Source organism: Silene latifolia, chromosome 8, assembly GCF_048544455.1.
Source record: "Silene latifolia isolate original U9 population chromosome 8, ASM4854445v1, whole genome shotgun sequence".
In the NCBI taxonomy this organism is placed as follows: Eukaryota; Viridiplantae; Streptophyta; class Magnoliopsida; order Caryophyllales; family Caryophyllaceae; genus Silene; species Silene latifolia.
Window position 1 is genome coordinate 108,011,565 of NC_133533.1, and position 121,882 is coordinate 108,133,446.

At 36.5% G+C, this 121,882-nt stretch overlaps 9 protein-coding genes across 12 annotated transcripts; 5 read left to right on the forward strand and 4 right to left on the reverse strand.

The window, feature by feature from the left end:
• Positions 1–6,495: 6,495 nt before the first annotated feature.
• LOC141597233 (arginine--tRNA ligase, chloroplastic/mitochondrial-like) lies at positions 6,496–15,984 on the forward strand. Its single transcript, XM_074417609.1, has 18 exons — positions 6,496–6,646; positions 7,103–7,140; positions 7,235–7,368; positions 7,449–7,524; positions 7,615–7,716; positions 7,799–8,014; positions 8,923–9,003; positions 10,074–10,157; positions 10,288–10,392; positions 10,565–10,743; positions 10,947–11,031; positions 11,342–11,528; positions 11,680–11,749; positions 14,122–14,191; positions 15,071–15,160; positions 15,357–15,425; positions 15,524–15,622; positions 15,722–15,984. The coding sequence occupies exons 2-18, from the start codon at positions 7,132–7,134 to the stop codon at positions 15,830–15,832; spliced, it is 1,767 nt and encodes a 588-aa protein (XP_074273710.1). The 5' UTR covers positions 6,496–6,646; positions 7,103–7,131; the 3' UTR covers positions 15,833–15,984.
• Positions 15,985–33,653: 17,669 nt separating this feature from the next.
• Positions 33,654–37,353, forward strand: LOC141597238 (cystinosin homolog). Its single transcript, XM_074417614.1, has 8 exons — positions 33,654–33,958; positions 34,320–34,452; positions 35,011–35,100; positions 35,189–35,313; positions 36,136–36,178; positions 36,614–36,731; positions 36,847–36,896; positions 36,991–37,353. The coding sequence occupies exons 1-8, from the start codon at positions 33,837–33,839 to the stop codon at positions 37,141–37,143; spliced, it is 834 nt and encodes a 277-aa protein (XP_074273715.1). The 5' UTR covers positions 33,654–33,836; the 3' UTR covers positions 37,144–37,353.
• An 844-nt stretch (positions 37,354–38,197) lies between these two features.
• Positions 38,198–46,191, forward strand: LOC141597239 (AP-5 complex subunit mu). The gene is made up of 8 exons (XM_074417615.1): positions 38,198–38,365; positions 38,502–38,663; positions 40,065–40,373; positions 41,438–41,718; positions 42,172–43,061; positions 43,892–43,948; positions 44,494–44,541; positions 45,816–46,191. The coding sequence occupies exons 1-8, from the start codon at positions 38,289–38,291 to the stop codon at positions 45,891–45,893; spliced, it is 1,902 nt and encodes a 633-aa protein (XP_074273716.1). The 5' UTR covers positions 38,198–38,288; the 3' UTR covers positions 45,894–46,191.
• Positions 46,192–47,647: 1,456 nt separating this feature from the next.
• On the reverse strand, positions 47,648–51,864 carry LOC141597240 (adagio protein 1-like). Of its 2 annotated transcripts, XR_012522726.1 has the most exons (3): positions 51,229–51,668; positions 48,148–49,901; positions 47,648–47,935 (listed from the first exon to the last, which is right to left on the reverse strand). XR_012522726.1 is itself a non-coding variant. In XM_074417617.1 (2 exons), exons 1-2 carry the CDS (start codon positions 51,465–51,467, stop codon positions 48,251–48,253), a joined length of 1,890 nt encoding a protein of 629 aa, XP_074273718.1. In that variant the 5' UTR covers positions 51,468–51,864; the 3' UTR covers positions 47,648–48,250. The 2 variants fall into 2 exon arrangements, 1 of the variants encoding a protein (XP_074273718.1); XM_074417617.1 differs by having other exon boundaries at positions 47,648–49,901; positions 51,229–51,864.
• Positions 51,865–53,381: 1,517 nt separating this feature from the next.
• LOC141597234 (uncharacterized) lies at positions 53,382–56,315 on the forward strand. The gene has a single exon (XM_074417610.1). The coding sequence runs from the start codon at positions 53,636–53,638 to the stop codon at positions 56,174–56,176; it is 2,541 nt and encodes an 846-aa protein (XP_074273711.1). The 5' UTR covers positions 53,382–53,635; the 3' UTR covers positions 56,177–56,315.
• A 478-nt stretch (positions 56,316–56,793) lies between these two features.
• Positions 56,794–58,394, forward strand: LOC141597241 (nifU-like protein 3, chloroplastic). The gene is made up of 4 exons (XM_074417618.1): positions 56,794–57,068; positions 57,238–57,361; positions 57,611–57,897; positions 58,003–58,394. The coding sequence occupies exons 1-4, from the start codon at positions 56,946–56,948 to the stop codon at positions 58,195–58,197; spliced, it is 729 nt and encodes a 242-aa protein (XP_074273719.1). The 5' UTR covers positions 56,794–56,945; the 3' UTR covers positions 58,198–58,394.
• Positions 58,395–58,790: 396 nt separating this feature from the next.
• Positions 58,791–67,178, reverse strand: LOC141597242 (plasma membrane ATPase-like). Of its 2 annotated transcripts, none has more exons than XM_074417619.1 (14): positions 66,891–67,178; positions 63,034–63,153; positions 62,685–62,921; positions 61,705–62,589; positions 61,357–61,606; positions 61,093–61,257; positions 60,765–61,003; positions 60,634–60,666; positions 60,459–60,540; positions 60,199–60,359; positions 59,946–60,119; positions 59,665–59,847; positions 59,398–59,582; positions 58,791–59,250 (listed from the first exon to the last, which is right to left on the reverse strand). In XM_074417619.1, exons 1-14 carry the CDS (start codon positions 66,936–66,938, stop codon positions 59,154–59,156), a joined length of 2,859 nt encoding a protein of 952 aa, XP_074273720.1. In that variant the 5' UTR covers positions 66,939–67,178; the 3' UTR covers positions 58,791–59,153. The 2 variants fall into 2 exon arrangements, with proteins under 2 accessions (XP_074273720.1, XP_074273721.1); XM_074417620.1 differs by lacking the exon at positions 66,891–67,178 and adding an exon at positions 63,388–63,414.
• A 19,940-nt stretch (positions 67,179–87,118) lies between these two features.
• On the reverse strand, positions 87,119–95,498 carry LOC141597235 (putative glucose-6-phosphate 1-epimerase). 2 transcript variants are annotated; one of them, XM_074417612.1, is made up of 9 exons: positions 95,250–95,498; positions 92,198–92,272; positions 90,845–90,901; positions 90,600–90,751; positions 90,286–90,420; positions 89,716–89,818; positions 89,538–89,637; positions 88,408–88,624; positions 87,119–87,483 (listed from the first exon to the last, which is right to left on the reverse strand). In XM_074417612.1, the coding sequence occupies exons 1-8, from the start codon at positions 95,364–95,366 to the stop codon at positions 88,410–88,412; spliced, it is 954 nt and encodes a 317-aa protein (XP_074273713.1). In that variant the 5' UTR covers positions 95,367–95,498; the 3' UTR covers positions 87,119–87,483; positions 88,408–88,409. The 2 variants fall into 2 exon arrangements, with proteins under 2 accessions (XP_074273713.1, XP_074273712.1); XM_074417611.1 differs by having other exon boundaries at positions 88,377–88,624.
• A 2,841-nt stretch (positions 95,499–98,339) lies between these two features.
• Positions 98,340–113,516, reverse strand: LOC141597237 (villin-4-like). The gene is made up of 24 exons (XM_074417613.1): positions 113,278–113,516; positions 111,125–111,248; positions 110,558–110,657; positions 109,440–109,508; positions 108,737–108,973; positions 108,459–108,636; positions 108,159–108,291; positions 107,637–107,799; positions 107,403–107,550; positions 106,920–107,020; positions 106,622–106,777; positions 106,305–106,373; positions 106,124–106,192; positions 105,892–106,029; positions 104,785–104,913; positions 103,843–103,990; positions 103,702–103,712; positions 102,706–102,846; positions 101,844–101,969; positions 101,699–101,764; positions 100,488–100,815; positions 100,112–100,296; positions 98,909–99,025; positions 98,340–98,698 (listed from the first exon to the last, which is right to left on the reverse strand). Exons 2-23 carry the CDS (start codon positions 111,178–111,180, stop codon positions 98,912–98,914), a joined length of 2,865 nt encoding a protein of 954 aa, XP_074273714.1. The 5' UTR covers positions 111,181–111,248; positions 113,278–113,516; the 3' UTR covers positions 98,340–98,698; positions 98,909–98,911.
• Positions 113,517–121,882: the final 8,366 nt, after the last annotated feature.

The following is a 121,882-nucleotide window of genomic DNA, read 5'->3' on the forward strand; positions in this document are numbered from 1 at the left end:
CCGAAATCCGGATTAGTCGGCCCAATGTGGTTCAGATTACCGGATGGTTTAGACCAAAAACTATTTCTATTTTTTTTTAAATGGAAAAGTAATGTTATTTGATTAGAAAGAGGCAGACATGATATCGGTAGTAGAATTGTAGAAATTACGTCTACAATTAACTCTGGACACATATTAATCCAAGCCCTATTAGTCTACAACAATAATCCATCAACTCATAATGCGCCATGCGATGGGCAGCGACATTACCTGGCTGCTTCACAAAAGAGAGTTAATATAACTGTTAAGTATCGTAATCTCGTCGTATATATTATTGTATTCCTAATGTTTTATCTATGTCCATCAATATGGGTTGGCTCTTAATGGGAAAGAGTCCACCTTATAAGTTATAACCATGAAGTCAGGGTTCGGTTTCTATTGAGCTAAAATATAGCCCTGTTGGTAGGCAGTCTGTGATGCGCGCTTTATATATATATTTATTCTACCTTTTTCGCACGCATTTCTACGTCATTTTTAGAAGCGTAAGCTACTATATTCTCCCTTGTTTCCGCTACTTTGGGTTGTATTATGTTTCATGTAGGTTAATGGCCCACGTGAGTGAAAATAAGCCAAATCCCGTCCCGGAGTTGCATTTTGGTTACTAATTGAGTAGCCTCAGCTAGATCGAGTACCACATAAACCAAAGCTCACCACGTCACAAGTCATCACTCGTAAAGTTTTCCAAGGTCAAGATCGATGTCTAAGGTCAATCAACGTCGTTCAACGGGTCCCTAAAAGGACGGGTATTACATTCTGTGCGTCCACGTCATCAGAACAAGTTTTTTTTTTAAAAATAAAAAAATCCTGAAATGCGGGACCCGCCATAAAACAACATTTTTTTCCTGAAATGGTACACATTCTCTGTTGAATTTAATTTCCTCGACATAAGACAATTTGCTAACTTCTCCATAAAATCCAAGAATTCCGTCTGAAAAATAATTACAACGAGAAAAAATGAGATGTTTTTTTGCTTACTTCATTTTGAATATAATAATGACAAAAACATAAGAAAATTAACATCAAAAGAAAAATGAGAAAAAATTAAGAAAATGTAACACCCCTCATACCAAGGTACCTTACCAAGGACTACCCTAGCATGAAAGGCTGTTACCATCTCGGTTTCCCGAGGTTAGTATATCAAAGTTACAAATTCCAAACAACATTTTATTAAAGTATAAAGAGTTTAACGATTACATAAACTCATACCAACTCAAAATAAAAGTGTAAGGAACTCAATACAACTGAAATCAAAGACAGCTAAACTCGTAACAGCGGAAGCTAGACTCGAAGTGATGACTCCCCATGACTGTCCCATAGCTATACATCTGCATTACCTGTCATAATCTGCTCACCATCCCCGAATGGATCACCGCAGGGTTTTACAAAACAACAACACGGGGTCAGTACCGTTCAATCAAGATAAGACAAACAAAAAAAATGTAACCGGCTGATCATCCTCCATAGTAACTGACTACACACCGAAGTGTGTAACCCTGCCGGATTACCCATCGCAACAGGTAATCCACTCCGCCGGTGGGGGACCGCAGCCCATCCCCACCAAGTCCAGCTCATCAACGAGCGACTATCCCTGTCCCTTAATGTGCACATCCCCTTCCGTGACGGGTTCCACGGAGGGCGAACTAGGGTGTGAAGCCACTCCCGCAAGTGACTCCACCACAATCACTAGGGCTGAGCAAAACCGGTTAACCGCTTCGGTTTTGCAAACCGGTTCGGTAACCGGTTTTAAAATTTGCCTTTTTTCCTAAACCGAATCCGCTCCGGATTAATCCGGTTAACCGGTTTTTTCTGAATTTAAAAACCGGATCCAAAAACCGGTTTATCCGCTCCGGTTTTCATAACCGGTTTCAAGAAAGACGCACAATAAAATTCATGGAAACACATAGAAAAATTAGGTTACCGGTTTAAAAACCGGTCTCCGGTTTTGAATTTACGTTAATTTTGACTTTTTAGTTTCTAAAAAAGAAACCGGTTTAAAAACCGGTCCCTGGTTTTGAATTTTCTACAACCGAATCCGCTCCGTTTTTATAGTAAAAAATCCGGTTCGGTTACCGCACCGGAAAAAAAAAACCGAATATTCGGACTCCATAATTCGGTTTTCGGTTCGGTTTCGGTTTAAAAAAAACCGTTCGGACTTTTTTGCTCAGCCCTAACAATCACACACACCACAGCATCACAGCCGTCACAACACAACCGTCACAACTAGAGCTGGACAACATAGCGGGCCAGCCCAGCACAGCCCGGCCCAGCCCGGCCTCACGGGCCAATATTCAACAGCCCGGCCAGCCCATGGCCCAGCCCGGCCCAGCCCGGTCAGCCCTACGGGCTGTGCTAGTGTTGGGTTTTTTTCAGCCCGTTTTTTTTTTTTAAAAAAAAAAAAAAAAAAAATTGCACCAAGCCCGGCCCGCCCCGCCCCTATAGTGCCGTGCCCGGGCCTGACCAAAACTAGCCCAGCCCGGCCCGGCACAGCCCGGTTCTATCTTAGTTCCGTGCCAGTGCCGCTCTACCCCAGCCCGCCCTTGGCCCGCACCAGCCCGGCCCAGCCCAGCCCAATGTCCACCTCTAGTCACAACACAACCACATCACCACCGTCACCGCAACACCCATACTCCGATGATCAGCAGATAACAACAATTACAATATAGACACAATCTTAAATCAATTAACAGTAACTGAGTAGGAAAACCCTACCTTTTTCGCAATCCGTTTACGCTGCAATCAACCATACATATGCATAACAATTACCACATCGTCACCTACAACAACAATCATATAATTCCAATCACTAACTGCAAAACCCCATTTTCCCCAATTCATGAATAAAGACAATCCCTAGAATTAATCATCAACAACATAGGGATAAAGACTTACCGGCGAAAGAATGAAAGATTGAATGCGATAGCTACGATGTCCACACACACAGAGGAGAGATTCGGGAGTGATTAGAGTGTCGTAGGTTTGATTAGGTTTGCAAATGACGTTTTAGAAACTGATTATCGAATATATAATCCCTAATTACTCCCGAATCAAACCGCTTAAATATTACTCGCCAGACCGGATACTCGACCGAGTATAGAGTATACTCGGCCGAGTATCCTCTACTCGGTCGAGTATTCATCATACTCTGCCGAGTATTCCTCGGCAGTAGCCAAACAGACTACACAATCTACACTACTCGGTTGAGTACTAGCCTAAGAAATCCGTAGTATTACAGAAAATTACTATTAATTACGGTTGAGTCCCAATTAAATGCCAGATAACCTCAATTTTTTTTATAAATCCTATTAATGTCGAAAAAGAAGTAGAAAAAGAACTTAAACAAACAATAAGCGAAAAATATCTTAAAAATGAATTTGGACCACACAAAACACTCTACCCCACTTGGAATTGAATTTGGACCACACAAAACTTACCAAAAAAGGAAAGAGGAACCAACACCCGACTAGCATGAAAATGGATAGAGGAACCAACACTCAGACTAAGAGGGAGTATTGTTTTTCAATTGCAGATTAACTATTAATTTTCACAACAATAAAAATATTAAAAAGGAGGGAAAAATAGACAAATATTTGCTTGAAAATTTTTTGGGAATCATTTTGTACCAGAACAATTAATCAAGAGTGAAAATTAATTATAATCGAAAAAAAGGTGTTTAAAAATGACTAATTTCTTTAAAAAATGGTGTTCAAAAAACAATTTCAAAGGCATGATAACACATACTTATATAATCTTCACTTCATGCATGAGGATAAAAAAATAAGGCTGTAAAGGATGAGATTTAGGGATGAGTTTGGGTGCGGGAGGATGAGAGAGAAGTGATTGAGGGACAGTGGTGAGAAGATCTATGGAGCGGCGTTATTAGTGATATAATCAAACAATTAGGTAGAAACAAGAAGTCAGACTTATCTCTTAGCCTAAAAGTTTGTATTTCAATGGCACGAGATTTATAAGGGATTGTGGGCGGCGGTAGGGTTTCTAAGTTTCTTGGTGATAACAATAGGGCCAATTAAACCTTTGAAATACGAATTATGAGCCCATGATACTATTAATCTATTAGGCCTTATGGGTCAAGAGATATGGGCCAAATGCAGACATGATAAACGGGTCGGTCGGGTCGGGTCATACGGGTCAGGCCAAATACGGGTCGGTTTATACGGGTCGGTTTAAGTTAAGGTTAGAACACGGGTCAGAAAAAAGTTTATGCTGCCTTTTATTTTATCATTTTTTAGCTGATTTTTTATTTAAAATTTAGATCATACTTAATATTAATAAATAATATTATATTCATTATTTTAAAAATTATTTTCTTATTTAATGATATAAATAAAAGATATAAAAATAATTTTTTAATTAAAAATTTTAAAATAATTTTTTTTATTATTGCAAATATACAATAAAATATTAATATTTTAATAATATTCTTAATTTATTTTTCACTCATCGAGTCAAACGGGTCGGGTTGAGTTTCAACTTTAAAATAACGGGTCAATTGGGTAGGTCAAGATTTACGATCTTTGACCCTAAAAAAATCAGGCCGAGTCATGTTTTCACAAGTCTAGCCAAATGCGATTATAAGGTAAAGTTTAAATTTAAGAAACTATAACATGGGCAAGCAACTCTCTTATTATAAGACCCGTCGACAGGTTGAAAAGGATAATAACCTTAGCTTAAAACTTTAATTTTATCGTCTTAAAAGAGTAAGAGCGGTCAAAGTATCGTCTTAGAGGCCGCACAAAAGCAAAAGGGAAGATAAAAAAATGGGAGGGAGTATTACTGTTTTAACAAAAATATTGAGTAAAAAGAGTCAATTTGCAGGATGCATGTAAATTACCCGGATTTTAGTTGTATTTAAATTATTATAACATACGTCGTAACAGTTTATTATTTATTTTTGAATTAATCTTATCTATATAAAAGCAAAAACATTTCAAGCATTCTCCTTAAACCACATCATCACAAACATAATTTTTTTAAGTAAATGTGGGACCCACAGAAAAATATCTGGAATTAATTGCTGAAAAACTACTATGTTTAAGTTTTAGACGTAAATGTTTACGTTTATATTTTTTACACGTAAATATTAGTGAATAATAAAGTAAAATTAAGTCCAAATTTTTACTACGATGATAAATTACAAGAAAAAATACATCAACTGATAACAATTAATATTTTTATAAAAATACTAACTACTAAATTTAAGTTTAAATTAACCGTAAATGGAGTAAGAAATTAAGGAAACAACATACTAGAAATTTCATTTTTTTTTAAAAAAAGGAACTATTATCTCATAAAAATATTCAGTCAGATATAATTTTTCTGTATGACATGCATATTGTTATATATACATTGCATTTAATATACTTTATACCATGTTTTAACATTGCATTTTTTCAGTGTTTTAATCTATTATCATTATTATAAGAAAAATAGATTATAAAATATTCATATATTTTGGTTAATATTTTTTAAATGTTAAATATTTACGACAATGTTATTAAAAATATACCCGTGCAATTTTGCACGGGTTGAAAACTAGTATTTAGAATAATTAAATTTGATTTTAGGGAAAAAGTGCACACAAGAATTATTTGTTTAGGTTTAGGAAAATGGTACTTCCTCCATTCAACTCCACTCTACCTATTTCACTTTTGTACACTATTCACAATTGTGTATTCAATTTCGATTTTCTCTCGATACGTATGTAGAAATATATTCATGTGCGATCTTGTTTTATTCGTCTTTACGAGTACATTAAAAATATATAACTTTTATAATTTTTGCAAATACGTAGCTAATGATATTTAGCGCGTAAAATACGCGTTGGCAAACGTGAAAAAAGAAAGTGGTAGAGTAGAGTTGAATGGAGGAAGTATGATATGAAAAATTAGTGAAAAGGTGTATGTGAGAGAGTAAATTTTGTATGTGAAAAAGTAATGCCGTAAAAGGAGAAGATTTATTCTAAATTATACACAAAAGATAACATTTGTTAACAAGATATGACAAAATTAGGAAAGAAATAACGGATTTTCTAACATGTGCCCTTACAGCACATGATAAGAAGTTAAGTAGGGAAACTTTGTTGAGAATATATCAGGACAAATTAGAATTAAAACTCAAGTTAGTAGGGAAAGTTTGTTGAGGATATATCATGACAAATTAGAATTAAAACTCATAGTGATATAATGTTGAAAATCTTTTCCTACTTAACTTTTATCAAGGGGCAACCCCATGCTACCACTGCGCCAACCAACGATTGGTATGTAATCTCAACATATAGATTCGTTATATACAACCATATACTTCGTAAGTCATATCGGATCTCGGTGAGGTCGTACAAAAACGAATCTGAATATACGGTTTTTAGCTCGGTTTTACTATAAAAGAAAATAAAAAAATCGTACTCCCGCTAACCCGTACACTACGAATTAGATGTCATTCATTCATTCATTCCTAAATCAAACAAAACCCCTTTCCCTTCTTTACCTAACCAACCCCTAGAATTTCCACCGCACTCCTCTCTCGCCGGCTGCAACACTTGTCTCTCGCCGGCCGCCGTCACTTACTCTTCCCGCACTCCGACATCAACAAGGTATTTATTGCTGTAAATTACTCAGGCAGATTGGTGTCAATGAAGTGCTATACTGATATTGCATTGTGTGTTTGTATGTTCCTTCAATTTTCAAAAACAACATGGCTTATATTAATAATCTATAAATTCGATCCGGGTACTCGGAATGCGTATACCTAATTTAACCTGGTCGTATTGGATATACGGTTTTGCTCACCCCTCGTTAATAGTACTCCTTGTTCCTAGTCACTATCATTTTCTCGCTTTTCTAATCTGTTTATTTTATAGCGCCGTTTTCCTCATCAGCCCGGCACGTATTTTTTTGTTATTTTAGAGTTTTTGAATTATTAATTCAGCAATTAGGGTTTTTTTTTATTAACTTACGATCCCAAGAGTACTTATTTTTTTAATTAGAGTTTCGAAGACTATTAGTTTAACTATTGCTGATACATGGTTTTGTTTATTCCGCTTTATTAGATCTATATTTTCGCCACTTTGTCCACACCATGTCAGCGGTAAGTTCAAATTTCTCGTCATTGTTTCACGTCTATTGCGATAGTTTATATATAGTGGCGGCGGTATTATGGTACAGTGTGATATGTTTTCCAGGAACAAAGTGTTGGTAATGTCAAGCAACTGTTAGAACAAGTGTTTGACAAGTCGCTTCGAGTGACTGTCCCGAATGAGCCTGATGTGCGCCCCTCAATTGCTTGTTGCACTACAAACTTTGGTGACTATCAGTGGTATCTATACTCTGCCCTTGTCGAGCATAATTTGATATTTTGTGCATCTTTGATAAGTCAAGTGTCTATGATTGATGCAGTAACAATGCTATGGGCTTGTTCGGCAAGATTAAGGCAACAATGCCCGAGTTTAGAAATCCACGATCGGTTGGCGAGGTTGAGTTTTTTAGTTTTGAAAATCTAATGCTTGTACTTGGATGTGTTTAAGAAATCTTTCTTGATATTTTTTTTGCTTCAATTACTCAGGCTATCATGAGAAATTTGCCGGAATCAGAGATGATTGAGAGCTGTTCTATCGCAGGGCCCGGATTTGTGAATGTTGTCTTGTCAAAGACGTGGTTAGCTAAGGTGATTATAATTTCATGACCCATCACTTTTTACTGTATTTCTTTGTGGGTGTTCTATTAACCGGTAAATAATTTTTGTTCAGAGGATACAAAAGATGCTTACAGAAGGCGTAGAGACATGGGCTCCAAAATTGTCCATCAAAAGGGCAGTAGTAGACTTTTCATCTCCTAATATTGCAAAGGAGATGCATGTCGGACACTTAAGATCAACTATTATCGGGGACACCCTTGCAAAGATACTCGAGTTTTCTGGTGTAGAAGTGCTCCGAAGAAACCATGTTGGGGACTGGGGCACACAGGTATAGTTGATATTTGCTTAGTATGTGTTTGGCCTAGTTTTTGTCTTGCCAGTTAAAAACTATTTTGAGAACACCCTGAATCACTTTTTAGCACTCAAAATAGAAGCATCACTTTGGTGCTTCTAGCTTTTCAAATTTTTAAGATATCACAAATTTGTATGTTGTAAACGACATTGCTTCTAGCCTAATAGGAAGTTTTACATCTTTAAAAAGGAAATATTTGGTGGAAAAAATGACATCGCTCTATTTCCCCCTCTTTCGTCCTTTCGTTTCCCCTTCCCCTCTAAAAGTATATCCAATCACTTTGTGACGTTTTCGTCTTACTGGACGACCACTTGTAAATAGGGTTGCTTTGTGTCGATGCTTCTTATTACTTTACTTGTATGTGCTTCCTCCATGCAACTCCTCCACACTACCACTTTGCTTTTTCACGTTTGCCAACGCGTATTTTATGCGCTAAATGTCGTTAGCTACATATTTGCAAAAATTATAAAAGCTAGATATTTTTAACGTACTCGTAAAGACGAATCAAACAAGATTCCATATGAATATATTTTCACTTATGTTTTGAGAGAAAATTGAAATTGAATGTTTAATTGTGAATAGTGTACAATATTGAAAGTGGTAGAGTGGAGTTGAATGGAGGAAGTAGTAGTAATTCCTTAAAGTGTCCTGCTTTCTCCAAGAGCTAACATTCTGTTTTTATTCTATTCTTGTAGACTGATAGATTATTCTAATTGCGTAATTGTTACTATTGATAAGATAGAAGCTTCTAACTTATCGTGTGAAGTTTTGATATTTAGTTGTTTGGAATTTCGTTTCTTCTTACTATGGTATTAGCCATTATCCTGGTCAGGTCTTCATAGTTTCTGTTTTCTTTGATTTTAAAGACCTGATTATTTATGCAGTTTGGTATGCTGATTGAGTTCTTGTTTGAGCATTTTCCACGGTGGGAGGACGAGAATGACATCCCTATTAAGGATCTTCAGGTAAGTAGGATATTGTATGTCGGATCTTGTGTGTTAACTCGTATTTTCCCATGTTTGCTCCTGCACCTTTATGATCTACAGCCTCGATTGGATTACGAGGGTCAGTGCATAACAAAAGCAGGAGTTTTCTGTGAACATTTGATCACATTGTAAACTATGTAAAGTGAATACTAATATTCGACATTAAGTGTATTATAAGATGAACATGCTTTCTTTCGAACATTTCATTTCATTCATTTTAATTGCTATCTTAATAGGAAATCCTTGTAAAAGCTACAAAAGTCCTGTCGAAGCTTTTGATCTGACGAATACTATTAGGTTTCTAAAATAACGCCTACTGAATTTTGTGTCCGTATGAATCTAATCTAAGATTTATGATTTCTCGAAACTATTGATTTACTGAAATCGTATAAAAAACTAGCCTCTCACTGGTTTTAGATTTTGTCAGTGTCAGGGTGGTGTGGTGCATGTTCATGAAAGTAGCTTCTTCCATTGATTTTGATGGTGTTTGGATTAAATTGATATTTTGCTTTCAAATTGTTCTAATCGCCTCAATAAGATTCTTATGGAGATCTCCTCTTTTGTGCCTTAACTCAAACTTACGTTGGTGACGTGAAATAAAGTTTTCATTTTAGTTACCTGTGTTTGAGAAATTTCTACCTTTAGTGACATGAGGTATAATGTAATCCATTTTTCTACATCAATGAAGTTTCGAAGCTTATTAAATCATGCAACAACCAACATTAAATGAAATATTCAGGTGAAGTTTCAGAAAATTTTACAAAGCACTGCGTTATAATGCGAATAAATGGTTGTGATTTATTTGAAATGTTGCTTATACACAGTTTAGGTTAAAGATATACCATTCTTGTTACGCTATAAAATTTTCAAAATGTTTTGTTTCAGAATTCCATCTTTTGAAGTTTAGGTTAAAGATGTTTCTTTTTCTTTTATCAATTGCTTTTTCTCCTTCTATTGTCATTTGAAGATTTATGATCAGTTAACCTACATGGCTTATTATGAAAATAGTGATAATGTTTTTGATATGAATTTATCTGATGTGTTTCCAGGCCTTCTACAAACAGTCCAAAAAAAGATTTGACGATGATGCTATCTTCAAGGAAAGGGCACAAAAGGCAGTTGTACAACTTCAGGTAAATGATTAGCTCTTGCACATGCGAGTTTTTATGTTATTTGGGAGAGTTTTGTTGTTTTCTTTGTTTCATTCATGGATGATTATTGTTTGTATCTTGGTGCCCTTATGCATATTTTGCTTGTCCATAGGGTGGAGAACCCAAGTATCTGAAGGCATGGTCTCAGATTTGTGAAATTAGTCGTAGGGAATTTCAGAATGTTTATGAACGTCTCGGTGTTCACATAGAGGAGAAGGTATATGCATACATTTGCTCTTTTTTTTTGTTTTTTTTTTCTTGAGAAGAGAATGTATGTTATTATATTTATGCATACTTTTGCTCATTATTTATTTGTTTCTTTGTGATTTTCCAAAATGGTTCAAGCTCTGCTCACTGTTAGCGTTTTTTTTTTTAAATTCACATCTTAGGGAGAAAGTTTCTACAATCCATATATTCCAAGCGTTTTGGAGGGTTTGAACAATGAAGGTCTGATTACAGAAAGCGAAGGAGCCCAGGTTATAAAAATTGAAGGAAAAAGGATACCTCTCATTGTTGTGAAGAGAGATGGAGGTTTCAACTATGCTTCCACTGATTTAGCAGCTCTTTGGTAAGTGCTTTTTGTGCTATTTGTGGTGTTTAGTGGTCAATTTACAGCCTCGAGTGTTTCTAGTTTGTCATTGCTTCACCATTACTCGCAGCCGTCTTCCCAAATTTCACTAGCCTATTTTCATCCGTTGTAGGCTTTGGCTATTGTGTGACTGTCACGTCTAAAATTGCACTTATGGTTATCCTACTGCTTGCATTAATTAGGTACCGCCTCAATGAAGAAAAGGCTGATTGGATTATTTATGTAACTGACGCTGGTCAGCGTGAGCACTTTGAAATGGTCTTCCATGTAAGTATGCTCTGTTCATAAGCTGTGAAGGTCTATTATATACCGGTATTTCAAGGCTGCAACCTTAGAATTTTTTTTGTCAAAATTGGAGTACTTTATTGTTGTAGGTTTAGTCGCTTCACCTAATCAACCAAATTAAAACAACTACCTTAGCAAATAGCTAGGGTAAGTCGGGTATCGATCCGCAAGGATGTGAGTTAGGCTATGAGTCTCGTTTTAGTTTTAGTTTAGGCTATGTGATGTTTTGTTTTTGTACATCTTTGCTTTTGTCCTTCAACATCTGTTATTTATTTATAAATATATTTAACAGGCAGCGAAGAAAGCTGGTTGGCTTCCTCGTGAGGACAATGAATACCCTAAAGTTACTCATGTGGGTTTTGGTCTTGTATTGGGAGAAGATGGCAAACGTTTCCGTACTCGAAGCTCCGAAGTAGTTCGTCTAGTTGATTTACTTGATGAAGCGAGAAATCGGAGCAAATATGCTCTCAATCAGCGAGGTATTACAAATTTAATATTACTTTTGCATGTGTTCGTTTACTTCACCATGCTGCTTTATATACGTTTTTCCTAGAAGTGTTAATCTATAAATTGGCATCTCTATAGCTTATTATTTTAGTTCTTGCTTACAAAATAAATGAGCTGTTATAGGTAAGACTTCGGAGTGGACTGAGGAGGAACTTGAGCAGACGGCTGAAGCAGTTGGTTATGGGGCTGTGAAGTATGTTTTTTTTTTTATTTTTTTTTTTTGCTTTTCATATGCCTTTCCATGATTTATTGGTCTATGCAAATTTGCACGACTGTCAAGATGTATTTCTTGATGGACCAACAAGTATTGAGTAAGATAGTTCTATAAGACGACGTGACGACATTTAGGGTTTTTGGTGAGTTGTAACTTAGAACCGTAAATGCTCCACCCCATATCCTTGACACTCACCATGGTCTTCCCTTTGTTTTGGCCAATTATGTCAGATGAACAAAGCATACAAAATCATGAAATGTCTTGTGGGATTTTGTTTGACTAGACTCCTTCACTTGCACCTAACCACTGATACAACCAAATCCAAACATCAACAGATCAACTTGCCATGCAACGTATGTTGTTTTCTACTCTGCAGTATAGTTTTTGTGTTCTTTCATTCCTTATGATGCACTGTATGACAATGGAAGATTCTTAGGATCATGGCTTTTCTTGTAATTCGTCTGGTTTCATAAACTAGTTAATATTGTTGCGACTCTTAGTTTGGGAAGGCGCACTGAGGCGATGGGGTCCTAAGGGGCTGAGGCGCAAGATGCGAGGCGAAGGCGCGTGCCTTTTGCACACGAGGCACACTGATTTTTCAGAAGAACATCCATATTTCACAATCAAATTTTGTTTGAAAATAATCCCTTTTTTGTTTTTGAAGAGGGCTAACATGTACTTTAAAAGTGAAAATTAAGGATAAGGGGGAGAAAACAAGGGTAAAATAAAGTAATTTGGAAAGAAATATGGAATTGCACACTAATGCGCCTCGTCTGCGCCTTGGTTCGCCTCAGTAGTTCGCCTCACTAGTTGCGCCTTGGGTGTGCCTCATGCGCCTTTTGTATGCCATGCGCCTCACATCTGGCGCCTCACTGCCCCTTGCGCCTAGGCATGCCTCAAGTGCATTTTTTTAAACTAAGTTCCGACTCCCTTGTATTTTTCTGTTGAAGGAAAGCTATTTTCAGCAAATTTATATCTATAAGGCGCTCTTTAAAAAGAGCAACTATTATGTTCCTCACAAATTCTCATTTGTGACGGACAAAATCCGTCCCTTTGAAGAGATGTGAGACAAAGGGGCAAGTGGGGAGGAGCTGTGAGAGGTTTCTTTGAAGAGACCGTCACAAGCACGACTCTTTGTATGTTCCTCTGTTCGTGTTCTATGTTTGAGGATACTGACACATCTTATCATTGTATCACTCGGGTTGGGTCTTATTGGCTTCACGGTGCGTCGGAACAGACACATTTTATGTGTAGGGGTTTTATTGAGATCATTTAGTCAACAAGATTTTTCGTGTATACTTTTTTTTAAAAAAACTTCTCGTGGTAAGCGGTAATATCATGTTTATAGTTATACCAGCATTAGGTCCATTTATTATCTTTTTTAGTTAAAAAATATTTAGTTATTTGAAGTCGACCTCATTTAGCATTAGGTCCGTTTATTGTCTTTTAAGTCGATTTTTTTTTGAATGTCAAGTTGAAATTTTTGTTGGGGTTAAGCAGCGTATCATGCTATAACTCATTATTCACCCATTGATTTCCGGCTAGACTAGAGTGTGGGGGTCATAAGTGCCCAAATGAGATTCTAGATGTTTCTTCCGATTTCATATCGGAATTTACCTAATTAGAAGTAATAAACTTTTCTCTCAAACAAAATTGACCTCATCTGGATTGCTTTTAAGCTAAGTCGTTGTCGGGTCCTCTATCGGGTCGAGTCAATATTGAGGTCACGGGTCGTTTACTGTCGAGATTGGGCCGACACAAGTCGAGTGGGTGTTGGTTTTAGCCTCGAGTCAGGTCGGTTTAGTTCACCAGTTTTTCTAGTTTCACCAGGTCTGGGATGGGTCCATTAGCTTTGGGATGGGTCCATTAGCTTTTGCCAGCTTCAAGTTTGAGCTGTCTTCTTACTATCTCCCTCAAAAGCCTAGCTTTTGTGCTGGTATCTCACAATTTGATCTTGAAATGTTTTTTCTTTTTCATTGTCCTTAACTGTATGATGTGATTGAAGGTAGAGGTTGAATATATCGACTAACCTTGATTTAAGGCTCTCTCTCTAATTAGTGTAATTACACATCCTGGTATGCGAGACACTATGAACTATCAGGCTGGACAGAGTCACAGCTACTTGAATATACCATCTTTTTGCACGAATTTGTGATTCATCATTATTTGTAGTCAACTTCTGAATGTATTGTTCAGAAGAAATTCAAAATTTTTTGTATTACTACGCATTACGCAATACCCACCTAGTACATACTTGCTGCAATAATGTTCATATATTTCTATTTTCTTCACGTACTGATTGTTTTTCATTGATTGCATATCTTTTCTAAAATTGTTTTTCTCCCCCTCAGGTTTTTTGATTTGAGGGACAATCGAAACACCAACTACACCTTTAACTTTGATCAGATGCTTAAGGACAAGGTATTCTTTTTTTCCACCTTTTAAATTTCATTATTAGTGACGATGTCCACTTTCCCTAAATCTGTCAGTCAAGAATATTTAGAATATAATGATAGGTCAAATCCATCGATAAAAAGTAAAAACGAGGAAAGTCCTCTAGTTTATTCCTTAGTCCTTCACTCACTCCGATTCACTGGGATCATAGCATTTGCTTTTGAGGCTAAAATTAAGAATAGTGTATAAACTATAAAGTGTGCATCTTTAGAAAACACCCTCTTCACCAGAGTGACGCGCCACCCAGACTCTCATCTATTCTCTCTACACCTCGTCACCTCCCCACTCAAACATCTCGCCACAACACCGCCCTACAACTCTTTCCCCAACTGTCGTCGCTAAAGCCTCGGGATCACTCTTTCTCTCACCCTTAACCACCGCGCGATCTCCATTTCTACGCCGTCATGGTGCGCCGCCCATAGATCTAAGTTTTTTGGTACTACACACCACATTTAACAGCCACTACATCCTCCGACTCCACCCCAAAGCTAAAAACCTCATCCTCGACCAATTACTTCCACCTTCTCATCCTCTCTCCACCACCTCCTCGACCGTCTCTATACCGCTGCCAAATCTAGCTTAACGAGTATGTATGTTGAATGGCGGTGGTTCCAAGGTGTGTGGATCTAGTGGCTGCGGCGGCGACGAGTAGGTGTTCCAATTATTTCTCGTATAACCTTACTAACTTAAAAGGCGGTATTATTTTTGGAAAAGTAAATAAAAATGAAGCTAGGAAGGGGGACAATATAATCCTTTTCATATTCTGGTTCATTCCAACATTTAGATCTACTTACGCCTATTTTCTCCCAATTTAATCTATCACATGCATTCCATATTTGGTGACAGGGAAAGACTGCTGTATATTTACTCTATACACATGCTCGGATTTGTTCGATTATTAGAAAATCTGGTAAAAACATTGAAGAATTGAAGAAGGTGAGCTGTCTTTCACTGTGTGATTTCCATTTTCATTTTGCAACTGAACGTTTTGGTAATGTTTATATCCGGCATTTTGACATTCATTTGCATTGTGTCATGATAATGGAGGCTTTTAACACATTTTAGAAAGATCATTATTAGACAGGGTGGGTGCCGTTATACTTGTCAGTTGTCTGATGACTTTTTGATTTAGGGTGGAGAGTTAGCTTTAGATCACGCGGATGAGCGTACATTGGGGCTTCATTTGCTGCAGTTCTCTGAGGTGAAATTTTTATTTTCAGAACATCTAGATCTTACCGAGTCACAGTAATCTTTGATATTCTATGACATATTGGCTGATGTAAGTAAGCTTTATTTCAGATTGTCGAGGAGGCTTGTACTAATCTATTGCCTAATGTAATATGTGAATACTTGTACGGTTTGTCAGAAGATTTTACACAGTTCTACACCAACTGTAAGGTAAGTAAATTTTACCACTAGGCAAAATTTTACTTTGTACTTAGTTTACTTGTTGGGAAGAAAGCTTATGAGTTTACTTTGACTTTATCTATATTTCAGGTGAACGGTTCGGCGGAGGAAACAAGCCGACTCTTATTATGTGAAGCTACTGTGACGGTGATGCGCAAGTGTTTTGAACTACTTGGTATTACGGCTGTGTACAAATTATGACATTTCTACTGCAATTTATGAGAAACTTTATTAGAACTCCCTTAATGTAGAACGCTCTTATGTATTTTAGCATTATTTGACCGTAGCCAAATGTATTCATTGACCATTGGTCATATTTTATCTATTTATGATTGCTAAAAAACTGTTTTTTATATGGAATTTCCTACTTTTAATGACAGTTTGACAACTCATTATTGTTTTTCTATATTTAAAGATAAAGATTAGATATTAGATGATGAACTGTATTTACAAAAGAGCATGTAAGAACTTAATCTAATATATCGATTTTTCTAATATGTGCCCTAATGTGTGTCCTTAGGTCACACGTTAGAAAAACGGTTAATATAATACCCAATTATTGTGGAAATTTGTGCTCCTTTGTGGATTGAAATTATCCCTATAACGAATTTGTGCTATTTTTTTACCAACCACTTTCTTATATATTTTACTTGGTTTACTTTTAAGGTATTCCGGATTCTTAATGCTATTTCGGTTTTCAAAAGTGTTTTAATCTTTTCTCTCGATTTAAATTTTAAGTTTTTATAAAAGAAATTCCGAATTCGATTTTAAAACTCGTAAATTTACCTTGACTTTGCCTTACATTTCCGCTCTTTTGTTTTTTATTTTCCCTATTCTATTCGCATTTTGAGGTGTGCGTTCAACCGTGGACAATTCTAAAGGATAATTTATTTAGCCGACCCCAAATCATTTTGGGATTAAGGCTTTGTTGTTATTGTTGTTGTTGTAGTAGTATTTTAGGTCTAGTGGAACATAATTTAATACTATACTATAATACCCCACTCCTCCATTCAAAAGAGAGAGAGTTTGGAAAGGTCATTCAACTTGTTTTGGCTAATTGAGATGGTTGAAAAAGTCCGATGCACTCCCTGACTATAAACGTGTTTATTGACAACAAAAAGCTCGTATAAACAAAGCTAATTTTGGAGATAATAATACCAAGTTTTTTCAAACTCATGCTACGATTAGACGTAGTAGAAATGTTATTAAACAATTTACAAATAAGAATGGTGTTTGTATTACTGATCAAAACCTCATAAAGCAAGAAATATCCGAGGAGTTTAAATTTAGGTTTGCGAAAAATCATCTTTGTAATTTCGACAAGAATAAAGATTTTAAGTCTATTTCTGGATTAATTACAGACGAAGATAACAGATTTCTTACAGGTAATATTAGTAGGGAAGAGGTTAAACAAACTGTTTTTAGTTTAGCCGCAGATAAATGCCCAGGTCCCGATGGATTTCCTGCAGAGTTTTTTCAAAAATACTGGGATATTGTAGGAAATTCTCACTAATGCAGTTTTAGCATTTTTCCATTCTAAGAAATTACTAAAAGAAATAAATCATATTTTCATATCATTGATCCTAAAATTGAAAATCCTCAAACAACAAACCATTTTCGCCCGATTAGCCAAATTTTTTGCAATAATTTTATAAATAGTTGAACAAAGACTAATCGGGCGAAAATGGTTTGCTGTTTGAGGATTTTCAATTTTCATAGCATTCATTCATTCATTCAAGAAACACCTTGAAATGGGTGCATAAATCATACTTTCATAGCATTCATTCAAGATAATATTCTTGTAGCACACGAGATTTTCAACTCTTTTAAACGTAAAAAAGGCAAAGGAGGTTGGATTGCAATCAAACTTGATATGGAGAAAGTATACGACAGACTAGAAGGGAATTTTATCGAGGAAACTTTTAAGCAAATGGGTTTTAATGCTAAGTGGATTTCATGAATTATGGCATGTATAAACACTGTTTCTTACTCAGTATTAGTAAATGGAACACCGGGAGACGTTTTTAGACCCACTCGAGGTATTCGACAAGGAGACCCACTTTCGCCATATATATTTATTATGTGCGCCGAGCTTTTAGCAAGATCTCTACAAAAGAATTGGATCCGGGGTGGAGAAAATTCTGTTTCTCACTTTTGCGGATGACACTATCATTTTCGCTAAAGCCTCTAACCAGAGTTGTAGATTTTAATTATAAAATATGAAACTTAGATGTGATTTGTATATGATGGGGCATATTCTGCACCGCTGACCAAGTCAACACATTGAGCAAGGTCAAGGGTATTCACAGCAAAGTCAACGACTTAGACAGTCTAGCCGGTGAAGCCCATCGGCTGTCACTGGTCTCGGCCGGACAACCGGCCAGCGGGACACAAATCCGCGTACTCATATCCAAGACCCTCGGCGAGCCTGCCACAGGTCCATCGGCCGAGGGTATAACAGTCTTTTCACCTGATAGCCACTTGGCCACTACGTGACAAAAGGTAAAAGCCTATAAATACTCCTCAACCTTCATTGAGGAAAGGATCCAAAAAATTGACCTAATAACCACTGTTCATCTGGTAATATCTTGCTTATCTCTCTACAATACACTCTTAGCCAAGTTACAACAACTTCTCTCTAAGTTTACTGACTTGAGCGTCGGAGTGAGTACGCTCGGCCAAAGCCGAGCCCTCAGTTTGTTCATCGTTTCAGGAGACCGCAAGGAGGATTCAAGCAAGGACATCATTCTACTAGCTACGAGTGGTAACAAACACCTGCTCTGGAATCACACCCGGAACAATTGGCGCCGTCTGTGGGGAAGGCAAACTAGAAGCTAGTCACATTCATTCCCAAACAACAAAAACAAAAACACAAAAAACCCACCCAAAAAGCTAAGATGTCGAAACAACAAGTAGTCGTGACCGACGAAACCGAGCTACACCAAGATGATACATTTCACCATTCTGGAGTAGTGCAACCCTCCACCGGCGGAGTAGTCCAACCGGAATTCGGAATGCCGATAATACCGGACACACCGCCGTCCGCCAACCAGGTCACCATCATGGGACAGGTGGTTGACGTAGCGAAACTGAAGACACTCCTGGACCTAATTGGGAGTACACCAGCTCACATGGGCACGCCGACACGAGCGGCGGAAGCCGTCCAGGAGGCCAGGGCCCAGAACGTGACTCCAAGAAACTTGAACGGAGCACTGGGAGAAGCAGACCCTACCAAGACGCCGGAGGAGCCCAAAGTGGTCGTGGTAAACGTAAGTCCTTCTCATACTCGGGAGAGGACATCGCCGCCGCAACACCGACGAGGCACACCCCGGGGAACCAGCGGCCCGACTCGGAGAGCCGGAGAAGAAGCCCGAGCCGGAGAAGAAGTCCTTCCCGCTACGAGGAGAGAAGCCGGACTAGGAACGCGAGAAGTCGGTCGCCGCGTGTCATCCGACACGTGGTCAAACAGCCCCTCAGTGATTATGTCCTAGACACCGCCGTACCAACCAAGCTGAAGTTGCCGGCGTTCACATACAAAGGAGACAGCGACCCGACCGACCACGCCGAGGCTTTCGAGTCTTACATGTCGGTATGGGAGCAGCCTGATGAGGTCTGGTGCCGAGTCTTCCCAACGACTCTGCATGGGATGGCTCAAAACTGGTACAAGGGGCTTCCCGACGGTTCGGTATACTGTTTCGCCGACCTAAAGGACGCCTTCTTAGCCCAGTACTCTTGCAACAAAAGGACGGTCGTGGAGACGTTGGACCTCCTGACTATCAAGCAGGAGGAGGGCGAGTCTCTACGAAGCTATATGAAGAGGTTCGACGGCAAGGTCCAGCAGATTCGAGAAATCAACCCCGAACTTGCGGCTTTCGCACTGATGAAGGGCCTCCCAAAGGGAAACTTAAAAGACGAGCTCATCAAGCACGGGGTTTGGGCCTGGACGCCGCCAGGAAGATGACCGATCAGGCCATCAAGGTAGAAGATTACCACAAGACCTGGGTAGGCCCCAGCGACGCCGAGCCCTCAGAGAGGAAAAGCCGCCGGGATGATAGCCCGGATGAGAGACGCCGCGTCGACGATAGGTCACGGTCCGACAAGTCCGCCAGGAAACAGAACTCGGCGGGCGCCGGGGGGAGTTCAGCACCTCACTACCGAAAGCAGTACGATAATCACACCCCCCTGGTTGTATCCGCCGCAGAAGTCTTCGCTCTGAGCAAAAGCGAAGGTCAGAAGTGGGAAAGGCCCCCTAAGCCAAGGGGCGACGGAGACACAAGCCAATATTGCGAGTACCACGGCTACACCGGCCACTTAACAAACGATTGCCGACATCTGAAAAATGCCATTGAGGAACTGATCCGGAAGGGAAGCCTAGGCAAATATATTGCCGGAGGCCGAAGAGCAGATGCCGGCGGATCAAATAAAAAACCCGTCTTAGAACAGAAAGGAGTAATTAATGTCGTCATCAGGGGCAACGAGGGCGGCGAGTCCACTCGTGGATACAAACGGCACCTGAATGAGCTATATCAAGCCATCAACTTTGTGCCCAACTTAGTAACCCCCGCTTCCAACGTCCCCGATATGACGATCGGGAAGAAGGACTACGAAGGAGTCGTCGCACCTCACAGCGATCCACTGACAGTCCACCTGGACATAGCCAACCACTTGGTGAAGAGGTGCCTAATTGACACAGGCGCTTACACAAATATTATGTACGGGGAATGCTTTCTTAGCCTCGGTCTGAAGGTTGAGGACTTGACCCCCTGCACCAGCCCGCCCGTTGTACGGCTTCTCTGGGGCCGGCATGGTACCCCAGGGTCAATCAGCCGCCAAGATAACGTTCGGAGAGCGAGGTGCAGCCAAGAGCGTTATGTCGGAATTCGTGGTCATTGACGGATCATCCGCCTACAACGTCCTCATAGGCCGAGACACCCCGAGTGAGGTAGACGCGTGATGTCCATCCGGCTCGACATTGATGTATGTCTCGGACCGGGGGGAAGCGCATAAGCTCGTCTCGAAGAACGAGACCGATGAGGTGGTCAATATCCAAGTATCCGCCAGAGGGTGCAACCTGCAATCCTTTAAAGCGGCGAAGAAATCAGAAAAGGGGAAGAGCCCATCCTTACGACAGGGTGGCAAACACACGGATACCACCGTCGGCATGGTAGAGGGAGCGGAGACCGAGGAGGTAGAGATTGACCCAGGCCGCACCGTGACTATCGGTGTCGACTTGGAGCCAAAGTTCAGAGCCGCTCTCCTAGATCTGCTGAAGGAAAACAAAGACGTCTTCGCCTACTCAGCGGCCGAGATGCCAGGCGTGAGCCGGGAGGTAATCATTCACAAGTTAAACGTACTCCCCACCGCTCGCCCTGTCAAGCAAAGGATGAGAAACTCCTCGGCCGAGAAAGATGACGCCATCAAAGCCGAGGTAGATAAATTACTAGCAGCAGGCTTTATTATGCCTTGTACTTATCCTGAGTGGTTAGCCAACGTCGTAATGGTGAAGAAATCATCGGGGGCATGGAGAATGTGCGTAGATTTTACCAACCTTAATAAAGCATGCCCCAAGGATTGTTACCCTTTGCCTCGGATAGATAGCTTAATCGACGCCACGGCAGGCTACACCATGCTTGAGCCTGCTGACGCCTTCTCTCGGATATCACCAGTATTCATGGATGAGGAGGACATGCCTAAATGCGCATTCATCACCGCGAACGGCACATACATGTACAAAATGATGCCGTTTGGTTTGAAAAACGCCGGTGCAACGTACACCAGACTGGTGGACAAAGTATTCCAAAGTCAAAAAGGGCGAAACATTGAGGCTTACGTCGACGACGCTATCGTGAAAAGCAAGTCCGACAAATGAGCACCGGCCGATTCACGGGAAACGTTTTGTTCGCTAAGGAAATACAAGATGAAGCTCAACCCAATGAAGTGCAACTTCGGTGTCGGCAGTAAATTCCTCGGTGTACTCGTCGGTGCGAGGCATTGATGCTAATCCGATTAAAGTCCAAGCAATCCTAAATCTGCGGAACCAAGGAATCGAAAAGAGGTTATGATGCTTGGCCAGGAGAATGGCGGCTCTCGCCGTTTCATCTCTCGGTCGGCCGACAAAAGTACTCCATTCTTCAAAGTCTTTGAAAGGGAATAAAGACTTCACTGGGGGGGAGGAACAAAGCACGGCTTTCAAGCGGCTAAAAGCTCATCTTCGAGACTCTCCCAACTCTGTCCCGGCCGATCTTTGGGAGACGCTATACCTTTACATAGCGATTACCTCGGCCACGGTCGGTCCGTGATCATCGAGGAAGAAGACAAACAAAGAACACCCAATCTACTTTGTCACCATACACGCTGCCCGCCGAGAGAAATTACCCACTAATTGAAAAAGCGGCTTTCGCCGTCGTCGTCGCCGCAAGGAAGTTAAAACCCTACTTCGACGCTCATCCCGTGACGGTCCTAACCGACCAGCCTTTGGAAAAAGCTTTGGAGAAATTCGAACAATCCGGTAGGCTTATCAAATGGGCGGTAGAACTCTCTGGCTTCGGCATTCAGTACAAACCAAGGCCTTCGATAAAGGGGCAAGCACTTGCAGATTTCCTGGCCGAATGCACATATCAAGAAGAGCCAAACCCAGGTGTATGGGAGGTTTACACCGACGGCTCCTCCACGACGAACAGCTCGGGAGCCGGCATCCTTATCATCAGCCCAAACGGAGACGAGTTTGAGTACGCTTTGAAATTTACCTTCTCGGCGTCCAACAACGAGTCCGAATACGAAGCGGTGATAACCGGAGTCGAGATGGCCGAGCCACGGAGCGAACACATTGTGTTGAAGACGGACTCACTTTTGGTTACTAACCAAATCAGAGGAGAGTTTGAGGCTCGGGATGACGGGATGGTGAGATACTTGGAAAGGGTAAAAACCGACATAGCAAAATTGAAATCTTTCCAAATCCAATGTGTCCCCAGGTCCGAGAACAACCGAGCCGACGCTCTCTCAAAGCTTGCCAGCTCAACCGTCAAAAACGTCAGCCGAACCGTGCTTGTAGACATCAGGAATGCGAAGAGCATCACTGAGACCATCGGCATGGTAGGGGACGTGGAAACCGAGACGACGTGGATGACTCCGATAATGAAATACAAACTCACAAGTGAGTTACCGGATAACCGCAATCTCTCGGCTAAGCTCAAAAGGATCTCCGCCAGGTACTTGGTATTCGAAGGGGAACTGTACAGAAGGTCCGTAATAAGACCACTCTTGAAATGTGTCGGTCCGACCGACGCAGAGCTAATACTGACAGAGATTCACGAGGGCATATGCGGACACCACATGGGGGCAAGAACACTAGCCCACAAAGCTCTCCGAGCCGGCTACTTCTGCCCACCATGCTTCAAGACTCCGAACAAAGACCAAGAAGTGCACGAACGTCGATGCATGCCCCGGTGATACATGCTCCTTCCCGGGACCTACAACCGGTGCTTAGCCCCCTCCCTTTCGCACAGTGGGGGATGGATATGCTAGGGCCGTTTCCAACGGCCTCCGGAGGAAGGAAGTTCCTGATCGTCGCCGTTGATTACTTCACCAAATGGGTTGAAGGCCGTAGCGATCACTGCAAAGACCACAATGCCGTCGAAAGGTAATCTGGGAAAATGTTATAACCCGTTTTGGATTGCCCCAAGTCATGGTATTTGACCACGGCCGAGAATTTTGGAGTGACCTGATAATGAACTGGTTAGAAGAGCTTGGCATCAAGTATGCGTATTCCTCCGTCTGCCACCCACAGAGCAACGGACAGGCGGAGGCAGCCAATAAGACAATCCTCAACGGTTTGAAGAAGACAGTGGAAGACCTTAAAGGAAGATGGGCCGATGAGTTACCCGGCGTCCTGTGGTCCCTACGGACCACCGAGAAAGAAGCAACGGGGTATACTCCCTTCCATTTAGTCTACGGATCCGAAGCAGTCCTACCAATTGAAGCGACGGTGCCGACATTCGAACGGCTACCTTTAATCCGATCGAAAATGAGGAAGGCCTTAAAGCCTCCCTGGATCTGGTCGAAGAAAGCCGAGATACAGCACGCCTCAACTTGGCAGTATACCAAAACCGGATGAGAAGAGCCTACAACCGAAGAGTCCACAAGAGGGACTTAAAAGTAGGAGATCTAGTCCTAAGAAAGTCGGCCGCCACCAACAAAGGAAATATTCACGGTAAACTAACGGCCAACTGGGAGGGTCCCTATAAGGTGATTGAAGAAATGAGACCGGGTACATACCGGCTGACGGACATGGAGGGTGTGCCTTTGATGAGCCATTGGAACACCGACAACTTAAGAAAGTACTTTGTATAGCGGCGGAGGTGTCCAAACCCAATGTGGACACCCCAACGCGTGATCTTAAATGAAGAAACAACCAAGTTTTCCATCCAAGTGCCTGTCCTCCATAATCGCCACCCAAAAAGAAGAATTGTTACCGAGCCGGAAACCCCGTTACCTTGGCAATTGGCCGAGAGCGACGGGGACACAATGACCGGTACGCTAGAAGAATTGCTACCGAGCCATAACCCCGTTACCTTGGCAATTGGCCGAGAGCGACGGGGACACAATGACCGGTACGCTAGAAGAATTGCTACCGAGCCATAACCCCGTTACCTTGGCAATTGGCCGAGAGCGACGGGGACACAATGACCGGTACGCTAGAAGAATTGCTACCGAGCCATAACCCCGTTACCTTGGCAATTGGCCGAGAGCGACGGGGACACAATGACCGGTACGCTAGAAGAATTGCTACCGAGCCATAACCCCGTTACCTTGGCAATTGGCCGAGAGCGACGGGGACACAATGACCGGTACGCTAGAAGAATTGCTACCGAGCCATAACCCCGTTACCTTGGCAATTGGCGAGAGCGACGGGGACACAATGACCGTGCGCTAGAAGAATTGCTACCGAGCCATAACCCCGTTACCTTGGCAATTGGCCGAGAGCGACGGGGACACAATGACCGTGCGCTAGAAGAATTGCTACCGAGCCATAACCCCGTTACCTTGGCAATTGGCGAGAGCGACGGGGACACAATGACCGTGCGCTAGAAGAATTGCTACCGAGCCATAACCCCGTTACCTTGGCAATTGGCCGAGAGCGACGGGGACACAATGACCGATGCGCTAGAAGAATTGCTATCGAGCCATAACCCCGTTACCTTGGCAATTGGCCGAGAGCGACGGGGACACAATGACCGTGCGCTAGAAGAATTGCTATCGAGCCGAACCCCGTTACCTCCGCAACTTGCCGAGAGCGACGGGGACGCACCGGTCAATACACCAAAGACGTTACGCAGTTGAGATATACATTCGAACCGCCTCGGCCATACCAAAGGTAAAAACGAAGGCACTCAATTAATAACGCAAAAAGGACAAACAAAGATGGTTGATCAATGCCTCGGCCAAGCCAAAGGCCAAAAGGATAAACTTTGTTAAAAGAGTTGTAAGAAGAATACAGACGACGGCCGTCCCCATAGGGGTAAGCCTAAACACAACCTACCAAGAAAGTTTTTACAAACAAGGGAAAAGAAAAGCAAAAGGTTACAAGCATGTCAATTGAAGCGCCAAAAGATGGCAGGGAGGAAAGGCTCAATAGTTGGCCCCCGAACAGCTAAGGCTATCCGAGATGCCGGGTGAGTCTGGTGACGACCGCCCGTCTCCCTATGCCTGTTGCTCCCCTCCATCAGAGGCAGCAGCATCTCTGCGGTGGCGGCTCAAGAGAAGGCTCGACATTTTCGAGCACCTTTTGCCTCTCAGCCTCCTTCTCGGCCTCCTTTGCATCATAGGCCGCCTTGGCCAACGCTATCTGAGCTGCTTTCGCCGCCTCCGCCTTCTCAGCAGCCGCTGCTTCCGCAGCTTCAGCTATCTCATCCAGGAGCTGGTCATATTTATCCCACGGGAAAGTGCCGTCGGGGTCGAGCCTTCTGATTGCCTCCTTAGCCGCCTCCTCGGCCTGGTCCCGGAATTGAACGCACATTTTAGGGAGGAGATCATCTTGAAGCATGTCAACATCCTTCTCTTTTTGAGCAAGGATAGCACTGTGTGTTCCCGAGCACCTCCGCCTCGCTCTCGGGCAACCGATCCTCCCACTCGTCCCTCTTGGCAACCACGGCGTCGTAGGCACCCTTATACCTCTCCGGTTCCTCCATCATCTTGGCCGTGGCGCCATCACCTCCTCAACCTTGGCCCTCTCGGCCTTGGCGAGCTTCTCGGCCTCCTCCGCACGCTTCTCGGCAACACGAAGATCCGACTTAGCCTTACCGGCTTCCCCTCTCGCGGCAGAGAGATCAAGCTTGAGCTTTGCAATCCGTGGCCCAGATTGGGCCACGGCCTTTTCCTGCTCCATGATGAGGGAGGCGGCTAGACGGCTCCATTTCCCCAACCTCTTATATATTCTCTCACCCTCCGCCACGAGCTCGGTAGGAGTAGCCTTCTGGGGTGAGGAGTCAACGGTGACATTCTTGTCACCCGCCTTCTCAATCGTCTTTTCAGGCTGCTTCCCTGCTTGCCGTTCAGTGAGAACGCCGGCTGCCGATGATGTATCTACAAAAAATTTACACAGGGCATCCATGTCACCGTGCATTGGCACATCGAAAAGTCTGTCATCGGAACGCCAACGAACCGGCTAAATCCGAACCACAAGTTAGATCCGTACCGTTTGGACCCTCTTTTTGGAGGGCTCGGTAGAGAGGCGAGCTTCTCTCCGGCATCGGTAGAAGCAGACGGTGGGTCTTTCCTCTTTTTCGGAGAAGGGACCTTAGCAGCGGTCACCTCCTCCTCAGTAATGTTGATCACCTCCACATGATCCTTTTGGACCACCGGGGGCGAAGAGGGAGTTGGCGTTGAAACCGCCGCCGACTTGGACGCCGCCTTCTTCGATCTTTTCGGCACGCCCACAAGAACCCGTGCATGGGCCGTCTCCTGATCCAATCCCCTAGTCTGCTTTTCCATGATTTCGTTGGGGGATAGCCTGCGATCTTTCGAATCAGCCGTAGGACGCAGATTGACAACCTTCCCGTCCTTGTCAAGCCCTAGCCTCTTCAAGTCCTTCTCAGACAGATCCCGCCCAAACCGATCTGCAAGAAATCAAACAAGAGTTACATAAAGGAAGTAAAACAACGCTCTGAAAAAGAAACATAACAAGCAAAGGTGGGCCTCACACCGACCCCACTCACCCCACCCGAGGGGGCGGTATGAGGCCGACGCGGCATAGCGACTCATCCTGGATAATAATCCGAGTCGGGGCAGCCATCCCTCCTTAGCATCAAACAGCTGCATCGCCCGCTTCTCATCCGCAGTAAGGGGGACAAACGAAGCGTCCATCTTAACCTTGCTACCCCGGGTGATGTGTTTCTCATACTCGTCCCGGGTCTCACACCGTAAGTGAACGGGGCTCTGGAAAGACCGAGGCAATGGGTAGTCATCCGGCACCTGGACGTACACCCATCGCCCTTGCCAGTCTTTGCAAGAAGTGAGTTTGTTCACGAGAGACGTGGCCCGCTCCGCTTTGTCGCCGTACCACCCCACTTTGCCGGATTTTGACGGCCGAAGACTATGGAGGCGGCGAAACAAGTTAACTGATGGGACCTCCCCCCTAAAAAGACAGATCCACACAAAGCTGACTATCGTCCTCATGGCCAGCGGATGCAGTTGGGCCACGGCGACGTTCATAGCCTTGATAATGGCCATGACGTGCTCATTCAAAGGAAACCGGAGCCCATACTCCAGATGCCTAATATACACGCCAATATGACCCGGGGAGGACAAAGCGGACCGCCTGACCCTCCTCAGGGATAACAATCTTATACCCCTCACCGAAGGAGAAATGATCTCCGAAAAGAGTCTCTCCGGAACTGCTTGCGAATTTATTTGTAAATGCACGGTCGAGGCCAGTCGTGCAGGCCTCACCATGATCCGGATTAATCGTCCTTCCACCATCAACGGGAGCCCCCTCATCATCGTCATCATCCTCATCCTCCAACTCCTCCAGGAGGGGCGGACCAACAATGCGGGAGAGGGAGACCTAGGGCCCCCAAACCTTAACGGGACGGCTTCTAATATCTCCTCCTCGTCAAAGCGACGACGGGAACCCCGGCGCAAGTACTAGCCCCGGCATCAACAGAGGACATGTTCGCAAATTACTAACGAAATAAAAGAAAATTTGTTTGATTACCTTGAAGAAATACACTCGCCGGATCGAAGACCGAAGATTGAAAGAATAGCAAGCCCTTGAAAGTTTAAAGAGAGGAAGATTTTGGGAGAATTTTTGAAAATTTGAGGAAATGAAAGTAATGGCCAAAATCACGGAGTACTTACCCTATTTATAGGGAAAAGCCCATGAAGAAGGACCAATCAGGGCACAGCCCATGAAGCGTCAACCAATCGGCAAGCGGACACGTGTCGGACATGCAACGATTGAATGTCAATCGACGCAACAGATTGAATGTCAATCAATGCTACGATTACCAAGCGTATTCAACACGCCCATTCACATCTCTTCGCCTGTTCATCTCCCTCAACAAATTCCTAGACACCGCTCTCCGCCGCCACATGATTGACCATGCCGGAAGCACCGGCCGGGGCAATCAAAAGTGACCGGACTCTCGGCCCCCACCGGTCTCGGCCGGCGTCATATTATTTCCCACATCGGATACCCTTTACGCATCCATGTGGAGGGGGGATATATGGTACGGCCTAACAAGAACCACGCCGATGCTTCAGAAGAAGCCGATACCAAAAATTTTGCAAAAATACTTACGCAGAATATACGTTCACATACATCGAAGCCCATACCACGGCATAGACTACGGCTGGGGCAAATTGATGGGGCATATTCTGCACCGCCGACCAAGTCAACACATTGAGCAAGGTCAAGGGTATTCACAAAGAAAGTCAACGACTTAGACGATCTAGCCGGTGAAGCCCATCGGCTGTCACACTGGTCTCGGCCAGGACAACTAACCGCCGGGACACAAATCCGCGTACTCATATCCAAGACCCTCGGCGAGCCTCGCCCACAGTCCATCGGCCGAGGGTATAACAGTCTTTTCACCTGATAGCCACTTGGCCACTACGTGACAAAAGGTAAAAGCCTATAAATACTCCTCAACCTTCATTGAGGAAAGGATCCAAAAAATTGACCTAATAACCACTGTTCATCTGGTAATATCTTGCTTATCTCTCTACAATACACTCTTAGCCAAGTTACAACAACTTCTCTCTAAGTTTACTGACTTGAGCGTCGGAGTGAGTACGCTCGGCCAAAGCCGAGCCCTCAGTTTGTTCATCGTTTCAGGAGACCGCAAGGAGGATTCAAGCAAGGACATCATTCTACTAGCTACGAGTGGTAACAAACACCTGCTCTGGAATCACACCCGGAACAGTATAGTTTACATTATTCTTCGAATTTTTTTTAACTCGTGAAATATTTATTGTGCACAAGTAACTTTGGTATAGATATAATGGCATATTTCTAAGGAATTTTATTAGTTAATTTATAAAAGCATACGCTGCCATTGTAAAAACTATTTTTTTCTAAATTTGCCATTGTAAACTTTTTGTTTCTATTAATGCCATTATATACTTGAAATTGTTTCATCTATTGCCAACTCTTAAATTATTGACCTGCTATACCAAGTAAACTTAGTTTTCTATTTATTTATTTTTTATCTAAATAATAATATTTCATTCATTGTATTACATGTACGATTCAATCTAATTCGTGTCTTTTTTTCTTTTTTTGAAAAATATAATTGTTTAGTATGCTTCTCAATTTTTGATTGAGTTTCATAGTAATATTAGATCGAGCCTCAAGTTGACAGTAGTTTTATAGTTTAATATTTTCTATCGAATGATTTTTTTTTTGAGAATCCTGTAGTGCTTACAATTTAGTTTTTGCGTACCTTTCAAATTATTTATCGTATCAAACACATATCTACTGATTAGTAAAAATAAAACACAAGGGTACCACGTAAAAAAAAACCCTTAAATAAAAGACAGAATAATGGAAAAAACATGTTTTTTTTTTCATTTTTTTGAATGTTAACTCGATTATGATTTCAAACAAAAGAAAAACAAAGTAGATAGACTGTTGAAATGAATATTAAGTTGAAGAAATTAAATCATACTTGGTTAATATCTTTTAAAACATCGAATATTGTTTTGAATCAAGGTTTTTTCTTATGATGTAATATGTCGTGATTCACTTATTATCTTTTTAATACTTTTGATAGTCAAATAATATTTTCAAAATAATCAGAAGACATGCGTTTGGTACAATAAATAATTTGAAAGGTATGCAAATATTAGATTGGCGAATATTAGACGTAATTAGATTAGACATGTAAATGTAAAAAAAAATATTATTTACAATAAAAAGAAAAAAGATAGAAAATGTATGTTTACCTGGTATAGCAGGTCAATAATGTAAGCGATGGCAATAGATGAAACAATTTCAATTATATAGTGGCAGTAATAAAAATAAAAAGTTTACAATGGCAAATTTAGAAAAAAATAACTTTTACAATGGCAGTATATGCATTTATCTCTGTGGAATGGTTTCTTTAGTAATTTTACGTGGTGATGAGGTAGCGTCATAATATGCTAGGAAAAAACCGGTTTTTTTTAACTATAGATTCCTATAATTGACAGTACAATATATTTTTGATTCGTTTATTAGAAATTATGATCAAATAACTGTTTATTTTTCCTTTCTTTTAATATTTATTTGTTTATTAAGAGTTGCTTTCTTTTGTCGTGGTTGTGGAAAACTCAGCATAAAAGATAATGTCGCTAGGAAGCACATAACGGGTTGGTGGTAGGGTGTAATTTTCTTATTTTAGTTTTTTTTTAAAATCTTTATATAATGCTCGATGTATTTTATTTTTTATATTTTTTTCCATGTTTTCACCGCAATAAATGTTTTCTGTTTGTTGTTTTCTTTTTATTACTTCTGTTTATTTTTTTTTATATTATTGTATAACGTGACTTTAGAAAAGTTTACATGGAAGACTCTGGCCCTGTTTGGTAATCAGTAGATTGATATTAGCAGAAGCAGATTAGTCAAGCAGATTATAAATGACAGATTTGATTAACAGCTTTGACTAGTATATTTCAATTAGCAGATTTAGTAGAGTAAGTGTTTGGTAATTAACAGATTTTGGTTAATAGATTGTTGTATCTATGTGTAGATTGTTGACGGATTCATATTTCACAATCTACTAATGTGAATATGCTGGGTAGAGTAGCATATTGGAAAACAGTAGATCGAGTTCCAATCTACTTTTTCAATATGCCATTTACCAAACACTTAAAATAGTAGATTGGTGGGTCAAACATGCTAAAAGTCTTGAATATGCTGAAAATTTTTCAATCCGCCGTTTACCAAACACCCCCTCTATATATTATCCATGTAGTACGATATACAATATTGATTTTGCTACGCTGTTAAAATATTTAAAGATATATCAAAAAATATGTTAAAGACCTTGTTTTTCAATCTTTTTTTTTTTTTTTTATGTATCCAACTAATTTAAATTGAGTGTATATAGCAAAATAAGGGATAACATTTATAAATAACGCAAAATTAGGGTGGTGTAATGTGATTTTTATTTGTCGTATTACTTATTCTAACAATAGAACCACAAAATTTAAAGGGTCATGCTCAATCATGGACATGATTTACTTAATCATGGACATCATTGACCATTTTACCCCTCACATTTCTACACCCATGTTTATCAATCTCCTCTCAACCTGTCAACCACAAACCCTGCCGCCACCACCCCTCCCCCATCCAACCACTGCCTCCCTCTTGAGCAGCCGCCGGCCATAGCCACCCCAGCCCCATCCTTCCAGACCCACCGATCTCAGACCACTCCACCACCATTAAACCCACTACTGAGACCCACCCAAACTCACACCCTCCTTCCCAACCCGACCAGACCCCATACCTAAACCTCCTCACGACAACCCTTAGACCCCCACCGTCACCCAGCCGCCGCCATTAGCCGCTTCCCCTGCCAGTCTACCACCTTTTCTCCATAAAAACTACTTTTCATAACCCCAATTTTACTAACCCTAATTTAATTTATTTTAAATAATTGATACAAAAAATTTGATGCATAACTAATGAAATGGAATTCGTACTTGAGTAATTTGAGAATTAAAATCCATGATTAAGTAGTTTGTTGAAGATCTAATCAAATTTGAGAGGAGAAGAAAAAGAGAGAGCATTTTTTGTGTTTTTTGGGGGAAGGGTAATGTACGGAAAAATTATGGCAAAATGTCCACAAAAGAGTAAAAGCCGTACATGAAAGAGCAACTACGAATTTAAAATTTAGTATTTGATTTGGTACTTGGTTATTATTTTGTTTAGTTTAGTTTACCTTTTTTGGTGCAATTAGTTTAGTTTACTCCAAAAGGCCAAATTTTAATGTTTGTTGTATCCAAATGTGTGTTTAATGCAATAGATTTATTTAATTTTTCCCCTTTTTCTTTTATTAAATAATAAATGGTGATGTGGCTTGATAAAATGAACATAAATATGAGGATGGTGAAATATGATGCTTTTGATTGTCTTTTTATAATATTTATAGATGTCTTATGTACAGAGTCTAATGTCTGACTTTGAGGTTAGAGTTCAATTCTCATTGTGTTAAAATATAGCTCTGTTAATATATAATCTATAAACATCACTGTAAACCCTCGAAGAAGCTAGTGATACCCTGACCTAAGATTAAAACGGATTAAATAAAACCTTATTTTTATAAATGGAACTAGCTTTTTGCCTAGTCTCAAGGCATTCTATCTTTGTTTTATCTATTATATTTAACTCGTTTTAAGTTTAAAATGAATATATCCATATTAAACAAGAATCCGTGAACTATTGATAACATGGTTGAGGCCTGAGGCTCTGAGGGTGTCAACCCTAGGATGTCAGAAAAGCCCAAGACTATAATGTGGAGACTCTAATTAAATTTAACGTGACACAAAAAACCCAATACCTTGGAGTTAAGAGTTGTGTATTCAATAATTCATGTTGCATACTTGCATGACTACATGATTCAGGATTAACGCTTTAATGTCCTTATTATAAAAAAAATGGTGATTGATAAAAGTTATTTTAGTGGAGGTTTTTTTTGGTAAATTATCACTTGGTTTTACAATAATACTTATGTAAAACAGTTTTATATAAGAATTGTTTTGCCGGACTGGCCAACTGCTAATCTATGCTATCTCCTAACCATATGATGAGAATTATTTTTAAAGTAACATATGTAGGGAATTAATTTCTCTTCCCAACATTATTCAAGGAAATCACCCTTGCCACCCAGTTTGGCAAATGCTCGTGATGTCTTCCATGTATCTCACTTAAGGACTACCAATGTACAGTATCGATCAATTTCTCTGAATCCAAACAAATGTTACGGATGTTGGGAACGAATGAATGACCAGTTCATACTTTGTTGGACATAATAAACAAGACCTTAAAGAGAATTTGAGTCAACAAACTTGCACTTAAGTCATATGCGTCATCGCATGGATCATCTTATCTAGGTAAGACAGATTACATGCTAACCAACATACTATTTGAGTCTGTTACATTCAACTCTAATGTTCACCAACAAGGTCAATGAGGGCCCGTTCGGTGGTGATGTGATCGACTCTTCATAGGTACTTAGGCGATGTATAATGTAAAAAAAAGTGAATAAATGAATGTTCTTACTATTTAAATCATAGTAGTATCATGCATATACTTACGAAAAGAAAATAACACCTACAAATTCACTGGTCGAAGAAAATAAATGATTGTATATTTATATTTACACAAATCGAGGTGAGATCTAGGAAAAATGCAATTTGTATTTGTACTCTCAAACTAGGAAGAAATCCAATTAAAATGAACAAATTACGGGTACCCGTCCAAGTTCTTCATGCCATAAAGCTACACTCTAAAAGCGTCTTCAAAAGTTGTCTCTCGCTTCAACGTTACGTAACCACGTCCCATACGCTCATCTCAGACAAATATTCAAATAATGACGTCCAACTATTGAATCTGAATCTCAATTAAACTTCGTAAATCACAAAAAAAAAAAAAAAAAAAAAAAAAAACACAGAAATTCAGTAGTTTCATTTGTAGGAATTAAAATTGAAGAGAATTAAGAAAATGGGAAAAGAATGGAATTCAATTCCAATGGAGATCACATATGAAGTATTTGGATGGATTGCTTTCTTTTCTTGGTCTATCAGTTTTTATCCTCAAATTTTCTTGAATTTCCAACGCAAAAGGTTTCAATTCCCTTCTTCCATGTTTATTTTTAGTAATTTTACAGTTGCCGAACTAGGGGACTTACTAGCAGCCTAGCAGGTCATTAAACAAAAATGAAATTATTTTTCCGTCACGCTTATTTGTTTACCTATTTCATTTTAAATATCTTATTTATTTCTTTAGTCTTTGTGTCAAAAGCAAATATAAATAAATGACCGACTACACCTTAATTCATAGGAATCGTCTCATTTTTTACTTTTAGACTATTAATGAAATTGCTTTATTCTATTTTGAATATGATGGGTTTGGTTGCGATTTTTGATTTTGATTTTTGATTTTTGATTTTGAGATTGATCGTGTGTTTGATTTTGTGGTGTGCAGTGTGGTGGGATTGAATTTTGATTTTGTGGTGATGAATTTGACAAAACATAGCACATATTTGATATACAATGCAACTTTGTATTTTAGTTCTGCTGTTCAGAAGCAGTACCGTGATAAGTACGGCCTTAATGAGGTGCTGCTCTCCCCCATCTCTTATTTTTTTTTGTTTCGCTAGAGGTAGCGTTTGGAAACTCTGAATTCATGCATGCAGCGGAATTAACGCTCTGGTTCTTTGACCCACTAGTCACTAGTTTAACATTTCCATCTAGAAAACGGATGCTGCTAGACTGCTCATCAAACCGTCTCAGTTTGCGCTTCTTTTTAAACATTAGCAATGAAATTAAGCTGTTTTGGGGCTTCAAAGCATAAACCAAGAATTACTGTGCTCCTGAAACCATCAATATTGCCGAGTTCTTCAGGCCTGCTTTCACAACTACTGAATTTTATCGTCAGGGATAACAGTGCACTTGAAATGTGGTGAATCCAATTGAATTGCGGAAGTAAACAACGACCAAGCTAAATTTGATCATGCACTGTGTTTCTGCTGAAATAGTTTCCTTTCTTCTCTTTAATATTTCTGGTGGTAGATGATTGATCTGATACCTACGAGGAGTCTTAAAACGCGTCTTTAGCCGCTGGTCTATCCTTTGACTCGTGGGATTGAGTTGTTTTCTGGTGATGACAATTTCAGATGATACCTGTTGCTGCTAATGATGTTGCCTTTTCAGTTCATGCTGTATTAATGACTCTGGTCACATTGTTCCAAATCTATATTTATGAAGTAAGTAGCTAGCTTCGTTTTTCATATTCGTCCCCACTCCCAGTTTTCTATATTTATGAAGTTATTTACTTGATGTATCTCTCTGAAGCGTGGAAGCCAGAAGATCTCAAGGGTTTCTTTCGGAATTGTTTTTGTTGCATGGTGTGCTGCAGCAGTTTGTATTTTTATTGCTTTACCAAGCCAATCTTGGCTTTGGCTGATCTCTGTTTTCAAGTAAGATTTTCTCTTCTTGCAGATATTTTTAGAATTTTGTTTCGCTTCAACTCTTGATGGGTTGATAAGTGAAACTAAAAACTACTCGAGCAAGAGTCACTTTATCATGTAGAAAGCATAGAAAAACTGTTTACGACTACAACAACAACAACAACATCAGAGTCTTAATCCCAAAAAAAAAACTGTTTACGACTATCAATAGATTTTCTGCTTGGATAATTCATAATTAAATTGTTTGCACCTTAATTTCATTATATTTTGGCTCTAGGTTATGATGAAGTAAAGTAGAACGACTCACTAAATTAGAAATGTGCTTCTTTTTCTCGTGAAACAACAAAAATTCGAAGCATTTGGAAACAGTCTCCTTGCGGTGTTGACACCCAGTTTAGGCTGTGTACGTTCAAAACAGAAACTGCCTGAAAAAAAAAGTTCGCCGAAAGTAGACGGTCCCTATAGGAATTCGCTAGTGTATGCGTATTTGTGGCTGGACACCTAAGTGAAACAAAAACCTCCTATAGATGAAATCAGTTTTTTTTTTTTTTTTTTTTTTTTTTTTTTTTTTTTTTTTTTTTTTTTGCAGCGGTGAAATCAGTTAAAAGCTAAGTCAGCTGTTTGATTTAGAAATATCAATTTGCTAAGCCAACTGAAATCTTCTATGTAACAAGTTCACTGCAGTATCTACTGCTTCCCTGCTTTTGAGCAATTGTGCTTGCTTCATTGGACTTTATACAGATAGTGCCTCAGTTTCTGTGTTGTCTTTGTGAGGAATTCTTTTCTAACATTTAAACATGTTTATTTTTATTTTTTTGGTTAATCTTGCAGCACTATTCAAGTCTCGATGACTGTCGTCAAATATATTCCCCAGGTAAGAATTGGCTTCATTTTATGAACCCTTTGTGTACTGATTGCTTTAGACAAACACGAGACTTCTACAACTGAACAAGATTATGCTATTTATATAAGATGTCATCTTACAGTCGCTGACTTCAGTGGCGGATCATCTATGGGATACTTTTAGATACATATGTACCCATAGTTAATTAAAAATCAGACTAAAAGCGACTTGTCAAAGCAAAATTTACTGTCACTCCCCACTCCCGTTCTTTATTCTGGTGAGAACGATAGATTTGGTATGAAGGTATTATTAATATAACGGAAGGATGCCTTCATGGAATAGTTAGGTGAAGCGGATGCTGTGTTCTTTGCTGATTTGTCACCAGGAAATCATATTCATTCAGTTCTACGGTGTTTTGCTTTCCATCCCCTCCATAATGAATTAAGGTTTATTTTCACGATATAGGCATTCATGAACTTCTACCGCAAAAGCACTGAAGGGTTTAGCATAGGAAACATTTTACTGGATTTTCTTGGAGGAGTGACAAATTACGGACAAATGGCTGTGCAGTCTATTGATCAAGGTGAGTTACCCTTCTCGCCTTGGAAAAATGTTCTTGTTTTTTGAGCTGTATTTCCTTCTTGGATGCTCACTCCTGGATTTGCAACAATGTGCTCATGTATCGATATTTTTTGTAGGTTCTTGGGTTAACTTCTATGGAAACATCGGAAAAACCTTATTATCTCTTGTATGAAATTTTCCAATTTCTTTCCCTCAATTTCAATTTAACATTCGCCTGTTGAATTTGCTTGACGGGTTTATGATTTTAAATTTCGATGCAGGTTTCCATATTTTTTGATCTTCTATTTATGATACAACATTATGTCTTATACCGTGGCAAGAAGCCTTCTTTTCTTCCTTCAAAGCTCGACGAGACAAACAAAGAGTCGTTATTACAAACCTCTAATCAAACACCAGGAGACCACCTTGCCTAATAGTCGTAAGCAAGTAGATGAATTGAATTGCGAGGCTGATAGTTTGATAGTAGAACCATAGCTAAGACTGCAACTATCCGATCTTCTTGATCTTGTATATAGCATACTCATTCCTTTCAAGTCATTTCGATACTTTTGTTCGAACTTTCTCTCACATAATTTGAAGAAACGTATAGAATGACGAGATAAAAGGGAGTACAAATTTGTGAATATCATATAGTTCGCTCTTTGGTCTACATTTTTTTTTTTTTTTGATGACGAGGGGTTTAATTTCCCCGGGCACATGCAATACCCTGCAAACCACGTGTGTCAGGTAAGACATCCCTTAGGATGACAGGTAACCGCAGCACTCCCGTGTAGTGAGTCGAACCCGTGACCTCTCAATTTGTTGCCAATTTGCAACACTTTGAAGCCCTCCCGCGCTCCACTACATTCAAGCCACTTTGGTTCTTTGGTCTACTATTACGTAGCTTAAAGTTGGAATTTACAAGTTATTTTCCATTCGTAATTCTCCCATCTTAATGCCTCTTAATTCCCCGTCTAAATGCACAATTTGGAATCCTAAGCTTGCAAGTCCACTTGATCATTTGGACTTTATTTGGGCTTCATTTTCATTTCTTTACCTCTGCATCAACCTAAGTTAGTTTCGTGCTCGGGATTTTCCAATTCTTCCCAAAATGCCCTTCTATGATCAAATCTCGTTTCTTTTAGCCTCGTGAACTCAAGTGCTTGCTAATTTGACGGGAAAAGGCTACCAAGTGCTTCATTTCCTACAAAATGCAATGAATACAAGTAAAAACACCTCGAACACGGAATTAGTTCACAAATATACTTACAGAAGTGCAATAATCAAATAAAACCGAGCTAAAATAGGGACCATTTTAAAGTATATATAAAATGGACCCATCAGTAATGTATCATAAATAAAATATTTAGCATAGTGACTACCTGACCGTTTTAAATTCTAAACTATTTGCCCCTGTATCCAATGGTAGCGTCTGCTATTACGATAATATGACCCGTGCATTTTTTGCACGAGTTTGCTAGTAGCTTACCAAATGAAAAGGTGGACTCTTTGAGGTTCAACATGTAATTCGAAAATTCTCACCATCTTTCGAGACCTTCAACTTTATTAGACAGCTCCCATGCCGGCAACGAAAAATAGGTGCACCATTAGAGCTATATGGATCCTCAACAATGTCGATTCCGTTATCTTCTCCAGGTATTCCTTTCTTATCCTTTAGTTTCACTTCTCATTAACTTCCTTTTCGATCAATGTTCAGTCTTCAATATAGAGCTTTATTTATCAATCAAAATTTAATTCAATTGATGAACAATTATATGCAATTGTTGAACAGGACGTTTCCGACAGCGGAGCGCCGTTGGCGTGCCGCTTTCAAAGCCGAAAATTCGATTGCTTTGAATGCTGATGACGGCGACGATTCTCGTCGTAATGGCGTTCCGCCACCGCTTCCTACTGATTCCGAGTTAACGGAATCGTTTTCGAAGCGAAGGAAAAGGTTGTGTACTTCTCTTTTGTTGTAGTTCAAATTTAATCATAGTTTATTTTCACATGAAATTCACTTTTGTTTAGACTGGTAACCTAGAACTAGGATAACCCTTACTTATGGCCATGGAAGAAAATCTAAGGAGTCGTTTGGTTGATCAAGGAACTTAATTTTCCTAGAGGAACTTCAATTTCATGGGAATTAAGTTCTGCATCCAATTCAGGTGAATTTGACAAAAGTGTTTGGTTGCTCATGTAGGAATTAAATTCCATGGGAACTTCCAATGACCAAGGGGGGGAGTAGGTAAGCCAATTCCTACATCATGTAGGCATTGGAAGTTCTTGGGAACTTCTAATTCTCTCATTCTTCAAAAAATATGGCAACCAAACAACCCATGTTTTTGCAATTCATGGGATTTTCCAATTCCTGTGTTTTTCAAGTGTCAACCAAACAACCCCTAAGTATACTTAGATTGATTCGGACATATTAGGGAAGCAATTCAATGGTATAGAGAATGGAGTAGCTTGTAACTCTCGATCCATGCTAATTAGCTAATGGCTTGGGGTGAGAAATTTGATTAAGCCACTGGTTTGGTTAAAATAATAAGATCCAAGGACGTGCAACAAGAAAAAATAATGACAAAAATAGAACGCGCTGAAGATTGGCTTAACGTTGTAGGACATTGTAATTTTGCATAAGTTACCTTGTAAATCCGATTAACCAACTTCAAGCTGGTAAATGTTTAGTGCGAAGCTCAATTTTACCATCTTGGATTTGGTGCATCAAATTTACAAGCTAATCATTCCATGTGACAATTTCTTCCAAAGCTTAATCAATATTTATCCGTTTGTTTAGGTCGTATTGTGATTTTTATCCCTCACGTTAAAAAATTGTGGATCCGATGGTTTTAGAGGCAACCAATGACTTTTAAAAACCAATAGTGGTAAGTGATTAGTTTGGATTTTTAAGCTATTAAAATTTTGTTTGTTTAGGATGGATCAAGTGTTGTTTAGGGAAGTGGTCATCTTAGATAGATGTCTTCGACACTGAGTAATAAATTCTACTATCATCGAAGGATACATGACAAATCAAAAAATGTGTGTCTTATACCATGGTGTAATGGCACATGATTCTAGCTTCTTATTGTAGCTAATAGAGTAAATTGAGGGCAAATCATTTTGCTTTTTGAGGGAGAGATAATTTTAACCGTAAGGATCGAATTTGGTCTAATAGTAACAATAATAATATTAATAATAATAATAATAATAATAATAATAATAATAATAATTTTCTACCTCTCTATATCTTCTAAGCATGTGTATACATGAATTTTGAGCCTCTGAATTCTTTGTCTACCATAATTCTTTTTACGGGTTCTGATGGCCAAAACTTAATTTTATTGTACTGCAATAGTGAGGGATCTGCTCGGGGCCATGGGTTACGTATGGCTGACTCATTAAAGGGATCAGATTCTTGGGTTGATGATCCAATCATGCGCCATATCATAAGTCTGAATCTTAGTCGCGAAGAAGGAAAAGACGACTTGCTGTGGCCATTAATTCTTCATGTTAAAGGACCCTATTGTGTCTTGTTATTGCCTTCAGTGGAGCCTCGGCATTTGAAAGCATACGAGAGACTATATAAGAGATCTGACTGTGGGACAGCCATTGGTGTGGATCCTAATTTATCCTCCTTACTGCTTGATCTTCCATCCATCACAGGGTATGTCAACCTGCTAATATGGTGATGTTTGCATTTTGTGCTTTTCTTGGTTATACACAAGCTGTTGTGACTGGAGTTCTGATCCGTCTATTTACATTGTGTCTGCTTATATATATATGGACAACTTTGAGCCATCGTCTTATTATTCCTCTGAATTACTTGGACATGTATTCTTTTGCGTACTTCCTTTCCACGATTCAAGGAAATTTACCCAAAAGACATCTATGTGTGTGTGTGCCTTGTTGGCATTCACCAGTTTTAGAAATGTTTTTGAGTCTATTATGCAGTTTCGTACTTTCCCTGTATCCCTTAATATTTTGTTCTTTGTTCTCTATCTGAAAGTTATTCACTACATTCAACCACTTTACTCTGCCAAGGGTGGGAAGCACTGAGAGCCACTGAGGCATTGCGGCAATTTGTGGGCGACATGTCTTCTTGCGCATCCCCGTGCCAAAACAATGTCTTTTGCTCTGGACATCCCTGAAGAGCGGGGGATTTCGTTTTTTTTTTTCTTTGCTGATTCCTCTCATTTTATAGGAACTTTTGTACCAGAAACTTTGATAAAAGAAAACCTTTATTGAACGGCCATTTCTAATGGGCATCTTTTTTAGGCGGGTCACCACCCCCGGCCCCAAGTCAAACTAGTGCCCGCCTAATCTCCGATTTTTTAATCTCCTAAGATCAGAATATCATGTGTTTTAAAGTAGTAAATTAAAAAAAGAGGGTTAGTAGTTTAGTACCCAAGCTAAGCATGCGTGGAATACATATGCTAAACGCTCTTGGTTACTCCACCTTCACACTTTCTTATGGATGAAGATCCGAGGCTATTGAGCATGATTCTATATCACTAACTATTATTGGGTATTGTGAGTACTCGAGATAAAAAATAACCATCCCTACACCCTATCTGTTTATCTTATAAGTTTCCTGAAAAGTGTCTTGGGTACTGAGATTAATATATATGGTACCCTCTGAATGCGTTTAGGTGAAACTTTTTATTGTATCAGGTACAATTATTTCTAGTAGATTGCTGAAGCTAGATTTTTGGTTATTAAACTTGGCAGGGCATGTATGGTGGCACATCTCATTGGCGATATTATCATGGGTGATATTGTGGAACCTGAAATAGCTGTTAATCAGGCTCCTTCAGTAGGAGGGCTGCTAGATTCATTAACTGGCAGCATTGGGATAACTGGTATCTCGGCAAGGGCCAAACCAGCAGCTGCTTCAGTCACAGCTTCCCCTGCCTCCTCTGCTTCTACCATGTCAGATGCTCCAAAAGCTGGCTCAAGGCCTCTAGATAAAGATGTTTTACATTCTTTTATCAGCAGTTCTATGCCATTTGGTTGGTCTCCTTTTTATCTTCAGGAATCATGCTAGATTTGCGGATGATTATGAAGGTTTACAATAACAACAACATTACCACAACATTACCGCAGTGTGTCAAGTACTCCAATTGTATTAAATCTCAGTTTGGTCATGGTCGCGGTATCGATTGTTGCGGCCTAATCTTGCTAGTTGCGACCAATATCGCCTCAAAATACGGCAATATGTGATCGCAATAACCTTCAAAACCTTGAAAACTTGGTCGCTACTCATGTCGAAGTCGATATTTTATACCAAGACACTCCTGCAAATGGTAGGGTAGGGGGAGTTTGATGTAAGCAGCCTAATACCCTTGTTAACAACATAGTGAGCCTGTTTCCGGATTACCCAAAATGAAAATTGCATCGAGAATTGCATTGAATGAATATGCGTGTGTTATTATTGTATTAATGCTCATTTGTTTTATGTCCAGGTACTTTGTTGGATCTCAACTACTTCAATTTTTCTGCTATTAAGCTGAATGGCTTTTCTTCTTTAGACGTGCCACCTGCTGATGCAAAGCAGCCAGCATGGAAGCCATATCTTTACAGAGGCAAACAGAGAATGCTACTCACAATTTGTGAAACAATCAATGCTGCCATGTATGATCGTGATGAGATCCCTGATAGTATTTCAGTTGCAGGCTTAGTTAACTGTAGAGCAGAGCTGGAGGGTTTGCCTGATGTTTCTTTCCCCTTATCAGGCCTCAACAATTCACATATTGAGGTATTATCATTCCATCCATGTGTTCAAGTTCCTGAGCACGGTTTAGATAAGCAGGCTCTCATGTTTTCACCACCTTTTGGCAATTTCACTTTAATGCGTTACATGGCTTCCTGTAACCTCGGACCTCCAATTAAAGGATTTTATCAGCTCTCAATGGTTTCAGAAAATGAAGGCGCGTTTCTCTTTAAACTACGACTTATGGATGGTTATAAGGCTCCTCTAACGATGGAATTCTGTACCATCACAATGCCATTTCCTCGAAGAAGGGTGGTCTCTTTCGAAGGGACACCTTCTATCGGAACTATATCCTTTACAGACCACTCAATTGAATGGAAAATTATAGTCAGCGGTAGAGGAATTACGGGAAAGAGTGTTGAGGCTATGTTTACTGGAACAGTTAAATTTGCACGATTACAGACTCAAAAATCGTTCTCATCAGTGAGAGGTGCTATGATTGATGAAGATAGTGATGATGAAACAGAAAATTCGAGTAATATGGTAAATATTGAGGAGCTATTAGAGGAGAAGATGAGAAAGGATCTTCCACCTGTAGAGTTAGAGGAGCCATTTTGTTGGCAAGCGTATGATTATGCTAAAGTAAGTAGACCCAACTCCAGAATTCTAGAAGAATCTACTGCCTTTGTCAGGGATAATGCCCCTGCTCTATTTTGTTTATGCGTGAATGCTAGTTTTTTGCCATAACTCTAAAAACGTGTGTTCTTGCGTCTTATTGATTTAGACTTTCCTATGAAAGTCTGAAGTTCACTAAATAGTCGCTCCACTTGAAATCATGGTTGCGTCAATTCAATATGAATATGTTATATCTGATTCCCATTTCGCTCTTGACAATATCTGATATATGTGTTTTTTAAGCAAGCTCCACCATAGAATATGCTTGAAGGCTCGAACTAACTTGTGATTTATTGGGGGCTGAACAAATCCAGTACCCAACCTGAAATAACATTAATTTGGATGCTTTAACCAGTATGCTAATAGTATGTGAGATTGCAACACTTATTTGCCATGTTCGTCTTCACTCAAATACCATATTTCAAAATTTTGTGTTGCATGGACTAAATTTTCATGTTGCCAAGAAAGGTTTAAGCAAAATTGCTTATTCTTTCATTTATCGTATTTTCTTATTAACTAGTACTCCTCTAATCTAATATGGTGTATCAAATTCATCATGTTTCAAGCATCACAAGTGTTTCTTGGTGCTATCTAACACCCTCCTTTTCAAATAACTCTTAGTTGCTTCTTCCAATTCTCTCTTTGTAAAAGAGACGTAAGTGTTGTAATTTGGGAAAAAATTTGGCACACGTTACTGCTTGTGAATAGAGATATTTAGTGATTTGTCTCTCATTCCTATGATATATAGTAGGATTTCCTTGGCATGTCATGTTACTTTAACCCTTGAGACATCACAGGCATCCTTCAAGATCATGGGGACATCACTTTCTGGAATGTCCGTTGACACAAAATCTGTAAGTTACCCGTTTTATATCTTTCTTCTTTCTGTTTGGCACTACAATAGTGAGAATCAACGAAAATTCACCTTTTGCTTACCAAGCTATACCTCCGTGGCCTATGCATTACCCCAATCAACCTGCATGCTACTGCTTCTGTATGTCTATATTACACTCTCACAGCGGGTTCTCTTGTTTCTCTGTGTAAGTGAACACCTGTATCACCAAGATAGACCATATGTACCAGTTATTTGCATCACTGTTTCACATTCTCTATGTATTCTGAGTTTGAAAGTGGGGGCATCCATGTCTGCTCGAAAAGGTTTTCCAGTCCCTACTTTCTTTGAAGTATCTTAATTCGTAACTTTATACCATACCAAAATACCCACTATTTGGGAAGACAGTATCATCGGTGCGCTATACTGCCATGCACATCTCACTTAGACAGACCCTTGATGTGGAAAATGCAGTTCCTAATATCGCTTCTTTCATTAACATTGGTTTGGTATTGTTATTTTGTTGGATTGTATTCTCTCTCATTGTTTTGCTTGCTTTTGGATCAGATCATTATCTATCCTGCTGTTAAAGCGCCTATTGAGTTTTCTACTCAGGTAACCCTTTCTGTATTTTCGACTTTATTAATGGCATAAAGTTATCTTATGAAAGCTTTCAGGTTTTAGCTTGTCAATGCATTGCATGCAATAAAAGACTAGTATGATTGGGAATGTGTTTCTGAGATTTGGAATCTATATTGACTCATATTAACAACCTTCCCTTTTTCAGTAACATGAAACCGCTGGAAACAGAACTATATCAATCATATTCTTTCTTGTGTAGTTGGAAAGGCTTGGCTAACTTCTAAAGTGTTAACCGTTAAGATAGTTTACAACTACTTGAAATCCCGGGTTAGGACTTTAGGGGTTACATGGATCTCCATTGTTTTTTTAAAGAGGCACTACTCTGTAGTCTGTATTGGCCATTGTTGTATTAGGATCTAAGTGCCTCTTCGGTTTGGATCTTTGGGATATGTTTTACAACATGAGATGAATTAAATCTTCCAGACTCTTATAACCATTCAGTACAGAACTCCTTGCGTCGCAGTCTGGCAGTCAAGAGACTCAAGACTTGACATTTTTCTTTCGGAACAATTTTTATGGGTGGACATGTAGTCGGGCTAGGGAGTACACTCATTCTCCGTCACACAACACGTCTGAAAGGATACATATCCATAGCAATTGGGTGGACCAAATAGAATAAGTAAACTGTTGGTTGTGATGAGCCAACTAGAAATATGTACACTATTGGTCGTAATTGACGAAAATGGAATTTTTATATTATTGGCAGTGAGACACAAAAACGAAATACTCCCTCCTATTCACTATATTCTTCCCCTTTTCTTTTTGCACAAGGAATAAGAAACCGATTTTGGACCACACAAAACACACTACCCCATATGTAATTTAATTTGGACCACACAAATCAACCCAAAAAAGGAAATAGGGAAGAAAACCCGAATAATCTGAATAAGGAAATAGGGAGGAAAATGGTGAATAGGAGGGAGTACGTTCATAAACTAGTGGATGAATGTGGCAACTATTAGATTGGACAAAGAGCTTGTCGTGTTTAAAGTGAAATACTGTCCTGGGGTGGTGAGGAAATGCGAACAAGTCGGCACTTAACAGGCATATGAGGATGAATTAGAACCCATTGCAGCTGGGTGAAATATGAATGTGGCTTCCATTGAGGCAATCTTCTTCCTAGAAGGCCATCCATTACTACATGTCTACATTCACGTATTCCGAGTTATAGTTAATGATGCAATTTTTATTCGTTTTGTTTGGATATATATTTATAAGGTGATTTACATCTCACTCCAATGATGTAGGTATCATCTGGGGAGTACATTTTATGGAATACTCTAGGGAAATGCCCATCTGCTGCAATGCCGAAGCCGAAGGACTGACATCAGCAAATTACGGTGTTTTCCTCTCCCAGAATATAGCATCAAAGAGCCGCGATGCTAACCACTTGCAGGCGAATGCATTGACTATTAGCGGCTGGACAGACCAGTTTCGGGGGACAATTGGAAGAACAGTGCTTGCAGCATCCGAGTATATTGTGTACTTGTAGTTGCAAATGGTTGTAAATTTCATGTATTTGCACGGAAAGGCATTTTTGTAGCGCATGTGAAACGGAAAATAGGGGACCGATAAGTCCTACACAATGACTTTCCGATATAATAAAAGAAAATATTCACTAAATTGTTTTCATTTTTTTTTTTTACCGTGGAACGCTATGTCTAGAGTGCAGATTAGTAGTCCTGCATTTTCAGGCACTTCATATGGCAAAGCTCGGAACATCTTTTTCGGGACTGTGGTCTCGCTAACAGGCTCTGGGCAGGTTCGGTGCTAGGAATCAGGGTGGAAAATGCTGGTGGTATTCCCATTTCGGAATGGATCTATGATTGGATTAGGTATTTGTCCAATAGTGAAGGGGGCGAAGGCAAAACTATCATGTTTGTGGCACTTTTGTGGGGATTATGGACTCTACGAAACAATGTCATATTTCAAGAGTTGGTCTTGAACCCACATACGATTAGGGGGTGCTTCTATAATACTGTCAAGGAGAAAGTACAGTTACTATGTAACTCTTCACATGCTAAGCAACCCCTTCTGCAGCGGGGTAACTCTGAGGAGGGCTCGAACCAAGAGGATAGAGAGGCCATTCGTAATGGCCACCCCGTCAACCTTATAGGACACTACAATAGTTGTAATGTGATACATGTCAAAGTGGATGCTAGCTGGTTACGAAACTTTAGAGCGGCGGTCGGCTGGGTGGTTTTTGATCATACGGGGAAGGATATAGAGAGAAGACGGGTGCGCCTCAACGCTGAATCGGCCTTGCAAGCAGAAGCGCTCGGGGTGAGAGAGGTATTGGTATGGGCACAGGCACAGAGGATCCTACACGTAAGCGTATCGTCTGATTGTTTGCAGCTTATCAACCAGATTGCAGGAGTTGACAAGGAAGATCACAATATTGCTGGAATCCTGAAGGATATTCGTGACCGAATTAGCTTCTTCCATTGTTTCAGTCTTAATTTTATTCCGCGACGTCTCAATAGTTTAGCGCGTAGGTACATTGGCCCTGCGAATGTAAAAACCTTTCTTTCACAATTTGTCAAAAAAAAAAAAAAAAAAAAAAAAAAAAAAAAAAAAAACATATGGCAAAGCTCAAATTCTGTACATCAAATCGCATTCATCTTATTTGATAAGTCTAGGGATCTTCGAGTTCTTTTTTGTATTGATAATAGTTGGCACTTTTGCACACTATAATTGTAGACTAAATTAGTTTTGTTATTATATAATCCATTTTTTTTTTTTTTGAGTCTAAGCCATAAAGGCGAATTTGTTGCTAACGGGATTTGAACCCAGGTTTTGAGTACCACCCTCGTAACTTTACTAGATATACTAGCTGACATTTGTATAGCATCTTTGTATGGTAGGGTAAACCGAAATTAATGTACCTTTTACAACTTGTTTCGTATTGTAGGGTAAAAAACATCAATAAAGTAAGCTACTTCCGGAGATTTTGACAAGAAAAAGGCGAGGTATAATGCCACCGCAGATTGATAACGCCACAAAGTTTAGTGCTCCAGAAAACAAACTAAACACATGATAACAAATACTGTATATCAGTAGACAAGTAACAACATTTTATCATCAAAGATGCACACTAGATGTAGAACATTACTTATACAGTATACTTGTATATACAGGCAAAGCCTTCCTTCGTAATCTAAATTTTCGGAAAAATAAATCGTTTTCCTGCTCGTCAACTGATCTCAACCAGAACGAAACATTAATCTTGAACAAGAATGGTATGAGCGTACACAGTAAGCGACTATCCTTCCTAAACACTAAACAGGGTTGCAGTTCAAAGCGAAGTGATGAAGTCACACTTCGCTCAAAACACAAACCTTCAAATAAAACTTGGCATGAACTCAATCTGACAAAACAGGCAAAACCCAGATTAGAAGCCAAATGATCTTTTGTAAGGCGGTTTTTCACTAAGATAGTGTAAGTATGTTGTTTACCCGAATACCTCTGAATTTTTTTTAACTAACTCCGTCTTAGAGGTATTTGGGTATTTAACAAGAGGTTTTACGTAATGCTCAGTGTAAAATCGCCTTACATATAGATTTATGGATCAGAAAGAACCTCGTTCTTGTCCAGAGTATATTCGTCACAGACAGCCATGGCATTTCTATGTGCAAAACGGTGTTTGGCTGAAATTATATGTAACCGCGATGGTCCTTGAATCTTAGATCAGCCAGGACTGATGCATTTCTTGTAGTTGGTCCTCGGGGTTGACTGTGCTCGCTAATGACAACTCATGGATATCAGTTAGCATCCAATCTTCGCCTGTTTGACCACCGAGAACGATAGCCCTCGTGCCTCCAACTACACAAGTACTATGGCCCCATGCAAACCTAGGAGGCCGACCTGGTACATTTAGTATCCTCCATGTTGGTTTCTCTTCGGTAGGATCTAGAAGATAGAGCTGTGAAGCCGAATGAAGTCCTGCCACCGAACCACCAAATACTAAGATTCTTCCCCCTGGGAGGCTTACTGCAACATGGTCCAACCTGGGAGGAGGAGCAACGCCACCCGGGTTCCCGCTACCTGGCATCCCACTTCCAGTCACACACTGCCAGCTGGGCTCATCCTCACTCAAGTCCATTGTGTAAACATCGCTCGAACGGAACCGAAGGGGTCCACTCTTGGCCAATCCCCCAAACATCAAGATTTTCCTTCCACCATAAACAGACAAAGTGTGGCCAAGGCGAGAAGGTGGTGCCCACGCGACAGGAATTTCTCGCCAAGTAGGTTTATCCATCGATAGATCGAGCTGAAAAGTGTCACTTAGGAGAACACCGGGATCCGCACATCCCCCGGAAACAATCAACTTGCTCCCATCTAGGGTGCACGAGCTGTGCCATGACCTAGGAAGAGGCGGGCCCAATCCCGAGATTTCACGCCAGGTTGGTTGCTTGGCATCCAAATCGAGAACAAAAACGTCATTAAGAAGTCCTTGAGTTCCACAGCCTCCGAATACAACCAGGTTTGAATCATTCACACAGGACAGTGTATGGCCCCACCGCCCAGGAGGAGGAGATCCCACTTTGATATGACGCCATTCTGGGTTACTAGCATTCAAATCCAGCACAAAGGTGTCGTTCATTGGCTCCATGTTGACTCCCTCTCCACCAAATAAGACGACCCGATTTCCGACTGCACAAGCACTGAAGTTACACCGAGAGGGCTCCACCGCACCACCAACAGTCACCTTCCTCCATGCTGCTGCTTCAAGAGTTGTCAGTTCTCGAGCCAACCGTCCCCACCCAAGTCTCTTTGTCCCAGGAACAGCCTCTAGAACACTTGTTGTTTCCTGGCCCCATGCATTTTGACAAACCATTCTCCAAAGATCTTCGTTTTTGGACAGAGCATAAAGACGCCTACAGACCGAACCCACAGCAGCAAAATCTCTCGGTGTCAGCCGCGAAAATATCTTCAGTGCAAGGACTTCATCATTAAGTTGTAAAAGCCCACAAAGCCCAAGACCAACAACCCGGTCACGTGATTTGAGAGGTGGATATGTTGGAAGGCTGGACTGTAATAGATCAGATGACCTCTTTGATTCCTTTGCAGAAAAGCTAGGAAACGGGCCTAGATCAACATTAGTTTCCAATAACAACTGAATACCAATATAATGGGTTATAATTTCATCGTCACCATATATAGGCACCAATCGCAATCTGTTCATCATAGGACAACCATCTTTCCTAAAATTTAACAATTCACCTTGAAACTCGATCCCATCTTCCAGGCACCTCCTTATTTCTGCAACGACAATAGAGTCTACCAACGGATGTCTTCTTTTAGCAAAAGGGCCTCTACATTGCAGAAACCGGCTGCAGTACACAATAACCAGTGTAAATATCAATTACAGGCGGCCATTGTATGTCACGAAATAGAAATCATAACAATCATGCATTATAGTGGAAAGATTTCTTTAACACGTCCGGCAGAAAATTCCAAGGACATTATTATGTAATACTTGTATATTTTAAGTTTTCGCGATTATCTCACTTGTACCCCTATAATACTTAGTTTTCTCACTTGTACCCCTCTTTTTGTGCAAAAAAACTTTGATCGTCACAACTCTTAACTACAACAGAAAATGCTCATAACCCAGATCTTTTTCATAATGATACTGCTTTTCTCACATGTATGAGACCAGTATAATTTATAAAGTTTGTAGAAACTGACTGCCGGCCAGAAAAATTCACACCAATGTACTCATGAAGAGAATGTCTCAGGTCTCAACATATCAAACAATCTTCCCCTTCTTTCTCGCAATCAAGAGAAAAGAACAAAACTTTCCTCAAAAATTGCAATAACCCACAATCACAAAATATGCTCAGAAGAGTCAGAACCCAACACCCAAACATCACCAAATTTAAGCACTTAGGTCCCGTTCTTTTTGACAGAAACTTTCTTAACTGAACTTATAGCACCTGACCTCACCTGAAGTGAACTGAAATTAAGTCCAAGAAAACATGGTATTACTTCCTTTATCTCAATAAAGGCACTCAGATCCAAGCTTTCCATCAATGATTGCAGAAACCCGGAAAACAAACATAATAGTATGCTCATTTCAGTGTATTCATCAACGAAACACCTCCTTCTTTTCCCAAATATACAGTTTATTTCGTAAAGTTCAGAGCTTTCCTTCACAAAATTCAAAAAACCGCGCATAAATTGAGCTCAAGTCTTAATAGAAAACTAACAATACCCCTTCCATATTTCTCGCAATTATTAGTTCTTAAGAAAACCATCCCTTCACAAATTGCACAGACCCTAGAAAACCCCACATCAAAATTAAGCTCAATACTCAAATACCCAACAACAATCACTGAATTCAAAACCAAATTAAACCTTCAGCAATATCCGTCTTAAGATAAAAACGGGTCAAATACAATCCCACTGCATATAGAGGACAAACTTTTTTATTAATCCCTAGGTATCTCCTTTTATAGCATCTATCATACTTAGACCCGTTTTATATTTAAGACGGAAATTGTTGTCTTAAACAAGAATTTGTGCACAAGATAAATCTTTCCACTAAAAAAACCCACATCACAAAATGCTCAAAACACACAATAAACAACACTAAAAAGCAACAATCAATGAATCAAAGCAGAAAATAACATAAAGAAATGATTAAAAAAAAAGTACCAATTTCGACCAAGAATTTCTTCAGCTTTATAACCAGAAACCATTTCAAAGACGGAATTAACATAAATGATAGGATGATCAGGCTCTAACGCATCCGTAACGACGAAACCACACGGCGTCGTTTGAATCAGATTACCCACAGGAAACGGCACACCTCCTTGTCCATCATTCAATAAAAATCCCCCAAATACTTCATCTTCTTCTAAACTTTCTTCAGAACTACTATCCCATTCCATCATATCTTAGCTTAATTCAACAAATTAGGTATATGGGTATCTATTATTTCACCCCATATGAAAAGGGTAGCTTCCAAAAATAAGATTAGAATTGATAATAATTGGATTTGAGTGGAATTAAATTGAATTGGGGATTAGGGTTCTTGAGGAAAAGAAGTATGGAGTATGAAGTAATGTGTTGTGTTGTTGGGTGTAATAACAAACAAGAGTTTTAATTGAGAGGATCAAATTTATTAGGTTGGTGAAAGTAACGAATGTGGTGATTTATGCGAGTGTGCGACACGTATGTACTTCTCTTATCTCATAGTACAATCTTCTTGTTACTTCTGTCTTTTTGATCACGGGTAACTAACTAGTACGGAGTAACTACTACCGATTAGAAGCAACTAGTAGATCCGGTAAACGGGACAATCGGTTCGGCTAATTTGGATCGAGTCAGCTCGGATCTAGCATATTATCTGATTAGTTCAGGTCTGGTCAAGTTGATTCGGGTTTCGGCTGTTTTTCGGATATATTGGTCGGGTCAGTTTCGGGTCAAGCGAGTTGGGTTATTCGGGTTCAGGTCATTTTCGGGTCATTGATTAAGAGAAAAAAAGATACATTTAGGGTGTGTTTGGATTGAGTGATTTGGAGGGAAAAAAAGGGAGGGAGAATAGAGAATTCAAAATCTCTTGTTTGAATAACAAATGAGGGTGGAGGGAAATGAAGGGGGGGATATAAAAAGATTCATTTCTTCTCCTTCAAGTCTAATCAAAATCTTTCCATAATAGGCAAGATTTGAAAAGATCCAAACACACCCTTAGTGATATTACCTATTTTTAGTTTAGTTTTGATAATTGATTCTTTATTTTTAACGTAAATAATATCAAGTGTGCTTTTAAATTAGTCATTTCAAGCCTTTTTTGGTCAATTAGAGTTATATTTTCTCGGGTCATTTTTGGGTCGGGTCATGTTCCGATCGGGTCAGGTCAATTTAAGTTTCAAGTCACATGGGAAGGTTGTAATTTGTGTCAATTTTGAATCTCGGGTTAGCATTCTCGAGTCGGACTAGTTTTGTCATGTCTAATGTCAAATTAGTGTTTTTTTTTTAAGATATTTGCCTTTAGATAAGGTATTGATAGAAAACTAAAATTCAATTAATTTGTTTATCAAATGTGATAACATTTTGTGCTACTCATCATCTGATCTCGTGAATGAAGGAAAACCTTGAAATTGAAAATTCTCTTCTTTTATACGGCTTACATAATAGCAGAGTATTTTGTAGTTGATGTTAGAATTGTATTTTTCTTTAGAGTATGCTATACACATTGTTTTTTCTCGGTGGATAATTATTGAACTAACATTAAAGCCACTAAGTAGATATCTACCTTTGTGACACCGTTAATAATAAAGATTAATGGTGTTATATCAAATAAAATTCCTTTTAAACTAGATATCAAAAATCTTCACATCAAGTTAAATCTCTTATAGTCGAAACAAAATCGAGTTAGCAAAGTCTTTACTAAGAACACAAATATCAATAGTATTTTTTTTTTTTTGCCAAAATATCTTGAGTTTTCAACAAATATAAGAAAGCGAGTCGATGGTTTAAAGATAGGACTGTCAACTTGCAATTTCATAAAATTGCAAAGTTTCAGTGAAAGAAACCATTGGAGATAAGCCATGTTGAGTTCTTGATTTAAGAATTAGCGCCATAAAAGTTTAGTAAATTAAAAGTGCCACAATTTAAAATCAACCAATAAGAAAATTAGTTGCATATTTTAATTAATTAAATAAAATTTATGAAAATTTAATTAAACCATTGGAGTAATATGGTAGGCTTAAAGTTGTTATGACTTAAAATGTGATGTGGATTTATCATTTAGATCAAATAAATTTACCATCGACTTCTTTAAAAATGTTCTATTGAACCATTTGCACTCCTTATCAAAATGCAAAATCATTGAAAAATTTCACTCTCTCAAACATCCATATACCTCCACTAAATATAATTTGCCCTATCCATCTCCTTCTACCTTTCTTCTTCTATCTTCAATTCAATCTCCATCCATCTTCTAAAACCCTTGCATTCTTCAACTCCAACACACAAATTTCAAACCTTTTCACCCAAATTCTCCCACAATTCATCAAAAAAGCTTCAATCTTTGAACTCTATATATGGTTGCACTTCAATGGAGGGCACCATTTTTCCCAATAGACCAACATTACCAATTCAATCAACAAAACCAAAACTACAAACTTCTTCAAACATGTCTTCCTTAAAATTTAGTCCTACAACTTTACCATTACCACCTCAACAACCTCAAAAAACATCACCTTCTCTTGCAATTGATTCACTTCTTCATCACCTTCTTCACTTATCTTCAACTTCTTCAACTACCCATTTCCCTAAACTTTTCAATTCTTCTCATATTTCCAAGAATACCCTTTTACCATCTCTTCCTATTTCTGTCTTTAATGGACATTCCTCAAATTCAGTCCTTTCTTTTGAGGGTAGTAAGGTAATTTCAAAGGGTGGTATTGTTTCTGTTGATGATGTTTCACTTGATTTTTTATCTGATAAGTGTAGGTTAATGTTGAATGCTATATTGAATACAACTTTGTGTAGTTTGAATGCTTATTTTGAAACTGTGAAACTTGAATTGCTTGAACTTGATTTTTTTAGTTTAGTTAAGGGTTTAGATGTTTTGGGTAATTGGGAAAAGGCTGTTTTGTTGGTTGAATGGAGTTTGTCGAATTTTCGCTCTCGAAATCAGTTATTGGATTATCAGGTTGTTGAATTAATGGCTAGGATATTAAGCAGGGAATCACAGCATACTGTTGCTGCTAAACTTTTTGATGTAGTTCCTATTGAAGAGTATTGCTTAGATGTTCGCGCTTATACCTGTATTATTCATGCTTATGCTCGCGTAAGTAAGTTTGACCGCGCTATAACCGTGTTTGAGAGCATGAAGGAGAAGGGTGTGTCACCTAGTTTGGTTACTTATAATGTAATGCTTGATGTTTATGGGAAGATGGGTAGGTCTTGGGATCGAGTTGTAGGGCTTTTAGATGAAATGTCGAGTGAAGGGCTTGAGTTTGATGAGTTTACTTGCAGTACTGTTATTGCAGCCTGTGGTAGAGAGGGTTTGTTGGATGAAGCAAGGAAATTCTTTGCTCAATTGAAAGCTAAAGGTTATGTACCGGGGACTGTTACGTATAACTCTTTGCTTCAAGTGTTTGGGAAGGCCGGGGTTTACACTGAGGCTTTGAGTATATTGAAAGAAATGGAGGCGAAAGGTTGTCCTGCCGATGCTGTGACTTATAATGAGCTGGTAGGTACTTATGTTAGGGCAGGGTTCCTTGAGGAAGGAGCCAATGTCATTGACACGATGACTCGTAAAGGTATCTTACCAAATGCAATAACCTATACAACAATAATTGATGCCTATGGAAAAGCGGGAAAGGTTGACAAAGCGATGACTTTGTTTGACCAGATGAAGGAATCGGGTTGTGTTCCGAATGTTTGTACATACAATGCTATCCTTTCTTTGTTAGGGAAGAAGTCAAGGTCAGAGGAAATGGTAGAGATACTATGTGAAATGAAATTAACCGGGTGTCCCCCTAATCGTATCACATGGAACACAATGCTTGCTATGAGTGGTAGCACGGGTATGGAGAAGTATGTGAACCGGGTTTTCCAAGAGATGAAGCGTAGTGGCTTTGAGCCGGATAGGGACACGTTTAATTCATTGATTAGTGCATATGGTCGTTGTGGATCCCGGATTGATGCCTCTAAAATTTTTGAAGAGATGATGGAAGCGGGTTTTAGTCCTTGTGTCACAACTTACAATGCATGCTTGAATGTACTATCTAGAAAGGGAGATTGTCGGGCTGCTGAATCACTTATTCAAGAGATGAAGAGTAAAGGGTTTAAACCTAATGACACTTCTTACTCCTTAATGATTCAATGTTACGCAAAGGCAGGGAATGTTCGTGGTATTCAAACCATTGAGCAAGAAATCTACCATGGCCATATCTTTCCTAATTGGATGCTTCTAAGAACCCTAATCCTTGCAAATTTCAGGTGTAGGTCGTTAGCGGGAATGGATAGAGCATTTAAGGAGTTACAAAAGAGTGGATATAAACTCGACTTAGTTGTGTACAACTCTATGCTCTCAATATATGCAAGGAACAAAATGTATGACCGGGCTCATGGAATTCGGACCATGATTCAGGAAAGCGGGATTCAGCCAGATCTTGTAACCTACAACACCCTTATGGACATGTATGCAAGATCCGGGGAGTGTTGGAAGGCAGAAGAGATATTAACAAGACTACTAAAAAAGGGCTTTAAACCCGATCTTGTCTCATACAACACGGTAATCAAAGCGTTCTGTAGACAAGGCCTCATGCAAGAAGCAATAAAGATTATGTCTGAGATGACAGCGAGAGGAATTCGGCCCTGCATTGTCACATATAACACGTTTTTGGCCGGTTATGCAGGGCGAGGGATGTTTTCCGAGGCAGATGAAGTAATAAGCTACATGGTTCAGCATAATTGTAGGCCTAATGAGTTGAGTTACAAGATTGTTGTGGATGGTTATTGTAAAGCAAACAAGTATAGAGAAGCATTGGACTTTGTTGCGAAAATTAAACAGATAGATTACTCTTTCGACGATCAATCCTTGCTTAGGCTCTCTTCTAGGATCACATTGGATGTGGAGTTGTGATTTCTCAGGATGTATCTCATGTATTTATGTATTGATATAGAGTTTTTGGAGTTGTTCTCACACAGTTTTGTTATCTTTTTGCTTAACCTCTGTAATTTAAATAAAATCAGATTAATTATGATTTCCTGATCATTTATCACACTTGATCTCTCCACTTTTGATGGACTAAGGTTCATTTTCATCCAACTTTTTTTTTTCCCCTTTTCGGTTTGTATGCGGGTTGTACCATTTGGGGTTTAGTTATGTTTCAAGTGTATTATTATCGAGTAATTCAGAGGTATCGGCCACTTTAGGGCTAACAAAACTCGAGTCTTATCTCAAACTTCCTGTGATTTTTGTATTGTCCGGTTGATAAAGTTTTGGTCGAATCGGGTCATTTTAACCAAACTAATCCGAAGTAAAACATTTGATTTTGAAACTCCCTCCAATACATGGGAGTCCTCAACGACAACCACGGCCGCCACCACCACAGCTAATCGCTTTTTTTATCTTTTGCTAAATTTACCTCATTTCCCACCCAAACAAAAAGAAAAAGAAAAAATAAATTGGTTATCTTTGACATGATGATGTGGCAACCTGTGCACCCTTCTTCACACAAACTAGCCTCATCTATCCAGGAAAATATCACACAAAATATCTTAATTTTTATTAATAAATAGTTTAATTTCAATTAAAATTCAGTAAATATATACTGTATTTTACTATATTCTATTCTATGATCAACAACCTGTTCTCTGAACACATGGGTGGTTAGAAATGAAACATTAAAATGGGAGTTTTATCAGTGGCTCATAAGCCAAACGCAAACCCAAATACAATTTTAATTAATTCTTCTTATTATCATCATCACCATTCCCAATACTTCCATTCTTATGCTTCATCCACCGTAAAGGTTCAAACTTTTTCTTTGTTTTTTTTTTATTACGAAAGAAATAGTCGGTCTTGTGTAAGACCGTTGTATGGTACATAATGCGTTTATAGTTATTATTGTTATTATTAAATAACGTAAATAACGGTCTTATTTGAGTATTCGTAATTTTTATAATTGTTATCCTTTGCAGGTGTGCAGAAGCTACTCAAGAAACAGCAGTTTATCTGGTAAAAATAGCAATTTTCTAAGAGGGCAGTTTTTCAGCAGCAACCTTTTTAGGTCTGATCACAATATTGGTAGAAATATTCAATCTGGTATGTTTTCTTTTTGAATTATATTGATCTGGGTTATTTCAATTATACGAAGTGGTCTTCTGTGAGACGGTCTCATTTAATGCTAATTATATCTTTAATCCTTAGGGCAAAAGTAATACCGTAATCGTTAAGATTAAGACGACATATTTCCGTGTTATATGGTTCATTTAATGCTAATTATAATAACTGCTTCATATGTTGCAAGCTTAAGACGGTCTTAAGTAAGACTAACCAGGATAACATTTAAAGGTGTGACCTGTGTGCTCCCATTGACTGAAGAAAATGTGGAGAAAGTATTGGATGAAGTACGACCCGGTCTCATGGCCGATGGTGGAAATGTGGCGCTACACGAGATTGATGGTCTGGTGGTAGTGCTAAAGCTTCAAGGAGCATGTGGATCTTGCCCGAGTTCAGCCATGACTTTGAAGAATGGAATCGAATTGCGTCTCAGGGATAAGATTCCTGAAATTTTGGAAGTGGAGCAAATCTTAGACACTGAGACTGGTCTGGAACTCAATGAGGAAAATGTCGAAAAGGTCTGCATCTCCTTACAGTTTTCTTAAGACTTAGGAACCTAAATCATGTTGATGCTTTTTGCATAAAACACGACGTAATGACAGTGAATAAAATTCAATTTTCAGGTTCTTGCGGAGATAAGGCCATACCTAACAGGAGCAGGAGGCGGTTTACTTGAGCTTGATCAGATCATGGACAATTATGTTATCCAAGTACGACTAAGTGGACCCGCTGCAAAAGTCATGACAGTACGCGTTGCCCTATCCCAAAAACTCCGAGAGAAAATACCAACCATTGCTGCTGTTCTGCTGATTGAATAGCACCAACCTCAAGAAACCACAACATTCACCTACTGCAGTCTGAAGACATCTTCCAATGAACATTACAATGCAACTTCATTCAGAAGTAACAGTTTGTAGCATGGATTTGTTCAAAAGACGGAAATTATATGTACAGTTTCATTAAAGTTTGGCCTGCTATACACTTCCATTAATCCGAAAGACATTTTTTCTGAGAATTAACTGTCGCGTTGAGCTACAATCCATCAGAGGTAACATAATTTTTCTCTCAATTACATTTAACCGATAACTTTAGAAATCTTGCAAGAAGTCGTGATTTTGTTTCAAGTCTCGAGATGGTTAGAGTCCCAAGATCGGTTTTATATTCTAAAACGCCCCCTCACACGAATGCCCTTTGGGCTTGAAGTATGAATGCAACTGCAAGCCTCCCCGTACCTGGTGCTAATATATTCTACTTTAGAATTGAGGGGCGTGGGATTCGAACCCGTGATCTTTTCCTCACAATGGCACTGATACCATGTCATGAAACCATCTCAACCAAAAGCTTAAAGCATAAGCTGATGGTTGGAGTCCGAAGATCGGTTTTATATTCTAACAAAGCTTAACACCCAAAATTAAGTTGAAACAAAATTGGTAAACAAAATGCATTAATAATATGAGCAGCACAAGTAAACAAGAGTTGGAAGCAAAATTTTATGTAACAATTCTATAAACAACAACACTCTTGGAACAAACTGGGGGAGGGGCCTTCTCCTCAGCAACTTGATAAATGTAAAAGGAAAAACTTTGGCAAAAACAAAAAGAAGACTTTTGATGTGTTATTAAAATTACAGTGTCCTCTTAAGAAGTTGCTGTTAAGGGTGCCTTTAACCCTTTTGATTTGACCCTTCACACCTCATTATCCTTCAATTAGCAAAACTCGTTTCATCATAATCGATTCCCTCTTGATGGGGCTTCGTCTAGCTCAATCTTGTTGGTTAGACGGTGTAATTTTGGTTGATGGTGTCAATGTCGAGACCCTTTAGCTTCACGACTGACTCAACGTGACCTTTGAGTGTGTGCAACTCACGGAGCCTACAAAACAGGAAAAAAGAAGAAACCGTTAAGACAGACGACCACTCCATTTTGTAGACGAGAGTATCCCCCACCGATATAGGGTCATTCACTCATTCCCTCTCAAGGTAGGTACTGTAAGGCAAATGGTTATTATTGTGTGCATACCTTGCAATCTCGGCCCGCCTCTTTGCTTGCTCAGCAATCTCAGAAAGTTCTCGGTAGCTGTTATTGTCTTGGAAGAGATTAGACGAAGTCTCAGGGGCTTCAAGACCGTGTAGTGTCCTTTGAGCATGGGCCCACTGAGCTTCTCTTTCTCCTTTTCCGAAATCCTTCTTGGTGGTGAAGGCGGTCTGACGGAAAATTCATGAACTATATTAGTCATAGGCTCAAATTGATCTGAACAAAAGGGTTTTGAGGAGTATTAGTGTATACCTTGCTCTCAAACAAGTTGAGCCATGCCTTTCCACTCAAAATGTACCGAATGATGAACTTGAGTATATCCAACGGGACGTAGAAAACGATGTTGTAGATCCAAACTACTCCGGCCCATCCCCATCCGCATCCTTTGATATCAGCAAAACCCCAGTTGGCGTAAACAGCTATGACAGTGGCGATCTGAAAAAATTACAGACAACCTCGAAAATTTTAGATTCTGTTTTTCTTCTGTTTTTCTTCTAGTTGACAGAAGTGGAAAATCGGTTTATGATTCTTACCAGCTGTGCGATTAAGAAAGCGACCATCAATAGCATACCAGGACGCTCTACGTAGGACCAACTGCGAGATCTGGTGACGAAGATGAGTGCCTGGCTAACGATACTCACTTGTAGATATAAAGCAGCCATCATTTCTGGATCACTGTGTGAAATGTTTCTAACTCCGAATGTTCTCTGTATAATTGTAGAAAGCACACATTAATAACCGAGAAAAAAAAAAGAACTTTTCAACTACCGAGTAAAAAAGGCTTACAGGGAAGAAATCAGTTTCTTTCATGACCCAGAAGAAGATAACAGTCATCAAGGCGAGGTAACTTCCAAGAACGACACCAGTAGCAAAGATTTCCTTCAGCTTCCAGCTATCAGGAATTGGAGACGGCTTTACTCTGTCCTTTGAGATTGTCATGATTGTTCCTATAAGAAAACGATGGTTGGATCATTTGTTTTATGTTCTTTTACTTCTGGCAGAGGTTATACTGAAAAATCATTTGAAAAAAAAGTCGAAGAACTTACCATCATTCAGAATGGCAATGATCAGAACCATGAAAGGAGAGAAGTCGAATTTCCAGATCAAGGCAATAAGCATAAAACCAAGCTACACAGATCATAGAAAAAACAATCAGTCTCTTGAAAGACGGTTTATAATGGAGACTGTGTAGATGACTACAACTCTAAAACACATACGTACCACAATACGGATGGTGATGGAGACTGCGTAGATCTGAGGAAAAAAAAAAAAAAGAACACAGTGCGTATGAGACAATGTAACAAAACAATGAAAATCCATTAGAGCGTTAAAATGGCAAAGGAGAAACCGACAGTGTAGTTCTTCATCCTCTGGAAAATAGCTCTGCTGGTAAGCACTGCACTGATAATAACACTGAGTCCAGGTTCAGTCAGGACGATATCAGAAGCGCTTCTGGCAGCATCAGTCGCGTCATCAACTGCAATACCAATATCTGCCTTCTTTAGTGCAGGAGCGTCATTAACACCATCTCCAGTCATTCCAACAATGTGCTTCTTGTCCTGCAACCTCTTGACGATTTCATACTTGTGTTCTGCATGTCAAATAGTAATGTGTGTTAATACCAGGGAATGATAGTTTCTGTTTTGATACGAAAATTCACAGCAAGTGATAAGTTTGTACCAGGGAAAACTCCAGCAAAACCATCAGCTTTTTCGATCAATTCATCAATAGGAAGGGAAGCAAGAGATGAATCTTTGTCATTGCCAAGTAAAGCAGCAGAAGGGTACATGTTTGTTCCCATACCAAGTCTTCTACCAGTTTCTTTACCAATGGCGAGTTGATCACCTGTGAAATCGAAGAAAATAGATCCCACAACCAAATTAACAAAGTCCATATTACGATGTTCACACGTAGAAAAAGGAAAAGAAATCGCTAAATGCGTACCAGTAATCATCTTGACATTAACACCAAGGTTAAGGGCCCTGCGGATGGTTTCAGCACTGTCGTGTCTAGGAGGATCGAAAAGTGGCAACAAACCTACAAACTGCCATGGCCCACCAGGAGACTCTTTGGTCTTTTCTGGTACTTCCTGTCTAGCAACGGCCAATGATCGAAGACCACGTTCTGCATACTTCTCAATCACAGAGTGAACCTTCTTTCTCAAATCTTCCTTGCAGTTGCAAAGGTCAAGGATCTAATATTCGGAAACAATAGATGTCAGAAATCAGTGATTACCTCAACAGAAGGGTTCAAACTTCAAAACTGTCGAAAATCCGATTGAACAAGAATTACCTGCTCAGGTGCACCTTTACTAGCTCTATGCCAGTTGCCAGATTCATCAATGTAAGTTAGAGCAGTCCTTTTGTCTACGGGATTAAAAGGGAGAAAGTGAATCTCCTTAATTCCCGCTCTTGCCTCCTTGGGGTCAGAAAGCATGCCGACCATGCAAGTATCAATGGCATCTTGGTTCTCGACTCTTGAGGCCCTAGCAGAAAGGAGAAGGACATGTTCCTTATCGACACCTTTGCAAAACACCTCGATCAAGTTCTTGTCGACACTCAACTTGTTGAGAGTTAAGGTTCCTGTCTTATCACTGCACAGCACATCCATACCCGCCAGTTCCTCAATAGCGGTCATCCTCTTTGTAATAGCCCCCTGTTGAGACAACCTGTGGGACCCGATGGCCATAGTCACAGACAAGACGGTAGGCATAGCAATTGGGATACCACCGATCAAAAGAACCAACAGATTGTTGATCCCACTTCGGTATGCACGATGCTGAATAGGGTACATCACCAGGATCTCAACCAACATGCCGACAGCAATGGAGACGATACAGAAGTTACCAATGGCTGTAAGAACCTTCTGAAAGTGACCGACATTGTTTGTGCTATCGACAAGGTGAGCTGCCTTCCCAAAGAAGGTGTGAACTCCGGTAGCAATAACCACAGCTTCAATCTCACCTTGTTTGCATGTTGAACCAGAGAAAACTTCAGATCCAGGACCCTTTGTCACAGGAAGAGATTCTCCGGTTAGGGCAGACTGATCAACCTTTAAAGCGTCACCTTCAAGAAGACGCGCATCAGCAGGGACGATATCTCCCAATTTAATGCTGATAATGTCTCCTGGTACCAGTAGGGCAGCTTCCGACTCTTTCCATTGATTGTCCCTAAGCAACTGAACACCAAAACAGAAGAGACATGGGATTAGACGTTACTAGACGCTAGACGTTCTTCAAAAAATTCAGGTACGAGTTCCATGGTTAAACTTACCTTGCACTTAGGAGCGAGATTAGCCATGAGGGCAGCAGCAGCATTTCCAGCATTGTTCTCTTCAATAAAACTGATAGTCGAATTAATAACCAATAAGCACATAATACCGACAAAGTCTTGCCAATCTGGAGGCTTGCCACCACCATTTGCAAGAGCAATTGCCATTATAGCAGCAGCTTCCATAACCCATGACAATGGGTTCCACATAAAACCCAAGAATTTCAGAAATTTGCTTTCCTGTATAATTGAACACAAAGGACATAGTCAAGCCGAATGAACTATACCGCCTTACACAAGAATTTGTATTATATCTATAATGACATTTCCATATGTTGGATGAAAAAATGACCTTTTTCTCTTCTAATCTGTTGGGTCCAAACACTTCGAGCCTGTGGGCTCCTTCTTCCGATGTTAAACCCTTGGGCGAACATTTCAGTTGCTCAAAGACCTCTTCAATGGGAATGTTCTCCTGCATTTGCCATAAAGAACAGGAGCATTATGTAAGGATCAGCGACAGGGAACACGATACTAACACTATACTATATATGCTTAGACTAATCGACGATATAGAAAGTATGAGTAGTTAGTCTAAGCTTAATTCATCACAACAAAGAAAGTATTGGAAGACGCTGGAAAATGAAAATCTTGCAAGTTTTAATTAAATTTTTCGAATTCTTTTCCCGAGTTTGTCTTATAGCCTTACTAGTTTGCCCATGAACCTCAAATCCTGGCTCCGACACTGCTCCCTCCGTTTTTTTTTTATATCTTTCGTATCACAAAAAACTTGTATAAGACGAGTTTACATTAATTAACTTTAGTGTAAAACCAACTTTATATTTTATGTAAAATTGTTAATTCCCTTAGAAAAGTAGTTACCAAGTTTTGTTGTACGTATTTTGGAAAATAACTTTTTTTTTTTAAATACGTAATTGTAAAACGGGCAACGGGTAATAATATTTAAAAGATTAGTAAGTTAATGTCTTGAAATGGGATAGATGTAAATTGAATAACGAATAAAAAAGTACATATGACTTTTACAAGTTTAGAATACGTGTTAGAAAAATCGATTTAATCCGTAAAGGAGACAAAGCTAGAAGGAAGAATCAGTGACACAAGTACTCTGTAATACTGTAATTTTTTTCTGTTCGAGTAATGTCAGGTTCATTTATGTGTAAAGGCCGTAAAACAGGCCTCTTTTTAAGGTACTCCATTATTTAGTACTACGGAATGTACTTCAGTACTTGTTACCGTTGGCTCTCACGCCTCTGACTAATTGACTAGATGAGAGATCTTGGCAAATTTTTATTGGACCGTTTTTTGACAATTTGGATCATCTCCATTTCTTTCTCTCCCGTTCCTCTCTAATACACTTATATTATACTCCGTATTACATATTACATATTTTATTTTTATTTATTTAATCTTTTTTCCTATCCAGGTGTATTTACAATTACCCGATCTATCCAATATTACATTTGGACCATTGAATAAGTATGTATATGACAGTATATGTCTGTATTCGATCTTAATAAATAATTTTACAGTAATTTAGTGTAAAACTTACGCAGTATAACACCAACTTATACATGTATACATACATAAAAGAGGATCAAGTTTCGTAATTAAGAATAGCCACCATTTTTGACGCTCAAGAGTCTCCAACAATCTAGTAATTAATAGAAAAGTAGAAAAAATTCAAAGATAGTTGTTCACCATGTGGGATATGTTTAACCACAAAAGTTTTAAAAAGACCGTCTGTTATTAATTTTACATTATTTTTATTTTTTATTTTTAATTAATTTTATTTTTTAAAAATATTTTAAATTAATTTTTGGTTATTTATTGGTTGTCTTTTATTGATGTAGTGAGAGACGTTCATCCAACGAGACTTATTAAAAAGGGGAATACAGAAGTGGTGGACAACCAATAAATAAAACACAAATTCTTATTTGTGATGGGTCAAATAAAACCCACATGGGAGGATAAAGATAAGTCATTTGTGATTCCCTATGTATTCTACTTTTTGTCTTATCTACCTATATGGGTGATACTTGACCCGTCACAAGTTTGTGACCTATTGTAAATACATCTAGTCTTGCTTGTGACGGGCTAATCTTGTCCCACCTTGGGGACAAGGTGTGACACCCCTATATGCTTCTCACTCATCTCTTAATGGGCATTTTGTGAGAGAAAACGGTACCCGTCACAAGCTTGTGACGGATATCGCCGTCACAAATGAAAATTTGTGTTGTAAATAAAATCAACAATTTGCTTCATTGGTTTCATAAAAAGTATACACTTGTAGACCAAAAGAAATAATGAATTAATGATATATACCTAAATTAGCAAAGTTTGTAAGAATGAATTAGACTAATATAACGTGAAGCCTAAAAGATTGACATATATGTGGATATTTTTCGAGTTTTGGGGAAGACGATTCAAGGATATGTTATCATGAAATAGAAAGTAATTTAACCCATAATTCAAGGCTTTATTTTCAAACAGTAATTTTTATGTGCAAATCTAGAATCCAAATCAATTTAAAGCATTCCCTATATGTTTGATCTCGATCTCGAAGTTTTATATGACAGTTTGAATCATTTTGATTTATTTCATGATATAAATATTTTTGTTATACGAAGTACTTAGGGGTTGTTTGGTTACCCTCTTAAATCATGAGAAGTAGAAATTCCCATGAATTGCTTAAATATGATGTTGTTTGGTTGCCCATTTCATGGGAATTAGAACTTCCCAAGGAACTTCAATTCCTCCATAATGTAGGAAGTTGCTTACCTAGTCCCCCTTGGTAAGTGCAACTTCCCACATGAATTCATTTCCCACATGACAACCAAACAACATTTTTACAATTCACATGAATTACAAATTCACATGAACTTAACTTCCTAGGAACTTCATCTTCCCATAGTAAACCAAACAACCCCTTAGTTTTTAATAATGGATGTATAAAAACTAAACAAAATAAAATAAAATAATATCAATAATAGTACCCCTTGCTTGACTAGAGGAGCTGTATAACGTCAAAGATGGAGGCCTGAGGAAAATAATTTATTAACCTCTATACTCCCTCCATTCAACTCCACTTTACATGTATTCTTTTTTCGTCCATTCAACTCCACTTTACATGTTTCCATTTTAGACCAAGAAAATGACCATTCTATCCTTATTCACACTTCATATTTACAAAAAATGTCATCCATACCCCACACTAATCCACCATAAAACTCACCTTTATATTTTTTTAATATTTTTAACCTCACCATTCCCTTTCCCTATGTACTTTTTATAGTTTTTTTAATCCGCCCCTTAATACTCGTGAAAAAAACATACTTGCGAAGTGGAGAACGGAGGGAGTATTAGTCAACTAACTAATACAGTAATTTTTTTTAAAAAAAAAATAAAATAATAAATATGTCATTTTCTTAACGTCGTAAAATTTTGTCTTGCTTTGAATAACAGGGCATACAACTTTGGACTGTTTAGTTACAAAATTTACATCTTAACTATTCGATTAAGACATCTCCGTTGTATCACGAATATTTGAATAGAACGAGTTCTTCTGATTAATTACGGTTCTATTCAATCCATTTGTGTCGATTCATCTCCTTATACAATATTAACATAAAACCGTTTTATAGCCTAATGCTTACGAATAAGATATAGTGGATAATAGGTCCTGAGTTCAAATGCCCCACTACTAATATTGTACAACTTTGTACCAAAAAAAAAAAAAAAAATATTGTACAACTCTTGAGGCTTAAAACCAAAAAAAAATTACCCCAACAAAAAAAAAAGTCAAATTTTTTGTTTAAGACGATAACATCCGTGTTAAACTTAAAATAGGTGTAATTGATAGATAAAAAAATAAGGTAAATTCTTATATAAGACGGGTATATCTGTCACAAACTTGATTTATTCTCGGATCTCAAATTTCCAGCAATAATTTCCGAGAATTTAACACACACAAACATGAAAGTTATACTCTCACCGTCTCGGTAAATAGTAATCATTGTTTGAACCATCTCTAACTATTGACCGACTCGGTAAATAGTAATCATTGTTTGAACCGTCTCTAAGACTCTAACTATTGACCGAGACACAGGGAGTAACGACTAAACTAATTAAGATGAATGAATGAGCTAAGAAGCTAAAATAATTACAGAAATGAAAGAATAATGTAAAGATTACCAGATCAACAGCTTCATTTTTAATATCTTCAAGATTGAACTTCGACATGGTTATTTCAAATAATGGGTTAGCAGTTCAATGAACTTTGATTCTCTCTTTTTTTTTATTTTCTTGATAATTAAAAGAAAATAAAAAAATGGAAGAAAATGTGTTATTCAATGAACATTTGATTTTTGTGAAATTGTTATGAGAGTGGGATTATGGAACTTCTGGTTTTATACTGCTTTATGTGGGGTCACTTACTTATCGGGCCAAACTTCCGGGTTTATACCGTTGTCTTAATTTTAAAGGTTAGGGGATTATTGTGTCACGGTTTTTTTTAATACTAGTTTTATTCCCGTGCAAAAAATGCACGGGTCGTAATAGCAGGCATTATTATTAGATACATGAACATATAATTGAGTGTAACATATAATTAAGCATGATTAAGTGTTCAATACCGTGATAATATAAATAGTCCAAATTTGGAGATTCGAATATTTGATAAATATTAGAGTTGAATATCAGATAATATATAATCATATTTTATTAGAATTATATTAATGATATTTGACATGTTAGACCCGTTGAGTGTACATAAATTGCAACATTTTATGTAATTGTCATATTTTAATTTATGTTTTAACATAAGTAATTAAAATAGGAAAAGGAGATATGAATATGAATTGGGTTGGGAGGAGAGGGTAATTAAATAGAATATGAAACATGGGAGGGCCCGCATGTAGAAACTCAACAGCCAATCAGAAGCCAAGAAAAAACCTGACTTTTATACTATGTAGATAGATAGATGCAGATGTCAACTAGTTTAGTTGGTAAATTTATACAAGGTAATATTTATGACTTGAGTTTAAATTCCGTGCTGGTACCAAAATCACCCTTGTGACTCTATTTAAACAAAAAACGTATTTTGAATACATGTCGTTTCTCTTACACAGACATTCTCAATTTGTTTCATGAGTATATTTTATTTGACTTGTTTTAAGTTTAAAATGTGTTAGATAACACATTACTTGTATATTCCTACTTTAAACAGGGTTAGCATTTTAGATATATGTATTATAGTATTTCAAAATAATCGCTTCTCTCTAATACTTTTTAAAATAATATATAATGAAATGTAGATTCATATCAAAACTCTTTTAATAAATTTCATTATCATAGTGAAATGTTTCTATTTTTTTTTTTTGGTAAAGAGGAGCTGAAAGTAGTTGAGATTGCTAATAAAGTAAAATCGATAAATGGAATACTTTTGAAAAGCCGGTAAAAATGTATTTAGGCTCTGTTTGGTAAAACTAACCGAAGAGGTAGCTGAAACCTGAAAAGATAGCTGAAAACTGAAAAGGTAATTGAAACGTACCTGAAAAGGTAACTGATAAGGTAGCTGAAAATTAGGAACTAATAAGATAGCTGATTTGCCTGATTAAGTAAAAAAAAATGTTTGACAAACTAACTGAAAAGGTAACTGATTTTGATGAAATGACGTAAAAGGATATGATTTAAGGGGCAAAAAAGTAAAATAAAAGCAAATCAAGTACATGAAATCTCAAATGCTACTTTATGTAGCATTTCATTTCAGGTAGCTTATTTGGTTAAATAAGCTACTTACTAAATTAGGTATCTGAAATGTCTTACCAAACAGAGTGAAGCGAGTACTTCATTTGGCAATGGTCTAGACTATTTTGCAAATACATCGAGATTTAAGTGCATTTGTTTTGCTTCATTTACTTTATATAAGTAGTTTACAAGATCGCAATATATTCTGTGAGCGCATACACATTTATTAATTCATTGATTAGATATATAAGGGGTAAGTTAAACTTTTACCAAGCTATCTAAAGTTTACATATATGAAAAATTCTCTTACATGTATATAAAGTTTGTTCCAAAAAAGTTAACAAATGGACTTTAAATGAGTGTTTGGATTATAAATCCCAATAAATCCCAAATTACATTGAATGTTGACATTATAATCTTCAATTAAATACTCTTACCTTGTTTTAGAAGAAGGTTAGAATATACCCATTTTTGTAAATTGTCCAAGATGGTTTATGCAATTATGCCTTATTGTCTTGCTTTATTTAATATCCGCTTCCGTTTAGGTTATTTGTTTATGCTTACTTTTGACAAAAAATAACAAGTAAAAATGGAATACCAAATTAATGTACCTATTTATTACAAACATGTCTATTATAAAAAAGTTGAAATTAATAATAAATTTCCTAAATAACCACGTGTTCTTTTAAAATTTAGTTTCAGGTACATAGATTCAATTCAATTCATTTTAGTTTCTAAAAGTTAAGTTAAATTCATTTTCACTTCAAAGTAAATTCAATTTAATTAGTTTAGGTCCTACATATCATATTTTGTTCAGCATAGTTTTAGACCGTTTCAGTCCACATAAAAAATGATATAAATTAAAAACCCAATTTTACACTTCGTAACAATTAAATTAAAAAAAAAGCTTGTCTTAAGACTATGTCTTCTAAACTTTGAGTATGTCAGATTGTCACCCCGTAAAAAGGTGGTTGACCTGGTATACATAGTGAAGGAATGAAGGTTATCACTTACATATTCACATATACTTGATGGTATACCCAATGCAGACCAACGTTAACGACTGCAAGTTTCCTTGTCATCCAAAAAAAAAAGAGCATTTTCATTTAGGCCATGTTCTTCTAGGCTGAAACGGATTTGAACTGAATTGAACTGAACTTATAGGATCTGAATTGAACTGAACTTATAGGAACTGAACTGAACTGATAGGATCTGAACTGAACTGGAATTATAGGATCTGAACTGAACTAAACTAAACATAATTTATAGGATCTGAACTGAACTAACATGATCTGAACTGAACTTACAGGATCCGAATTTTAATTAACTTAATTTAATTTAACTTAACTTAACTTAACTTAACTTAACTATTATTATTATTATTATATTATTATTATTATTATTATTGTTGTTGTTGTTGTTGTTGTTGTTGTTGTTGTTGTTGTTGTTGTTGTTGTTGTTGTTGTTGTTGTTGTTGTTGTTGTTGTTGTTGTTGTTGTTGTTGTTGTTGTTGTTGTTGTTGTTGTTGTTGTTGTTGTTGTTGTTGTTGTTGTTGTTGTTGTTGTTGTTGTTGTTGTTGTTGTTGTTGTTGTTGTTGTTGTTGTTGTTGTTGTTGTTGTTGTTGTTGTTGTTGTTGTTGTTGTTGTTGTTGTTGTTGTTGTTGTTGTTGTTGTTATTGTTATTTTTTTTATTTTTTTAATCCGTAACTTTTATTGAGATCAAATCAATTATTATTATTATTATTATTATTATTATTATTATTATTATTATTATTATTATTATTATTATTATTATTACAAAAAAGTGCAAACTTTTATTAAGATCAAACAAAAATTTTGCAAGAAATTATTGGGCAGCCAAGCGAGAACATTAATAAGAAAATATAGTTTAAAACACAAGGTAAGATAATAACATTTTTCCGCTTTACATACATTGGTTTGTTCATACATTATATTACGATTACATTACGATAAAAAATAATGAGAGGAGGGATAATTTTGCTTTAGAAATAATAATGCATATATGTATCGAATAATTAATGTCAAATATTATTGCATCAGTTTTAAAAATAATACTCCGTATATAATTTTTCTGAACCGAATTTATAGGATTTGAACATATAGGCTCTGAACTGAACTTATAGGATCTGAACTGAACTGATCTGAACTTATAGAATCTGAACTGAACTGATCTTATAGGATCTGAACTGAACTGAACTTTTAGGATCTAAATTAAACTAAACTGAACTTCTAGGATTTGAAGTGAACTTAAATTAAGTAACTTTAAATTTAAAAAAAACAGGGCCTTAATGAGTAATACAATAACATTAGATATCTATACAATATTGTTAAAAGGCTTCTAAAAGCATTAAATTTAATTCCATGTGGCATACTCATTAAATTTTATTCTATGTTGCATTTTCATAATTTTTAAATTTGTATTGATTATTAAATTTACTAAAATTTCTTACAAAAGTGACATCATATATTTTGTAACATATAAGTTAAAGTAAATCAAAGTAAAAGACTTTTAAAAGCATTAAATTTAATTCCATGTGGCATAATCAATAAATTTTATTCTATGTTGCATTTTTATAATTTTTAAATTTGTATTGATTAATAAATTTACAAAAATTTCTCACAAAAGTGTCATCATATATTTTGTAACATATAAGTTAAAATAAATAAAGGGATATTATCATTATTCTTAAATTAGTTGTATACATTAAATATTTTTTGAGTTAAAAAAAAAATTCAAAAGTGATGTAATTTATACAAATTCACTTACAAATTTCATAATTTTTGTAACATATAAGTTAAACCAAATCTAAGGATATTAGCATTATTCTTAAATTAATTTTATACATTAAATATTTCATGAGTTAAAAAAAAAATCAAAAGTAATGAAATCTATACAAATTCACAAATAAAATTTAACATTTTAATTAAAGTTTTGTAATAAAACATGTTAATGAATTGATTAAAAGTTCTTCATGCTTATTTTTCTAATTTATAAATTTGATTAAGTGTTTGTTGGAAGTGTTGCATTTTTTTTTTTTTTATAAATTGTTATACTTTACTTTCCTAAAATTAAAACCTTTTTAATTAAAAATAAAAATAATTTTGTAGTTTAATAACATTCCTAAAAGTAAAAGTATGACATTTTACTTCAACTACTATTTAAAAACAAGGCAATTGAAAAACTATGACATTTTTCACATTAGTCCAATTTACTTATTATGTGAAAAACTATTCACGCATCTAAAAACAAGGCAATTGAACACCCAAAATTTTCATTAACCTTTTTCCTAATTAATTTACCTCTTAAGGTCCTCATAATCAATTATTAATACTCATAACTCACAAAATAAATGAATAGGAATATGAAAAATGAGAATCAATGGTTGTATAATCTTATTTAATAATACTCATAACTCACAAAATAAATGAAAAGTAAAATGAAAAGTTTAAAGCTAATGGTTGTATAATGGATATAAAACTAATAGTTTCCATTCACTAATCATCCGTTTAATATCCATTGATCATAAATTTTCAAATTACATACTATATTTCATTGTTGAATATTATATTTGATTACGGTGAGTATGAACGTATGGTATATAAAAATGAATTAACATCTCTTATATGAAATTGTTATTGTTGTTGTTTTGTAGTATGATAAAGTATTTTAATTTTTTATGTTATTCGTTCTTATGAATCGTTTGCTTTATATTGGAATTTATACTTTTCATTTGGGTTAATTTAAATGGCCTACATGTGAGAATATTTTGATTCTTTTGTTAAATGTTCTTCATGTTGATGTTTTCTCTTTGATCAATAAAACATGTGTATCAACTCTACAGCATCATCAAAGGCACGTGAATGTAGATATGGTAGAGCCTCATGCAAATAGTTTGAAGAAAGAAGATAATCAAAAGGCACAAGACTAAGGTGAAAACTAAAGATAAAACTTAAGGTATAAACTAATAAATTATTGATGTATCGTTTTATTAGTAGATAAAGACAAAAAAATGTACTTTGTGTCAAATGACAATAAGTTGTAAAGTTTGTATAACAGATTTTGGATAACTATTTTGTTTATATTAGGGTAATTTTTTTTCACTTTCTCATATTTAATTTCGTAGATCAAACTATTTATGTTTCAAACATAATGTGTAATTATTGTCTTGTACTACTATACTACTATATCTTGATTTGTGCAAGAATTTGTTGTACATTTAGTTTAATTAAACATTATTATTCACTTTTGAGTATTAGGAAGCACGTCTAAATTTTAGTAAGCAAACTTATGTTTATCCCGTGCATTGCACGGGTAACAAAACGAATATACAATCAGAAGGCTACCTAAATCATTTAATTTTAATTCACATGACATTTTTATAATCCATTCATTCATAAATTATTATCCTTATTATTACTATTATTACTATTATTATCATTATTATTACTATTATTATTATTATTATTGTTATTATTATTATTATTATTACTATTATTATTATTACTATTATTATTATTATTATTATCATCTATACAATAACATAAAAATGATATTTCGAGCAATTCCTTAAGTATCAAGTGACATCATCTTACTCTAACTAAGTGATCATGTAAGAACCTTACAAAACTCTCTAAGAAAATATTCATTAAATTTTTCATTACTCCATTATCGTTAATGATCTTGGCAACTAAAAAGACAAAAAATAAAAATTGGTTAAATTAACTCATTAAAATGATGTTTACATCAACTCGTTATAATTCATTAAAATTTAATTTCAGTAACTCTCATTATCATTAGCACTAGGAAGGTTTATTTAGATCAATTATAACCGGTAACTCAAGAGATATATCAATAAAAGTCATATTAAAATGCTCGAATAAACAATTAATATTTTATTCTTTTAAACTTTTATTCACATATATCAAGTATTTTTGTTTCGCTTAAGTAAGTTTAATTTAGTGGTTACAATGCTCGAATATTAAAATGGAATACTAACTTAGGGGTTGTCATTAAGACAAACTAAACCATCATACAGATTTAAGAGTTTTGGTGTCATTCCTCATTACATAGTTTTGTCTCATATCACAAATTCAAAATACCCTAACTATAATATATCTCCAAGTAAAAAAGAAAGTACAGAAAAAGCCGAAAAACACTTTCACGAACAATACACCAAAAACGAAACAACAAAAAAAAGTCAAACCCGTGATTTTCACGGGTCACAAAACTAGTTCTATATACTAATATACCAAAAGAAATATTTTTATGACAATAATGTTTGTATTTAATTATATATCTTAAACGGTAGAATCAAGAAAGATGCATGGAGCTTGGTTGAAGCAAGTTGCTATCACAAGTCCCGGCAGGACGACGACGTTTAAATGTGAGGCTGATGACCTCATTGAATGGCATGACCACTGCTGCTGCCCCTTTTGCATTAGTCTTCCCTGCCCTGACCTTGTTGTTTTCTCAACGTAACATTGCCCTTATTTAATTTAATTTCTCATTTTTAAATGGTAATTATTGTTTTGATGACTTCAATTTCGTTTACATTATTTTTTCAATATGATTAAGGGTTGTTTAATTTTGTGTTTGACCCTTAAGTTGGAGCAACCCTAACGATATTGTCCTTTTTAATTTAGATCGTTTATTTATGTAATTCATTACATGCTTGCATGTAAAATTATCGCATGTAAAATTATCGCATGAGAGGTGGATCATATTGAGTATGAAAGATCAAATTGACCGTCAAAGACATTTTTAAAATAAAAAGTAAACAATTAATTGAGACACTTAAAATGAAATAGGTAAACAAATGACCGGGATAAAGGGAGTACATTAAATTTATTTAAAAATCAACTGTTTATAATACATATATACTTGTCGGGAATTTTTAGAAGAACTCTTAAAAATGTATATATCTATTTGTATAAAATGTAAGGTAAACGGTTGTTACATAAATAAGGTGTTATTCATGGAATTAGCATTTACATTAGTAATTCATTTTGATGCCTTGTTGAACTAAAAAAGTGAAATTACTATGATATAACTGTTTTTCAATATATGGTCTTGTTTGGTAATCAGTGGATTAATTTTAGCAGAAGTAGATTGTAAAAGAAGGTTATAGATGACAGATTTTATTAGAAGGTTTGACCAACATATTATGGCCATGTTTGGTGTTCAACAGATTAATGTTAGTAGAAACAGATTGGTCAAACAGATTATAAATGACAGATTGTATTGACAGGTTTGACTAGTATATTTCAATTAACAGTTTTAGTGGAAATATTTGGTAATTAGTGGGTTTAGGTTAATATATTGTTGCATATACGTGTAAGTAATGGTTGACAGATTCATTTTTCACAATCTACTAATGTTAATATGTTGGGGGGGAGCAGTATATTGGAAAATAGTAGATTGAGCTCTAATCTACTGTTTCAATATGACATTTACCAAACACTTAAATTAGTAAATTGGTGAGCCAAACATGCTAAATGGGGTTGAATGCCGAAAATTACCAATCCGTCGTGTTTACGAAACACCTCCTTAATTAGCAGAATTAGTTTAAGGGGGTGCTCGGTAAACAATAGATTGCCAAAAATTTAGTATATTTGGGACTTTTAGCATATTTAATTCCAATCAATGTGCTATTTAGAGTGTTTGGTAAACAACATATTAGGATAGTATATTGTGGTTGAATCTATTATTTTACAATATGCTGCCCCCTCAGCAAATTCTACGAGTAGATTGGGGAAAAAAATTAGTTCGCCTTTTTATCCTTGAGAAAATATAACCCTACCTTCATTCCATAGTTCAGTCATGTCCTTTTCTGTTATTTTACAAATGATTGAGATAATCTGCTAATTAAAATTTTTTAATTATCAAAGGCCTTAAGCAAAATCTGCTAATCGAATATACTAGTCAAACCTGTCTACAAAATCTGCTAATTATAATCTGCTTCCACAATCAGTTTCTGCCAATAGTTATTCGTTGTTCACCAACAAGAGGTTTAAGTGTTTCGTAATTAGCAGATTAAGATTAGTAGATCAACAATTTTCATTGCAAAATGGAATAAACTTTCCTATTTTAAAGTATGCTAACCAATATGTTGGGGTAAACAACATATTGTAAAATAACATATTGACTCTAAATATGTTGTCTCATTATGCTGTTTATGGCCCTATTTGGTAAACAGCGGAATACTATTGGCAGAAGCAGGTTGTGAAAGCAGATTATAATTAGCAGAGTTTGTTGACAAGTTGACTAACATATTGAATTAACAGATTTTGTTAACTGTGTTTGATAATTAGTAGAATTAAATTAACAGTTTCTCTCTCCTACTTAAAATGACATATAAGGATATGAATAAACTATTGACTAATATAATATGTTGGGGGAAACATCATATTGTAAAATAGTAGATTCGACCTCGATCTACTATTTTAATACCCTCTCCACATTTTAATGTTCTTCCCATTTCTCCATTATCTTTGAGTAGTATTATAACTAGTGTAGATTTCGCGCTAATGCGCGACAGATATAAGCCGTTTAATTTTACTGTATTAGTTATAGATTTTAAATTTATATATCACCAATTTTTATAAAAATAATTAATATTAAAATTAATCAAAAGAATTGAATAATTTCACGAATTGTGTTTTTTATGAAAATATTTTAACTACCTCAAATTATTTTAATAAATTCTTTTTCCGTAAAGAAGTTAATAATAGGGGATACAGTTTATATGTATAGATTATTTTAAATGGAATATTAGTTTAATAAATGAAAATCTAATTTGTTTCCATATATAAGCTTGAGCACTTTGGAGAGGAAACTTTAGAGAAGTTTGCTCTTAAGTATATGGGAGGATTTATACTTTTTAAATTTGCACCTAATTAACATTTATCAGTTCACTCCATTGTATTTTGATATGAAACAAAAAAGTTGAAAATGGAAAACTAATAAAAAAAATTATTTAAGCTGTGATTTTTGTAATGCATTTATTTTTTGTCACGAAGCTAATGGTAAGAATGTGTCAAGTTATATATTCTCTACAGTAATAATTATTGCACAACTTATAGTTTATAATTTAATATCAATTTTATTTTATTTTAATGAAAAAAAATCATAATTATGAATTTATTTAAAAAATTAGAGTTTATTTATAAGAATGTATTTATTGAAAAGATAATAATGTAATGAAAGAAAATTTTGCTTATTACCTTATTTTTATTCTCTTAGTAGTAAAGGAGGATGAAATGGGAAGATCATAGAAATGTGAAGGGAGTATGTTGTTATTAAACACCCAAAGAACATATTGATTGGTCAAATATGCTAATTTTTTTGCAATCCGCCATTTACTAAGCACCCTCATATCAAACACTAAAATTAATTGAACATATTGATTGTTCAAATATGCTAACCTTGTACAATTGTAATCTTGTAACTTCAACGAACATAAGTAACGAGTTTTTAGTCTGTCGACTTAAATCGAAATAACTTACAAATGATTACCTAAAACTTTTTATCTAGAAGCAAGAGTATTGTGGAATTTGACTAAAAAATGATAGCCCTACCAAATAATGTCCTTGCAAGGACATTTTTTTCATACACACGAGACACGATGATTCATATTACATTTATTACTCACTTTTTTTTTCCATCAGTCAACAAATTTTTGGGATGTACTAAATATCAACATTTTGTCATTCAAAGTTATGGTGCGCAAGATTCATAATCTTACGTTTTCTGAATATGATCATTACAATGACACATGAACCATGAAAGTTTTTGAATCTTAAATTATTTCACAAATTTTCATCGAAGACGGACATTATCCGTCACAAGTTGAAGACGGATAGTGTCTCTCTCACAAATTACAAATGGATAGTGCAAATGGGGGAAAAATGGATACCCCACTTATCCTCCCACTTACATTTTGTAAGAGAGCCATTATCCGTCTTCAGCTTGTGACGGATAATGATCGTCTTCAATGAGACGGACTGAAATTATTAAGGGATTATTCACACGCATCTTCTAATCAATCACATCATTAATTTAACCTAGCAATTGCTTTCCGGAAGCTAAATTTCATTATCATTTACTAATGAACCGCAATTTTTTGACTAAAATTTAATTATTTAAAATCGAGTCAAATTTTATCGGATCACACCGTGGTTAATTGTATGATGTGGATAAGCGTTCTTATTTGGAGAATACCATTTGACGGGTAGGAAGTAGGAACACAAAGCAGCAAGGCTTTCTCTCATGAGTTTTAACAATACTATACTTCCATGAAACTGAAGACATCTGGCATAATTAGAACAATCCTTTTACTACCGATTTAAGTAGGTAGTCATGGATAATAAACTAACACTTTGTATGATAAATGGTCCTCTAAGCTCACTTAACATTACAAATATAGAAAACACTAGTTTTTAACCCGTGCAAAATTGCACGGGTATATTTTTAAAAACATTGATATAATGATTAACATTTAAAAAATGTTAACCAAAATACATGAATATTTTATACTCTATTTCTTTTAGTTTTATTTTGTTAGCGGCAGTGATGAATTCATTATTTTTCCTTCTTGCGTTTAAAATAATTTTTAAGATTTTTTTTTTTTTATTTTTCATTATTCATAAAAAAATATCACGTTATTTTTTTTTTTTTTTTGGTAATAGTTATACTTCATGAGAATCAAATGGTATTTTTTTTTAGAATTAGAAAATAAGTAAATCTGGTAATTGTATGCTTAAAAAATATTTAAGATTTATGTAACTACTCCGTGACTTTTTATAGCTATCAATTTTTAAGCCTTATTCTATCAATTTTAATTTGTTCAATTTTTGGGAACATTGTATTGATATTTTATATTATATTATTTACTTAATGTTCTTAATGTTCTAAAATTGTAAAATTAAAGAAATAAGAATCATTATATCAGATTATTTTTTTTTGGTGCGTATAACTTATCCGATTATAAACACGATAAATCTGTAATGAAAAAAAAACTAATTCAACCAACTGGCAAATGGGGCCCACTATTTATTTTTTGGGAAAAAACAAAAAGAAAAAGAAAACTGCATAAGGTGACGTGGATCAATGTGAATGCATGAAATGTTTCTGTATTTATTAAGATAAGATTGTACAAAAAATAGAGTCCATTTTTGAAATAATGGTCAAAAATAAAATATTTGTCGTTTTGGGTCGGTTTTGAAAATATTTGTCAAAATGGTGTCCACGTAGGCTCGGGATTTTTAGACCTGAAACACGCCACTACTAATGGCCGCCACTACTAATGGCGTGTTTTGTGAAGGAAACACGCCATTAGTAGTGGCGTGTCTTTACAACAAATTTTTTCTTCAACTGACTGAACTTTAAAAAAAAAAAAAAAAAAAAAAAAATTACATAAGACACACCATAGGGGATGGCGTGTTTCCCCTCCGAAACCCCCCATTCCCAATGGCGTGTTTGTTTTAGTCCATTTTTTAATGAAGTTTCTTTTCCTACTCATTATAAACACGCCATTGGTAGTGGCGTGTTTTAGGTCCAGAAATCCCGAGCCTACGTGGACACCATTTTGACAAATATTTTCAAAACCGACCCAAAACGACAAATATTTTATTTTTGACCATTATTTCAAAAATGGTACTTGTATTACTTTTACTTAACTGACTAATGAACGAGCTTTTTTGCTTTTAAATTTAGTTTCACACTAAAATAATACATAAGTAACATATTTCGGTCTGGACCGAAACTAGAGTAAAAATTTCCGGTTCGGTCTCTAGTCCATGCTTTTGGTTTCCGGTCCATTTCAGTCTGGATCCGTTTTTTCCCAGAAGAATCATCAACACCAAAAGGTCGTAGTACGTATTATGGGTTGAATAAGAATAATAGCCTTTGATAGTTAGGTAAGACCATTATATTATTATCGCAAGCCATTTACGACAAGAAAGATATAGTCAGTCATAGTACTACTTTGGTAATATAGAGAACAGTCGTCTAACACAAAAGGGCAAAAGAATTTAGTTAATGCAATGCATGCAAAAATGCAATTGATGATTTGACCAAATAGTCCGTCAAATTTCGGAGCTGACGGCTAAGGAAGAGACATCCATTCGCCGGCTTCAGGAGATCCACATTACCTTTATCAAACGCCTTTTGATTGGATTCAAACTAGTTTTACTAATCCTCTAACCTAATTCACAGATTATACATCAGATATATTATACTCCCCCTATTCCGAATAACTGTCTCATTTGGACAATGACACAAAAATTAAGGAATGTAGTTAAAATAATGAAAAGTATTGTATATGGGTAAGAATATAGGAGTTAAATAATGAAAAGTATTGAATATAATGGTTTAGGAGTGGTTGGGGTGATAAATAAAGAAAAGAGTCAAGGGTAGGAAAGTCAAAAAGCATGTCCAAATATGGCAAATGGGACAGTTATGTGAATAGACGGAAATGGCAAATAAGACAGTTATTCGGAATAGGAGGGATTATCTGATTATGTAATTTATAAGTTTTATAATAAAAGTTTTGAATTTTATTTTAAAGATTATGAGTTTGACTATAAGTTTTTGAGCTCATTTAATTAAACATTAAACTACAAAAAATGTAATAATGCTCAAAAACTATACATATAAATTCAGTTAATTTCGAGTTTTGACATTAGAAATTAAAATATAACATAAACTTTAAGAACTCAGAAAAATTACATATAAACTCAATTACTAAAAGAGGTATGGTGTGATACATTAAATGCGTGTTCTTTTTTTCCCCTCTCATCCAACTAAAAGTTTACGTTTTCTTTCTTTTTGGTATGTTTAAATAGTTGTCAACTTTTTCTTAGTATGATTTAAAATGTAGTATATATCTTGAACACTTAGCATCTCTTTTTCACATTAAAAAGAAATGTAAACTTGAGTTGAATAAGAGAGGGAATACTTTTTTTCCGGGAGATATAGCAAATCACCCCTATAAGTTTAATACTGTGTGCAATATGCCCTTTATCTTATAAATGTAGCAAATCAACCCCATAAATTTCTCTTAATGTGCAATTAACCACATACTTTATTTTTAAGAATAAAATTTGCTAATTAAATATTTTACTATTATTGAAAATCAAAATTATTGATTAGATTTTAACCCTAAATTTTTGATTATTAAAAAACATTTTCAAATATATTTTTTTATTTATTTTGGTGAAAAATGTTCCTAATATGAGAATTGTTAATGATGTTACAATAAAAAACTACATGACCAAATTTTTGTTTATACTAAAATTGGTTCGCATTTTTCGTTGAATATGTAAATATTATACGAAGTATTTAATTATTTAAGAAATATATTTGTAATAGTTTTTATAATAAAAAACAATAGGTTTTAGATAAAAAATGGTAAAAAAAAAAAACTTGATTTTTGCTTAATTGCACATTTTTGAAAAGTTACGGGACTAATTTGCTACAAGTGAAACTTAAGGGGCTGATTTACACATAGTTCATAAGTTATGAGGGTGTATTGATAAAGTTGGGATCCCTTAAGACTAATATAAACGTTTTAAGATTATAACAAATTAAATAATACTGTTAGAAATTAGAATATAAAACCGATCTTGAAACTCCAACCATAAACTTAAGATTTTGGTTGAGATGGTTTATTGACATAGTATCCGAGTCAGTGTGATCAAAAGGTCACGGGTGGGTTCGAATCTCACTCCCTCAATTCTAAAGTAGAATTAGCATCAGGTATAAGGAGGCTTGCAGTTGCTTCCACACTTCAAGCTCAAAGGATATTCGTGTGAAGGGGCGTGTTAGAGTACAAAACCGATCTCAACCATAAATTTAAGCTTTTGGTTGAGATGGTTTTTTTGACAAATACCCTATTTGTATGGATGACAATGTTATTGACAACATATTACACATTTATAAGTATACTCTAATAAAAGGGAGAACCTCCTAAAATTTGGGAGATTTCATTTCAAAATTAGTTACCTTGTTTATACAAATAAAACATTGATTCTATGACTAGTAGATTTTTGTTTCCAGCCCTCTTAAGCTGACTTTAAACCTATTTTATTATGATCGTGTCCATAATAAAGAGAGATCATCTATGGAGTATATATTTTATTATCCTAAAAGACTTTAAGCCAATTGTTAATGGTTGGCTAAACTATATATAACTTATATAATAAGTAATGAACTCTCTATTTTACCTTTGATTAAAATACTTCTTTCAAAAATAGAAAAGATAAATAAATAATTAGAATGAGGAAATAGTATATCTATTGTCATGGTAGAGTAAGAATTTAAAGTAAGTGGGGATGCAAATGTTCAGTGAGAGCGAACGGGTTATAGCATAGGTAGCAGCTTCAATAAAATTTCGGAAATTTGAACGAAAAACTTCGAAATTTTCATATGTCAGCGGGGCTTTATTGTGACTCCTTTTTCTGAATGTAAAATCGTCCCTCATGATTACACATTTACACCTAGCAAAAATCAACCAGACCCTAATAACCCGATTGTACCCGACCCAACACCCAAACTGAGAATACGAACATGACCGATTACCCAAATTGACCCGAAGTAATATGACCCGAGCCATAAGTCTATTGTTACAAACATACCATTACTAATAAAGAACCTGATACTAATATACCAGAAATACCGCAAACTTAAAATAACTCGATCCTATCTGACCCAAGTTTCTTTAAACTCAAAAATAATCCCACTCAAACTCGACACCGTTAACGTTTCCCTGTCCCGGGTGGGGTGTCCATGTCTACCAAAGGTCTAATGAGCCATCAAGCATGAATTGAAGTCCGTCAGAAATATTTGACTTAAGAGTTGCTGGGACCGGCAATAATACTCACAAAGTCTTCTCAATTTCTCAATTCTCATAATAGGCAGCTCACAAATAGATTGAATTATTCTATTTGTTTCTTTCTAAAGCCTGCATCTTGATGTATAGCAATTAGCAAGTGCATGCAGCCATAAATACTAATTTAATGAGCCATAAGTCTTATTTTAGACGGTCTGAAATAAGACGGTTCAAATATCACCATTTTTTCAATAGAATGTAACCATTTAATGACAAAATGTTATAACTAAAATTATCATTTTTTACCCTGACAATGTTGGTAACATTTTATTAGAAAATAGTAACATTTTATAGTAAAATGGCTACATTTAGTCCGTCTTATTTCAGACGAAAAATAGCCCGTCTAAATAAGAATTTGCGTTTAACGAGTGGATTATATCTGGACAATAATAACGTGACAAAGTGGGTTGTTAGAGGTGTATGTAACTGAGTCGATTTGAGAGCATCTTTGGGTGGGTTTCAAATCGGCTCGGAAGTTTAAGCTTGAGTTCAAAATCGGCTGGAACTCTTCAAGCTTAAAAATTTAAAGCTTGGAATCGGCTTGAATTTGGTCATGCTCGGCTCAAAATCAGTTCGGAATCAATTTTGACAAATTTCAAGCCGAGTTAATACCAAAAGCTCTAAAAACCAGTTCGATCAGGTCATTTACAGCTCTACATACACCCAATCGCCCATACCCTGTTTGAGATTAGGGCACTAGCCATTAGGCACACCACCCCCGCCACTTGCATTGCATGCGCTTTCTCTACTTGTTCTTTCTTTTTCTTTTCTAAAGTTTTGGATTATTTTCTTTTAAATATTCACTACTTGGAAAAGATGTTAGATTAATCTCCCCCAACTCCCCAAGTAATTAAGGTTAAGTTGGAGGAACCAAGGTCTAACTTAGTATTTTCAATCTACTTAAAAATACTAGATACATTGCATAGGGCCGTAGGGGAATTGGTACGATGTTCGAGAGTTCTGAAATTGTAAAATGTTGATTGACAAATAATAGATGTTGTCCAAGAATTTGTAAGTCTATTTTAAGTGTAAGACCATTCCCAAGCAAGGTCAATTGATAGGTCATGATCTTGCTTGGGTCAAGTTAATTACAAATTAAGAGGAGAATTAGGATGACCCAAGGTAGAGAAGGTCAATTTGTAACCTAAGGTAGAGTAAATTGACCCACCAATTGACCCTCCATGTTAGTTACAACATTTTAAACCAAAAAAAAAATTTAAAACTAAATAAAGTGGAAGTAAGAGAGAGGTTTTGGTGGGGTAATGAATATGGTAAATGATTGGAAATGTTGGAAAGTGGAAAAATGATTGGGTTGGTGACCTAAGTCGTGGCCTTCTGCTTGGGAGGGTGAAAGTGGGTCAAGATTAATAAGGTGTGACTAAGAGAAAATATTCCGATTGACCCGATTAAGTCGACCTTTTGTTTGGGGATGGTCTAAAAGAAGGTTGAAGATAGTATCATTATCAGTGGGCAGTATCAATGGCAAAAGAGTCAGAATTCATATTTAAGGGATGCAAAATATTTCAACGGGATCAAACAAGTAACGACAAAGCGAAATTTGCAAAAATTCAAAAATTTAGCTAAGAATTTCGAAGTTTTTATTTTTCCATCAGAGACTAGATTTAACTAAGAATTCACTTTGAAATATGTTCATTCTCATTCTATTCATTTATCTCACTTTGGTTGTACTATTTCCCTAACGTCAAATTTAATAAGGTCTAAATAGTCTGTCTCGATTTTGAGTCATTTATTCAGATGAATATTTTATGGGTTTTTCTATCCTATGCCCACTAGGCATATGATAATAAACCAAAAATAGAAAGTATTAAATGATATTTTCATGGGAAATTGTAATATCTCTCATCACTAGGCATAGGATATTTTATATTCGATATGTACTATTTAGTCTCTCCCTCCTTCAATATTACACCGTGTGTATATATTTCACTCCGACGAAAACCACATATTACTATACTAATCACATCTACAATCTATTCTTTGAAAGGCTAATTATATCCAAAGACGGATCTAATTAAGAGGGCTAACAATTAAAAATTCTAAGTTTTTAGCCAAAGTTTTCTAATTTTTTCCGAGTTTTCTTTAATTAAACCTTATCCGTTCATCCCGCTGGGTTCAATTCATAACTCTAACACTGATCATGTCCATGTACAAATTACAACACCCTAACACATGGCAAGACAATCTCCAACTAGAATTTACGATGATTAAGATTATTGAAATTTGAGTTATGAGTTAATGATGATAATAAGCAAAAACGAGGTTCATTACATACGAGTAAGTTGTATGTTATCTTGGACCGACCATGTGATAAGAAGGTTCGATGGATACATCTTATTCGAATTAAAAATAGATGAGTTTATTTAATGATGATGATAAGTGGAGTAATAGAAGTATCATGTTTATAACTCCCAACACCTCGGTATTCATGTACTGTCCATGTGATACGGAGGTTTAATCACACAACACCGTCTTCTCCAATTATACACCAATCATCAGATCTATTTGTACGTATCAACTTAAGTTGTCACTTCTTGAGTCTTGACAACCAACTTGCGACATCTTTTATTTATCACACTATGGGATATTCTCTCGTGTATCCCTGAACTTTTTCGTTTTCTATTGTGATTTGTGTACCCCTCGTTTTTCATAAAAAATCTTTGACCGACAATAATTCTCTGTTATGAGTTCAGGAAATGATAATTTTTTTTTTCAAACCAATTATCTCGTCAAGGCCTTCAATTTGAAAAAAAAATTCACCGCTTTTTGAATTTGTAGCCGGTAGTTATGGTTGGTCAAACATTTTTTAACGAATAAACTTTGACCGACCATAATTCCCGACTATGAGTTGAAACGTCGGTGAATTTTTTTTCACACGGAAGACCTCTTAAAGACGGTCAATTTGAAAAAAAAGTTTATCGTATTCTGAACTTGTAGCCAAAAGTTATTGACGGTCAGTTTTTTTGCATGAAAAGAGGGGTATATCATAGAAAATGAAAAAGTTGAGGGGTACACGAGAGAATATCCCAAATTTTTATTTAACATAGGTACATATATCCGTTTTAAGTTTAAGATAGGTCAAGTATAGTTCGAATAAAACAAAAGCAGAATACATTAAAAAAATAACCATTTTAACGTTAATTAAGACAAATATATCCGTTTTAAAAGAGAGTAATTATTAATTAATAAGGTGAAATCGTAAAAAAATGACATTTCACCCCAAAAAATCATGAAATTAAAAAATTATCGTTAAATAACTTATATGGAATATTAGTTATATTTTATAGCGTTATAATAATAATAATAATAATAATAGCATAACATGTAATTTCACACAAATTTCATTAAAAATATCTACGGAATTATTAGTGATTTGAGTAGACTTTGTACTGATACATTATACTCGTATTACAATTTACAAAGTAGCTTAGTTTAACTTTATTTTATCTAAATAGTGATCAGTGAAATGTTTATTGTCTGACAATAAATTTAAGGTCTTTAATTTTGAATGTCACTTAAAATTGGACATTATTTGAGTTTTACTTTATCATGGTCTTCATGGTTAGACTTTCAACGCTCTGTTTTTTTATTGCAACTATGGACAATTGGAAATTATTCAGTCAATGTATCACTTCTGGTTATAGTCAAATTATCACTACTTTGTACTATATGCTCATTTCTTTAGTTTACTAATTACTAGTACCTGTTGCTCATGTAGATGTTCATCCACTAGTAGTTTAATATATGAGACAGACTAACGTTTTGGTACCATTAGACCAATAGTTGAACATGCTTTAGTAGGTATATAGACTTGTACATGTTGCTCATGTAGTTTAAAAGAGAGAACTTTTTGTTTAAGCCGACTCACTATACACACGTTGTAAACTTAAAACGGGTTAAATAAATACGAGCAGTTAGGATAAAAACAGAACATCTAAAGACTAGCATAAAACGACTTATATGTATTTAAACAGGATACAATATGGATCCTTTATAAGCTGAAGACGGATATAACCGTCTTAAAAGAGCGACGGTTTGAAAGATACTACGCGTAGTAATGAAAAGGGAAGAAAATGCCCTAGTGCGTGAACAAACTAGGGGTGAGCAAAACCGTGGGTATACGGTTTTATAAATCGCAAAAATTACTATACGGATCCATACGGTTTAACCGTATATACGATTTTCGGGTACCCGGAAAAACCGTGTATACGAAATCCGTATATACTGATACAATTTGCTGAAAAATGCCCAATTAAACACTGTAATTATTCAAGAGCTAATAATTACGAGTAGTTCTTACACGACCACCTCTTATAAAGGGTTGATTTTTGTTTATTGAGATAACTTAGTAAAAAAAGTTGTAAAAAACATTAAAAGAGTGAAGTTGAAAGAGGAACTTTGCATTTTTTAATTTTTTTTATATAAAAACTCCAAACCGTGTCGGAAACCGTATATACGGTTTCGTTTTTACCCGACCCGGATACGGTACGGTTTTTATAAAACCGTATCATATATACGGATTTTCATATCATATAACTCAAACTGTATATCGTATTGTATCCGTATTATAACACCGTATCGTATATTTTTGCTCACCCCTAGTAAACATCACATCACAAATAGTAAAAAAAAAATCAACAGATCATTAGCCATGAAAAGTTGACCGATTAATTTCCCGCTTCAAAAAAAACCATACGGAGTACTTCGTAGAAAATGTGCAAAACTAACCCAAGTCTTAAAAAGAAGACGCGCACAAATGGACCTGGATATTTTTTTAACGGGTAATTGGTAACAGAAAAATGTCTATACTATATGTCTTCTGATTTAAACTTCCAAAATTCAGAAGATATTACACGGCAAAACTTCTGAAACCATAGCAACTGCTGCTTTGTTTTAACAGTTTGATTTAACCATGTACTTACTTCCTCTTCGACATGCCAACAAAAATTAGTTCACTAGCTTACAAGGAAACATTATTTTGACGAACACGGTAATCCGCCATTTATCCGCTGCAGAAAATAAAGCATGGAAACAGAGATCAGATTAGGTGCGTCAAACGAACTCAACTCACGTTTCAGCCTCGTGACGAGAAATCACAACTTCAAGACAGATCTGTTCCAAGAAAAGAAATTCAGAACTACAGTTAAATCAAATGTTAGTTTAGATGAAGTGATGAACAAAGAGTCGTGGATTGCAGACTACGTTACTCAAACATGTTCAAAAGTAGCATGGGCAAGAGTCAGCTTGGTTATTTTATCGAAAATAGACTGTTTTTGACTTAAAATGATGTGCCCAAGTGTCGTACTCATTGGCATTTGGCAGTTGGGTCATTGATTCAGGCGTCGGATTTCTAAAAAAAAATATATTCAGAAGCAATCTACAAACATTAAAGAGACTAAAAGGTGTCAAGGTCTAGATCCATAGGCCACAGGACTTCTTGAAAACTAATGGTACTCTATTTTATTCGCATAAGAAGGTGTCGTGTGCACAACACAACAAAGTATAAGCTCACTGTACGTTCGCACTCTGGTTTCCACAAGTCCATTCCTAAGCGAACTGCTGTTGAAGAAAAAAACGAGTAAACAAATATATGGTTGACACTTGACAGTCGACAAAGCATAACGGGTAACCAACATTCAGATCACTGACTCTTCAAAATATCGCAAGTTTAGATTTTTTTCCGTTATGTTTTCAAGACGTGTCCCTCTAGTTGTATCCTCGTTTGATAGGTTTCTCATGTCTAAATAAGCAAGTCATGGCCAATCCAACAATATTATAATACCCATGTTCGATACCGGTACCCGAGTCCTAGTATCATAAACCACCACTAAATTCTGCACTTGAACACACTGCTAAAACACTCTGAAGATCAAATATGTAACAGCTTAACCCTAGTCAGATCTAAAGGTTGACGATGATGTGCGATTGTAAAACCTTTCCACCTAGATATGATGCATAACTATTAACTACCTACCATGCAAACAAGGACTAGTTTTTGAAATAACCTGTATAGAATGTTCATAGCTTAAAAGTGACCTTCAGGTGCCTAGAAGAACTCTCTGAGGATCAAGTTGCCCGCTACAATAGCTAGATGGAACAGCAGATAGCTCCTGCCTGCCTCTCCACTCTTCATTAGGCTTGAGCGTGATGGGCTTTTCAATTGCAGCAGCCTCCACACATAACATATGCCTATACTCTTCATCTCCAAAATCAGCCATGCTCTTCGCCTTCTTGTCCCAGGGATTCCATACAACTGTAGATGAAGATATCATAACCAAAATGTACCGTGAAAGAATGGTAATCGATAAAAATACATGATTTGGTCGAAATAGGAAGTCATCCCCTTCAGAGTTAAGAGTACGTACATAGAGACTTCACTTATGGCAGTTTTTTTTTTTATGAGGGTACAATTGAAGGACACCAAGAGGGGTAGCGCCCATATAAAAAACGAGTGCTGGATAGTGGATAAAGCTATCATGAGCTATCTTATTTAACAGAAGAAGAAAGCAAAGCTATCGTTGACAGTAGCTAATCTGAATTTAAACTCTTATACCGGGAGCACATTGATTATCGAAGCTGATGTGAACTTCAAAAACAGATTGAGGTTTCCCCATCCAGAATAATACGCAACCAGTATCATGCTAAAATCTCCAACCACATCCGTATATCGGCGCCAATTGAGGAAAGCCTCAAACAAATACCATAGAAACGAGGACGCCCATTTTGACAAATATACAACTTCCTATTCAATTCATTCAACTAATGCAATAAGCCTAATATAAAACGTCACGTAAGTTCAACTAAAGTTTTCCTTTAATTTTATTATAATTGTAAAAAGTAAATAAATGAAACTAACTCTAAATCAACACAAGAGTAGCCAGCGAAATTGTAGTGAAAAACATTTAATAAAAAACTAAAAAGAGTTCTAGCATTAACAGCACAAGACTGATGTCATGATTTCATCACTGATAAATCTATTATGAGAACAAACATTGACACAATCACTGAGGCAGTGCGATAGACATATATAGCTACTTATAGAAAGGGTATACCAAACATCAGTGGTGCATCGATTCAATGAGTGACAGAACAGATGTGTTTATCCAAACTCTACATACAGGCTTAACATGATGGTCCTTCACTAAAAACTAATAGGGACAACTTACCAGCATCAGGTAACCCATCTTTGCGTAATACAAACGTTCTTTTCCTTTCATGATCTAGGATTGCAATCTTAGGAGGGGTGCTAAGATATATCTTGTCCAACTGTTTGGGGAAAAAAAAGGCTAGTTACGATTAGATTTTGCAACAAGCAACCGGGAAAAGAAAACAAGCAAAACTTACCTCTCCTTCAAATGTGATTGCATCTCCTTGTTCAGTAAACCGCTCCTTGTTCTTCAAGTTGTCAAGGTAGTCCAGAGTTTCCAGTCCTTCCACTCGAACTTCACTGAATAAATGAAATCAAACTAATCAAGAAAATCACGGTTCTGGTCCCAGGTCTTCTACACTTTGGAAGGGTCCCCAATTTTTCTCCTCCAACACTTTTTGGAATCTGCAACGATTGTCCCCAGTCTTCTACACTTTGAAAGGGTCCCCTATGAATAGAAAGGGAATGGAGAGGAAAATTGGAATATTGGGGTGGGAAGAGAGCGCCTTGGGCGGATAGGAGAGAGAAACAGTGGGGTGGTTAGACAAACACAATTGCTTCAAAAAAGTATACACTCATATTAGATTACTTCCAGGCAGACTGACTAGTTTACAACGCTCAATGAAGAAAGATACTTTGTCACCAAACCACGACCTATGAGAGCAACTCAAGGCATGCACCTCCATGGCAATATATAAGAAAAAAGCATAAGGATTCTTTCGGTGTGTGATATTTTATGCATCAGTCAACAGTAGAAGAATTTTTACCTGATATCTGAAACGGAAAGATAGGTGTGATATGCAAATGTAAAGGTGAATGGCTTAGTGTCCGTATTCCTAACACGTGACGTTAGCATCAGATCTCCTCCAGGTCCAAGGGTCACCCTCAGGCGAAATTCAAAACTACAAAGGACAGCAAGAGTCATATCTTCTGCATGTACAGCAGCATATAATAAAACAAAGAACTGCATGCAAAGTATGCATTGGCATTTAGAGACTAGAAACAAATGCAGAAATCCTTGATAAGTATCGACATCTTCATATGTCTCAAGAAATTACACAACTCAGAACTACAAAGATACCTGTGAGGCCAAATCTTCAGATCGTCTTCAGTGGGCTTAAGAATCAGATCTACAAAAGCCTTATTATTTGGTGGAGGAGGTGGGTCACGATCTATACTCCAAACCCTATTTCTGGCAAATCCATGAGCCTCGAGTGTTCCAAGATTGCTGAACTGTCCCACATAGAATACGTTAATCGATCATAGAGACAAGAGAATTAACAAAAGAGAAAAAAATATGAACAAAAATATAGAGGAAATGCACACCTGAGGGAAACATATTGGTATGCCACCACGGATAGCTTTTGGGGGTTTGAATTGAGCCTGAAAGGCAAGTCAAGTATCACTAAATGAGAATAGAAACTGATTTCTGAGATTGTACATCAAGTTATCAACCAAACACAAAGCTATTGCATTCACACAATTTTATTCGGAAAGACAAGTTCAACAAGTTAGCAGGCTGATACCAATTCTGCATGTGATGTATTAGGGCATTAGTATGAGAGAAGCTGTGTACCGATCTAGTCATCTAGCTCATATGAAAGAAGCTACAAATAACACGACCTCAAAACCATAAGAAGTTATTATTCCGGAGAGACCGCCATACATTATGAAATAGTCTCACACTCTCACTTAAATTGAAGATAAGCAGCAAAAAAGCGCCGCCTCTATTTTCCAGCCTTTTATAGCATTTTCAGACTTTGTCAACAGGTAAAAGTACTCATTTCTACAATTGATATATTAGTATTCATTGGTCCATCCCCACCAATTCCATCCTCGTACATAAGTTCAAAGAACAAAATTTTTACTCATCCATTATCTCCTGTGATCCCTCGCTCCATGAGGATATTCATATCTATTCTATTAATGTACTTGTCTACCTCATTACCACATTCCATAGGCCCTTTCTCCCCCTCTCTCTTTCTTCAGAGTGCCGATGCAAGAGCCTTCCAAACAACACGAACACGATTAGTGCACTTCTGATCTTCCGACCATTCATGAACCGGACGATGTGCATCTATCTCCATTATTCCCTTGACATTGCAGAACTTTCTCAGTTTGGGCATCGCATTGCTGGCTCTTCCTAATTCTTGAATCTTCTTTATCCTTACCCACCCTCCGTTCTAGAGAATGTTCATTCAAGGAGCTGCCAAAGTTAATTCTTCACTATTGTTCGTTTTCTATCAGTATATCTAGAAAGCAGACTGAGCTGACAAAGTAAATGATATACTCAAATCACACCAACGAAGAAACCCAAAAGTTGGATCAGTTCATGAGTTCACATTCGCCAACATTAGCATTGAGCTTTGCAATCACTATCTAACAAAGAGTGATGCGGAAGAAAGTGAGTAAGTTCATGCGACAATGCCACAGCTTGAAATTCTGGTCTCACCAAAGAACTTTACCTCAGATGAGTCAGATGGCAAGTTTGTCAAGCATATGAGAAGGAGAGAGAGTATGTTGAACTTGAACATACTTCTTCTGCCTCTGTCCTATTTTGTAGTAATGCGAAAAGGGAAGTCGTGCTCATTATAAAAACGGTATTTATATAAAATCAAGACGACTTTTGTGAGGATGAAGACATAACATGCAATGGCTTGTAGTAAAAGTCAGACTCACCTTACTGCTTACAAAGAGCAACTCCTCTCCATGGTCATTCTTCCAAGAAGTCACATGACCTCCATATAGGTAAAGCTTCAGCGGAAAAAGAAATATTAGAGACAACATAATGTAATGAACATGCACAAATCAGCAGTAAAAATTCAGTTAGATGTTTTAGAATCACTTCTGGATAAGAAGCGTGAAGAAACATATCCATTTTTTTATCAATTCCAAAACAATATAGCGAAGGTTATGCAGAAATTTGATAACAACTACACCGCTAGTGCTATGTTTTAACAGGTAAGAGAGAATATAATTAAGGGACAGAAAGCAGGTGAACTCAGCTAGTGCTCTTTGCTTGATACAAGAAACTCGCGTCACAGCACTCTTAGGGTTCAATTTTGTTAATATCAGGGAACAATGGAACATTGCCAGACAGTCCTACACAGATTTAAGATTTGCCCCTCCCAGACTTCCACTTTCTCTCCATATCCTAGAACATTGTACCAAACAACTTCGTCCTCTGTCACCAAAATTGAATTCCCCTTAAATATGTGCTTTTAATCACGTATGGGCTAGGTAGCGCCGAAAGGGATACGGACACGGACACAAAACGGACACGTCACACAGGCATCCCATGAAATTTAGGACACATGACTATTTAAATTTAGTAAAATATATATTTTATAGTTAAAAATGTACGATTTATTTTTGTAAAAGTATTTGATATTAAATTTAAATAAGTGATGGTAAAACTTGACATTGAGTATTGACTATAACTCATTCTCATTTCCCACCCAAATGGCCAAATCCATTATAATCAATCTCTTTCGACAATCGACATATCATTCCTCGCCTAAAGAACATCAATCACCCCCAATTCAATTCATTTCCCCACCAAGCTCCACCATAAAACAACACACACCATTCACCTTAAATTCGACTTGAATCCGTTTGAAGGTGTGTCCAAAATGTGTTCAAAGACCATGGACACATGTTCGAGACGTGTCCAAATACCATGGAGACGTGTCACAACGTGCCCAAATAAATGAAAAAAGTCAGACATGGCTTTATAGAATTATAGGTGTCCGACATGTTTTGGCGCGTGTCCCACGAGTGTCGGGGGCACAGGTATGCTGGTTAAGAGGGGTGTCGTGCTACCTAGCCTATGGCAAAACAACAGTAAAGGATAAGAACTTGTGACTTGTGAGTAATCACTACACATCAAATCAAATTACTAACTGCACAATTCTGCTACTAAGCTAAGCTTTTACAAATGTGACAAAAGATCTACTAATTTTCGTTTGAATGACAAGCTGATGTGAGAAACGTTGTTCACTTCAAACCAAGATCACCTAATAGCTGCAGTAAGCCAGTCATTTTTTTTCCTTGAACAAAATCATACACATGAGAATATCATTGGTGTATGCCATAATTCAATGTGTCAGGGGTGATAACTAAAACTGCCATGATCTAACATAAAGCATCCTGATAAGACCAAGATAATCATAAGTTTGCACTTTGACAACTTCCAAACAGTCCATTACTTCACGTCATACGTTATCACTTAGTATATGGCTTTAGGTGAGCACTATCATAGCATCTAGTTCATAGCCATTAAAAATAATGAACCTGTAGCCAATACGGTATCAGTCGTGGTTGTTCTATGAATTCCCGAATATAGGTAACGACAAGTGAGGATGTGACGTAAGCAATATAAAATATGTTTATTAGGTGTCCTAAATCTTCTCTTAGGACTTGAATTGAGATGATTTTCCAGGTTGAGAGTCTCTCTCCTAAGACCTCTTCTTTCTCATACGGCTATTTTTTCACAAATATATACACCATTTATAAATATACATGTTTTGCAATATATTTTCTGAAAAATATAGAAGTACTCCGTATAAGTGAGGGTAATACACGTAAGGTAGCAACCATATTTTGAATATCGGTTTATGGCCAAGAAATATCGGCATTTTTAAAGGATCATTATATAGCAGGAAATAACGTAGCAGCAGCCTAGACGTCTGCTACACAATGTAATTTGGCTACTTGAGCCTTTTTAATATCATAGTCCAATCAGCTTGATTAGACAAAACTGAACCTCACAATAATTACGAATCTAACGCCACACTGTAAAGTGTAAATCATCAAAATAAACATGACCTTCATCTCTCTCAAAACAACTGAAGTATTTACTTTCAAAGCAGTTCACACTCTCTCACGATCCTCAACGTACCTTAATATATGTATCTCACAAATATATTCACTTCAATTAATTAAAACGTTTAAGGTAAAACAAGATTCTCAATCTTAGAAAATTCAAGAATCCAGCAAGTGATAGCAAAATGCGCAATATTAGATCCGATTACCTCGAATCAAACTCCAATAAATCTCAAATGAACGCCGGAATGCAACATAACATCATATTACAATCTATAATAATACACACACTACTCAATTCCTCACCATGAATTTCGAATTCTAAGTCATCACATTATCATATTCGCAACAAACGGCAAAGCTTATGAACCTCAAGAATCCAGCAAGTAACAGCAAACTAAGCAAGGTTAGCAAGCTTGATCCGATTATCTCAACTCAAGAACATAAAAATCAACAAAATATCAATAAAACTAGAAAACTTCGAGATATAACAATTAATCCGAAGCCGCCGATTATCATCATCATCACTGGAATAAAGACCTAGCACATTTCATTTTACAATCAATAATTTACACTCTACACTCAATTCTTCACCATAAGTTTCGAATTTCTAGCGAAGCTCTAGAATCCAGCAAATTACACAAACTAGATCAGATTATCATTAACGAACGACGTAACAATCAACAAAGCATCAATAAAACTGTAAAATCTTCGCAAATTACACAATCAATACAAAATCCGGCGAAAACTAGCATCATCATATTAATCAAACGAATAAATCACAGAATAATCCGATCATGACATCGTTACAATCCGAAAAACGTCGGAAAATCGATGAAACATAAACGCAAGAAAATAAAATAATCAGAAAAAAAAAAAGAAGAAGAGATTGTGTATAATCAATCACCTCAGCAGAGCTACCGCGAACTTCGTGAAGAACGATTTTGTCGAGGCCATTGACGCCTTTGATGTAGTCGACAGGAGGAAGAGGAGTTCTCCTTTGATCGCTTGATGCGGACGCCATGGATATGCGCTTCCGTACAAACAAACGAACAAACTTCTCGCTTTCTCTCTCCTCCCCTTACACACAAGTACACAACTAACAGTCTATTTCTCTCTCTAGGCGTGTGTAGTGTAAATGTGTGATTCTCTCTTTAGTCAGTTATACTGAAAATATAAGTGAATTTTGTATATAACCCCCATTTATGTACCATTTTTTACAAATAACCCCCTTTTAAATCCATTTTTACAAATAACCCCCATAAATATCACTTAATCCTAAAAATTACCCCCAAATGTCGATTACGTTAACGATTTTTATAAAACTCGTTCTATATACGAAACTACGACGTAAACTTTTGCAATATACCTAAAGTACCCTTATCTTACCCATAAGACTACCGACCAACAAACACACCCATCCATCCATTCTCTCATCTCACTTAATGGACAAATCCCTAAATTCGAAAATAAACCCTAAATTGACTCTCATGTTTACAGTCTATGGGAATAACCATAAACCCCCAAATCAATTCCCAAATCAATCCATTAAACCTTAATTTCGACGCTCCTTTCCCACTAAAACAAGGAGCAAGCATTGTTGAAGACACGGTTTGCTTGTAGAGTTGTAGCTCACAATCCGCGGCCTCCGCATATTTGAGCATCCCTATCTATAGAATCGCATACTTGAAGAATCGCAGCTTTAACAAGTATGGGCCATCGAATGCACTGAGTTTAGAAAACATCCATTGCTTGTATTTTAGAACAACTTCGTGTTCGGCATGGACTTTGTGAGCTGAATGAGCAATTTCTTCAAAACCTTTATCATCAACTTGTATTTCTGCAGCAATGGACAATGGAGTACTCTTATCAACAAAAAGCCAGTCAACAATACGCCAGTCAGATTTTGAGTTATTTCAGTAGCAATGATCTCTGATGGCATGTCCATATTTGATGCACTCACGTCTTCAAGTGACTTAAATTATAGTGATTGTCCTATGGCATCTAAATTATCTTGCTGACCATTTTCACGCATTGGACATTCCCATCATCAAATAATAGAGTCTGACATTGATTTGAGGTGAAAACTGAATTTGGCATTTCATCGAACATATGTTGTGCACTTGAAAATTGATCCTGATCAACGAAAATAGGTCCTGAAGCACGAGTTTGGATTTCATTTGACATAGAATCTTGCTCATCGTGTGCTTCCAAAGCATCTGAATCAACTTGGGAATCATTTTTATAGACTAGAGGAGTGGCGAAATTTGGGTTAAATCGATTGATTTGGGGGTTTATATTTTGATTGGGAGATTTGTGGATCAAGTATGAATGGGTGTGTTTGTTGGGTGGGTTTTGTTATGACTTATGAGTAAGGTAAGGGTAGTTTAGGTATATTACAAAAGTTTAAGTCATAATATCGTATATAGAACGAGTTTTATAAAAATCGTTAACGTAATCGATATTTGGGGGTAATTTTTAGGATTAAGTGATATTTATGGGGGTTATTTGTAAAAATGGACTTAAAAGGGGGTTATTTGTAAAAAATGGTACATAAATGGGGGTTATATACAAAATTCACAAAATATAATAAATAAATAAATAAATTCTCAAATTCTTATGGATTAAATGTAACCATTTTATGATAAAATGTTACTATTTTCTGATAAAATGTTATCATTATTTCCAGAGGAAAAAGTGACAAATTTAGTTATAACATTTTATCATTAAATGATTACATTCTAGTATTAAAAAAATGGTGACATTTGATCCATCTTATTTCAAACCGTTAGAAGCAAGACTTATTGAAATAAATTAGAGTTTTATTGGTCCATGACTCATTTGTGAATTCACGATTTTATGTTAGTCTTGTGGAAGAGCGTTGGATACAGCGTGCATGTAATAAGATGTCATGTTTACTATGAAGGACTTTTATTGGTCTATGACTCATTTGTCAATTCACGATTTTACGTTAGTCTTGTGTAAGATTGTTGGATATAGCCAGCATGTAATAGGATTTGCATTTATTACGATTTGCGACTATGCGTATACAATATTAAGATTGTAAGATATAAAGATGCGATCTTTGCCTATATCTAAAGTCTAAACCACGAAAATAGAGTTATTTAATCGGTTGCATATGTAACCACCGACATTTGGTAATTTAAAAGAGAAAATGAGTTAACGCCACCGGATGACTCCCGGGTGCCACCCTCTCATACGTAATAAGTGGGGATTAAGAATTTAATGAAAGAAACTCGAAAAGGAAGTGCTACTTATAACAATAGGTCTTGGTATAGACGGGTGGGGCGAACAGACGAGTAAAGATCTCTAATAAAATGGGTAGGGGGACAAGGTGGGGCATCCCCCATGTGCTTCCCACTTTATGGTAAATGGGTATTTTGTGAGGGAAAATGGTATCCGTCTATACGTATAGACGGATAATGTCCGTCTATAATGAGAATTTGTGTACTTATAAAGACCTTATTGATTCTACATTTCTACATCTTTATCTTCTTCTAATTTATAAGTTTTCTCAAAGCTCTCTATTTCTTTAGGATCTTGCTTCGATCATAAGCTTGGTGTCTTCAAAACTCCTCGCGATAGCTTGCCGAAAAGGTACCCAACTTCATCAACACTTCATCAACTTATAAGTATGCGATCACAAGAGCAATGGTTTTACTTGAAAGCCATGTCTTGAAGACACAAATAACAAAGCTAGCTACTGGTAAATGATTTTTCTTTAAAGAATGTATGTATTCGACAAGAAATGTATGGTAAATACAAAATCATAAGGAAAAAAAAAATTATTCAAAAAATAAACTATTACAGCAATAGCTCAAAGAAATACTTCAAAAACAATTATAATATATTCTTTTTCCTAAAAACATTTGTATTTTCACAACAAACAATTGGCAATTGCAATATTATCTCAATGCAATAGAAGCGCGCTAATTAAGCACAAAAAAAGCGCCTTATTATGGTGAACGAAAAAAAATGTAGCCTTGTGAATGCAGAGTCATGACTACTCTTTAATCTCTTCTATACACATTCTTCAACCTTTACTTGTACAGTGGAGTATAACCTAAAGGAATTGATCTCGAAAAGAATCTAATTCCTCTTGTACAAAAAAATTATATAATGGAAATTCGAAAAATTCTGGACAAAAATGCAAGCTCACAACAATGTTGTGACCTCCAAAACTATGAAATAGACCACCTAATACTAAACGGAAATAGGGAAAAATCCGACAGAGTTTCCTATATTAGAGTCGTCGATAAAGAATAATTCTTATTGGGAGTAGAAGCAGCCAAAAACAATGATTCTTTCCCTTCAAGCCAACACAAACAAGTATAACTGCAGAAAGACGGTAAACCAGCCGTTAGAATTTAGTCAAAAGAACAAATACGGTCAGAAGTCGGGTTCAGCTATTAGTGGATCTATGTTATGGGGCCCGGGATCCTGAAGTCCTAAAAGACTTTTTGTATAATATGTAGATTGGTGAACCAATTTTCTGCCACTGATTACAGCAGAGATTACTGGTTGAGTTTCGGAGAAATGACTTACTGGTTAAAACAATTGCAGGCCTGTTTTCAGCTTGTTCTGCTTCCATTTGGGTAGCTTATAAAAAGCGTCTTTTGCCATTCCAAATTTATCCTTGAACTCGGCTGCTGAAAGATAAGCCTGCACCGAACAATGTGTATCTCAAGTTAAACTCATTCATATTCCATGTTATCAGCAAGCACAGTTGTCTCAAACAAAACCATCTTTTTTCTTTTTCCTTACATTGAGAGAAAGGGGTGAGGGGTCATGTAGACTGGACAAACTTGGCATTCATGTCTATTATGAGTCGGGTTATTATGGGTATTTTACGCTCTCAGATCGGTAGGATTAGGTCCTAACATTTCAGAATCAAATCAGTTTCAGGTATAATATCATTGGTGTACGGGTCATTTCCAGTATGGCAGGATGTGTAATTCCTGTATAACAGTCATTTTGGTCGTGTGTATGACATTAACTCAAGTGTAACTTCAAAGTAGAAATAAGTTACGCCAATATTAGGTCTGACAAAGTTTGGATCAACCATGACTCATTCGGGCAATTCATATTTAAGGTAATTTCCAGTTATTATGTTTGCTCTAGTTTAGCCGTAACCAACAACTCACTAAACTTTAGTTTCAGATTATGGTAGGCTTTCTTTTTAACGTGAAACAACAATTAATCGATGTATTTCTCAATGCTTTCATTCTAGGTCATGTGGAAACTAATAGGAATATTTATAATAGTTGGGCCTCAACCATCACTTTAAGGTTTTGGTTGAGTTGGTTCATCTATCATGGTATCAGAGCCAGTGTGACCGAGGGTTCAAATCCTGGCAACCTCAAAACTCCTCAAAAACTCGAAGTGGAAACCCAGCACCCGGTACGGGGAGCCGGTGCACAACTAACCACTCTTCAAGCCCAACGGGCATTTGAGTGAGGGAGCGTAATAGGAATATTTATAATAGTTGGGCCTCAACCATCACCTTAAGGTTTTGGTTGAGTTGGTTCATCTATCAGAAACAACCTTTCAACCTCTCTGAGATATGAACACAGGATTAAAGCTGCGTACATCTAACTCCTAATCCCGGCAGTTTACGGGAGTCCTTAAGGCGTTGGGTAAGGTGGTGGTTGTTGGGTGTAGTCTTATTAGAATTGCTAGAAATAAATATGACTAAGAGTGTCTCATCGAAATTACTCAAAAAGACACCAGAAAGAGAGAGAAGAGAACCTCTCGTCTAGTAAGATCAATTTCAGGAGCTGGGTCTTCTGATGTTGTCGTCAAACGGTCATATGGGTATACTGTGAGTCCTTCATCTTCCTCAGCATCATCTTCCTTAATATCTTCTTGTATGCTGTCCATGGAAGTCTCTTTGGGCATCTCCGCGGCGGAATTTGAATCTGGTGTTGGTGTTTCTGTAAGAGAATGTAGACCGTCTTCAATACACAGTGAAGAGATCCAAACATGAAACTCCCTCTATTTTACTCAAATAGCCCCATCTGCTACTATTTGTGAGGAAGAATTTGAGAAGTGGGGCTAATTGCGTCAAACGAAGGGAGTTATAAGAAGGTATAGAGTACACAGCAAAACTTTTAAGTAGGCCCACCTTTGCGAGAGCGAGGCATAATAACAGGCTGTTTAGAAGTAGGAGTTTTATCAAAAGAAGCGGTAAGAGCTGCAATCGCAGTAGATTTAGGAGGTGCTAAAGAAGATTCTGGGGTTCCTGATTTCGGATAAAGCTTCCTAATCATTGGTGGGGGTGTCGATAGATTTCTCGTGTTTGAATTCTCAAAAGTGGCAGCCAGTGCAGTAAATGCAGGAGATCTGCCTCTCACTCGGGCACGATCAGGGCTGCTAGACATACTCCTTGAACGATTCGATTTGTCAGGTACGCCAGACCTTCCGCCAAATACAGGGTTTCTCCTCTTTGGTTTCTGGATATGCATGAACCATTGTATCAGCAGATAGAACCTCGGGTTATAATTATATTAATATTATCCAGTGGATTAGATAAACATATCGAATCATTGACGCAAGACATAAAACGTGATGAAAAAAAAAAAATGATTTCAACATAAAATGGCATATTAGTCAGTAAGTCAACTGAAATTTCTACAAGGAAATATAGAAGTGAATCAAACACCTCAAAGAACTCTTATAATGCAAGAAAGAAGTGAACTCTTGGAATATATTTACAATAGATCAAAATATTCATAGTGGGATGTTTTCGAGATTTAAGAATTTATTGTTATGACGTAATTTTCATAATCGGTTAGCCATAAACAGTCTCTCCAAGGAGGTAAGGCCGCACACATCCAACCCCTCTTATGCTGCCACAGATAGGAGTCATTGAGGCAATAGGTAATGCTCTTGTTGAAGGATGTACTGTTATCCATAGAGGCCAGAGGATATTGGGTATATGAGGGTAGAGGTGCTCATGGGGCTGGGCTAATGTCCGAAAAATGAGCCCAATTATGGGCTGGGATGGACCGGTCTACGCCAAATGCACGAGGCTATATTTGCAGCTGAAACCCAGCTTGATGAACCCTTTAGTCTAAAGAAGCTAATAATCACCTTCAAACTCTGGATCTCAAGACTTATGAGACTCTTATGACAAGCCACAATATACTGTAGCTAGCCATATTATCAGTAGCCAGTTAAAGCAAAAATAGATAGTCTGGATCTATTTTAAGTTTGGAAAAAACAATTACTCAATGTTGTAATTTAGGTACAGTAGGCAACCAGAATGGTGCGCAATCAGAATGGCAACCTAGCATCGCTTTCTCCCAATAGCAATGCAACAAAAAAAATACTTACATCTATAGCTGGGGCCCCTCCATTCTTCAGAATTGACAATTTCCTTTGGAATGAGTTTCCATGGATCTGCCAAAAAAGAAATCGGTTGCGTGATTGCAGAATAAGGTTGAAGCACCCACCTTGTAGAATAAAGCAAAATACTCACGCCAGATTTTGCCGAATCCCATGTGAAAAAGCGAGTGAAAAAAGAAGGTTCATTCCCTTCCATGATGACATAAATGGGCACTTTTGGAGAGAGTTTCTCTAGAAGAAAATCACGTTCCACAAATTTCTGTTGCAAATCATGACCACAGGTTAGAATTGTTTATCGTGATAAACTTTCACATATCTAGTTTACTCAGACTCAAAAATATGGAGTATTCTGGTTAATGTACTTGTGTGGGCCTCACTATATTGAGAAAAGTCCTCGTCTTTTATGAACTTAATGAAAAGTCCTCGTGTCAGATTCGTGTCAAAGTGTGCAACATCCGACACGCGTAAATTATAAAAACTGGAGTAACAAAGGTTGCGCCAAGCAATGCGAGCAGGTTCAAGGCAGTTCAAGGGTTCAACTAGCTAAATGATTATGCTGCGAATAATTAGACTTTAGCTGCGTTAAATTATTAGTATACACATCTACAAAAATTAAGAGATGTTAGCTGTCAGTAAAATTAACAATATGAGATGTGACTCATGTGAGCGTATCTCTGTCATTACAATCTAAAAGTTCAATATGAAATGTTCAGTTACTCAGAATTGTTTAGAGCTGACCCCAAAATACGGAATCCAGCAATCTGAAATTTGAAGTTTAAGGAAGATTTACCATATACTCCGTAAATTTTATCAATTTGACTGCTGGTTTGGAGCGTAACAATAAGGAAAATACATTGCATTCAAAATTTCATGCTCCAGTACCAGCATAAGAGAGCGTCTTTGAAAAAAAAAATTTAAGACCATTGTACCAATTCTATGACAGTTTGCAGTAGACAAGCAACAAATGACTCCGCAAAATATCCTAATATTCTTACCTCTCCAATGGTCAAAGCTTGCAATTTGCTCTTTGAGTCCACTTGTTGTCCAACCCATACAAAAATATCGGAGTGACAATCCAAAATATATATATCTTCAGTCATCAAATCATCTTGTGTGAAGTTATGAATTTCCACCACCTGTAACAAAATAATCAGAGAGTTGACATTCCACCCATCAACAAGACTGGAAATGCCGAGATGAAACTCATCACATGAGCATATGATGCATAAAACGTCAACAGCCGAATTACTGAGAATATTTTAGTCGGACCAGTTCAAATGTCCACCTCTCACACTATAATCAGTTTCAAATTTTGATTCATGTTCAAAAAATACCTGATGTGGCATAAACGGCATTGGTATTATTGTACAACTAATGCAATACAAATATGTTGTAGCATGCAGCTTCGTTAGGAGATTCAAAAGAGAGTTTTACAATGCGAGTTTTTGTTGTAAAAATGGTATTCTACACTGTAGACATGGTATTAAAATGTGGTATCAATCAACTGTGAAATATCGGTATTGGGTTGTCTCAAATGTAATGTTAATGAGTTGTGGCCAATGCAGCTGTAACATCAAAACTTTCACCAATTCACCAAAAATGTGATATCTTCACTTCTTAAGATCTGAAATCGGGGTGGCTTTGCATGTTTGTAGGCTTGTATCCCATCTTTTCTCTCTGAGCTATGACCTCTTTTTTCACAAACATATAACCACTAGCCAATAATTTCAGTATTGATTACATGATGTAACCAGTGGCAGATCTCGGATTTGAAGTTTGGGGAGGCGAAAATAAAGATCGTGAATTTCATGGGAGGGCAAACTAGCAGCCAATTCATTTTTTTTAGAAAAAGGAAAATATTATCTAAAACTTTCTATTATTTGTAGTTAAGGAGGCAGCGGCCGAATACCCCTTCTAGCCCCTACTCATTCTTGCACTATATGTAACCGAAATGTGTCTCGTGAAGAATGCTCAAATAAAATGTTACAAACCTTCAAATCTTCTGCTCATTATCAACGATTCACCATCCATGATAAGCAAAAAAGAAAAAAGGAAGGTATCAGCCACTGAAAGTTGTGAACAGCTTAATTATACTCAGCATATCAATTAAATTAATACAAAAGAGTATATACCTCTAACGAAGCTGCATGAGAATAAGTGTGCATCACTTTCCCGCTCCCTTGCAATTTTCTCGCTTGAGTACTCAGTTTTTTCTCCTAATAGTTGCCAGAATGGTTCAGGTTCTGCTCCCTCTTTATAAGTTTTGGACTGCAAGTTTGGCTGCAGACAGTAACATGCAAAAGACGGTTTCACACTAAAATAGTGTTTAAAATACCAATTAACAGGTGGGGTCTTACCAAGAATACCATCGTATAAAGGTAAAGTCGAAAAACAAAAGCATATAACTAGAAATGGAAGGTCTCGGTCTATTTAGTGTGAGGCTGAAACTGTTTAGTGTGAGACTGTCTCATACAATAATTTGTGATAAATTATATGCCAACTAATGAGCTCGAATAAACAAACCTCAGCACTAATTACATCCTCCATACCCAGCCGATTTAAAGAGAAAGGCTCAGGACAACAACCTATAACCAGCATAAATACCTTTAGAGCGGGGTTTAAACTCCCACTTGTAAACAACATGCTTCTAACTTGTAGTAATTGTTTAGGAGACTCATAAAAGAGAGTTTGTTTCTCTACTTTAGAGTCAAATGTTTTTGTACTCGGCAGCAAGTTTCGGGGCGACACAGGGTTGAGATTGTTGAACACGGGTATTTAACTATTTTCTGAAAAGATTCCATATTTTTGCCAAAATGGTGTGCAGGGTCAGGTAGGAATGTCTAACTATCGGAAACGTTGCATGCAGCCAATGTGAAGGCACAAAGTAACGTATCATAGAACCAAGTCACCGTAGATAAGAACTTCAAATTACTGAAGATGATATTATTAGGGAATATAGAATGGAAAAATAGGGGTAAGGAACACAATGGACCAAATAGCATGGAATTACCATATACTATATAATAGTAACCCATTCCTTGAAGGGAATTATTGTGAAGAAAGATAATAATTACCTTGATGATATCCAACTGTCTCTCAACGAGCTCTTGATGCTCTGGTGAGGTCAGGTTGCCAGACCATGTGAATACAGTTGTGCCGCTGTGTAATATGTAACAGTATGAGGAGTTTAAAGATGAAGGAACCTGATAAAGTACACAGCAATTAGTTTTTGTTATCAAACATAAAAGATGGCCTTAGATAAAACAGATACGGAAAGAATGTAAAATTAGCTAGTGAAAATTAAAAAGAGTTCCAGTTTCTTTTTTCCGGTCAGATTCAACTTGAAACAAGATGGTCATTTGTGAGATAGTGAGCGGACATTCTCGCGAAGATGTCTTAATCGGTTATGTTGTAAATTTGTAACTATGTGGGTGCTAAAGCTAGAGTGGAATAACCCTAAGATTACTTCCTTTGGAACAGTGCAGTTACCCTACTTTTGTTCCTCACCAGATGAAAGACCTATTTGTTGCAAAATAACCTAAACATTGTTGATGTTATTGATAAAATATCTCTCACTCGTAAAACGGAAAATGACCGTTTTAATTTGCTTCCAACATTAGACGACTTATTGTGCATATGAGATGACTGTGCTTCCTTTCTAAAACCATCAAAATTGTATTTCTTAGGAGTTGCATAATAAGAAAGCATCTAAAAAGCTCCCACTCAATTTCCAACAAGAACTCATCACTTGTAGTACCGAAAATATTTTGAGGTTTCACAATGACAAATAGCCTCATGAGAGATCGTCTTAAATTCATAATCCTGCCTAGATACCAATGAACCCGCCAAAAAAAAAAAAAATCAAGGAATAACTAACTCATCATATGGGTCAGTCTCATGATAATATAATCATGAGACGTCTCTTACAAAAGACACCAACTGTGCTACCACATAAAAGCAAAGGTTTGAGTACCACCACCTCTCTATTACTTCCTGAAGGAAGATGCATTAGAAGTTTAGTCTCACTTTTGGACGGGAGCACCCTACTTCTAACCTCTAAAAATGGTGCTCTTTTTCGGCTGAGATATAGCCAATGCACTTCTATTGATAAAAATAACAATTTTTTTACTACGAGTCTATGATACAATCACAGAGTTTTTAAATGAAACAAAGATACACACCACGTCCACTTGAATAGCTTGCATGTTTTCAGGTCCAGAACCCTGAATCCGAAATAAAGCAACACCATCCTCTGTATATGTATCATCGGGAATCTCCTGCTCAGCAATGTACTTTTTGTATCCTTCACTTACTCCACCCTGGTAATTGTCCCAAAAACTCACGCTCAATCAAAACTAAGGAGGCTAAAATATCAAGTATAAACCAGAGTAAATGTTGTGAGTATCCACAAACCTTAAAAACAACAAAGCTTTGAAAGATAGCGAAGAATTGAATTGGTTCACTTCCTTCATAAAAACGAGCCTACAGATAACAAACAACCAAATAAAAGAGAAACTCTCAAGAATTGAATAACCAAAAATATATCTTTAGTTAAGGGGTGTAAATTTAAGTGATATAACTATGAAAATGTTACCAGAGAAGGCAAGAACTTCATCGATTCGACCATCTTGCTGGCGAGAGCTAAAGCTGATGTTTGTTCGTCCTGTAATTATGTGACTCATCTCAGCGATAAAAATAAGAAAGGTGGCACAACAAAGCATTGAGCCATGAGGATAAAAAAATACTTAGAGTCAACAACATCCATATGCTTTTGTTCTAATGATTTATTCCTCTTAACCACTTAAAATTGAACGAGACAGTTACTCTTTTCCACTTTTTTCCGACAACAACTAAAAGAAGAGCTCGAATAACAAATGAAAGGCGTAAGACACAGAAACAATAAATACTTACTTCAATGCTCTTTGTGCCAAACCATGTTCCAATAAGATATTCCTCTTTATCTTCTCCGGGATATGAATATTGAAAGATGTAGCAATCTCCACTGTAGAATTTCGACTGTTCAGAAGCTGAGAGGAGAGTCTTCTCATCACCATTTACTCGCCACACCTGCATCACCATTGAAGAAGCACCAGTAGAGACTTTAGGGAATACTAGTATTTGCTACCAGTAACTTGTGAGATTTACACTTGTATAGATGGAGGGGTTAGGATGGAAGGACGGGGAAGGGAAAGGGGTATCATCACTGTACCTGCAAATTTCCACTGCAGTCAATGTAAGGTTGAGGCTCATCTACAGCAGGAGCAGATTTCACTAGGCCCTTCACATTGACGCCCTGACGTTTGAGAAGAGCTGAAAGGATATAAACAACGATGATTCAGATATCAGATGATAACAGAATAAAGTGAAAAACTGGAGAAATTTTCTTATGCAAAAAATTCTCTGCGAATAAATACTCCCTCCACTTACATGAATTTTTGGGCGAAAGTTTCAGGAGATGGAAAATATGTGAGACAGTGAAAGAACACTGAAGCTCACACTCAAATGGGAGGGTATTATGGGTAATGACTTATTTCTTTCTTGCCCCAAGTGGAAATGTAGTGAAATGGTCTAAACTCTAAACTCCTAATGTCCCAGGAAGGAACATGCAGTGAACTACAAAAATTAAGGGACACGAGCATGACCTAATGTATAATGCAACTCATAAATTTACGACTGCCTCAACATCACTTACCAGCAACCTTGCCTCTTCCATCTTCAGATACAGCCACCTGAGCAGTTTCAGGCCACGAATCAAATTTCGATCGGAAGATTGCTGTCTCAAATCCCTCTATTATACGGATTATATGAGATTTTGGTCGATCAAGGCTCCGAAGCAATTCCTATACGAAGTACAGGGAAAATAAATAAACTTTCATGGTAAAAAAATCAAAACATAAGAAAAGCTAACAAAAAGTTCAGTTTTTACTTCAGCGGCTTCACTTGCTTTGTTCCTCTCATCTAGAGAGGTGGTCCTTCCGATCCATACAAAAACCTCTGTACCACAATCCAGAAGGTAACATTTATCCGTAGTTAGCAGATCCCTAGTTAGTGTCTCAGCTTCTACTGGTTCTGCCTGCCCCTTTTCAACACTTGAAAAAGAATCAGAGAACACTGTCAGGAGGTTTACAATTGGCATAAGGACAAAGAACAGCAATATTAGATACTTTTTCTTTTCTACATTGTTCACCCTATTTGATTTGTGAAGTCAAAGTATCAAAATTTTGAATTCAATATGATAGAAATATATAACCTTTATAATATCATACTAAAATATTTATATATATTATTAAAAAAATATTTTGGAAAAAATAATTTTTCCTGCCAAAAAAAGTGAAAAATAAATGCAAGGATTAAAGTGTGGTCTTGGAGATTGCTTAAAGTCAAATGAGGAGAACATTTCTAATACAGAGGAAGTTCATGTGAATAGCAGCAGAGTGACAGAAATTACTTGTAAAGCTTAGGGGGAATAGGATCAGCTTTTTTATTCCTATCAGTGGCTGATTTTCTTGGAAGCGGAGCGAAACCGCCAAAGAATCCCCAGAATTCACCGGCCTCAACATCAGCCATCAATCTTCCATCCTCTGGAAAGAGGGCCCATAACAAATTTGAAAGTGAGTGCAATCACAGATTTATTTTTCTTCTTTCAGACAAGTTCGTTTAAAACAATAAAAGCATTATGTTCTTTCTATCATAAAAAGCTAGCGCGATCACATATTCTTGTCCTATAAGAACATGAACTCGTACTTACCGATTGAAGCAATATCACATTTTCCATGATGATAATTGTCTTTAATATACTGAACAACCTCCAATGCTTTAGCTCTCTCTTGAATGGAAGAGTTGGAGCCATTGAATTGAAATATTTTGGATTCGGTATCTAGAATGAATATATCATCGTGACTAAGAGTGGATCGTGCACAAGGAACCTGCCATTCAGAGTGTTATTTTCTTAGAGTAATAAGTATACGTTTTCGACTGTTTGTGTCTACGAAATATACATCGTCGTAGAGAAGATGTTGAACTTACCTCATTTACATGAACGACATGTTTACCCTGGCAAACATATAATCGAGGTTTGTATTCTTCAGCTTCATGATGTTTGAAACCAGACGCAATTCCACCTTCTAAGGGTATAATACACGGTTTAAAATAAGAAAGGAACTTTTCTGTTTCATGGCCCTGCACTTCGCGATATTGAACGGCACGACCTCCTAGAGCTGCATCCAATTCCACAGTTTTAATGGCCGCAGCACCAGCTTCATCCTACTTGATGAGAAACAAAATCCTCAGACTCTTGATATAAACAACAGCCTTCACGAGTTTTATAAAAATCCAAACGTCTGACATGGTTACAAATACTTAACACTTTTATAGGGAAGCTCCGTAAAAAGCTATAGGGAAGAACAGACAGCAAAATCTTATTTCGGCTTATCTATATTGCTCAAACTCTTCATCTTTCCCCCAAAGTACCCCTATCAGCGCATTCTGACATGGTTACAAATACTTAACACTTGGCCAAACAAATGGAACACTTTTACACAGTACATGAGTTTAACACCTAGACGCATACCCCTGCTTATTACTTGTAGCCGAGGCTACGAGTAATATCGATGGCTATCATTATATTAAAGTGATTTAATTTTACGTAAAATATTGGTGCAGTAATATGTAGTATAAGCATCTGTAGCCGATAACACTGTAACACCAGACAATTTAAATAGAGACTTACTTGAGAAGTATCTTTACCAAGCCAGTAATGGATATCATGACGTAAGGCACCACTTTTTAATGCTGTTGTCTGGAAAAAAGAACAAAAAAACGAATAAATCAGGATCGGTAAAATGAAAGTCTGCCCAAAGGAATAACATGCATCCAGATGCCTTAAAGCACACAGAAGAGTCCCTAAGTACTCAGAGTAGGGTTGACATTTACAAAATAATCAAATGAAAACTTTGTACGAAAAGAAAGATAGAGCATGATGAGTCGACACTCACATACTCATTAGCCAAACTCCTTGACTCGATAACACGGATCAAAGCATAAAGATAAAAAACAGCTAGTAAAGAGATCCACCTACTATTACAGGATTTACAGCCACCTTATGATGTTTGTCATTCACAAACAAGTACTCTTAACATGTAAGATTTAGCACGCAGGATAATTAAGCTCACAAAAAAGCTTCTGCCCGATTCTTTTTTCAGGTTCTACCAAAACATATATACTAACAGTTTCGAATTAAGTTCCAAACTTCAGAAGGTTATTTTATGAGTGTGGTTTATATTTTTATATTGACAAGCCTAACAAATATTTCTAAGCTAACCCTGTCTCAAAAGTGCGGTTTGTAATTTCATATTTATATACTGAATATTTTCTTCCTTTTAAATTATGCTACCCTTTCTTTTTTAGTTATTTTACCTCTTATTGACGGTTTCAGATAATGTTATCATTTTTACCTGACCAGGACTAATTTTGGGACTAAGGTTTTGTCGTGGGAATAGTTCTTATCGTCAATATATGAATGGAACAACACCAACACTAATTATAACTTCGAACCCCATCTAGCTTCCAAAACTAGAACAAAATAACATGAATTACTTTCTGTCAGAGATCATCTGGAACCCTAGATGCTTCTGCGAACAACATGATGGACATAAACTGTGTCTACATAATTATTATTATTATTACAGATGGTACAAATAGCTGATATTCAGAAAGAAAGGTAAAGTGAGAACTGAAAGTGCTATTCATTTGAAGAACTCCTCCCACCCTCGTGTAATGGCTGCCAGCAAAAAAGCTCATTCGTAGGACAGTAAACAGTAAACTAGAGTTCTTACATTAAATTCTTACCTTTAAAACAATATAAGAATCTCCCATGTAAAATTTTCCATGAGAAGAATCTGGAACACGTGCAGGGCGGAAGTTTTCAATGCGCCATATTTCAAGCCCTCTAAGTATTGTCAAGGCAAACAAACAACTGTGGTCTACACAGATGAAAAAATTTGATACATAGTTCCAGCTAAACTTGGGTGCAATCACACAATTTTAACAGGCTACAGGAACATTACAGATCATAATCACCTTGATATTACAGGTGTTTTTATGGTGTGCCCCGTACCCTCCTTTTCTGGAATTCATCTAATATATCTTGTAAAGTCGATTACGAATTCAAACTTAACCTAAGTAGACTTACCCATCCCTTTTAAATGTTAATTGAGTATCTAGTAATAATTTGCCGGGTAATCAACTTATTCAGCAATAAGAATCCTAAACAAATATGGAGTAGATGTCAACATATGTCTCTCATCATAAATTATAAGGTTCACATTAAATAATCAATCAGGTTGGATAGGCAATCATTAGACTTCAGAACTCAAGTAGATATTAGTATGTTATATCAGTAAGGTAAAAGGATACGCCTTTTGTCCAGATCCCTGGAATGCTGCATCAAGATCTTTCAGGGAAATCGACATAATTGAATAAATTTACAAATACGTGAGGTGCAGAAATTCCTATAATATCAAGGAAGCAGCTGCAGAACCTGAAAAAAGAGTGAGGGATCAGTAAACAAGTCTTCTCTGCCTCATATTAGTCTCATTAAAAGAGAGTGGCATTAAAAATTCAAGGGAAACAAAAATAAACAAGGTATGGAGCTCAGCACAAAGAGACAACACGAGAAGCAGAAGTGCAAACAAAAATATCCATTCATAAAGATTGCAATGCAAACAGAGAGCAAAAGAAATAGCAAAAAAAAAACATTCTAGGCAACAATTATATGGAAATGACAAATGCCTTGAAACTTTGGAGTTGAACATGAAGATTTAAGGTGCTCAAGCAAGAGAGCACTAGAGTGACCAAAAAAAATCCCCATAATAAGGGCTTCAAAGGACAGTTTAACTCGAAGTAAATGTGCAGATAAGTATAGTTCTCATTACTATTCTTTCGCAGTGTTACATAAACAATTTGGGGTACCACTTGAACAACAATTTCGGAAAGTTACATTCCCCCAATGCCTCATGAGATCCTGCCACCAATGGGGTAGGGGGTATTGAATGTACACAGTGAGTGTTAAAACAAAGACTATTTCAGATGACGCATTACTGAAATGGTCAAATGACTGCTACTTTACAAAAATAGAACTGCAGACGGTTTAGTGATACAAGAGATAAATCCTACTTGCAGTACTGATAAACTATAGTAATGTAGGATGTAAATAGGTCTGACAAGTAGTATCAGTGTATCACCACAAAATGTAAACAATATATAATCCCAAGTTTCTTCACACAGCTCGCATCAGAAATTTTTTTGATGTCATTTTGATATAGCATCTCAAATGTTAAATCAACTAATACGATAACAGCCAAGGAGTAGCAGGATCATGTCAGCATTACACCCACAAAACCAAGATTATGATATATGGGCAGCCCTTTTTTCTCTCCCTCGCGGCTCAACCCTAAAGAGAGCGAAAATTATTTCTGGTATGAACCTGAAACACCTTCGGTTCACCAAACAACAATAACAAAGGCCGTAGACTCTTCTGACACCTAGCTATTAACTTTCAGTGGCTAAACTACATCATGTTTGTTCAGTGAAAGTATATAAACGCTCGTAAACAATCATTTCAGACATGTCAAGTACCTATGTATGTAGATATAAAGGATAACACAAAGCCTTTGTAATGCAACAGCAATCTTAGGTGGGGGAAGCTATGAGTAGCAATGTAACAGGTCCAAAACTTCTGATGATAACAAATATTAAAATCGGCCTCAGACTGCCTAACCGTCATTTGTATGGCAATCTCATCAAGCAGAAAGAGCATACTCAAAATGTTTCGAAAACTATATGTAATTCCTTTAGTCTTAAACACATGTCAATGCGACAAATGCGAGTACAAACTACTAAATTCTGAACTACTTATAAACACCTTAACTGAAATGCCACCAAAATGGGTTTCCCACAGGAATTTCATTAATATCCAAAAACACAATGCATTCACATCTTGCTCAACAAACATGTTGTAACCTATCAGCAAAAATGTTTAGGATATTCCACAATCATTCAAACCCCAAGAGTCATTCAGAAACAACCAATTTGTAATGCTAGCTGGGTGAGGTTGCATACATCCGACTCCTTTCCCCAGCAATTTGCGGGAGCCATTGAGGCACTGGTGTAATGTTGTATTCAAATCCCAAGAGAGGCATTAAATTTTTTATATCATCCACCTCATCAAAATAACAACCAACATCATTGAAAACTACACCCAACCACCAACCATTTATCCAATTTAGCTAAAACACAATCCACAACAGACAAACACATACTGCATATGCATATGATATAATCTAAAACCATTTTTCACATCAAAATAGCTCAAACAAATCAAACATGACACAATTAACACATTGCACCAAATTACCTATACAAAAACAAAAATACCCAATTCTCAAAACTCCAAAAAACAACATAATAAAACAAATTCTTCTACAAATGAATCAAACAATACCCATTTATCAAAATCAAACAAGAAAAACATAAAGTTCATAACTTTATTACATAATCAATCAAATTACCTTATACCCAAAAAAGGGTGCAACAATATTGAGCTAAATTTCACCAAAAAAATGAAAAAAAATTATGAAAATGAAGAACTTTGTGACAAAATGAGGAAGGGAAGGAAAGAGAAGAAAAGAAGGGAAGAGAGATAAATTCGTTTAAAGGGAATGATGATGAAATGCCAAAGCGTGCGCATCACTAATGTCCCACAAACTAAGGTATCAACATTTTTTAATTTTTGCTAAATTTAATGATTACCCAAATTATAAAAATGTTGTAATTTTATAGTGGTGTATGAATTATGATCAAATAATGCATTGTCATTGTAATTAAGTTAATTAATCAGAAATTAACCATGCTTTAGGAACTCAATTGAACAGTAATTAACCAAGTAAAAGGTCAAATGAAGACGGAATATTTGGAAACAAAATCAATGCAAAAACGGAAAACTAGGCTGTCTCTGTAGCAAAATCCATTTACAGGTGGAAAATTGTTGTGGGTTTTTATTTTGTTTTTGTAGTAAGACAAAAATTCGTCACATGAATTCCTACAAAAAATAATTGTTAAAAGGCGATAGCAATTAGTAAGATACTAGTTTTCTTGCCCGTGCGTTGCACGGATACTAAAATAATGTATGATAAATTTCACAATAAAATGGAATATAGACATATAGTTCATCGTTCATGTCTAAGATTTTATGTATGTCGTATGACCAACAAATAATTCCTGATAACATAATATTGACATAAGAATAAAAGTGTGTTTTTTTTTAGGATAATAAAACAAATATGAAGTTTATATATATGATACTTGGACTGATAGTTTTTGGATTTTGTTCATTAATACTTGTTTGTTTTTCAATTGGTCAAGAAAAACAATAATATCTACTCTGCATAATGAACTCAATGATGCAACAAATCTCCTTCTTTCGAATAACAACCATAATTTAATCATTGTTAAATCAAATTGTAATTATGTAAAAACATTTAGAAGTAGTTAGAATGTTATATCTCCCACAAACTATAAAAAGACGTTTGAATGTGAACCAAATTTCGACACAATACTACATGGCTAGGGTAAAACATGACCCCCCTCTCTCTCTCTCTCTCTCTCTCTCTCTCTCTCTCTCTCTCTCTATAGCAATAGTCTTGGCCCCCATATTCTCATTTGAAACAAAATCTTTCACGCAGACCCCTATTTTTCTTCCCTATTTATACACATGATCTAAAACAATCTCATCCCTTGAAAGATCGATCCTTGTCTCCGAAACATATCTCAAATTTATCCAACCAAGTGAAAAACTAAACCCCTACTTCTAGAAAAATCCACCATCCAATGGAAACTAACCCTTGCTCTCGACAATGTTGTTTTTTTAGGAAAATAAAACCAATATGAAGTTTATATATGTGATACTTGGGACTGAGAGTTTTTAGATTTTGTTCATTAATACCTGTTTGTTTTTCAATTGGTCAAGGAAAACAATAATATTTACTTTGCACAATCAACTCAATAATGGAACAAATCTTCTTCTTTAGAATAACAATCATAATTTAATCATTATTGGGTCAAATGGTAGTTACGTAAAAACATTTACAGGTAGTTAAATGTCATATCTTCCGATCAAACTATAGACGTGCCTTTAAATGTGAACCAAATTCCAACGCAATACTACATGGCTGAGTGTCACGGTCCGCTACTTTTGCCGGACCGTGGCGCGCACCCTTGCCCGTCTCAAGGTAAGATGCAAGCGACAAGGATCTTCGTACTAGTGAGGGATCGCCCACTAGCACGATACTCGGGTCTCGGGGTGTGAGTCGGGATCCTAGTGTCGATCCCACAAACACGGCTTGTTAGTAAAGTGAAGGCAAAGAGTCGTTCACAACAAAGCAACAACAAGCAATACGAAGGCACAAGGTAGGAAGTAGATTTTCATTCACTAGTACTCCCTAAAGAGGGAAATTTGATTATTACATCCTGGTAGCAGGAGACATTGAATTTACAAGTTTAGTTCAGAATAGCGATATACCTATTTATGGAAACCTATTCTAAAACTACTAAGAAAATACTTACTACAAATGTACAAGGGAAATGAAATTACATAAGCATAAAATAAATCTAAGGGTTCAAGTGTGCGGATCGTCACACTGAGGTCTGAGGCTGCTTATGACACCCCCTTATAACAATAGTCTTGCCCTTCATCTTCCCATTTAAAACAAAATCCTTCACCCAAACCCCTATTTTTCTTCTCTATTTACACACATTATCTAAAACAATCTCATCGCTTGAAAGATCGATCCTAATCTTCGAAACTTCTCTCAAATTTATCCAACCAAGTGAAAAACTAAACCCCTCCTTTTAAAAAAAATCCACAATCCAATGGAAACTAACCCTTGCTCTTGACAATGTTGTTAGAATTAAGATTTTACTTTAACTTGGATTGATGGGGTCAAGATTAAGTTTATCAGTATGATCTTTTGAGGTTTCTTATTATTATTCATGTTACATATATGTTTTAATGCAAGCGATATTTTGCTGATAAATAACCTTATTTATTATCACTATCCTCGGTAAACTCATCACCCTCCATAAATGCATCATCCCTCCATCCCACTAATTTACCCGCAAAATAAAACATCAGTCACTGTGATTAGTTCTTACTACTTGAAATAACCTCCAATCCACTACCACTATCACTACCTTTCTGCCACGTTCTACATCTAAGAAGTCATAAATCACATTCACCTCCATGAAACACCAATCTTTACTCTAGATGATATGGATCCCCGTCTCCCTTATCAAAGTCAATTTATTTCTCCTTCAACAAAGAAAAATTTAAGAAGCAATCTTCCCTCTTATCTTTCTCTCTCTTTCCCTTCTTAGTCTTTTGCTTGTCCCCTCCCCTTCCTCCATTCCAGATACTCAAACAAAGTGTTTGGGTACTATATTTGTAAACTGAATAAGTATGAATATTATATATATGCACGAACTTTGCTATTTATTTCATTTTGCATAAATAAATCTTACCACCTCCATCTCATTTTTATTGTCCTTTTGTCTTTAAATTTTATTATCTCATAATTATTATCTCCTTTCTCGATCTAGTAAGGAAAAACTTTAGTCAACCAACTCATCGCAATTAACCTCGTTCCCACTCAAAACAACCTTTAGCCCACTACTTAATCCCTTCGGTTCACACATAAAACGGTCTAAAATGCAAAGCTTTCATCACTCTCTTGAAAAGTCCATCTAACTCAGAAAACTAATTGCTACTTTCTGAATTTCATCATTTTTACATCCCGTAAAAATTAAGTTGAACATGACAAAAAAAAAATGCAGAAACTTAAGTTTTATTTGATAACCAGGATTGGACATTTTAATTAGCATTTTGAGAGTTTTTACACTATTTAAATAACAAATGTGCTATTTTGAGTGTTGATCATCGACATATTGAAATAGTAGATTGTGGTGTAATTTCCTATTTTACATTATGATATTTAATTAGTATATTATAGGAAAATAAAAATTGAGTTTTTTTTATCTATGAGGAAATTAAAGATCAAACTTTATCATATTTATAACTAATGTTATTCACTTAAAATATATAAATTTAAGCAAGTTCAAATAAGATAGCTAAAAGTTATAAATCACAAATCATACGAAGCAGTATAATCATTTTTTTTTTATTAGTATGAAATAAATGTCATAAACTTCAAGAGAATATTAATGAGGTAGAGAACTATAGAAGAGTTGGCAAGTACGTGACCTCCTTTTAGGTTTAAATTTTTTCTTTTATTTTTGTATTTTTGTCTAAAGGTGGTTAAAGCATCGTATTAACTATTACGCATGACGAATATGTCTCACCCTTCCCCAATTTGTATCTCTCCCTAAATTATAGTGATGATGTGCTCAATTTACACACACAAAAAAAAAAATTATAGCATCAACAATAATTATTTTGCTCCATATAATTGAATAGTACCATTTTTTATGCATGTAAATTTGTCAGAAGAAAAGCTTGAGAGAGACGGTCTTCACTATGTTAGGGAAAAACTACTCTTACCCTTTTATGTGTTTTTCATGACTTTTTTTTAATGTTGATTGTTGCTTGAATTGAATCTTAACCTTATACATATTTCTATAATAAGTGTATCTAATTTACCTTCAGGCCTCATTCAAATCTATTTTATTACTCGTGGTACCATTTTTACTTTAAATTGTAAAACAGTCGCACAATAAAGTTTTTCAAATCATTTACTCATTTGTCATAATATGATATTTCGATTCGCAAATTAGCAGCAACTTTATTTATCTTTTAATACTCCTTGAAAAATAGATATCAAACTTTGTACTTATCAATAATTTGTGAATATCGTCTTATTTAAATTTTGATTAATATACTTTTATATAATGATAAATGAATGTGAATAATATAATAATAAATTATCAATAGAAGTTGAAGTGTATTGTGAGGGAAATAACTTAAAAATTAGTAGGAGAAATACTTATGACATTTGAAAAATAAACTTCGTATTATGTATAATTAAATATGACATTAGCAATAACAAAAGACGTAGGGGCATATTTCAGCGCTCATTTTACTCTTTACATGAGTAAATTTCATGTAGTACGTATTATGCATGCACATTTGTCACAACCCAGTTCGGCATAGGGCATTTTAGCCGAGAAAAAGGATTACGCATCTGAGGTAATACCTCAGACCTTGTAGTTTTTGAGCATATACACATTTTTTCTGAGCATATTACCATTTATAAATATAGTTTTTGAGCAATATTATATTTTTTTAGTGTAATGTTTTAGTAAATGTGCTCAAAAACTTTATACCAAAGCAGAACTCAAAAACTTTAAAATAAAACTCAGAAAATAAGCAATAAGAGGTACTACCTCAGATATATAGTCTATGAACTGCCTTTTAGCCTCATAATACCTCATTTTTTTAATTAGAAGTTGTTATAAAATTGGATATTATAAATATATCAAAGGTTTTTTTTCCTTCTAATTTAATAAAAAGTCAACAAATACTAATGAATAATTTTTTAATATTAATAAATTATAGATAATTAATTTAATTTATGTTTCTAATAATAAAATTATAAAATAATTAATTGATTCTCATTTCTAATAGGGAAATCATATTCCTAATTATAATAGAAAAGTTTGAAATAATTATTATCTCCTAATTTTAATAGTATAATTAGGAAAAAAAAAGCCTTAATAAATTGTTAATTTATTTCTTATTTCTAATAGGAAAATTCTAATAGGAAAATTATATTCCTAATTATAATAGAAAATTGTAAATAATTAATTATCTCCTAATTCTAATGCTGATAGTATAATTAGAAAAAAAAAAGCTTCCTATTTCTAATAGGAAAATTCTAATAGGAAAATTATATTCCTAATTATAATAGAAAAATTGTAAATAATTAATTATCTCCTAATTCTAATGCTAATAGTATAATTAGAAAAAAAAAGCCTCCTTTAGTTATATATATTGATTTGTTTGTATGAATAGAGTTTAGTGGTTAAAACTTGGATAAAATTTTAAGATATTAGGTTCAAGCTTTTCCGAAGGCAATTTTGTGGAGTGTTTATGACTTGATGCTATGCATTCTGGACTTCGAGCATGTTACTTTTGGGTGACTTACCTGGTATACGTGATTTGCAAGTCATTACGTAAACCCGGGGGATTTATCCCGTGCACACCTAACATAGCAGTTGCGGAACCCCCTGTCGCCCAAAAAGAATTACGTTAACATTAAGTTTGCTACTTTTTTCAAGCAGTTAGTCTCCCTTAAAACTTTAACTTAAGACGAGAAGTCGAGATAATGTCAACATTTCATAATAATAATAATAATAAAAAAAAAAAAGTGACAATTTACCGATAAAAGATCAATTAAAATTGTCATTTTCTAACAATAAACTAATGACAACTTGTTATCAGAATGTGCACATTTTATCGTACAGATTCAACCGTCTAAAATGAGATATGTGTTTTTCAAAAATTATTCACGAACAGTAAATCCCTTCAAAGACGATAATGTCCGTCTTACAATGAAAATGGGTTAATAATACTCCAACTTGCATAAGGACAAACCTTTTGTTAATCCATGTATATCCTTTTCTGTCTCATACACTACACTTACTCCGTTTTAAATTTAAGACGAATATTTTCGTCTTTAAACCAAACTTAAACTTGTAATCGTTGGTTACACTTGCATGCTTGAAGGCTTTTGAGCGTTGTTTGGTCAAAGATTTTTGAAAACTCATATTTCTATCAGCAACTCTCTTATAAGACCGTTCTATAATATATGACTGATTCAATAGGAGAAAGCCCAAACACAAGTCATTAATATATCAAGCTTTTTATTTTATTTTGAAACTTTATAACTTTTTTTGAAAACTAACATATTTAAATATGTATATTATCAACTTATAATACTAAGTTATTAAAATAAAAATATTATTTTTATATTTTTAGTAAGTAATTTTGTTGGGCCTAATATTATTGAGTCAGTCTTACCTAAATTTAAGTCTTACACAACAATTTATGTAGGACCGTCCTATAGCATAGAACTGGCCCAATAGGAGAAAGCCCAAGTACAAGTCATTAATATATCAAGCTTTTTATTTTATTTTGATAACTTTATAACTTTTTTTGAAAACTAACATATTTAAATATGTATATTATCAACTTATAACTCTATGCATGTATGTTTATTTATTTTACGTCAATATAGAAGGGTTCGCACAATGGAGGGAAAGGATACATGTGAATTTTTAGTATTTGATGTTTTTTTTTGACATATTTAGTGTTTTTTATTTAATTTAAAGAAATTAAATTATTTATTCTTCTCTCCTTTATTACACTTTTTTACCAACCACTTTCTTATAGATTTTACTTGGTTCATTCCGGATCCTTAATTCTATTTCGGTTTTTAAAAATCGGTTTAATCTTTTCTCTCGATTTAAATTTTAAGTTTTTATAAAAGAAATCCGGAATTCGATTTTAAAACCCCTAAGTTTACCTTGACTTTCCATTACATTTTCGTTCTTCCTTTTGTTTTTCATTTTCCCTTTTTTTATTCGCATTTTGAGGCGTGCGTTCACCCATGGACTGTTCGAAAGGATGATTCATGTCAACCGACCCCAAATCATTTTGGGATTAAGGCTCTGATGATGGTGTTGTTGTTCTTGTATAGAAGGGTTTGCACAAACAAAATTTTTTTACGAGCACATTTATTCTCGAGGCCCAGTGCAATTGGGCCAACCGACCGCGCTTGGTGCAGTGGGTCAGTTTGACTTTGATTAACCTTTGCTTGACTTACTTTTGACATATTTTGTTGATAAATGATTTTACACAAATTGTTGAGTGAGACGGTCTTTTAGCATGAAATCAGACCATTAATAAAAAAAAAGGCCCAATACTTATAAGAAAAAAAGAAAGAGAAAAACTTTAGCGCAGTTATTCACTTATTCGGTTAAATTCCCCACAAATGTGCTCCACCTCTCTGGTTTCCTTCCTACTACGTCGTCGCCGCCAATAAGTTGTACCTAGAATGAAAACCTCGAAATCCAGCTTTTAACACCGACTACTTTCGTCACATAACTCTTCCGAACAAGTAGTCATCTCAAAGTCATTAATTTATTCCTTAAAACATTCGATCTAATCTGAAAGTCATTAATTTATTCCTTAAAACATCTTGTTTTCAAGCTAAAATAGGTTGTCATCATCTAAATATTTTGCTGGACTTTTATAAAGCAATATATAAACATGTAACAAAAAAAACAAAAAAAAAAACTTAGTTTTCTCTTAATTATATGAAGCTTTCAAGCTAAACTTAGGGGTTTTGAAATTAAAATTTGTAACTGACAACTGACTATTGGGCTGTGGTGAAAAGCATGAATACTGAATTGTAACTGACTATTGGGTTTTCAATTCTCGAATTTTGTTTTTATACATCTCTCTTAATGGGCTATTTCCTCCTATTGGACTCGTCCTGTGCTATAGGACGGTTCTATAGCAGAGTTACTGTTGATTTTAACATTGAAGGATAACTTGCACAACAAAAGGGCATAACTCTCAAAAACCTTAGTTGATTTGATAAATGAGTGACATCCCCACTTGTCCGAGTAAGTTTCCACTCGACTGAGTGGACTGTTTTGATCTTGTTTTGACGATTTTGACCCAAAATAGATTGAGTACCTTCGTCTTATGACCCAACCGGCCTCCCAATGGTTGTGTAAGCGTAGAAATCATTAACGAATGAATTGAAATGAGTTGTTTACATTGGTATGTGTCGTTTTGTATGTTGTGGTATGAGATATGTTTAGTTGATGGATGAGATCTAACATGTTTAGTAAGAAGAACTTTGAAGTGTACACAGATGCTTCAAAGAACGGGTTGGGTTGTGTGTTGATGCAGAACGGGAAAGTGATTGCCTATGCTTCTAGGCAATTGAAGCCTTATGAGGAGAAGTATCCGACACATGATCTGGAGTTGGGTGCGGTTGCGTTTGCTCTCAAGATTTGGAGGCACTATCTTTATGGGGCGACCTTTAAGGTGTTTTCAGATCACAAGAGTTTCAAGTACATCTTCACTCAAAA

Bases quoted from the DNA above. Each gene is read 5' to 3' on its own strand.
- LOC141597233 (XM_074417609.1), top strand. The intron at 8,015-8,922 runs GTATAGTTGATA...TTATTTATGCAG, and splicing joins TTGGGGACTGGGGCACACAG to TTTGGTATGCTGATTGAGTT. The intron at 14,192-15,070 runs GTATTCTTTTTT...ATTTGGTGACAG, and splicing joins ATCAGATGCTTAAGGACAAG to GGAAAGACTGCTGTATATTT.
- LOC141597238 (XM_074417614.1), top strand. From the start codon at position 33,837: ATGGGAAAAGAATGGAATTCAATTCCAATGGAGATCACATATGAAGTA. The intron at 33,959-34,319 runs GTTTCAATTCCC...TGTGGTGTGCAG, and splicing joins TTGAATTTCCAACGCAAAAG to TGTGGTGGGATTGAATTTTG. The intron at 35,101-35,188 runs GTAAGTAGCTAG...ATCTCTCTGAAG, and splicing joins TCCAAATCTATATTTATGAA to CGTGGAAGCCAGAAGATCTC.
- LOC141597239 (XM_074417615.1), top strand. From the start codon at position 38,289: ATGCCGGCAACGAAAAATAGGTGCACCATTAGAGCTATATGGATCCTC. The intron at 40,374-41,437 runs GTATGTCAACCT...TAAACTTGGCAG, and splicing joins GATCTTCCATCCATCACAGG to GGCATGTATGGTGGCACATC. The intron at 41,719-42,171 runs GTTGGTCTCCTT...TTTTATGTCCAG, and splicing joins CAGCAGTTCTATGCCATTTG to GTACTTTGTTGGATCTCAAC.
- LOC141597240 (XM_074417617.1), bottom strand. From the start codon at position 51,467: ATGATGGAATGGGATAGTAGTTCTGAAGAAAGTTTAGAAGAAGATGAA. The intron at 49,902-51,228 runs GTACTTTTTTTT...TGTGTACTGCAG, and splicing joins GAAATTCTTGGTCGAAATTG to CCGGTTTCTGCAATGTAGAG.
- LOC141597234 (XM_074417610.1), top strand. From the start codon at position 53,636: ATGGAGGGCACCATTTTTCCCAATAGACCAACATTACCAATTCAATCA.
- LOC141597241 (XM_074417618.1), top strand. From the start codon at position 56,946: ATGGGAGTTTTATCAGTGGCTCATAAGCCAAACGCAAACCCAAATACA. The intron at 57,069-57,237 runs GTTCAAACTTTT...TATCCTTTGCAG, and splicing joins ATGCTTCATCCACCGTAAAG to GTGTGCAGAAGCTACTCAAG. The intron at 57,362-57,610 runs GTATGTTTTCTT...TAACATTTAAAG, and splicing joins TGGTAGAAATATTCAATCTG to GTGTGACCTGTGTGCTCCCA.
- LOC141597242 (XM_074417619.1), bottom strand. From the start codon at position 66,938: ATGTCGAAGTTCAATCTTGAAGATATTAAAAATGAAGCTGTTGATCTG. The intron at 60,541-60,633 runs GTACGTATGTGT...TGATCTGTGTAG, and splicing joins CCATCACCATCCGTATTGTG to CTTGGTTTTATGCTTATTGC. The intron at 59,251-59,397 runs GTATGCACACAA...CCTGTTTTGTAG, and splicing joins AGGCGGGCCGAGATTGCAAG to GCTCCGTGAGTTGCACACAC.
- LOC141597235 (XM_074417612.1), bottom strand. From the start codon at position 95,366: ATGGCGTCCGCATCAAGCGATCAAAGGAGAACTCCTCTTCCTCCTGTC. The intron at 92,273-95,249 runs GTGATTGATTAT...TTTCCGCTGAAG, and splicing joins TTCGCGGTAGCTCTGCTGAG to CTTTACCTATATGGAGGTCA. The intron at 90,902-92,197 runs GTGAGTCTGACT...CTTGCCTTTCAG, and splicing joins TGCTCTTTGTAAGCAGTAAG to GCTCAATTCAAACCCCCAAA.
- LOC141597237 (XM_074417613.1), bottom strand. From the start codon at position 111,180: ATGTCGATTTCCCTGAAAGATCTTGATGCAGCATTCCAGGGATCTGGA. The intron at 108,974-109,439 runs GTAAGTCTCTAT...CTCATCAAGTAG, and splicing joins TTGGTAAAGATACTTCTCAA to GATGAAGCTGGTGCTGCGGC. The intron at 106,030-106,123 runs GTTTGTGGATAC...GACAATTACCAG, and splicing joins AAAGCTTTGTTGTTTTTAAG to GGTGGAGTAAGTGAAGGATA.